The 144,179-nt window shown below is 43.9% G+C and overlaps 3 protein-coding genes across 5 annotated transcripts in view; 1 reads left to right on the plus strand and 2 right to left on the minus strand.

Annotated features, from left to right (window-relative positions):
* Positions 1-1,079: 1,079 nt before the first annotated feature.
* ENY2 (ENY2 transcription and export complex 2 subunit) lies at positions 1,080-12,689 on the minus strand. 3 transcript variants are annotated; one of them, XM_075272078.1, is made up of 5 exons: positions 12,631-12,689; positions 11,724-11,800; positions 8,822-8,892; positions 7,116-7,190; positions 1,080-1,256 (listed from the first exon to the last, which is right to left on the minus strand). In XM_075272078.1, exons 2-5 carry the CDS (start codon positions 11,789-11,791, stop codon positions 1,180-1,182), a joined length of 291 nt encoding a protein of 96 aa, XP_075128179.1. In that variant the 5' UTR covers positions 11,792-11,800; positions 12,631-12,689; the 3' UTR covers positions 1,080-1,179. The 3 variants fall into 3 exon arrangements, with proteins under 3 accessions (XP_075128179.1, XP_075128180.1, XP_075128181.1); XM_075272079.1 differs by having other exon boundaries at positions 12,615-12,674; XM_075272080.1 differs by having other exon boundaries at positions 12,622-12,667.
* Positions 12,690-13,001: 312 nt separating this feature from the next.
* Positions 13,002-88,980, plus strand: NUDCD1 (NudC domain containing 1). Its single transcript, XM_075270267.1, has 10 exons — positions 13,002-13,148; positions 29,915-30,069; positions 44,134-44,319; positions 45,054-45,231; positions 52,614-52,787; positions 60,129-60,336; positions 70,774-70,918; positions 72,209-72,334; positions 85,037-85,196; positions 88,545-88,980. Exons 1-10 carry the CDS (start codon positions 13,034-13,036, stop codon positions 88,835-88,837), a joined length of 1,740 nt encoding a protein of 579 aa, XP_075126368.1. The 5' UTR covers positions 13,002-13,033; the 3' UTR covers positions 88,838-88,980.
* A 43,749-nt stretch (positions 88,981-132,729) lies between these two features.
* The window catches only part of TRHR (thyrotropin releasing hormone receptor), a 21,748-nt gene continuing 10,298 nt past the window's right edge, over positions 132,730-144,179 (minus strand). The window contains exon 3 of the mRNA XM_075272082.1: positions 132,730-133,267. Within this exon, the coding sequence (XP_075128183.1) occupies positions 132,842-133,267 (426 nt within the window). The 3' untranslated portion in view covers positions 132,730-132,841. The remainder of the gene's footprint in view (positions 133,268-144,179) is intronic.

A 144,179-nucleotide genomic window follows, 5' to 3' on the forward strand; every position in this document is an offset into this window, starting at 1 on the left:
GCAAGTGCCCCAATTTTTCAAAAACGTACAAGGCACCAATGGCTTCTAAAAGGCACATCTAAACTAAAACGTGCACATTTAACAAGGAGGTGCGCCTACTTGGGGGCTCAGTAGTTAGTACTGCAGCCTTGCAGTGCTGGAGTCCTGGTGTTCAAATCCCGCCAAGGGCAAAAAACCATCTGCAAGGAGTTTGTATGTTCTCTCCGTGTTTGCATGGATTTCCTCCCATATTCCAAAAAAAAAAAACAAAAAAAAAAAACATACGGATAGAGAAAAATGTACATTGTGGGCTCTAGGGCTCACAATCTACATATAAAAAACTAAAAATAAAAAAAAGGTGCACCTACATCATAAATAGTCACCACAGTAAAACTAGTCAAACCCCCCCCCCCCCCCCCCCCAAAGACACACCTGGGAAAAATATGGCCAAAAAAAGGGGCAGACTATAAATAATGCTCACTGACTCCACTCTACTCTGACTGCAAGTCTAGAGAGTAGAGCTGAGTCAGTCATGTGACCGAGGGAATCCACAGAGGAATGAGATTTGCCCTGTGCAACGGAGAACAGAGACATCAGAATAGCCACAGTCATAAAACCAAGACTAGTCCTACATAAAAAATGTCATATATTAGCACGTACCACTGATATAGGTAAATAAAGGAATCCCTCAGTGTAAGCTGGATAATGGACTTGGCCATCTGTGGGAGAACATGATGGTTTAGAGCAGGGGTCCTCAAACTGCGGCCCGAGGGCCACATGCGGCCCACCAAGCACTTCTGTCTGGCCCCGCCGACAATGCTGGCAGGCGTGCATTTATAATGAAGCTCCTGGGGAGCTCGGGCCAGGCCATGGAGCGCACTTCACTTTACCTATTGGAGGGCACCGCTCCCGATGTCTGTGCGACCTGCTCTGCCTCTGGCCCACTGTTTAAAAAGTTTGAGGACCCCTGGTTTAGAGTGTGTGAGTTGCTGAGCTACAGATCATTATACATTTCATAGGGACATTTTCATATAAACAGTTTCCAATTACACAGACACAGCCTATTTATTTGGCATGATTTTATTTGGTTAAAACATGCTACAAATTACAGAATAAAAAAATGACTTGGAAATGGAAAACAAACTGTGCAAAAGACACGACTCATGTAAAAAAAAAAAAAAGAAAAATAGGCAAATGATGCTAAAGACTGGCATGCTGGGCGAGGAAAGCCCTTATCCTCTGTAACAGCTCCTTCTTCACACTGTCAGGCACCAGGGCTGGAAAGAGAAAAACAATGAGAAGACGGATGTGTTGGGTCATCAAACATGGAGCACAGTCATTCACAAATACCTTAAGGCTAAAGCCCCTCGTCATGAAAACGCAACAGCTTTGCCACTGCAGAAACACCGTAGCAAAAACGCGCATTTTAAAGTACCTGCAAAGTGAATGAGGTTCTGGCTAATCCTATCCGCACATTGCAGAGAAAAAGCAAAAACAAAAAACAGCTGCGGAAAAGCTGTTTTTTTGGAAAATCGCAGCATGTCCATTATATCTACGGAAATGCTGCTACTACCCCGTAATGTAAGGGTAAGATCACACGGGGTTTTTTGGACCGGAACTTGAGGTGGAGGCCGACTCAGGTTACGGTCCAAAATACGGGTAGCTGCGACCGGATGCCGCTTCAGTGCACCGGTATCCAGTTGCACACTCCGCTCCGGATTAAGCCCAAATGAATGGGCCCAGTCCGGAGGAGGGAGTGTCTTCAGGCCGATGTCGCAAGGGGACTCGGCCTGAAGAATGAGCATTTTGCTTCTTTTTTCCAGGAGCCGGAACAAACGGCTCCCAGAAAAAAAAAAAAGAGAACTGACTGGTTCCCACTGATTTCAATGGGAGCTGGTTTTTTTGGGCAGGATTTTGAGACGGATCCTGCCTCAAAATCCTGACCAAAATACCCTGTGTGAACTCAGCCTAAGGAGCCAGAATCCGGCAGCTCTACACACTTTGTGGCCTATTACAATTTAACTCCCATTGGCTTGGACAACTCCTTTAAGAACACGGAAAAAAACAACTTATTGGATTAACCTAAATTTAACTTTTAAAAACTCTTTTGGAAATATTAAAACAAAAAACACAACAAAAAAATGCAACCTTTTAAAAAAAAAATTTTTAACATATTTTTGCCATGACAATCCATCATACTGTAGGGGTGTCTACTGGGCTGGGCGCAGCTGGGACACTAACAAACCTCTTAGGTATTGAAGTTGCCATCTGCCTGAGCTTGCGTTTCACACTAATACCCAACTGACCCTTAGGGTAAGTTTACACAGAGTTTTTTTGGTCAGGGTTTGGAGACCATATTCGCCTCAAAACCCTGACCAAAAAGACGCCTCCCATTGAAATCAATGGGAGCCGCTCAGAAGCGAGGTGCTCATTCTTGAAGACACTCCCTCCAGACTAAGCCCCTTCATTGCGCCTAATCCGGAGCGGAGCGCGCGGCTGGATGCTGGTGCAGTGCACCGCCTTTCAGTCGCGGCGACCTGTCTTTTGGACTGGAACCTGAGGTGGCCTCTGCTTCAGGTTGCGATCCAAAAAACTCCGTCTGAACTTACCCTAATAGATCATGGGGCAGGAAGGCGTTAATTGCACAAATATTGGCAGCCACAACCTGGATTGCAGCTATGGGATCACCAGGACACAGCACCCTAAAAAACGCAATATTATCGCCAACACATTAGTGTGGAATCAGATTTGCTGCCGACCAGCGCCACTGAACGAGGAACGACTAGTGGAGTTTGTTCTTCCTACCTTCACTCTACATTGGCCTACTTAAGACTGAGATCACTGAAAATCGGATGTCAGAAACCCATATCATAACATAAATTCACTGAAAGGACCTAGATCCCTAAGATAGGGTATAAACAAAACAAAAATATATAAAACTTCACCTTTATTAAATTTAGTTAAAAAACTAACTGTATATATAAAAGGTAGAACGTTAATATTAATCGGCCAACCTGACGTTCATAAAGCCAATATACATGTGTACCTTAGTACATTGGTACACTAGGGATATAGGTATGAAGGGGACCAAGATATTCAAAATGTCCCTATATACTAATACCCTCACTCCCTATATAGTATGTGCGCATGTCAAGGGATCCTGGTTCTGAATACATTTACTCTGAAATCCCATATATCGATATCAGCGAGAGTGCCGATCCCCCCTGAGGATACTGGCCTAATGCCACACCAACAGGGAAGGAAATCGCCACCCTACACTAATGGATATCAGAGCTTCAGACCAGTTGCCCCAGCCACACATATAACTTCTGAAACAGCCCTACGCGTTTCGTCTTATTCAAGACTCTTCAGGGGCAATTTACAAATGTTGTTAATCACGGCAGCATAGAGCTGCATAGATAGATTCTTGGCGGTAGATGTGCTGACCGTCGGCAGGACCGCTCACCGGCAGCGGTGAAGCGTACTGCTCATGCCGATCTATTTAAACCTGTAGCCACTCCCCCCACACCATGCTAAGCCAATCACGCTTAGTATACAAACTCAACCCACTTGTTTGCCCACGTGTGTAGGAACATACGATTCTACATGGGCGGCACTATAGTTGTAAATTACAACTGCCGAACCCTTCTCTGACATCATCCTATATGTACTCCAACTATCCATTCAGGATATAGGGTGTTGGTTATATTCTCCACTTCTGTACATGATCCGTGTCCAATGCGTCCCCAATGAGGTTGACACGCCCCCTTCTTTACGTCACGCGCATGCGCGCGGACCTTTTAAAACAGCTTTTGTTTCTTTTCGCTGTTACTACTGACAGGAGCTGCAAATATAGGACCGGATCCCGGGAGATAATGATTAACCAATACACAACTTCATCCTTAGTCCCAGGACATTAACACACTATAACAAACAATGGGAAACATATATGTGGGAACCAGATAGATCTAGTAGATGTATCTTAATCTGTCTAATGTATCCCTTTGGGATGCACTAAGTCATTTAGCTGTAGGTTCAGCGAGTTATGTACAATCAGAGTTGTTTATAGATTTCCCTATTATTTATAACCTGGCCAGTTATCTGGTTCCCACATATATGTTTCCCATTGTTTGTTATAGTGTGTTAATGTCCTGGGACTAAGGATGAAGTTGTGTATTGGTTAATCATTATCTCCCGGGATCCGGTCCTATATTTGCAGCTCCTGTCAGTAGTAACAGCGAAAAGAAACAAAAGCTGTTTTAAAAGGTCCGCGCGCATGCGCGTGACGTAAAGAAGGGGGCGTGTCAACCTCATTGGGGACGCATTGGACACGGATCATGTACAGAAGTGGAGAATATAACCAACACCCTATATCCTGAATGGATAGTTGGAGTACATATAGGATGATGTCAGAGAAGGGTTCGGCAGTTGTAATTTACAACTATAGTGCCGCCCATGTAGAATCGTATGTTCCTACACACGTGGGCAAACAAGTGGGTTGAGTTTGTATACTAAGCGTGATTGGCTTAGCATGGTGTGGGGGGAGTGGCTACAGGTTTAAATAGATCGGCATGAGCAGTACGCTTCACCGCTGCCGGTGAGCGGTCCTGCCGACGGTCAGCACATCTACCGCCAAGAATCTATCTATGCAGCTCTATGCTGCCGTGATTAACAACATTTGTAAATTGCCCCTGAAGAGTCTTGAATAAGACGAAACGCGTAGGGCTGTTTCAGAAGTTATATGTGTGGCTGGGGCAACTGGTCTGAAGCTCTGATATCCATTAGTGTAGGGTGGCGATTTCCTTCCCTGTTGGTGTGGCATTAGGCCAGTATCCTCAGGGGGGATCGGCACTCTCGCTGATATCGATATATGGGATTTCAGAGTAAATGTATTCAGAACCAGGATCCCTTGACATGCGCACATACTATATAGGGAGTGAGGGTATTAGTATATAGGGACATTTTGAATATCTTGGTCCCCTTCATACCTATATCCCTAGTGTACCAATGTACTAAGGTACACATGTATATTGGCTTTATGAACGTCAGGTTGGCCGATTAATATTAACGTTCTACCTTTTATATATACAGTTAGTTTTTTAACTAAATTTAATAAAGGTGAAGTTTTATATATTTTTGTTTTGTTTATACCCTATCTTAGGGATCTAGGTCCTTTCAGTGAATTTATGTTATGATATGGGTTTCTGACATCCGATTTTCAGTGATTTTTGTTCAATTTGTTTAGCTCCAAGAAGCAAATATTAATATTTCTTTTGAGGGAATGGCAGGCTTTGTGTTTTCTGCTGTTAACACTGATAACCTACTAAGCGAAGCGCAGTGTGTATTTTCGGAGGGTGAACTACCCATCTCTACCTTGGGAACTATCTCCCTAAAAGGAGCGTTCAAACAGCTAACAAAATCTTATAAGGACTATTATAGAAGTTGGTGGGAGGTGAAATCTCTTGAAAATTACATCAAACATAATATTGTCCCGCGGGGGCTGAGAATTACACTTGTACCTGCACCGAGACTAAGATCAAAGAGTCTGCAGGAGAAGTGGGAAAAAGAGGTTACACTTAGCTCACTGAAATTGATGCAGATTTTGTTGGAGGAGGAGAAGGGATTATTAAAGAAGTTAGAGTCTGAACTAAATACAGAAAGAGAGAAAGTGAAAACATTGGTAGAGCTGCCTGGCTTTGAGAGTAAAGATAAATATTTACAACAGGTGGTAGAAAAATTTGGTTCACAGATTAAAGAACGTAAACACTTTCAATTCCTAAGGGACCTCCAGGAATTTAGGGAAGGTAGGGCCTACGAGGTGGTCAGTAACAACTTGGGAAGATCTAGAGATAAAGATCCCTCCTCCTCGGAAGGAGAAACAACAGATTCAGAAACCTCTGGTAGTAGAGGGGGTGAGACAATAAGGAATCCCAGACCCACATCAAGAAGTCAGTCTCGTGGTAGGAGGGGACGTGGAAGGGGTGGAAATAAGGAGCATTTTTTAGATCAAAATCCCCCCATTTCGAAATATCTGTGTGGCTGGGGCAACTGGTCTGAAGCTCTGATATCCATTAGTGTAGGGTGGCGATTTCCTTCCCTGTTGGTGTGGCATTAGGCCAGTATCCTCAGGGGGGATCGGCACTCTCGCTGATATCGATATATGGGATTTCAGAGTAAATGTATTCAGAACCAGGATCCCTTGACATGCGCACATACTATATAGGGAGTGAGGGTATTAGTATATAGGGACATTTTGAATATCTTGGTCCCCTTCATACCTATATCCCTAGTGTACCAATGTACTAAGGTACACATGTATATTGGCTTTATGAACGTCAGGTTGGCCGATTAATATTAACGTTCTACCTTTTATATATACAGTTAGTTTTTTAACTAAATTTAATAAAGGTGAAGTTTTATATATTTTTGTTTTGTTTATACCCTATCTTAGGGATCTAGGTCCTTTCAGTGAATTTACTTAAGACTGAGCAACAAGTGTATTGTGGGGATCAGGGCTCGGTACATGCTGGGTGTTGGCTCTAATAACAACTCAGTGTGGAAACCAACCAAGGAAACCAAAGCTCATCTTGAATAGAAACCAGAGGCAAGTAAGTAATGAAACTTTCCCTGGAAAGCCCCTTTAAGATCCCAGAAAAAACTCTTAAGCCAGAGCCCCATGTGGCGTAAACGTTTTACAGTCACAGCAAAGCGGATGGAAAAATAAACTCAGCAGACACGTTGCAATTCCCAAAACCGTTGCCATTTTGGAAGTCGCAGCATGTCAGTTATAGCTACAGAAACACTGGTGGTTTTCCTATAGGTATAATGGAAGCAGAGGAAACCTCTTTGGGAAAAACCACATTACATTGGCTGCTGTGTTTTTTTTTTCCGCAGTGCTTTTTTGCTGCAGGACGTTTCGTCGGGCCTTAAGGTTAAGCTCCACGTTGCAGAAATGCAATGTTTTTGTCGCGGATTTTGCTGCAGCTTGTTGAGCCAAAGCCAGGAGTGGATTGAAAAGGAAGGGACAATATAAGGAAAGCTCTTAGACTTAACATAGACAGCCTATAAAGTCACCAGGAGGTCCAGAAGTGGTCACCATTTGTCTGGATGAGCAAATATAAAACTAATGCACTCACCTCTGCCTTTTGGAGTAATTTCTGAAACCAGATCATCCACAGTGACATGTTCAAGCCCCTTCTCATTGATCACATCTACAACAAGAACACACACACTGGGACATAAGTCTAAGGCACATTAGGAAGACTACAATCAGAATGATAGGAATAGAAGCACTGCATATGGGAAAGGTCACTTACAGAAATATTTAAGACGAGTGGACATTTGACTACAGAATAATAACCCGTGTAGGCAGTAGGTAATAACTCTGAAGAGAGTCTGACATCAGAACCCAGATAGGTTAGGGTCACCTTGTGGATCGCTGCCTAAGTTGTCAAGATTTTGCCATTTTTGTAATATACAAATGAACATGGGCGCCCTCTTTGTTCCACAGAGATAAGCAGTAACACCTTCATTGCTCCCAAGAGACCATTTACATTGTGACAATCTTGTTGATGGAGGCGACAATTCGCAAGGGAAAACGCTGGATGGATTCAGATGACTAACCTCTCTGTGTGGGGCCGTGTTGATATGCTGGGTTCTGGTGACAGACTCCCTTTAAAGGGTTAAACCGCCTTAGGGCCCCTTCACACGGAGTAAACGCCCGTGTATTTTGGCAAAATACACGTGTAAAAATAAGACTCATTGACTTCAATGACATTTTACACGTGTATTTTGACATGTTATTTTACACGAGTAAAAAAAAATGCCATTGAAGTCAATGGGAGTCTGATTTTTACACGTGTATTTTTTACATGAATATTTTGCCAAAATACACGCACGTTTACTCCGTGTGAAGGGGCCTTTACAAGCCACCATCATAACAAGACTTAAGCACAGGGCCGTATTGGTATACAGAACTGACGCAATGCATCATGGCAGGTGGTCAGCACTTATGACAGAGTTATACAATTAAGGTTTTGGACGCATCAGATTTGGGATGCTCTTTGGAGCGCCAGAGATGACTCAGTACAGAGCTCTGTTTCAGCAAGTCCTAGAGGAGGAATGAAACGGCAGGGAGCATACTTTGCATGCAGCTCCATCAGGACAGGAGAGCCAGACTAATCTAAGAATTGGTGGGGTCCCAGAGTTCAGACCCCCACTGATCATGAATCTATGTCTTATCCATTAAGTGAACAGGAACTAAGCTACATTGTCTTGCTATATAATCTTGGGACTGGTCCTATTCCTGCCTGTTTTGCAGCTAAGATTCATTACATGAAATAAATGGGTCTGTAGAGGGCACACCAGATATCACCCATGTGCTATTTTCCCATTAATGTGCAGATGCCCATAGCTGTAGATGTGCAATTAACCTTAAAGAGGACCTTTCACATCCTTGGGCACACGTCATGTAATACACCGCTAGAAAGCCAATAGTGCGCTGAATTCAGCACAGTATCGGCTTTCCCGTTCTGTGCCCCCACTGAAAAGCTATCGGTGCCATTACCGATAGCTCTTCAGTGTCAGAAGGGCATCTAGTCAGTCAGTGCGTCTGTTGCTGCACTATGAGAGGGGGTGTTCCTTATCGGCCAGCAATGACGCTGAGCTGTGAGGAACACATCCCCTACTCCTGACAGTCCTTGTCCATAGACGAGTACTGGGGGGAGGGGCGTTCCTTACCGCTCAGTGTCCCCTTTCACAGTACAGCGCAATAGTCTGCTTTCTAGCAGTGTATTACGAAAGGATTTTTCACGTGAAAGCAGCCTTGTCATACAGTTCATACCTTTGCAGTGAGCCTTCAGCTGGTCCCTCCATCCACATTCAATGAGTTTTGCTCTCAACAGGTCCTTAAGCCTTGAAATAAAGGGGAAAAAAATAAATAATTCGAGATGAAAACGTGCTGAAATGAGTTAGTAGTCATTCGGCATCCATCACACATTTCTATCCCAAGGATAGACCATACATAAATCCTCTTAAGAAACACTTAACTTAGAACTAAACAATACACATGAAAATGAGGAATATGGCGGTCTGTACTGACACTAACAGTCTAGTAGAAATTATGCAGAGAACAAAAGGGGTTAATCTATGACTGGCAATAGGGGGGTGGGCTCAATAATGTTATCCTGCTACAGATAGAGAACAGCGGGGGAGACTGTTGCAGCCAGTTGTCTTACACCAGACAGGATAACAGGGAAGGGTAGAGGTCCACCTGACAATGCACAATGTTAGTCTTTAGCTTTTACAGGTGAACCAAGTATTATTTCTCCATGTTATTATAAGGCAGAGCCGAATGTCATCGTTCTACCTCATGCAGAGAGACCAGATAAGTCACATCTATCTCACAGCTTACACTGAAGTCCTTGCAAGTCACGTAGATCACAACAAACAGTCATGTAGCATTAAGATTTCCAGACGGTGAAATGAAGGCATGCCAAATATGTGTGCCAGGGAAATATCCTTCACAGCGTCTTATGCAATACCGTACGGAAAGATTTTTCATGATGCTGAAAATAGTTTAAAGGTCTCATGACTAAAGCAAACACTAGACAACTCCCACAGCCGCCATGTTTTTCACATCTAGAACACAGGACTTCTAGGGCTTCAGGAACACGAGTCCATGTAAAGGTCAGTGAGGCCGTGGCAAAGCCTCAGAACAGGTTCCTATACCTGTCAGTTTTGCAGCCTAGGATCATGGAGATCAGTGAATGGGCTGTGCGGGTATGGGCTGGCAGACAGATGTCATCCATATTGTTCAATCACAGCCCATGGTCGTGTGTATGTAGCCTAAAGATATGCGGTCCCTGGATGGCTTGTAAACGTAGAGAATTAATTTATTAAAATACAGACAGAAAATCCTAGAACTGCAGTATGCAAGAAACCCGCCATCGGTATCTCTGCAACAAGCCCCGAACAAATCCGAGACTACACCGGGATAAAAATATAGAAATCTAAGTGAGGTAACAATGTGTAGCTGAAGAATGTGATAAATAGTTGTGCAAGTGGAGACGTAACATGACCTGACGGAGCCTCAGATCTTTTTGCATTCTATTCATGCTGACCTTGATGTCAGTGGCAAACAATGGGAACCTGTCGGGCTGTCTGGAAAAACAACAGCCAGCATGACATTAAGCAGTTAGGGTGCCAAACCTCTGTCCAAGACAGCTTCACCCACTGTCCACAAGTGATTGTGTGGGCACAGCATTGGAAATGAAAGGCTCTATGGAATAAATAATAGCTTCCAGTGCTGTATGTTTAAAGAAGACCTTTCATGTTCTTGGGCACATGCGGTTTTCTATACCGCTAGGAAGCAGATAGTAAACTGAATTCAGTGCACTGTCTGCTTTCCCGTTCTGTGCCCCCAGGCTGGAGATATTGGTGCCGTTACCGATCTCAGCTCACTGTCTCGTCCATAGCCCTGTACTGTCAGAGATAGCGTTCCTTACCGCCCAGCGATGATGCTAAGCTGTGAGGAAAGCCTTCCCTGACTGTACTCATCCATAGCCCTGTACTGGGGGGCATCGCTGGCCAGTAAGGAGCGCCCTCTCTGACAGTACAGATCTATGGACAGTATAGTCAGGAGGGGCGTTCCTCACAGCCCAACTAGACTGTCCTGAACGCCCTTCTGAGAGTAGGCAGAGATCGGTAACAGCACCGATATCTCCAGCCAGAGGGAACATAACGGGAAAGCTGACAGTTATATAAAACCCCAGGTGCCTGAGGACTTGTAAGTTCCTCTTTAAGACCAGAAGAATTAGATCTCCAAATTACGGGTCATTCACATCACAATTTTTACATCTGTTTTGCAAATCCGTTTAATGGCTGCCAAAAAAAATTGGTTACAAACGTATGGCCGTCCATTTACATAGAGATCAAGGTACAAAAAGATAAAACAGATCATTTTTGCTTTGAAGAACATACACTTCCTTTTTGTAATACCTTTGTGTTCATCAAAAAAAAAAAAACAGAAACTGATGCTGCACCCATTAAACACTCGATGGAGAGAGTCTCAGTATAAAGGCTGTGTCTTTTCCTATGCCACAATATTCTCTGGAGTCATCCAGTGGGCGTAATAACTGTTAAAGACGACCTTTCACCATCTGGGGCACATGCGGTGTTATATACCGCTAGAAAGCCGACAGTGTGCTGAATTCAGGCTTTCCTGTTCTGTGCCTCCGGTAAAGAGCTAGCGGTGCCAGTACTGTAGCTCTTCACTGTCAGAAGGGCGTTTCGGTCAGTCAGTGAGGAACGTCCTTCCTCACAGTAGCGTCTATTGTGCTGTACTGTGAGAGTGGTGAGGAACGCACCCTCCCCTCCTGATAGTACTCGTCCATAGAGGAGTATTGGGGGTCGTTCCTCACAGCTCAGTGTCATCGCTGGCCGGTAAGCAACGTCCCCTCTCACAGTACAGTGCAATAGACGCTGCTGTGAGGAAGAACGTTCCTGACTGTCAGAAACGTCCTTCTGACTGTGAAGAGCTACGTACCGGCACCGGATAGCTCTTCACCTGGGGCACAGCACATGAAAGCCAATAGTGCGCTGAATTCTGTCCCCTGTCGGCTTTCTAGCAGTATATTACACCGCATGTGCCCCAGGAGGTGAGAGGTCCTCTTTAATAGAGGATACAGGGGCCTATATGGAGCAGCAGGACAATGCAGCCTGTCCCTCCTTATTGCACTACTTACCGTTCCCTCTCCCCGGTTTCAATGAGCTTCTGGTTGATCACCGCTCTCATCTGAGCATCTTTATTCATGGTGAAGACCTGGAGGAAACAGAGAGATAAAAAAAAATTATATATATATATATATATATATATATATATATATATATATATATATATATATATATATATATATATCCCTTCCATTCACCCCTTAGACTCCAGCCGAAGAGAGAAAACATCCAATCTTGGGCTTTGTGCGCACTCGCGGCATCAGACGGGCTGTTTTCATTCGCCTTACGCTGTACCAGTAGCGCTGCACACCGGGGCTACCAAACCATCTCTACTTATCGATTGGCAATTTTTGCGGGTCCAATACTGAGGAAGGTCTTATTGGACCGCAAAACGGTGAACGCTCTTACACTGTATGCGCACTTGTAAATGGAAACTCATCTCACGTAATTGTGTGCGCAGTCCGTCATTATAGCGAGAAGACGGATTTGGAGATGAGCGAACTATAGTTTCGAATACCTCGCTCTCATAGGAGCGGCCGAACACCAAGGGGCTAGGCGCCGGCTGCTAACATGCAATCCTATGGAGCGAGGTATTGGGATCAACTCTAGACGGGTTGGGAGCGACAGTCACACAATATCTGACGCTAACGGTGCACCCCTATCAAAGACACTGACACCCTGGTGGACAATATAGGCTGTGACGTTAAAAGCTTACAGATAGTGGACTTCAAAGGGTTAAAGAAGGCGCAATAATATATGAAGTTATACACGGACGCTATAATATATACATACAGTATATATATATATATATATACTTAGCGATCACCCAGGCCTGTACACCACAGTATAGCGCCCCCTGTATCAGGCCGTGCTACACCCATCACTACAGCCTCACACGTTACCTCTCACACTCCTCACCGGGCCTCACAGCCAAGCCAGCGCCAAGTCGTTCAAACCGGAAGTCCCGTCCCGTCGCTCGGCAACCCTTCTAAAGCGCCGCATTACGTCCCCGTCGTTTCAGTCACATGACCACAACCTTGCCCTTCTCCTCTGCCATTACTCACCAGAACTTACTCTAAATACATGTTTTATAAAATCTATGAACGCCGGAATTTATTTTTTTTTTACATTTATAAACGTCGCAAGGTTTCCAATAAGGCGCTAAGTTGAAAAACTACATTTCCCGTCATGCTCCGCTGTTGTGGTGCAGCAGTAAATGACGCGCTTCCGGTATTGGACGCATTGTACTTGATCCAAAGGTTCCGGATGGTTTTAGGTTTCGGAAACTGTTGTAGAAGTGACAAGGGTTTTCTGTGTCAGGATGGAGGCGGCCAACTGCTCCCTGAGGGTGAACAGGCTCCTGCTGGACCCCAAGTTTGAGAGCTACAAGTTGTCACTGGATCCACTTCCTTGTTATGGGGTGGAGCTGGATGCTGGTGAGTGTGCACAGGTTACACGTGTATAGTGGCAGTGGGATGGGATGTCACATTGGATAGTGTATGAGAGGGTTGCGTCTTACTGATTGCCACTCTGGCGCCACACGGTGGCGGGGTATGTGATTAGTGATCACTATTTGGGGTGAGGGAATCGCCCGGATTGATTTTTGCTAAAGTTACGCCACGTGCCCAAGACAGAAAAGATCCGCAGACGTGTTTGACCGCACTGTTAGGGTTACATGGCAGGAAATGATCACCACTCGCCATGCCTTTCACGAATGGAGTCACATTATGTTCTCAGATGTGGTGACCGCCACTTGAGTTGCAAAAAAAAAAAAAAAATTAAATTGAGAATTCTGAGGGTTTTTTGCTCCTTAAGTCACCGTCACAACATCCCCGAGGTGGTAATGTGACCTTGTTTAGTTAGGTAATGTTCACACTGCCATTATTGATGTCTGTTGTTGTCATCTGTCATAGGACATTAGCGGTAGTAGAGTAGCAAACACAGATGAAGCCCCCTCCTTCTGTATCCATGGTCAATGACGATAATGTAAACAACATGGCGGACGCTTTCTTTTGTCATATTTGTTTATTTTTGGAATGGAAAGATATAGTCAGGAGGTGTTCACACTACCGTTAGGGAGCGTTCACACTACCGTCGGTGTCCAACATGTAGTGTCCGCTCCTAGTGTCCGTGACAGATTTTGAGCGGACACTACATGTCGGACACCGACGGTACTGTGAACGCCCCCTTAGAAGTCCGTTATGATAGGGTCTGATAAAACAAACAAAAAAAAAACGGACACCTATCATAATGGACACTGATAACGCTAGGTTCACACCTGCGTTCTTCTTTCCGTTCTGTGCTTTCCGTCTTCTGCATGCCAGAAGACGGAAAGCACAGACCGGGTCCGGCCGTGAGCGGCGGTGAGCGTTTTATGCTCTCCGCCGCGAAACCGGATTTTTTTATCCGGACACAGAGTACTGCATGTCCGACTCTGTGTCCGGATTATAAAACCCGGTTTCGCGGCGGAGAGCCTAAAACGCTCACCGCCGGACATCTCTCTCACCCATTCAAATGAATGGGTGAGAGAGACTCCTGCAGGTTTCCGTCTCCTGCCTGTTTTAGGCAGGAAACGGAAACCTGGAGAACGGAGTTCACAACGCAGATGTGAACGAGCCCTAACTGATATTAATGGATCGGTTAAAAAAACGGACGTGTTACGCGTTTCACTTCTGCATCAGAATCTCAGTTGGAAATGTAGTTTTTCAAGCTAATGCGTTATTGGAAAATCTTCCGAAGTTTATACTTGTTGGAGACTACACAGGGACTTTTCTCTCCATCACTTTCAGTACAAAAACAACAGACCTCATTATAGTAAAAGGGGTCCATTGGTGTCTGTGTGTAACCGCTGTTTTAGGAGTCCAATCTCTGTCGTTTGAGTCCCCCAGTGCACTGAACAATGGAGAGCCCGACACTAGTGTGACCGTGTCTGCTTTGTGAGTACACACAGAAATAACAGACAGAAATAGGATTTTTAACAGATTTTTGTTAACGTTTACTTGCGAGGCCGGAGACCCCCCTGTGCTCGTGCGATGATGTATACCCCCCAGCTAGATTTACATTGGAGCAGGTGATGTAACTATTATGCACATCACAATTAAAGGGTTGTGTGTAGGTTTAGAACAAAATGGCTGTGTTTTTTTTCTTTGTTTCCCATATAGCGCCACCCCTTCCAATGGTTTGTATCTGTTACTGAAGCTCGGTTCCATTGAAGTCAGTGGGGCTAAACTGTAATACCACACACAACCTGTGCACAGATGTGACACCTGAGCCATCTGGATTCATGGTCCCTGTTGAAATAATTGCATTCTCCTGAAGACATACAGACAGCAATGCGAGAGAATGCAACATGGGCAATTTTTATTTTTTTTTTATAAGCAGGTGGGAACCCGGGCCTTGTAGTTAAAGGGATGTTCCAGATTTTTTGTTGCCTCTGATGGGATCCATAAGAAAACTTTATTCCCCTCTCCCTGGACCTTTATTTTTAGCTTTAGGTCTGGTTGTCAGGGGCACTGCAGGCTGAAGACCAAATCTGCTGCTGGTGTGCTGGGGAGAGGTGAGTAAAGTTCATGTCCTCGCAGATCAGCGGTACCGCCGGAAAGCCGACAGCGCACTTTCTTTCAGTATATAATACCGCTAATTTCAGACGACATGAAAGGTCCTGCCATCAATTTCACTCTTAAAGTTGAAACATCCCTTTAATTTTTCCTGTGGTGACACTGCTAAGGTCCAGAATATTTTCTTCTAGGCTTCCCTTCAGGTATAGCGTACGGGTACTATCTAAGTAATAGGACAATTCACAATACTCACTGGATGTCCTAGGGTTACCTCAGTATGTTCTACCCCCCACCATCCGCTTGTGTCTACCTATATGTGTTGTAAGACCAGACAAGACGGAATCCCTGAAGGTGCCCTTTAAGACTAAGACCCCACATTGCGAGCCACAGCCAAAAAGCGCTGCGGGAAAAACCTGCGGACTTACTGCTTCCGTTATACCTATACGGAAACCGGCAGCGTAGATATATTTGACATTCTGCGATTTACAAAAACGCAATGATTTGGGGCCACACGGTGGCTCAGTGATTAGCACTGCAGCCTTGCAGCGCTGGAGTCCTGGTGTTCAAATCCCGCCAAGGGCAGAAAACCATCTGCAAGGAGTTTGTATGTTCTCCCCGTGTTTGCATGGATTTCCATCCCATATTCCAAAGACATACTGATAGGGAAAAATGTACATTGTGAGCTCTATGTGGGGCTCACAATCTACATTAAAAAAAAACAAAACGCAATGATTTTTCCGCTGAGTTTTGCCTACAAATTTTGACTGCATCAGTGAAGGGGTTAACTGCCAAAATCGGCATTCTCCCTGGTCCATCAGTTGTAGCTGGGTATAGTCATAGTACATAAGGGTATATACTGCATATACTGGAGCTCTTGGTGTTACTAATATGGGGGTAGGAGTTAGCGCAGTATTCCTCATGGGCAGCCCCTAAGGCCTCATTCACGCGGGGCACGGGATGGCGTATTTTGATCCTGATTCTGATGCGGGAAGCTGCGTCAGAACAGGACCAAAATGCACCTGTCATGGCTTCCCGCTCCGGAGTACGCCCAAATGAATGGTGCTGCCCCGAGGTGAACGTCGGGGCTGACTCAGCCGTGGAATCCGCATGAAGAAAGGGCAACTCGCTTCTTTTTTCCGTGAGCGGGAACAAACCGCTCATGGAAAAAAGTATGCTAGTGGTTTACATAGACCTCTATTCTGAGGTGGATTCGGCGTCGGAAGCCGCCCCCTTTTGACCCGTGTGAACGGGCCCTAAAACTTTCTTCTCCTTGGTTCCTATGGACAAGTTTTGATAATAAGATCCTGTATGATACTCCGGCCATTGACACTTAGGGCTGGGACACATACCGTGTTTCCCTGAAAATAAGACAGTCTTATATTAAATTTTGGTCCTAAAGATATGCTATGTCTTATTTTCAGGGGATGTCTTATTTTATTTTTGTGTGCTGCCGCCACCACCGCGCTACGCTGAGATGTGCTTGCTGCGCAAAGACTGTATGAAGAAAAACATTGCAGCTGGCTGAACGCTGTGTGCGGTGCTACGTGTGTACAGGAAAGCCGGCTGCTCCCGCTGGTGTGATATCGTAAGTTGTATCCACTGTTCCTGCTGCTGTGGGATAAGCTGGGAGAGCGGACCCCCCGCCATATTTGATGCTTAGTGTATGCACAGCGGCATCTCCCAGCTCTCCCTGTAGCAGCAGGAACAGTGGATACAACGTACGGTATTACAGCAGCGTGTTTTTCTTCATACAATCTTTGCGCAGAGATTATTATAATTGGGGGCTGCCTTATATTAGGCCATTCAACAAAACCTCTGCTATGCTTATTTTTTGGGAAACAGGGTAGCGGGCCATAAGAAGATTGCCATTGTGCCCCCTTGTGGTCCGTTAAAGAGATATAAACTACATAAATTTCAGTCCTTACCAATATTATCTCTATACACCGTTAAAGGGGATGTATAATTTAACAATCAATATTTTTTAATGCTGTGACAGATCGCCATCTTTCCTTCTGCTATTGATGTCCTCTGTTGACTACTTGTTAGTTGTTCTTGTCTTCTGCAATGTCTGTTCTTGTGGGTCTCTATAGCCATGTTGTACTTGTTTTATACCGCCCAGCAGCGTGTATGTTTGACCACCAGGTGGCAGCAGAGGACCAATGACTGTTTCGCTGTTTGAGCTTTTCCCTTGACAAGTTGCGGTGATTTTCGATGATTTTCTGTTTTCTGCACATTGACTTTACACACTATAAAAATCTTTTTTGGGGTTACAAGCCCTAGATCCTTTGCCAGTCTGACCGGAGAAGCAGTCACACAGACATGACACTTTTCTATTGAATTAAAGGGGTTTTCTGGGGTCTACATATTAATGAGTTATCCATAGGTGATCAGTGGTGGTCCAACATCCAGGAACCTTGCTGATCAGCTAGTTGAAGAGGACACTGTGTTTGAGTGCAGTCTATTCACTGAGTACCGAGCCCAGTGCTGTACATAGGGGCTAACAGTCTTACAGCTCCTCTCCTGCTGATCTCCATTATGATGGCCTCCAAGTTTCACACATCCCTAGACCTGAGGATAGGCTAAGTGGAGGGGTAGGGGGGTCTTCTATCACCAAAATGTACACGCCATCAGACTTTTCTGCCCTTTCTTCCCACAAGTAGCTGTCAACTACCACCCTCTGTATCATCTACCGTCCCCCTGTTTCATCTATCACCCCTTGTCTCATCTACCATCCACCTACAGTGTTGGCCAAAAGTATTGGCACCCCTGCAATTCTGTCAGATAATACTCATGTTCTTTCAAAAAATGATTGCAATCACAAATTCTTTGGTATTATCTTCATTTAATTTGTCTTCAATGGAAAACCACAAAAAGAATTGTCAAAAAGCCAAATTGGATATAATTCCACAGCAAACATAAAAAAGGGGGTGGACAAAAGTATTGGCACTGTTTGAAAAATCATGTGATGCTTCTCTAATTTGTGTAATTAACAGCACCTGTTACTTACCTGAGGCACCTAACAGGTGGTGGCAATAACTAAATCACACCTGCAGCCAGTTGAAATGGATTAAAGTTCACTCAACCTCTGTCCTGTGTCCTTGTGTGACCACATTGAGCATGGAGAAGAGAAAGAAGACCAAAGAACTGTCTGAGGACTTGAGAAGCAAAATTGTGAGGAAGCATGAGCAATCTCAAGGCTACAAGTCCATCTCCAAAGACCTGAATCTTCCTGTGTCTACCGTGCGCAGTGTCATCAAGAAGTGTAAAGCCAATGGCACTGTGGCTAACCTCCCTAGATGTGGACGGAAAAGAAAAATTGACAAGAGATTTCAACACAAGATTGTGCGGATGGTGGATAAAGAACCTCGACTAACATCCAAACAAGTCCAAGCTGCCCTGCAGTCCGAGGGTATAACAGTGTCACCCCGTACTATCCGTCAGCGTCTGAAGGAAAAGGGACTGTATGGTAGGAGACCCAGGAAGACCCCACTTCTTACCCAGAGACATAAAAAAGCCAGGCTGGAGTTTGCCAAAACTTACCTGAGAAAGCCAAAACCGTTCTGGAAGAATGTTCTCTGGTCAGATGAGACAAAAGTAGGAAAAGGCATCAACATAGAGTTTACAGGAAAAAAAAGAGGCCTTCAAAGAAAAGAGCACGGTCCCTACAGTCAGACATGGCGGAGGTTCCCTGATGTTTTGGGGTTGCTTTGCTGCCTCTGGCACTGGACTGCTTGACCGTGTGCATGGCATTATGAAGTCTGAAGACGACCAACACATTGTGCAGCATCATGTAGGGCCCAGTGTGAGAAAGCTGGGTCTCCCTCAGAGGTCAGGGGTCTTCCGGCAGGACAATGACCCAAAACACACTTCAAAGAGCACTAGAAAATGGTGGTGAGAGAAAGCCCTGGAGACTTGTAAAGTGGCAGCAATGAGTCCAGCCCTGAATCCCAGAGAACACCTGTGGGGGAGGAGAGATCTCTTGGTGGCAGTTTGGAGAAGGCCCCCTTCACATCTCAGGGGGGACCTGGAGCAGTTTGCCTAAGAAGAATGGTCTAAAATTCCAGCAGAGCCTTGTAAGAAACTCATTGCTGGTTACCGGAAGCGGTTGTGCGCAGTTATTGTGTCTAAAGGTTGTGCTACCAAGTATTAGGCTGAGGGCGCCAATACTTCTGTCCGGCCCATTTTTGGAGTTTTGTGTAAAATGATCAATGATTTGACTTTTTTTTCATTCTCTTTTGTGTTTTTTCATTGCAAGCAAAATAAATGAAGATATTACCAAAGAGTTTGTGCTTGCAATCATTTTGTGGAAGACACAAAGTATTACACATAATACACAGAGTATTATCTGACAGAATTGCAGGGGGGCCAATACTTTTGTCCAGCATTGTAGATCACACTGCCAGCTCTTTGTTCACTTTTCTTCATGGCTTCCCAGTCTCTCAATGAAAACAATACCTAACATTCACCCAGCAGAATACTGCCCTGAATCTGCCTCCTGTTGTTTTCAGTAGGGGGCCGACATTGAGGCAGGACGCTTAGAGACGGAAATGGAGGAGAAATCTGCTTCAAATTCTTCTACCATTTGCACCGTGTGCACAGGCCCTAATAGTAACAGATGCAGCTGTCGCCCCACGAGGCCGGAACACGTCCACATTGGGTGGTCAGTGGCCGCAAGATTCTGGTCTTTTCGAGGCTTATTCTGCTTTAAGACACATCATGGTGCTTTTCCCCTCTACCTAACTCCCGTCGTATTGAACGGGAAAGTCGGGAGACGTATTTTGAAGCGGATTCCGCCTGCAACGATAGACTCGATCCTCTTCACTGTCAGCAAGCCGAGATCTTAAAAACAGTAAGGAAGTGGATCACAAATGATATTAGAACATTTCAGGACGTATTTTGTCAGCGTGCGTAACCCTTTAGTCACCAGGACATAGTGACTCGCAGTCGCTCGCTATCGCTTTTCACACTTCGCCGCGTCAATTACTTGAAACGACTTTTATTTTTTTTCTCTCTGCCAAATAATTTTTCCTCTTGAGGGCGTCTGGACCCGGCCCAGTAATTGGTCAGAATATCTCTACATCCCTCTGCATGATTTACGTGACCCCGGGCTGATTGGAAGTGTTAGCCGCAGACATCATCTACTCTTTTCCCGGGTGAATCGTTAACTTGATGGGTTTCCATGGTAACTGGCCGCACTCTTCTTGCAACCGCTTATAATATGTAATTTAGGTTGCTAATGTTTAATAAAGTTTTTTCGGCAGGAAGATTAAAGGGGTTTTGCCATTATGGACACAGGACGGGGGGGTAAAGTGTCCGATTTCTGGCGGCCTGAACGTGGGGTCCCCATTGATCAATAGGACGGGGGATGGAAAGTCCCTCTAAAGGCCTCCTTGTGAATGGAGCATCGGTGCGCTGGTGTGGTCGGAGCTCCATTCACTTCTATGGAGCTGCCGGGACTGTATAGAAGTGAATGGAACTCCAACCACGCAAGCGCACCGGCGTTAGTGTATCGCGTCATTACGCTTCTCATCCAAAAGCAGCAATATAAAGTGATCAAGAAGTCACACAGACCAAAAACTGGTACCAATAAAAACAGCAACTTGTCCTGCAAATAAAGAGCCCTGACAAATCTCCGTTAGCTAAACCGTCAAAAAGTTATAGGCGAACCCAGGAAAATTGCTCATTTTCAAAAAAATTTTCACACATTTCACATTTAATATAGTCAGGTGTCCGGCCTGACCTGGGGAGGTTGGAAGCCCTGGGTCCCTCATCAAGAATCTGCCTGATCAATTAAAGGGGTTTTATTGTTATAGACACATCTCCTGTCCTATGGATAGGGGTTAAGTGTTCAAACGGTGGGGGCTTATTGTCAGGTCCCTCAGTGTTCATGAAGACCGAAAGCCCCCCCCCTAAAACGTCCTTGTACGGACTGTGAATGGGTTACAGGCCTGGCAGCCCCACAGTAATGAATGGAGTGCCGGTTATGCAAGTGCACTTGTGCTCCGTTCACTAGGAGGCTTTGAGGTTTTTTTTGGTCCCCTGTCATCCTGATCACTGTGCCCACAGCTATTGGACACTTATCCAACCATCTTCAGCCATTGGACACTTATCCAACCATCCTCAGCCATTGGACACTTATCCACCATCAGCCATTGGACATTTATTCAACCATCAGCCATTGGACACTTATCCAACCATCAGCCATTGGACACTTATCCAACCATCAGCCATTGGACACTTATCCAACCATCAGCCATTGGACACTTATCCAACCATCAGCCATTGGACACTTATCCAACCATCAGCCATTGGACACTTATCCAACCATCAGCCATTGGACACTTATCCAACCATCAGCCATTGGACACTTATCCAACCATCAGCCATTGGACACTTAGGCCTAGTTTACACGGAGTTTTTTGGTCAGGGTTTTGAGGCCGTAAATGCCTCAAAACCCGGACCAAAAAGACGGCTCCCATTGAAATCAATGGGAGCTGCCGTTTCTTCCGCCTCCCAGAAAAAAGAAGCGAGGTGTTCATTCTTCGGCCGAGTCGCCTCGCGAGTCAGCCTGAAGACACACCCTCTTCCGGACTCGGCCCATTCATTGAGCCTGATCCGCAGGCGGGTGCGCAGCTGGAAGCCGGTTTTCAGTTCCGCAACACGTTTTATGGATCGGAACCTGAGGCAGCCTCCGCCTCAGGTTCCGATCCAAAAAACTCCGTGTGAACTAGCCCTTATCCAACCATCAGCCATTGGACACTTATCCAACCACCCTCAGCCATTGGACACTTATCCAACCACCCTCAGCCATTGGACACTTATCCAACCACCCTCAGCCATTGGACACTTATCCAACCACCCTCAGCCATTGGACACTTATCCAACCATCAGCCATTGGACACTTATCCAACCATCCTCAGCCATTGGACACTTATCCACCATCAGCCATTGGACACTTATCCAACCATCACCCATTGGACACTTATCCAACCATCAGCCATTGGACACTTATCCATCCATCCTCAGCCATTGGACACTTATCCACCATCAGCCATTGGACACTTATCCAACCATCCTCAGCCATTGGACACTTATCCACCATCAGCCATTGGACATTTATTCAACCATCAGCCATTGGACACTTATCCAACCATCAGCCATTGGACACTTATCCAACCATCAGCCATTGGACACTTATCCAACCATCAGCCATTGGACACTTATCCAACCATCAGCCATTGGACACTTATCCACCATCAGCCATTGGACACTTATCCAACCATCACACATTGGACACTTATCCAACCATCAGCCATTGGACACTTATCCATCCATCCTCAGCCATTGGACACTTATCCACCATCAGCCATTGGACACTTATCCAACCATCCTCAGCCATTGGACACTTATCCACCATCAGCCATTGGACACTTATCCAACCATCCTCAGCCATTGGACACTTATCCACCATCAGCCATTGGACACTTATCCAACCATCACCCATTGGACACTTATCCAACCATCAGCCATTGGACACTTATCCAACCATCAGCCATTGGACACTTATCCATCCATCCTCAGCCATTGGACACTTATCCACCATCAGCCATTGGACACTTATCCAACCATCCTCAGCCATTGGACACTTATCCACCATCAGCCATTGGACACTTATCCAACCATCCTCAGCCATTGGACACTTATCCACCATCAGCCATTGGACATTTATTCAACCATCAGCCATTGGACACTTATCCAACCATCAGCCATTGGACACTTATCCAACCATCAGCCATTGGACACTTATCCAACCATCAGCCATTGGACACTTATCCAACCATCAGCCATTGGACACTTATCCACCATCAGCCATTGGACACTTATCCAACCATCACCCATTGGACACTTATCCAACCATCAGCCATTGGACACTTATCCACCATCAGCCATTGGACACTTATCCAACCATCCTCAGCCATTGGACACTTATCCACCATCAGCCATTGGACACTTATCCACCATCAGCCATTGGACATTTATTCAACCATCAGCCATTGGACACTTATCCAACCATCAGCCATTGGACACTTATCCAACCATCAGCCATTGGACACTTATCCAACCATCAGCCATTGGACACTTATCCACCATCAGCCATTGGACACTTATCCAACCATCACCCATTGGACACTTATCCAACCATCAGCCATTGGACACTTATCCATCCATCCTCAGCCATTGGACACTTATCCACCATCAGCAATTGGACACTTATCCAACCATCCTCAGCCATTGGACACTTATCCACCATCAGCCATTGGACACTTATCCAACCATCACCCATTGGACACTTATCCAACCATCAGCCATTGGACACTTATCCATCCATCCTCAGCCATTGGACACTTATCCACCATCAGCCATTGGACACTTATCCAACCATCCTCAGCCATTGGACACTTATCCACCATCAGCCATTGGACATTTATTCAACCATCAGCCATTGGACACTTATCCAACCATCAGCCATTGGACACTTATCCAACCATCAGCCATTGGACACTTATCCAACCATCAGCCATTGGACACTTATCCAACCATCAGCCATTGGACACTTATCCACCATCAGCCATTGGACACTTATCCAACCATCACACATTGGACACTTATCCAACCATCAGCCATTGGACACTTATCCATCCATCCTCAGCCATTGGACACTTATCCACCATCAGCCATTGGACACTTATCCAACCATCCTCAGCCATTGGACACTTATCCACCATCAGCCATTGGACACTTATCCAACCATCCTCAGCCATTGGACACTTATCCACCATCAGCCATTGGACACTTATCCAACCATCACCCATTGGACACTTATCCAACCATCAGCCATTGGACACTTATCCATCCATCCTCAGCCATTGGACACTTATCCACCATCAGCCATTGGACACTTATCCAACCATCCTCAGCCATTGGACACTTATCCACCATCAGCCATTGGACACTTATCCAACCATCCTCAGCCATTGGACACTTATCCACCATCAGCCATTGGACATTTATTCAACCATCAGCCATTGGACACTTATCCAACCATCAGCCATTGGACACTTATCCAACCATCAGCCATTGGACACTTATCCAACCATCAGCCATTGGACACTTATCCAACCATCAGCCATTGGACACTTATCCACCATCAGCCATTGGACACTTATCCAACCATCACCCATTGGACACTTATCCAACCATCAGCCATTGGACACTTATCCACCATCAGCCATTGGACACTTATCCAACCATCCTCAGCCATTGGACACTTATCCACCATCAGCCATTGGACATTTATTCAACCATCAGCCATTGGACACTTATCCAACCATCAGCCATTGGACACTTATCCAACCATCAGCCATTGGACACTTATCCAACCATCAGCCATTGGACACTTATCCACCATCAGCCATTGGACACTTATCCAACCATCACCCATTGGACACTTATCCAACCATCAGCCATTGGACACTTATCCATCCATCCTCAGCCATTGGACACTTATCCACCATCAGCAATTGGACACTTATCCAACCATCCTCAGCCATTGGACACTTATCCACCATCAGCCATTGGACATTTATTCAACCATCAGCCATTGGACATTTATCCACCATCAGCCATTGGACACTTATCCAACCATCAGCCATTGGACACTTATCCAACCATCAGCCATTGGACACTTATCCACCATCAGCCATTGGACATTTATTCAACCATCAGCCATTGGACATTTATCCACCATCAGCCATTGGACACTTATCCAACCATCAGCCATTGGACATTTATCCACCATCAGCCATTGGACACTTATCCAACCATCAGCCAGTGGACACTTATCCAACCATCCTCAGCCATTGGACACTTATCCAACCATCCTCAGCCATTGGACACTTATCCAACCATCCTCAGCCATTGGACACTTATCCCACCATCAGCCATTGGACACTTATCCAAACATCAGCCATTGGACACTTATCCAACCATCAGCCATTGGACACAATCCCACAAGGTAATTTTAAGGCCTAGTTCACACAGAGTTTTTTGGATTGGAACCTGAGGCGGAGGCTGCCTCAGGTTCCGATCCATAAAACGTGTTGCGGAACTGCTGCGCACCCGCCTCCGGATCAGGCTCAATGAATGGGCCGAGTCCGGAAGAGGGTGTGTCTTCAGGCTGACTCGCGAGGCGACTCGGCCGAAGAATGAACACCTCGCTTCTTTTTTCCGGGAGGCGGAAGAAACGGCTCCCGGAAAAAGCTCCTGCGCAGCTCCCATTGATTTCAATGGGAGCCGTCTTCTTGGTCCAGGTTTTGAGGCGTTTACGGCCTCAAAACCCTGACCAAAAAACTCAGTGTGAACTAGCCCTTACTCTCCAGACAACTCCTTTTAGAAGAGGGGGCTGGTGGGCAGTCTGCCTTTCCCTAATACATACCCCCCCCCATAGAGGGCTCTGATGGATACCACTGTATAGCGCCATATGTTGGCATTGACTTCTATGGTGAACCAACATACTGCAGACTATAGTAGTGGCCCCGAGTCTCTTGTAAAAGTCCATAGACCTGAAATCAGTGACCACATGTTGGACTTGGACAAAGAGACCATACAAAAAGCTCTCTTAAAGGGGTTGTCCAAGGAAGGTGGAAAAAAACCTTAAAACCTTCTGTCCTGTCTGTGGTGCTCCAGAGTCTCATAGACAGGTCTTTCTGTTTTGGCAGACGCCTTTGCTGCACTTGACCAATCAGCGGCCTAAGGAAAGGAACTAGGACGTTTTTTATGGGGTGTTTCCTGGCTTCATATAAAAAAAAACCCAAAAAAGTTAATATCAGACAACCTCTTTAACCACTTCATTGCTTTATTCCAGCATTACATTGCATAGGTCTGTATTCACCAGTGGCATCAATACACTGATTCTCCATGAAGCTGTATATATGTATACACGATACTACTGGATGGTGGAGTAGTATATATGCAGTAAGTGCTAAGAGCCTATTCAGCTTGGGAGCTGTTCGATGTTGAAGAGTCTCTGGGGTTGCTATGGCCATGGTGTGAAGTATCCCATGAAGACGTTCTCTCTCCGCTTCAATACCTGAAATTTGCCTTTTTGTGACAGGAGAGTTCAATACACAGATTGTTCGCCGTACGGAAACCGCCGGGTCATTACAATAGTCCTAATTACTGGAGGAGAACAAGAAGCCTCGGAGATGAGCTACGTGCATCAGATGGAGTCGTCTCTTACTGTTAATGGGTTCACCTGGCTACTTGGAGGAAGTGTGTACAATCCTTCCATCTTAAGGATCCGTGAAGTGTATAACTACGTATTCATGAGCATGAATGCCAATAATTAAACCTTCCTCTGAGTGTCGGGGTAAAGGGGTGCATTACTATTCCAGCATGGAGGGCAAAGCCGTCAGCTCTAGAGGAGCTTTTATTCCTAAGGAGCGGTCCTGTAGAGAGGTGCACATTGCCGTAAATCTTATCATCTTCTCCACTCCAGAGTATATATGTGAGCGTCTTATATACAGTACTGTGCCAAAGTGGTAGGCAGGTTTGGAAAAAAAAGCTGCAAAGTAAGAATGCTTCCAGAAATAGAAGGGTTAATGTAAATCCCATCAATATTCGGTGTGACCTTTGCCTTCCATCAGTTCTTCTCTGTACGTACAGACAGTTTTTGGAAGAACTCGGCAGGGAGGTTGTTCCCGGCATCTTGGAGAACTAAGCACAGATCTTCTATGGATGTAGGCTTGCTCCAATCCATCTGTCTCTTCATGTCATCCCAGACACACTGGATGATGTTGAGAACAGGCCTCTTTGTAGCCCGAGTGAAGGATGACGGCAGGATTGAGTGCGTGGAGCGAATTAACCCCTGAAAGCTGCACCAGGGCAGTCTGTACGGAACAAGGGTGTTCTCCAACTCTAGTTCTTTGCATTTTTTAATAGGCACTGTTCTCTGCGCATTTGGAAGTTTTTTTGTACCCCCCCCCCCCATCATGGTGAAATAAGTGCTGTTGGTCCCTGATATGTTATATAGTCTCTGTACTCTGAGGAGGGTGGTGTCAGGCAGGAGCAGATAAGGCCCTGGGGAACAGATGGGCAGGAAGCCGCGTCACTCTCGAGCCAAAATGCGCCTGCCATGACTGTCGCGGCTTTCCTCTCCAGAGTAGGCTCAAATAAATGGGCCTAGTCCAGAGGGTTCTGCCGCGAAGCGGACACTGAGACTGAGTCAGCCACGGAGTCCGCCTCAAGAAAGAACAGTTCGGAAAAAAGTAGCCTGGAGGCCTACATAGACCTCCATTGTGAGGAGGCGGACTATGATGTGGATTCAGTGCCATAATCTGCCCCCTTTGCCCCTGTGAACTAGCCCTTAGGGGTTTGATTCTGAGCTTGGACACTGTCCACCTCTGGTTGGAACTTTGAATCACGCCCCCCCGTCTGACACCGCCAACCTGCATTCCTATTCTAAGTGCACCAAAATCGGTGAAACAGAACCTGTTTTAGCTTTCCCGTTCTGTGCCCACGGGGAAGAGCTATCGGTGCCGGTACCGTAGCTCTTCAGTGTCAGAAGGGTGTTCCTGACAGTCAGTCAGGAAAGCCCCTCCTCATGGTAGTGTCTATTGCGCTGTACTGTGAGAGGGGGCGTTGCTTACCGCCCAGCGATGACATTGAGCGGTGAGGTGAGCCCCATCCTCTCCTGATAGTACTCGTCCATAGAAGAGTACTGGGGAGGGGGGGACGTTCCTTACCGCTCAGCGTCATCGCTGGGCGGTAAGGAACAGCCCTCACTGGCTGTCAGAAACGCCCTTCTGACGGTGAAGAGCTACGGTACCAGCACCGATAGAAAAGAGTTCATTGTATATTTATTAGTCTTAAAATTGTAAAGTGTCCTACGAGATCAGTCATAACCCCCTCTTCCTTCTCTCAAACTTTTGGTTGCAAAATAACTATCTGCAGCAGGACCCCTTCCCCTCTGCCACTAGGATGTAAAGTTTAAATGTTTTTTTTTTAATGTCTGTTGGTGCTATTAATGGGTTAATAAATGCACCCATATACCTTTAGCAGTGTTTTGAGTGATTTCTGGGTGTTTTTGGTATCTCCTGCATTTGTTGACATGGTTCAGCTTCCTTCTATGTAACTTACATACTAACCCCTCTCACTTTACTCTCCCCTCCTTCATCTCTCCCTCCCTACCATACACCCCCTCCCTGTCTCTTTAGCTATCCCGACCTTCCCTACCTAGTCAGCCCAACCCCCGACCCATATTATATACTTACTCTCCACGCTTCTTCCTGTCAGACGGCTCCTCCTTCTTTACTGATTCTGTCTGTGTGCGCTCTTCTACCTTCTACAGCGCCTGTCTGTTCTCTGCAGTGATGATCCACCTCTACTGCACCTGAGATGACTCTGCTAAGTATGGCACAATCTACAATGCAAAGCTGAAAAGTGAGCTGCTGAAAACAGAAACCACTGACCTACCTACCATGTTATCTAGTGTCTAATGTGATGCTAGGGGTCACACTGGAATCGAGCTGCCCATTTTATAATGGCGTCCATGGGTGTCTGTTGCTTTTGAACTGAAAGTTATGCGTGCAAGGCTTTTTCATCCGCTGATTTCAGGCGGACACTGCAATGGAGTTTTCTAACGGAGACTCTGGCGCTAATGTGAATGTCGCCAAAATAACAAGACGTAATTATATTTGGCTTTAAAGGGATTCTACTATTAAAATCATATTTTTTTCTTGACCACACATAGGAATAGCCTTAAGATAGGCTATTCTTCTCCTACCTTTAGATGTCTTCTCCGTGCCGCCGTTCGGTAGAAATCCCAGTTTTCGTCTGTATGCAAATGAGATCTCTTGCAGCACTGGGGGCGTCCCCACCGCTGCGAGAGAACTCTCCAGCACCGCTTTCTTCTTCTTCAGGAACGGCCTTTCTCTGCAATTATTCTTCCGGAGCTGGGTTCAAACCTCTAGGTCTCGGGCGGAGCCGACTGTGCATAACCACAGGTCACAAGAAAATGGCTGCTTACTTACTGTTTGAGCCCTGGGGCCCGCCCCCAGTGCTGCGAGAAAACTCATTGGCATACAGACGAAAACAAGGATTTCTACCAACGGTGGCGCAGAGAAGACATCTAAAGGTAGGAGAAGATTAGCCGTTCTTAAGGCTATTCCTACATGTGATCGAGAAAATTTTTTTTATTTTAATTATAGAATCCCTTTAATTATAAATATGTCAATTTCTGATGTTCCTTTCCCTTTAATTAGATTTTGGATATTATTATTATACCGGTGAGAACTTTTCTAGGAATTAATTAGTTGCCTTTAATACAGTTTCCTACTTTTTGGGACCCTGGGCAGAAAAAAAGTTAAAGAGATGAACTTGGTACAATTAGTCTGCGTTCCAATTTGTAGTCCCGGTTTGAAAGACGGGAAGCGCGCGCTTGCTCCGGTATGTAGTATATTCCAGCATCTCATCTCCTGCGGACGCATTGGATTGAGCAGCTGGAAACGCCATTATGAAGATAATTGGTTAAAAGTTTGCCGCCAAGCTCGGAAAAAAAATAAAAAAATTCTATTCTTGTCTCCTAGCTGTCGCAGAAGTGAAGCTCCGCGATGATCAGTACACGCTGGACCACATGCGCGCTTATGGCATGTATAATTATCTCCATAGTGATCCCTGGTCCTCCGACAGCGTCTTCTACGTGGATCAGCTTGGAAGAATCATGAACATCAATGTAACGCTGGTAAGACTTTTACGTATTGTGTTATTAGAAGTGTGTGGGGTTCCCTCCCGTGGATAGGATCTGCTCATTTTAGCTGGTGTAGATAAGCAGTCACCAGATTGCTCCTATGTCCGGATACATATAAGTCGCCATTTTTACGTTTAATTAAATCACACTTCCAGTTGCGCGCTGGGGTAGTGGTGACCTGCAAATTGGTCTCTTCTCTTGACTGTTTTTTTAGCTCTTTTTCCAGTTATAATGTATAATCTGAAGCCTTTATATGCTTTAATGCAGCTCTGTTTGTTCAGATTGGCTGCCATGCATAAGCACAAGCTCTCCATTTCAGGAGTTGCACAGAGTTCTGGTTTCCATTGCATCAAAGTCTTCTTTGCACAGCACTGCTCCCGGGCCATGCCTAATGTGTGGGCTCACTGTGGCCCCTTCATTCTCCAGATTGGTGACTGTCTCAGGGGCCAAGTCACCACCAACCATAAAGTGTTGACTGTCATAAGAATACACAAGCACTTTACAAGGTTTTTTTTTTGTCTTAAAGGGATTCTATCATTAAAACGGCATTTTTTCTCACTAACACGAGAAAGGCTTAAGAAAGGCTATTCTTTTCCTACCTTTAGATGTCTTTTCTGTGCCGCCGTTCCATAGATATCCCGTTTTTCGTCGGTATGCTAATGAGTTCTCTCACAGCACTGGGGGCGGTCCTCAGTGCTCAAACAGCACTGGGGGCGTGCCCAGTGCTCAAACAGCACTGAGGGCGTGCCCAGTGCTGCGAGAGAACTCTCCAGCGACGACCTCTTCTCCCTCTGCAACGCCCTCTCCGCGACGTATTCTTCAGATGGCTTCTTCTGGCTTTTAAATGGGACGCATGCTTGCCTGTGGCCATTTTCTTGTGGCCACTTGCATACTGTGTAAGCGGCCACAAGAAAATGGCCACAGGCATGCCACGTCTCATTTAAAGCCAGAAGAAACCATCCAAAGAACACGTCGCGGAAAGAGCGTTCCAGAGGAAGAAGAGGCCATCGCTAGACAGTTCTCTCGCAGCACTGGGGACGCCCCCACTGCTGTTTCAGCGCTGAGGACTGCCCCCAGTGCTGCGAGAGAACTCATTTGCATACCGCCGAAAACCGGGATATCTACGGAACGGCGGCGCGGAGGAGACATCTAAAGGTAGGAGAAGAAAAGTCTTTCTTAAGGCTATTCCTATGTGTTAGCGAGAAAAAAATGTGATTTTAATGATAGAATCCCTTTTAACATTTGCTTATTAAGAGCCATGAATGGAATCCTCCTATTTGTGAGCTGGTGACACAGTGTTATTATGGTGACACAAATTATTATGCAAATAATATTTTCTCAGATTTTCAAAATTTACATATATGAATTGCAGTCATTGTAATTTTCCAGTCATCTATTATTAGAGTACATTTGAAAGGTTTTTGAACACACTGCCTATGATAACAGTATATGTGGCTGTTTACGTGAAAAGGGCCCAGATCGTCGATACTAATTATAGAGAAAATAGTCCAAAACATATTTGGGTAAAAAAATCACAATTTTGTTTTTTTGCTGTTTCGGACAATGTTACACCATAACCGTTACAATGATACCAAGAACTCCATATCGACAATGTGGGCCCTTTTCACATAAACAGCCACATATTTTGATAAAAAATAAAAGCACAAAATGCACTTAAAATGCACGTTCTAAATTATTATGTACAGCAGATTTTTCAACCTTTTAATTTTTATAAAGAACAAAAAAATGGTCATTTGTGAAATTCTAAGCATTAGCAGGTTATTACAAACTGAAATCAAACAGTTTTCAAGTCAAAACTTTCTTCTAGGTGATGTTACATTTGCACATAGGAGCCCTTGTTCGAAAGGAGATTCTGAACTCTCTTGTACATTGAATTTGTCAGGTGTTGGATGGTTTCTGCTTCAATTGTTTTGCATGAGGACTGAATACCCCCCCCCCAGAGCTGTTGCTTAGATGTGAACCGCCTCCCGCCATCATGGACACTCCTTTTGATGAAGCTCCAGAGGTTCTCAATGGGGTTGAGATCAGGGGAGCATGGGGGCCACACCATAAGTTTGTCCCCTTTTATGCCCATAGCAGCCAGAGATGCAGATGTGTTATTTGCAGCATGAGACATTGGTGCATTATCATGCATGAAAATGATTTTGCTGTGGATTACACGGTTCTTCTTCTTGAACCATGGAAGGAAGTGCTGTTTGAGAAACTCCACATACATTATGGAGTTCAGGGATCCTAAAGGGGCCGACAATCTCTCTCCCCATGATTCCAGCCCAAAACATTACTCCACCTCCTCCTTGTTGGCGCCGTAGCCGTATTTGCATGGGGTGTCCATCAACCAGCCATTCTCCACTCCATCCATCTGGACCAATGAGCGTTGCATGGCACTCATCAGTGAACAAAACAGTTTTGCAGTCAGTCTTCATGTATTGTTTGGTGCACTGGAGCCGTTTCTGCTTGTGTGCAGTGGATAGAGGAGGTCAACAGGATGGCTTATGCACATCTGCAAACCTCTGAAGGACCCTGCATCTTGTTGTTCGGGGGACGTTGCAGCACCCGCAGCTTCAAAAACGTGTCTGCTGCTATGACAAGGCATTTTTGCAGTTGCTCTTTTAACCTGATGTAATTGTCTGTTGGAAAGAGTCCTCAATTTTCCCTTATCAGCACGCACACGTGTGTGCTGTGAATCAGCTACATACTTCTTGATTGTGCGATGATCACGATGAAGTGTCTTGGCAATGTTGATTGTAATCCTTCCTTGTCCTAAATACTCCACAATTTTTTGCTTCTCAGCAGCCGACACCTCCTTTTTCTATCTCATTTTGGCAGAAAATGTAGGCTGCTTAATAATGTGGAACAGCCTTCTTAAGTAGTCTTGCCTTTAATTGGACACACCTGCCAAACTAATTAGCACAGGCGTCTGCAATTGCATTCAGTCATTGTAACGATGCTAGTGATCAGATTTGGAGTCCAAATGGTGGGGCAAATGGTACAGTACTTAAATAGTAATAAATGGAGGATAAGTACCTCAGAAGTAGAAGAACACTGTGGTTAGACGTTTGCAGAGGTCGGTACACAGGAGCAGTAGATAAGCCGTAGTCAGACGTTGCAGGAATCGGTACTAGAGATGAGCGAGTATTGGTACTTCCGCTTTGACGTCGGCCGGCCGCTTAACACCCCCCCCCCCGCGTGCCGGCTACGTCCATTCATTTCTATGCGAGCGTGCTGTTCGGATCGGCTGATCTGAACAGTACTCGCTCATCTCTAATCGGTACACGGGAGTTGCAGATCAACTGTAGTCAGACGTTGGCATAGTTCAGTACACAGGAGCAGCAAAGTAGTGGTAAGGTTCAGGGCAACAAGGAGCAGACAGCCAGAAAAATCCGGCACAGGATGGTGTAAGCTAATGGTGAGTTTATATAGGACGGGCTAAACTGTGATTGGCCACAGAACAGGTGATCTCCATAAACCCATAACTCCAATAGAAGAGACCTGACCAGGCAAGGCACAGAACAAACAGGGTTCCAAATAGTGTAATGGTCAAGGCTGCAGAACATAGCCAGGAAGTCATGGGTTCAAGTCTCAGTTTGTGACAGTGCTATAAAGAGCCCTGACACACATCACCATCAATGAGTTTAACTGACAAACAAAAAAAAATTCTTACCTTATCACTCCTAAACACTTTTTGCATAATAATGTGGAACAGAGTGTAACATCTTCCTCCCAATACTTTGTATAAGGAGAATTCTGTCAATCATCTAGAGTGGGACAAGGGAGATGGCAGTTCCTGAACATTGCATGTACAACATTGCGTTGACTCCAGCTCACTGTTCTCTTTGCTGCAAGTAAATACCGATTTTATGAAAAATATAGGAAGAAAAAAACATTACAATAAGGGTGAAATGGGTTATAACTAGAGATGAGCGAACACTGTTCGGATCAGCCGTTCCGAACAGCACGCTCCCATAGAAATGAATGGAAGCAGCTGGCACGCACACTTTGCTGGCGACGGGTCGCTTAACCCCCCCGTGGCGGCTACGTCCATTCATTTCTATGGGAGCGTTCTGTTCGGAACGGCTGTTCCAAACATTGTTCACTCATCTCTAGTTATAACCCTGGGCCCAACAGCAAGTAACTGCTCACTTGCCCCATTATAATCTGATCTCGTAATCGGTGGATGCCGATCTATGTTGTGGGCACAGGGTTTTGATGGAGGTGAGTATGCGTTGGGCAAATCTCATGTAATTCAGACTAAACACATCCAAAATGAAGCTACTATTATACTCGAGTATAAGCCAAATTTTTCAGCTCAGTTTTTGTGCTGAAAAAGCCCCCCTCGGCTTATACTCGAGTCAGCAAAAAAAACAAAAAACATTTATTTTTTTTTAGGAGCGGGGGGAGGTCTATGACCAGCCACAATATCAATGTATAGAGTCTCCCATAAAATAGTGGGGGGGAAGAAAAAAAAAAGATTTAAAAAAAATAAGAAAATAAAAGTTGTAAATCCTTCTTTTCCCTAGGATACACACAAAAGTAGAAAATGACTATGAAACACATACACATTAGGTCTCCCTGTGTCTGACAGTGCCCGGTCTACTGAATATAGGGGATCTGCAGTGCTCCTGTTCTGTCAGGAAGGGGTTAATAGGAGCACTGCAGATCCCCTATATTCAGCCAGACTGAATTCCAAGTGGGGGAAGAAAAAACCTCAATCCTCAAGCTCAGGGAAGGGGCAGACAGACAACCAAAACACCCCCTCCCCTTCCACAGCATCTATTGCACCCAAAAACTCCGACCATTTTAATTTTTGAAATTTTCCAGTAGCTGCTGCATTTCCCCCCCTCGGCTTATACTCGAGTCAATAAGTTTTCCAAGTTTTTTGTGGTAAAATTAGGGGCTTCGGCTTATATTCGGGTCGGCTTATACTCGAGTATATACGGTATATTCTGGAGTCTCTTCAAACTTCTGAGTATATTTATTAGAGGTCCGTCTGAGGTCCTGAAGGACGCCATGTGGTGCTGTGATGAATGGATGCAAGCATTATAATGCACGTGACTGCTGCAGCCCAATCACAGGCCTCAGCAGTCCCTGATGTCATTCTGGAGGCGTCAAGAGGACGAGGGCCAGCATCAGAGCCCAGGGGAGGTGAGTAATATTGTTTATGTTGGTCACCTCCTTGGACCTCCAATCATTATACTCTGAAGAGGTCTGAACTAAACTGCAGGTAGAAGCTTGGGGGATACTGGAATAACGGAAACAAAACTTTCCCTTTAAGACACAGGATACCTCCAGGGGAAGGGTATCTTAGCAAAATAACATGTTTGTTTCCATAATAACTGTAAGCCTATCCATAATGTATCAAGGAAATAACGATTTACTCAAGTGTACGGAATCTGAAGTGTCTTAAAAGCCGTGCTCTCCATCTTCTCATTTCCCCTTCCATTCTGTGTCCCTTGTTACAGATACCACTCAGGTATCGAGCAGCGGCGATGTAGCGCGTCCTTCTTCTATCTGACACAAGTCCTGATGTTGTCATAGAGATGAAACTTCCATCTACTATTTTTATGCCCTTTAATTGAATGTACTGGGGGGTTGTAGACCGTGCGCGGTAAGTGAGCCCCGGAGATTCTACGCCCCCGCCGGCCGGTCATTAGGTGGATTTCAGTCTTTTGGTGTTGACGCTTCTTATTTTTGTTCTTCACTTTTTTTTGTTCGTCTTCACTATTAGATGTTACGTTCTTAAAAGACGTAGCGGTAGTTTTTGTTTTTCAGGTCATTACGTGGCGTTTAGAACACCATAATAGTCTGATATGGTTTGTTAGCCGCTAATGCGCTTCTCCAATTACAGTAATAGAGAAGACATTTTATGTCCGTCCGCTCCTACAAAACTCCAAATGCGGTAAACAATATAAAGAATGGCCAGTTTCTTCAAAAAATTAGTATGACCGATATTTGGTTCGGCTCTTTTGTTAGTTAGGTTCTCTTTGATCACGTAGTCTACTTATAGGCTGTCTGGCTTGAGTTGCATCCCTCCATTATTGTCTTCTGACGTCTTCTGTCTTCGGTTGTCTTCATCTCTTTGTCATTCAGGCCCATATGGGGACCCAAAAGATGGAGAGCTCATCCACTGAAAAATTGGTTACCCACGGACACCTGTGAACTTCACAGACCATAATTGGGTCTGCTGAGCGTCCATCGGGTTTCCAACAGTTTTATACTGAAACCAGTGGAGAGAAAAGACCACCGTACAGGACTTCTCTCGGCCGATTTTATGTATAAACGGGTTTTATTGAAGATTTTTCAAAAATTATGACATACAGACATAGGGTAAACTGTGCAGCATCCAAAAAGCAAATAAACAGGCAAGAAAGGCGGCCAGGATATAGGCCCCAAGCCGCAATACCAGTGCAGGATACGCACAACAACACCACAAAGAAAAAGGAGAAACACAGGGGGGGCCGGAAGGGAAAAACAAAAGACAACTAACAACCAAGAAAAACATGTCAGTGCAGATAGGGGAAAGAAGCAGGAGAAAGAAACCAGAAATGCAAGCACAGAAAAAGAGAACAGGAAGGGGAGGACCAGACCCAAAGCACATGGGGAAAGCAGGAAAGAAAGAGGACTAACGGAGGGGAAAGAAAGAAAAAGGCCACGTCACACTCAAGCAAAGGCAGCAGAAAAGTCAGATGACTCCTGAAACAGAATCCAGGGCCGCCAGAGGCGCTCAAACCTAGAGGAATCAGGAGAGTCCTCCGCCACCAAAGCCTCCATCCTCCGTATAAAAAGGAATTCTTGGAGAAATTCAAGCAAGGAGGGAGGGGTGGAGCCACGCCAGTGTCTCGGGATGACAGCCCTGGCGGCCGTGAGAAAATGCCCCAAGAGGTCCTTCTTAATCGCCGACAGCTTACCAGGGATAACTGACAGAGGCGCCAACTGTCTCGGCCGATTTTAGACTGAATCTGCGGCAGAGTCCTTCCCGAACGCAAATGTGAACCTAGCCTTGGTCTGGTGACAAATGGACAAACCGATGTGGATCTTAAAGGGATCCTATCATTGGATACCCTTTTTTTTTCTGACTAACACGTAGGAATAGCCTTAAGAAAGGCTATTCTTCGCCTACCTTTAGATGTCTTCTCCGCGCCGCCGTTCGGTAGAAATCTGGGTTTTCTTTGGTATGCAAATGAGTTCTCTTGCAGCACTGGGGGTGTCCCCAATACTGCGAGAGAACTCTCCACCGCCGCCTCCATTTACTTCTGGAACGGACTCTCCCTTCGTCTTCTTCCGTACTGGGTTTCAATCTTCTAGGCTGAGAAGATGGCCTAGAGAAAATGGCCGCTTACACAGCTTACTGAGTAAGCGGCAGTTTTGTTGTGGCCCGGGCATGCGCAGTCGGCTCTGCCCGAGGCCTAGAAGATTGAAACCCAGTACGGAAGAAGACGCGCAGAGAGGCCGTTCCTGAAGAAGATGGAGGCGGTGGTGGAGAGTTCTCTCGCAGCATTGGGGACGCCCCCAGTGCTGTTTGAAGGCTGGGGCCCACCCCCAGTGCTGCAAGAAAACTCATTTGCATACTGAAGAAAACCCGGATTTCTACTGAACGGTGGCGAAGACATCTAAAGGTAGGAGAAGAATAGCATTTCTTAAGGCTATTCCTACGTGTTAGTCAGAAAAAAAATCGGTATCCAATGATACCGATACAACAGAAAAAGTAAAGGTAGTAGTAGAACCTTTTTAAAGGCTGTTCAGACATGTGTTTAGCTCAAAAGCACTTTTTCCAATGATAGACTCCCTTTAAGCCAGAGGAGGAATAAAAATAAAACCTACTCACCTGTCCCCAGTGTCTCTAAGCGCAGTCCAGACGAGTAACAGAACCAGACTGTGTTGTGAGGACACCAGGGACAGGTGAGTATGATATTTTTATTTCAACTCTCCCGGACTAATTAAAAATAAATAAATAAAAAAATAGCCTGGACAAGCTCTCTAACTTGATCATAAGTATGATGAGAACCCAGAATATCAACCCAACCCTGCAGATAGATACGTTAGAGTCACCTGGATCACAGCGTTTCCTCAGTATGCAAATAGGCACTTTACCTCTTTGGTGCAACGGTAACTACCCCATTGGTCCAAAGAGAACATTGGCATCACTTCATGGCGTGACTTCATGGCTATTGGTGGACTGTTAGAGAGACATAAGCAAGGCCGTCTAAGCTGAGATTTAGGAAAACGAGGGGCCCATTACTGTTCTTGCACAGTCGCCCTCAGCTATCCATGTCTGTCATTGGCCAGGAACAGGGCTGACGTCAACACTAGGAAAATGATCAGGGTGCAGCAAGAAACAGAGACATAGTTGGAGGTCAGGCCAGGAATCCAAACCAGGAGTAGGACAGTGGGGTATCAGGACAAATCCAAAATTGGACATGGAAACAGAATCCAGGATCAAAGCCGAGGTCAGGATCAGAGTTAAAGAAAAAGTCAGAAGCAACTGGAACAGTGGCCAAAAGAAATAATGTAAAGGTGGAAACCCCATTTAATTAGACTGGCAGGACTGACTTTACTAGGGGTACCCGGTGATCAGATGGGTAACCAAATCCAGCGAGACCAACGCAGAAATTGCAGTACAAGGTTTCCAGTTGTAACATTGGCCGCTGGAGCTAGGTAGGTAACAAAACCATTTCATCTCAGGGAAGGGCCACTGAACGTCACTAGTTGTGCGGCCACTGAATCCCCTACTGTATTGGCGTATGGCGGTAACACTGAACACCACGTATCCGTATTCAACAAAAAATAAGAAGTGTTGAGTTCCCATATGGTACGTGTGTATCAGTGTTCTGCACAACGGATAAGAATATTATGTAAGGAGGAGTCTTGTATGGGGCAGCGTGAGAGTCCCCGTGTGGTTGTCCATATGTCGTACATCGCACAGCGAGGAGCCGCTGACAGCTTGGGTGCGATTTACTGTTGTTTTTTGGCACCTCACGATGTTGCTTTTTGTTCGTGACTTAGAAGTTGACTTCTCATTATTTATAGACTTCATGTATAAAGCTTTGTGTTTGGCTCCGATTACATTTGCAGATTAACTCGCGATGGTCTAGACCATTATCTATTGGGAGTATACGTTGGCGTATGAATGCTGATGGTGCAGTATACGTCTTTTAATTAAAGCTGAAAAGGAATCTGCTATTCTTTGGGAACAAGCGCTGTGTCTGGTGGAGGGGTTATGGTTAAGGCCAGAATCATGGGGGGAGAAGGAGTTGATAGGACCCTTTAAAGGGATCCTATCATTAAAATGTTTTTTTTCTGACTAATATGTAGAAATAACCTTAAGAAAGGCTATTCTTCTCCTACCTTTAGATGTCTTCTCCGTGACGCCGTTCGGTAGAAATCACGGTTTTTCTTCGATATGCAAATGACTTCTCTCACAGCACTGGGGGCGTCCCCAATAGTTCAAGAGAACTCTCCAGCGACGCCTCTACCTTCTTCTGGAATGGCCTCTCCCCGCATCTTCTTCCGGCGCTGGGGGTCAAACTTCTACGCATGCGCAGTCAAATCTGCCATCGGGCCTCGGGCAGAACTGACTGCACATGCATGCGGCCATTATTTGTGGCCGCTTACGTGGCCCGATGGCAGAGCCGACTGTGCATGCGTAGAAGTTTGACCCCAGCACCGGAAGAAGACACGCATAGAGGCCATTCCAGAAGAAGATAGAGATTTCTCTCGCAGCATTGTGGACGCCCCCAGTGCTGTTTGAGCGCTAAGGACCGCCCCCAGTGCTGCAAGAGAGCTCCTTTGTATACAGAAGAAAACCCGTATTTCTACCGAATATCGGCGCGGAGAAGACATCTAAAGGTAGGAGAAGAATAGACTTTCTTAAGGTTATTCCTACGTGTTAGTCTGGAGAAAAAAGGTATCCAATGATAGGATCCCTTTAAAGCTTTTTCCAGTATTTGGAAAAGTAATCTGCTATTCTTTGGGAACCAGCGCTGTGTCTAGTGGAGGGGTCATGGTTTGGGCCATAATCATGGAGGGGGAGGAGTTGATAGGATCCCTATAAGGTTCTTGTAGGCGTGAAAATGACCTCTGCAAAATATGTAGAGTTTCTGACCAATCACTTTTTTTCCATGGTACAAAAAGAAGAATGACACCTTCCATAGCATAATACTCTTCATGTATGACAGTGTATTATCTCTTGGAGCAAATAATGTATTTGCAGCCTTGCAGCGCTGGAGTCCTGGGTTCGAATCCAACCATGGACAGCATCTGCAAGGAGCTTGTATGTTCTCCCCTTGTTTGCATGGATTTTTTTTGTGTGTGTGTCAATTAGTGCATTTGGCCAGTTTTCAAAAAGTCACTGCCCACTGTTTTTTTCTTTTTTATGCGCTATTAGGCTAATGCAAATTTCATGTTTGTAAAAGTCAATAATGGCGTTTATGTCAGCGCCTCGTGACGGGAGCGAAATAATCTCTTACAGTCGACAGGATATCTTTCTAAAAAGGCTTAAAATCCTTTTTGTTATCAGGGTGGTCGAGAAAATGGAAAAGGTAGAGAACATTGGGTCATTGTAGTGTATCACACAAAGCGATTGTGGCAATTGTAGCTGATCGGACCCCCGTTGTTAATGCCTGTGCCATTGATACGGCAGACAAGTTTTGGGACTTTAGGAGCCGCGGGGATAAAAAAAGCTCTGCCTGTCATCATTTTACATTTAGTCGTCCGTCCGCTTGTCCGCAGCTGGTGCGGGCGACTAATGTGTCACCTAATGGATTGGAAAGCATTAATGGAGCCTGAAAGCTCAGATATCCATTGTAAAGGAGCGTTAATAGTTAGAGGATGCCGAGGCTTGGCCCAGCGTGGGAAATCTTACAAAGCGGAACCTTGCATTCAGCTCGTCGGAATTTTTAAGGAATTATTTGCTGCTAAAATTGGTCTTTTGTTCAGTGTGAACAAGTGGCGGTGGCTTTTAGGTTTTGTAGTCGGAAGTGTATTAGATTCAGGGTTATTTGTCACGGAGCGTGAAAACATTTTTAGATCACCGTCCAGATGGGAAACTGGAAATTGCAGGTTTCATGTCGGTGACCAAAGAGACCTTCGGTTCTTGCCATCAGGAAGTCTCTTAGGCCAAATTCACTTTTGTTTGGTGTCTAAAATCATGGATGGAAAAGATCTGCAAGCATGACTTTTTCATATGGTGAAATCAGAGAGAAAACAACTGCTAATGGTAAATTGGGTCAAAAGCAATTGTTGTCCATTATGGGAAGGATCCCTCTTCATTTTTAGTGCGTTCTTCTATTCCTTTTTTTTTAAAATGTAGATAGTGAGCCCCGTATAGGGATCACAATGTACATTTTTTCCCTTATCAGTATGTCTTTGTAGAATGGGAGGAAATCCACGCAAACACGGGGAGAACATACAAACTCCTTGCAGATATTGTTCCTGGCGGGATTCGAATCCAGGACTCTAGCGCTGCAAGGCTGCAGTGCTAACCACTGAGCCACCGTGTTGCCCCCGTGCGTTCTTCTATTCCTATGGCAGAACCTATGCAGAGTCAATGTATCCTTCTCTGTATAGATTGGGACAGAATGATCAGTGTTATGTCAAAGTGTAATTTTATTATTAGAAGCTGGGCAAGTTAAAGGGATACAGTGGGGTCATTAGCATTAGCAATTGATGGCGTATCCTTAGATTTCCAGGGGGCTGACAGACATCAGGGACCCCCGAAGATCACTGCTACTTTGCTGCTCACTTACCATACATTGTGAGTGTGCAGCTTTTCCCTATTGAGGTCTATGTTGTAGATCGTGGATAGCCTCTTTAAAGCCATGTAGATTTGGGGTAAAGCCGCATGTAACCGCAGTTTTCAGGTGTGCTGTCACCAATGTGTGTGTTTCCAACCGAGATCCATTGTATTAACGTACATGAAATCTTGATCCACCACGTCATATATTTGGTAAATGGCCAACAGAACTGTAATATAGTGAAAAAAGGAGAAGAAATAAGGCTGTAACTGCAGAGGGGATTGTCCTGAAACTGTCTCATTCCATTTCAAGGATGACAGAGTGACAGAGGAGGTTACAATCTGCCTCCGGTGACGCTTTCTGTACTCCTTGCCTATCTCCCCGGAAAATGAAGTTTTCTGGAAGTTCTGACTATATGTATTATGTATTGGCCGTGCAGTGATCTCTGTGCAGTGACTACTTGATTTGCTCATGTCTTCAAGACAGTTTATTTTACTTGTAAGTCATTGCTTTGAGGATAAAATGGTGGTCTGCTGCCCCGTAATACAGATGTCAATGTTACTGGAAGGCAAAAGTCTATAGATGCAAGGAAGTGAGTGATCAGTGTATTCTAGAGCATACAGTGCGGTGCAAAACCTATTTATCCCATTCTGAGCCATATATAGATGTGACATCACTGTGTACATTATCCCTAGTCTCCTTCTCCCTTCTCCATAGACTTACCAGCTGGCACTAGTCTCCTTCTCCTCCCTTCTCCATAGACTTACCAGCTGGCACTAGTCTCCTTCTCCTCCCTTCTCCATAGACGTACCAGATGGCACTAGTCTCCTCCCTTCTCCATAGACTTACCAGCTGGCACTAGTCTCCTTCTCCTCCCTTCTCCATAGACTTACCAGCTGGCACTAGTCTCCTCCTCCTCCCTTCTCCATAGACTTACCAGCTGGCACTAGTCTCCTCCTCCTCCCTTCTCCATAGACTTACCAGCTGGCACTAGTCTCCTTCTCCTCCCTTCTCCATAGACTTACCAGCTGGCACTAGTCTCCTCCTCCTCCCTTCTCCATAGACGTACCAGATGGCACTAGTCTCCTCCCTTCTCCATAGACTTACCAGCTGGCACTAGTCTCCTTCTCCTCCCTTCTCCATAGACTTACCAGCTGGCACTAGTCTCCTCCTCCTCCCTTCTCCATAGACTTACCAGCTGGCACTAGTCTCCTCCTCCTCCCTTCTCCATAGACTTACCAGCTGGCACTAGTCTCCTCCTCCTCCCTTCTCCATAGACTTACCAGCTGGCACTAGTCTCCTCCTCCTCCCTTCTCCATAGACTTACCAGCTGGCACTAGTCTCCTTCTCCTCCCTTCTCCATAGACTTACCAGCTGGCACTAGTCTCCTCCTCCTCCCTTCTCCATAGACGTACCAGATGGCACTAGTCTCCTCCCTTCTCCATAGACTTACCAGCTGGCACTAGTCTCCTTCTCCTCCCTTCTCCATAGACTTACCAGCTGGCACTAGTCTCCTCCTCCTCCCTTCTCCATAGACTTACCAGCTGGCACTAGTCTCCTCCTCCTCCCTTCTCCATAGACTTACCAGCTGGCACTAGTCTCCTCCTCCTCCTCCCTTCTCCATAGACTTACCAGCTGGCACTAGTCTCCTTCTCCTCCCTTCTCCATAGACTTACCAGCTGGCACTAGTCTCCTCCTCCTCCCTTCTCCATAGACTTACCAGCTGGCACTAGTCTCCTCCTCCTCCCTTCTCCATAGACTTACCAGCTGGCACTAGTCTCCTTCTCCCTTCTCCATAGACTTACCAGATGGCACTAGTCTCCTCCCTTCTCCATAGACTTACCAGCTGGCACTAGTCTCCTCCTCCTCCCTTCTCCATAGACTTACCAGCTGGCAGCAGCCTCCCCCTCACATCTCCATAGACTTACCAGTTGTCAACAGCCTCCTCCTCTCTTTTCCATAGACTTACCAGCTTCCAACAGCCTCCTCCCTTCTCCATAGACATCTGTGTGTGAGGCTGTATTCTGCGACAGACCTTATTAGTGATAAGAGGCTAACCGATAGATCGGGGGAGGAAGGTGCCCTGATAAGTGGAGAAAGAAGCATTTTTCTGTAATAAGGTGTATTACGAAGACTGTTATTTTCACCGGTACTATTTATAGAAAAAAGCTGCTTTATAGTTAGAGGGACACTATACAGTGATTCTACATTCTAGTATTTAGCGATATATTTCTGTCTTACTTATCCCCTTTTCCCCCATAGCAGTGCCCATTATAACAATGGAGTAATTCCACTTTTTCTCTTTAAGGATACAGCTTTGGGGAAACCAGTTGAAGTCTTCAGATTCCCATGTGATGTAGCCTCGTGTGACAGACGCCTGTGCTCCTCCATGCACTTCACATCACCCGACTGGGTAACCCTTTCCGACGGGACTGGAACCTTGTACCTCATTCACATTGCCAAAAATAATCAATCTGCTGCAGTAAAATGGGAGGTGAGTATTAAGATTCAGGATGTCCTGCTTGTGGTCAGCAATAAATAAACGGGGATGGATTTACCTTAAAGGGGTTGTCTAGGGTAAACTTTTTTTTTTTCCGGCACACTTAGAATTTTTTTTCTAGCCCCCACCATTCCTGAGCAATCAGTGCTGTTAGTTAGTTAGTTTTGGTGCCTGATATGCTAACTTGACTAACTTGAGCAGACAAGGGGGCATAATTCGGCTCCTTTCCTGGCAATAGCTGCTCGGTGCTGTTCACTAAAGTTAAAGGGGTTCTCCACAATTTTTTAATATTTATGGCCCCTCCTTAGGGTAGACCATAGATATCTGATCAGTGGGGGACTAACAGCCTGGCCCTGCTGTGATCAGCTGTTCAGTTGTGCTTCTGTGTACTATACAGTACACTGAGCCAGAAGTAGTTGGCTCTGTGCCCTGTGTAGTGACCGGAGCTGTGCCGCAGTACGGGTTCTCAGCCATTATATTAGGGCATTGCCATTGCTCCAAATGAGGTCACCAGCATTGCCCTCATTGCTCCAAAAAGCTGCTTTAACATATTGAGAAAAACTGTATAAGACCAATATGACTCCGTAGCAGGATGTGTTGCTGACTCCTTAGCGTAGATTAGTAGACCTCTGCCATGGTCCCTTTAAGACGTCACATGTTCTCAGTCCAGTATTCTTTATCACATTGGGGATTGTTTCCATATTCTTTCCTTGTCTTGTCCATTGCAGCTGAAGTTTAATCAGGAGTTGGGGGATCCGTTCATCGTCCTTCACAGTATTGTGTACGCCCAGGGCGAGGAGCAGCACGTGGATGCCCTGCTATTATCTATAGAAAAAGATGAACTGGACGTTCAAGGCAGCGGATTCCATGTCTCCTTGGAGTGGTTATCTATAGCCTGCAGCTCAGGTACTGGTATATACTGTCCCTTCTATAAAGCAGATATAGTGTTTCGTGTCCGGTAAGATCAGGGGAATGTACGCTTGTATATAAGGAGATGCTGTGGTGCTAATACTGGACTGTTCATAAAAGAAAATTCTTAGGTTACCTTTAATATGGAGCTGGGTATAGGTAGGGGTCTGACACCCGGGCCTTGTCCGATCAGCATTGCAGCCTCTTTAGTATTTATCCAGCACAGTGCCGTACATTTGTATAATGGCTGGGTTTGGTATCGGAGCTCAGCCCATTCACTTGAATGAGTCTGAGGCTGGGTCGCAAGGGTCTTAGGTGTCAAAACCCCAAAGATCTTCAATTGATGTCCTATCCTAATGGGTAAGTCATCAGTTTAATGCCTAAATAACATGAATGACCATTTTAGAGACATCCATCACATTGGTACTGGAGGACCCAGGTTGTGTCAAGAAAGCAGACCCCACACCATTACTCCACCTCTACAAGCCTGACGGGAAGGGTTCATTGATTCCTGCTCCTCGTGCCAAAATCTTACCCTCTCTTCAGCATGTTACAGCTGAAAATCTGGGTACATCTGAGCTGGCCATATTTTTTGGCGCCCGCACTGCTTGTCTGCTCTTATACCCCATCTGTGTTAGAAATATTTAGTGGTGCGTTCGGATATATTCGCTATAGCGCCGGCCTTGTATTCAGCAGCAGTTTGCTTGTCTGTGCAGCGCCTCTTCCTCTGATTCTTGACGTCCTCCTCTGACCCTTTTCGTCTATTAGCTGTTTACATACAATGGTCAATCGTGTAGTGTAGAACTTCTTTTTAACCTTGCACCCCCTTGTATCAGTAGAGGGCGCTCTTCTCTAAGGAAATTTGAAGTATTTGAACGTATGGGTTCACCTGCATAGAGGAGAGTCCAAGATTTTACAATATAATTTATATATCTGTGTGTTGATGTTACTTTGCTCTCTATACCAGGTAAGGTACACAAGCAAGTGATCCTCTATTGTATAATATGCAGATCAGTGGGGGTTTCTACCACTCAGACCTCTATTGATCAGAACGGGGGACTTCCATTAAAATGAATGGGGCACTGCCCAACCATCACTCCTTTCAGAAAGTCCCCCCATTGTCCTGATGAGTGGGGGGTCTCCGCTATCGAACCACCACTGATCTTCAAGGTATCCCTTGTCCTATTGATAGGGGATAACTTGCTTCCATGCAAAATTCACTTTAAGCTTCATTTACATATTTCGACACCATGAAGGAAAACTGATGGTACCTGTTGCACTCCATAGGGGCTGTCTTCTGCAGCAGGTGTCCATATATGACATATGGCACTGCCATTATCTTCATCATTCAGCTTCTATGACCGTGCAAAGCAACAGAAACGAAGAATACAGATGTTATCTTACCATAAAACATAAGTTTAAGTGTAGACAGAACCCATCCAGTTTCTGTGGTCTCACATAATACTGCTAAACCATGCTCATATGTTTGCACCGTACAGTTCTATATGAGATCCTGAGACATCTTAGTATACCTTAGATCAGGGATAGGGAACCTTTGGCTCTCCAGCTGCTGTGAAACTACAACTCCCAGCATGCTCCATTCACTTCCATGGGAGTTCCCAGAACAGCAGAGCAAGTATGCATGCTGGGAGTTGTAGTTTTGCAACAGCTGGAGAGCCGTACGTTCCCTACCCCTGCCTTAGATTATACTGCTCGGGATGAGACTTGTCGGTGTCCAAGGATGACTTTATTAAATGGCACCCATATTTAACTCATTGCTGTCCCACTGCCCTTCCTGGACCTTTCACTCTGTTCTATATCTGATTTACATCCTTGGATGGGATCTTGCCGATTTTGAGTGCTTAAGATGTGACGTGGTGAGGTAAATGTGTAGTATAGTGCAATATTATGGTATTTTAGGCTCAAAAGACACAGTAAGAAGCCCCTTTTCCCCATTTGAAGAATTTACATTTGGCTTCATGTGAAATTTTTACTTCTTGTGTATGCACTGTCTGGAAGTACACTAGAGAAGAAACTGGAAAAAATAGGTGCTGCTTTTGTGGACCTTGCTTTCTGTTAAATGGGTTTTCTGATATTGATATTGATGACCTTTCCTTATAGGTGATCAGTGGGCGTCTGACACCCAGGGCTTGCGCAGATCAGCTGTATGAAAAGGCTGCGGTCTTCTTTTAAGGCCAGTGATTTCACGTTCACCTGTTACACGGCCATGCCACAGCTCTGTCCTATTCAAAAGCATGGGATTGAGCAGGGACGGTCTTACCCCCCATTGCATGGGGCCCCAAGTATCGGGGGGCTCCTATTAACCATATATCATAAGCTTAGAGCAGTGACTATAGAGAGTGTCTATAGCGGCACTGAAATCCTCTCCTTCCTTGTTTCGGTATGTTGCTCGCATAGACATAAGTTTGTTGATCTGTCATCCATAAGTAAATGAATTGTGGATGAAGCGATAAACCGTTTCTCTGCATTAATTTCGACAATGTTTGTCGACCCTCTGCCCTGACCCAACGCTCCGCAGATTGCGGCTTTAACTTATTCTGCCGCGAATCCGTCTTCTCCTTCTGTAACTTTCCTGTGAGTCATCCGTGCCTCATCTCTCTATTTCCTCCCACGCATTCGCTCGCCGAACTAATAATCCAGCGCTCTTACCTGGAGTCATATGTTTCAGCGTTCTCCATCGCTATTCTGAGATGAAGCGGAAAAAAAGTGATCATTTTTCTCTGTTTCAACAGAATCTTCTGGTTTCTCTGTAGGCTACGATGCTTTTCGGTATTAAAAATGAATCAAGTGAATTCTATGAATGTGCTGACTCTAAACTAGACACTTTGTGATGGGGACGAAAGGGAGGGGTTTTATCTTTTTTAGATCATTTTTGACACTTAAATTATAATATTAAAGGGAATCTGCCAGCAGTTTTGACCCCCGAGAAGTGCTGACCGCGCTAGAGAGGAGACCTATTTAATGTGATATTTCTGTGCGGTTTTCTTATCAGCCTGACTACAAAAGAGGGGTTTTAATCTGTCATATGGCCATTGGGCCTTCCCTACGTCTAAAGGGCTCTCTGCAGTACACAGTCCTCAATACTAGTGATGAGCGAGTAGTATTCAATCGAATACCTCCCCGGCATAGGAATGCGTGTAATCGGCTGAACACCAAGGGGTTACACGCATCAAATATTCAAACCCTTTGGTGTTCGGCCGATTACACGCATTCCTATGCCGGGGAGGTAGTCGATCGAATACTAGTCGCTCATCACTACTCAATACCTCCCCTTTGTCCATCCCATCCAAGAGACTGCTATAGGTGCCTCTTAGGGTATGGAGAAGGGATTAGGGAGCTGCGCACTGCAGAAAGGGCACATGCAGGAGCAACAAGTACCTATTAAAATTTATGTGAACACAAGTTGCCACCAACATTCTGCTAGCACCAAGAGCATTACTGCAAATACCTACTGTATATAAGGATGCAGGAAAAACAGGTTCTTGGTTTTTACACTTTGATCAAATTGTAGATAAGCCCATCTGCCATTGACTAGGTTCACATCTCTACTGGGGGATCTGAACGACGTAGAGCCGGACATCTAAAACAGAGGTTACCCGCAGATACCCCTTTCACTTCTATAGGGTCCACTGTTTTCATATCGAAAAAGTCGGAGAGAAAAATCCTCTGTGCAGGACATTTCTCTCCGGCGGTTTCTGCCGTGGAGTCTCCAACTGAGACTTCGCTTTAGATGGGTCCTTAAATTGGGTCCTTCAATTTTGACTCTGGCCACTAAGGCTAGGTTCATACTTGTGCTGGGATCACCATCGTTCGAGTCTGCCAGGGGACCCCAATAACCAAGAGCACATCCGCTAAAATATTGGTTACCTGTGGAGACCCACGGACCACATGGACTATAATGGGGTCTGTCGGGGGCCCATTGGGTTTCCACCATTTTCATATTGAAACTGGCAGAGAGAAAAGTCGTCCGTGCAGGATTTTTCTCTCTGCCATTTTTCGATGGATTCTTTGCTGGAGTCTTCAAAGCAGGGGATGACCTAGCCTAAGCCCAATAATAGACTGACAATTCTATATGGATTTCATTGTAGCAGCAAACTCCTTTTCGTCACAAACAAGACAGACAGTATCACAATAGAAGTTAACACCTCTACAGATATTCCCCATAGTGACCCATTATTTCTTACAATAGATGATGTCACAGTTTATCTCCTCCCCGCCCTTGCACAGAGCATGCCTAACTAAAAAACCTTTCCCATAAATCTCAATGATTCAGCTCAAGACTATTGCTGCCTATGGCTACGACTATGCTGTAAAGCAGCTCACTAAATGCTGTAAAGCATCTCACTAAATGCTGTAAAGCATCTCACTAAATGCTGTAAAGCATCTCACTAAATGCTGTTAACAGTGCCGAGAAGTTCAGGCAAGATGGTCCTCGCTATAATCATGTACAAAAAAACTGAATAAAAAAAAAAAATCTACCATCAGAAAATAAAACAGATTGGAAAAAAGTGCCAGATTTCACTAATAAATAAATAAAAAATTGGTGATAAATTTCTTTTACCGCACAAGAATTGTAAATCCGGACCTGCCCGATAAGACGTGTAAAGGCTCTCGCCGCATTCCTTGATTAAACAAATTACACCTTGGCCACAGTTGTCCATAGGGAATCGCTCGACAATCACCGGCCCTATTTCTAGGCTGTAACATTTTGTTTCACCCTTATAATTTGGAGTTCCCCGTAATCTTTTCCCTTTACAATCCGGGCTTGGTGCATAGTTACCGCTCCCTAAGTACGGTCAGTTCTGACACCTACAGAGAAGTCTCCTGTCATGTAATTCTCGGCTAAAAATGTTTTTTTGCTTGAAGGACTCTCGAAAACCTGACTGCAAGATTTAGAGAATGAGCGAGCGCTGATTATCAAGTGAGCGAGTTCAGGGGGGGGGGGACTTTCACGAGGCATTTGTTGATTCTAATGGCCGTCATATTCATAGGCAGCAAGATAGAAAAGCCTTTTTGTGCTACCCATTTTATTAAAGGGACGGGTTTTTTTTACCTAATATTGTACAATAGTTAAAGAGAACCTTTTACCAAGTCCACCAAGTTCAGCAGTTTGCATCATGTAATAAGCTTTGCTCCACTGATTCCAGCACAATTGGAATTTTCTCTCTAGCCCCCACCATTACTGAGCAATCAATGCTGTTCGTTTTGGTGCCTGATATACTATTTAGGCTCTGTACTGTCAGGAGGGCGGTGTCAGGCAGGAGCAGGCAAGGGGTGTGAATCTGAGCTCTGATTGGAGCTCTGAATTACGCCCCCCTTCCTGCTTGACACCGCCCACCTGGCAGTACATCAGGCATCAAAACTAACAATGCTGATCAGGAACAGCGAGAGTGTGAGAAAAAAATGCTAACTGCACTGGAATCAATGGAGCGGCGCCTATTACCAGATATTAAGAACTAGAGGTGGTAAAAGCATTTGACCTCCTCTCCCCCCTCAACTTACTGGCTTCAGTGAAGAGTTGTTGGGTAGGCTTAGCCTGTAGGATGGACAACTTAGGCCAGCAGTATGTTCCATGGTCTGTGATCTCTGGATTTACATATAGACATAAGAGTCACTGATCAAGTCCTTATTCTATTCCTTACTGGGGCTCAGCAGCTCAGTGCAGTTTGCAGAGAGTCACTGATCAAGGCATTATTCTATCCCTTACCAGGGCTCAGCAGCTCAGTGCAGTTTGCAGAGAGTCACTGATCAAGGTCTTATTCTATCTCTTACCGGGGCTCAGCAGCTCAGTGAAGTTTACAGAGAGTCACTGATCAAGGTCTTATTCTATCCTTTACCAGGGCTCAGCCACTCAGTGCAGTTTGCAGAAAGTCACTGATCAAGGTCTTATTCTATCCCTTACCAGGGCTCAGCAGCTCAGTGCAGTTTGCAGAGAGTCACTGATCAAGGCATTATTCTATCCCTTACCAGGGCTCAGCAGCTCAGTGCAGTTTGCAGAGAGTCACTGATCAAGGTCTTATTCTATCTCTTACCGGGGCTCAGCAGCTCAGTGAAGTTTACAGAGAGTCACTGATCAAGGTCTTATTCTATCCTTTACCAGGGCTCAGCCACTCAGTGCAGTTTGCAGAAAGTCACTGATCAAGGTCTTATTCTATCCCTTACCAGGGCTCAGCAGCTCAGTGCAGTTTGCAGAGAGTCACTGAATAAGGCCTTATACCAGGGATAGGGATCCTTTGGCTCTCCAGCTGCTGTGAAACTACAACTCCCAACATGCTCCGCTCACTTCCATGTGAGTTCCAAGAATAGCAGAGCAAGTATGCATGCTGGGAGTCGTAGTTTTGCAACAGCTGGAGAGCCATACGTTCCCTACCCCTGCCTTATACTATCCCTTACCAGGGCTCAGCAGCTCAGTGCAGTTTGCAGAGCTGACAGATGGCTCCATTAGAATCAATCGCAGTGATGAGAAGAAAATAGAGGTGGCCGGGAACAGGGACTGATATCACCAGCCTGGCCACTGCTTCGAAATAGCAGAGGTGGTCTGAAACCTTGGCAATAAGCTGTAAACACTAGGGAGACATAGGGGGCAGTGTTTGAGAATTGCAGCTAATTAGAATATGCACTGTATTGGGTAAAAGAGTTTGGGTATTCGAAGCTACTACTTTAGACATGATCCTGAAAATTGGAATACCCCTTTAACTTAAAATACATAATAACATAGCAGCAGCCTATGTGACACCATATGTTTGGTTGGGTTCAGATATAGCTTCTAATACCTGAAGGCTGCTGGAATAGCTGATCTGTGTGGGATCAGGTTGTCGGACCCCCACAGATCACATACTGAAGACCTATCCTGTGCATAGGTCAACCGTATGAAAAATCGATTTGAGGCCGGAAAGCCCCTTTAAATTTTTTCCAGTGGGCGCTGATTTTGGTTCATTTGTGTGAATGGTGGATGAGAGAGTAGTTTTTTGGATATTTTCACCCTGTTTTTGATATTTTTTTCTATTCTTGTCGCCCTCTAGTGGCATACAGGTGCAATGCCTTCAGCATGTATATACAGTATACAGTATATGTCCTTATATTGCTCACCTTTAGTGTAAACAATCTCATATTAATATCTTCCATTGTTCTCTTAACTTGCTTTCCCTACCATCGCCTGCAAGGCTATCGCAGCGGGAGCTTCTCCTGACAATTATGGGGCAAACAGCAATTTTCCTCCAATCTTGAGACCAAATGAGTTTTGCTCCCAACACGGATGTTGTAATTGAGCAATTTACCTGCAGTTTGTGTGACTGTAATTGGTTGCGCTGTGTGAATATGACTATACAATATATTGATTCTCTTTTTCCTGTTCACAGATAAATGTGAGATCTTGAAACGTAGGAAGCTTCATGGCAAGTCTGTCCCGCATTATGCGGCTATTGAACCGGACGGGAATGGGTTGACCATCATCTCTTATAGACCTTTCAGGTTCATTGTGGATGAAGAAAATCAACCAGAAGAAGAGAGAATGGAAGAGGAGGAAAAGAAAGGTAATGGTGACATCGGCGTCCCCGCTACAATTTTCTCCCAATATGACATTTTGTATCTGAAATAGATTTCTTTTCACGTGCAAAGAATTGCTTTGTCGACAGTCTGTGACACCATAAAAGCTATGAAATATATCCGCACAGTAGACCTGTAGTGGTTAAAATGGCCCCCAAATTTTACCACTAAAACGCACACTAATAATAAAAAAAAAAAAAAAAATCCTCTCCAGTTCCGTCAGGTTGGATGGTGAATGTCGGTGGACGCCATTTTCAAATCTCTCCAGAGATGCTCCATTGGGTTGAGGTCAGGGCTCTGACTGGGCCAGACAAGAATGGTCACAGAGATGTTCCGAAGCCGCTCCTTTATTATTTTAGCTGTGTGTTTAGGGTCGTTGTCTTGTTGGAAGATGAACCTTCGCCCCAGTCTGAGGTCCAGAGCACTCTGGTGGAGGTTTTCTTCCTGGATATCTTTGTACTTGGCCGCATTCATCTTTCTTTCTATTACAACCAGTCGTTCTGTCCCGGGCCCATAGCCTGATGCTGCCACCACCTGTTGGGATTGTATTGGACAGACGATGAGCAGTGCTCGGTTTTCTCCACACGCACAGCTTAGAATTAATGCCAAAAAGTTAAATCATTGTCCCATCAGACCAGAGAATCTTATTTCTCATAGTCTGAGATAGTCTGGGAGTGTTTTAGTGCATTTTTTAAAAAAAGATTATTGATGTTTGTCACAAAGCTGCATGAAGGTGGATGTGGCTATTGATAACCCATTGAGACATATGTTTCCAGCTTCAAAGCAGATTTTTGTTCCTTCCTGTTCTAGCGATTTTCTGAAGACTTGTGCATGCGTGTGTAGGCCTTAGTGATATCAATAAACTCTGCACATGTTGAACTCTTATTTTTAGGAGTTTTGGTGTATATAATTTTTTGTTTGGTTTCCAATTTTAGCAACTAATATACATTTATTTGCATTTTTTTTTATTTTTTATGAAACATTCACTTTAAATCAAAATTGCATGAAGGTGCATTGAAGTGGCATTTTGACAAGGCTGCAGGTGTCTACTTTAAAGAGGACCTATGACATCCTCGGGCACATGCGGTGTAATACAATGCTAGAAAGCTGACAGCGGGCTGAATTCAGCGCACTATCCATTTTCCTGTTCTGTGGTCCTACTGAAGAGCTATCGGTGCCGGTACCGTAGCTCTTCATTGTCAGAAGGGCGTTTCTGACAGTCAGTCAGGAACACCCCTCCTCACGGTAATGCCTATTGCGCTGTACTGTGAGAGGGGGTGTTGCTTACCGTCCAGCGACAACGCTGAAGAACGCCCCCCCTGTATTTGCCTATGGACAAGTACTATCCTCATGGCACTGATAGCTCTTCAGTGGGGGCACCATAGTGCTTTAGGTGCTGTGACATGCTTACCAGGGGGCATTGCCAGAAATTCCCTCTTTTGTGCCAGTCTTTGGTCCCACTGTTGTGATGTCATCACCTGCTTGGCTAAATCTCCCGCATGCGCAGTGTGCACTTGTAGTGTCTGATGTATACGAGCATACAGCTCATATGTAGCTACGCATTGCAAGGTTTCATAGCACATACAGCAATTCATTATTTTAATAATTACATATTATTATTATGATTATTATTTTATTATTATTGTTATTTATTATTGTTATTATTATTATTGTTGTTGTTTTATTATTGTTATTTTATTATTATTATTTTATTATTATTGTTATTTTTTTATTATTGTTATTGTTATTATTATTATTATTTTATTATAGTTATTTGATTATTATTATTATTATTATTATTATTATTATTATTTTAATTAATCATTGATTTTAATTCATTCTAATAAAACTAACGTAAATATTTTTGCAATGACAGAAACAAAACAAAACCTAAAAGTGCCTGAGTGGTTAATACAGATTTCAGTCAATTCTGCCCCAAAGAATTAAATGTCAAAGTCAACTCTGCTACATCCTTAAATAATAACTTAAGCCATATTCCCCGGACACTGCGTTCATCTTGTCAGGGATTTGACCCACTTAGCGTTGTCTTGTCCTGTTTGCATAATTACTCATTAACATGGGAGTCGCACACGGGCCCGTTCCATGCACCGAAAAATTTGCGTAAATGTATTTGGTTTTAAGCAGCGTTCACGGTGATGCGTGACGGCCGTGTCTGCCGCTCCTCAGTAAATTTCCTCTCGGAGCCCTTGTCGTTCTGGCTCAGTGAAGCTCTTCCTTTGTTGCCATCACTTTTCTCCTTTGTTTATCGTCTTCCGTCCAATCTTCGCCTTTCCTGCAGAAATGTAGTCAATCTGTCTAGTTTGTCGACTGCGGGATACTTCTCCCTGTGGTCATTGCTTCCCGTAAACATTCATTCCACATTCAGAACATGTTAGACAGATTGGAGTGGAAACTATCAGTATGGCATAAATCCGCCATGGCACTCGCTTCATTTCTGAAATTTAATTAAAGCCGAAAAACCGAAGTCGTATCTTCAAGCTGTAAAATAAATCCCCCTCATCCAGAATATAAGAAAAACAGTGGAGCTTTCGAGAACTTCATCAGCTTCTAAAGAGAGCGTGTTATCCGAAAATCAAGTTGTTAAAGAAGACCTTTCACCACCTCCTTCAACTTCAACTCATTGCTCCTTAGGTCGGTGCCGCTCCACTGATTCTGGTGCAGTTGGAATTTTTTCTCTAGCCCCTACTAATCCGGAGAAACCATGGCTGTTAGTTTCAGCACAGTTATGCTTTCTACTGTCAGGTGGGTGGTCCTAGGCTGGAGCAGAAGGACAGGCACCGCCCACTTGACAGTAGAGAGTATAATTGTGCTGAAACTGACAGCAATGATTGCTCAGGAACGGTGGGGGCTAGAGAAAAAATTCCAGCTGCGCCGGAATTAATGGAGAAGCGCCTACTAAAGGATGCAATGAGGTGAATTTGGGTGGAGGTGTTCAAAGGTCTTCTTTAAGTTCAATATACAGATGTAGCAAAGGTTAACATGACCCACAACAATTCTACGCTATTTTTTTATTCTCCATGCCACTAAACTAAAACCCTTCAGTTTTCACCCTGACCACTAAACCTAATAACAGGCTGCTACTTCCTGTTCTGTACAGATTACTTCTCAGCAGTACCTCATTAGCAGCACAGACAGAATTACTATGACATATACAGAAAGTATGTTGGAAAATTGTTGAACTTTTTTAATTATGCAAACGATAACATTTGTCTCTTAATATTGATCTGAAACCCTTTAACTTAAGTGACATCACATCCATTGTCACATAGCCGTGCAGCAGGACAATTCCATTCAGATGAAGGGGCTGACCATGGGATCAACAGAGATGATGTCACTTCCTAAGAACAGGAAGTGGAACTCCGTGTCATAGTCCTGGTTAACCCCTTAAAGGGATTCTACCATTAAATTTTTTTTTTTTTTCTTGTTGACACGTAGGAATAACCTTAAGGAAAGGCTATTCGTCTACTACCTTTAGATGTCTTCTCCAGGCATCTCTGTTCGGTAGGAATCCCGATTTTGTTGGTATGTAAATGCGTTCTCTCACAGCACTGGGGGCGCCCCAATGCTGCTAAAGAACTCTCCAGCGCCGACTCCATGTTCTTCAGGAACGGCCTCTTCACGCGTCTTCTTCCAGCGCTGGCGGTCAAACTTCTAGGCCTCGGGCAGACCGACTGCGCATGCCTGCGGCCACAAGAAAAATGTCTGCTTACACAGTAAATAAGCGTCCGTATTCTTTTGGCCTGCTCTGCCAAAGGCCTAGAAGTTTGAACCCAGCTCCGGAAGAAGACGTGCAGAGAGGCCATTCCTGAAGAAGATGAAAGCGTCGCTGGAGAGTTCTCTCGCAGCATTTGTGATGCCCCCAGTGCTGTTTGAGCGCTGGGGCCCGCCTCCAGTGCTGCGAGATAACTCATTTGCATACAGATGAAAACCCGGATTTCTACCGAACGACGACGCAGAGAAGACATCTAAAGTTAGGAGGCTATTCCTACGTGTGATTGAGAAAAAAATGTGATTTTAATGATGTTTAGGGGGGAAAACCTTAATTGCATCCATAGACCCCAATAAGGGATTGGGCTAGTTAAGAACATCAAGTAGGATAGGCAAGGGGACAGTAGGAAGAGCATGCACGTTCCGTTCCGTACTTGTCAGCTGCTATTTAGCCATTCAATGGTTAACCCTTTCGGACTTGCTAGTAAGTCATAAGGCAAACCAGAAAATCCCTGTATTGTGCAGAAACCATATAAAAGGGTCGCTACCGCTTTAAATGAGCCCGTAGTCCTCGGCCCTATCACACCGGCATGTTTTTCAGGGCTGCCGTTCACCTGTAGGACCTGTTCTAACAGCAGCTAATTGTTAATCCCCGGCAGTAGTGATGTCACCGCGGCAAAGTAATTACACCGTTCTTTTCATGGTGAAATTACCCCGACAATGGCGGTCATCGCGGAGGCCTATTATTTCAATTTCAGCAAACGTAACCTATGGCTTAATACCTCGGGGCTTTGTAGGTAGCAACAAAAGGAAAGACTTTTTGGTTGTTGTTTTTTATCTTTGTTTCTTGACAAGATATAATTTTTTTTTTTTTTTTATACGTTGGCCTTTTGTTATGGCGACCTAATGTATCGCCGGTCTTTATGTAAGTATACAGGAGGTGCGGATAATCTGGAGGAGGGGGTCTCCACGCAGGGGGATGGGAGCACACCTATGATTATAGCACTGAACAATACTAAGATTTTTGCTCAGTTCATTTTCACATTGATTTCAATGGAGAACTCTGCACAAAGCTCCAAAGGTGGGACCCGAACCCATCCGGCTGCGGTCAGAGCATGCGTGTTTATTACTATGGGGAAAGGTAATAAGTTCCTGCATGACCCCGCTGGTAATCCTTTATTCCCAATGGAAATAAGGCCTAAGATATGTTTCAATCCAACATGAGCGAAACGTCCAACGTCAGGTTTCGCTGATTTTTCTGTCATGTGTATGAGGAAGAGTTTACAGAGGGGAAAAAAGGATTTAGTCAGCGACCAGTTTTACAAGTTCTCCCACTTAAAAAGATGAGGTCGGCCTGTAATAGGTAAACTCGAATATGAGAGACAAAACGAGAAGACAAATCCCGTTGTCTGATTTGGAAGGAATTTATTTGCAAATTATGGTGGAAAAAAAGTATTTGGTCAATAGTAAAAGTTCATCTCAATACTTTGTTATACACAGTCCAGTGACATTAATGTGACCCCCTGTCAAAATCCAGAGCGGACCGCTGCGAGACGTGCAGGAAGAGAGGGGATGTTGTGATGATGTCACTGGGATGTAGAGCCATGCCGACTCCTGTGCCGTGGCCAGCTGCGCAAGGTTACGCGGTTGAGCATCCATGGCGCGAACAACCTGATTGAGGTGGTCAAACAGATTCTCGATTGGGTTCAAGTCCGGGGAATTTGCTGGCCAAGGGCTTACGGTAAACTCATCCTGGTGCTCCTCGGACCACGCACGTACACTGTGAGCTTTATGACACGTCACATTGTCCTGCTGGTAGATGCCATCATCCTAAGGAAAAACATTTCGCATGTAGGGGTGACCATGGTCCGCAAGGATAGATGCATACTTGTGTTGATCCATCGTGCCTTCCACAATGATGAGTGCACCCAGATGGCTGATGACACGCGCCTTCTGCCATTGGTTATTTAACGTTGACGTCTAAAGTAGGCGCTGGTCACATTAATATGACTGGACTGTGTGTATCATTTGTAGGCAATGACAGAGGTCACACGTTTTTTTTGTAAATCTTCTCAAGGTTGGCACACACTGTTGTTGGTATGTTGGCCCATTCCTCCATGCAGATCTCTAGAGCAGTGATGTTTTGGGGTTGTTGATGGGCAACACAGACTTTCATCTCCCTCCAAAGGTTTTCTATAGGGTTGAGATCTGGAGACTGGCTAGGCCACTCCAGGACCTTGAAATGCTTCTTACAAAGCCACTCCTTCGTTGCCCTGGCGGTGTGCTTGGGATCATTGTCCTGCTGAAAGACCCAGCCATGTTTCATCTTCAATGCCCTTGCTGATGGAAGGAGGTTTGCACTCAAAATCTCAAAATACATGGCCCCATTCATTCTTTCATGTACATGGATTAGTCGTCCCGGTTCCTTTGCAGAGAAACAGCCCCAAAGCGTGATGTTGCTGCCCCCATGCTTCACAGTATGGTGTCTTTGGATGTAACTCAGTATTCTTTCTCCTCCAAACACGACGAGTTGTGTTTCTACCAAACAGTTCTACTTTGGTTTCATCAGACCATATGACATTCTCCCAATACTCTTCTGGATCATCCAAATGCTCTAGCAAACTTCAGACGGGCCCGGACATGTACTGGCTTAAGCAGTGGGACACGTCTGGCACTGCAGGATCTGAGTCCCTGGCGGCGTAGTGTGTTACTGATGGTAGGCTTTGTTACATTGGTCCCAGCTCTCTGCAGTTCATTCACTAGGTCCCCCCGCGTGGGTCTGGGATTTTTGCTCACTGTTCTTTTGATCATTTTGAGATCTTGCGTGGAGCCCCAGATCGAGGGAGATTATCAGTGGTCTTGTATGTCTTCCATTTTCTAACTTTCTCCCACAGTTGATTTCTTCACACCAAGCTGGTTGCCTATTGCAGATTCAGTCTTCCCAGCCTGGTGCAGGGCTACACCTTTGTTTCTGGTGTTCTTCGACAGCTCTTTGGTCTTCACCATAGTGGAGTTTGAGCTTGTGGACAGGTGTCTTTATACACAGGAGCCATTACTACAGGTGATGAATGGAGAACAGAGGAGCTTCTTAAAGAAGACGTTACAGGTCCGAGAGAGCCAGAAATCCTCCTTGTTTGTAGGTGCCTAAATACTCATTTTCCACCTTGCAAATAAATTCTTTCCAAATCTTACAATGTGATTTTCTGGATTTGTTTTCTCATTGTGTCTCTCAAATTTGAGGTCACCGATGTCAATTACAGGCCGACCTCCTCTTTATAAGAGGGAGAACTTGTACAATTGGTAGCGAACTAAATACTTCCCCCACCACCACCACTGTATATGGCTGCTGTTATCAATTGGTCATGTTGATGCAGTCTGCAAAACGGTCAACTGGATCTCTGGACCAGGATTGGTAATCGGTAAGGAAGCTTGAACACTATGACAGATAACTAGAAATAATTCATTAATTGGCGACACGTTTCGTATAATAGTGGTAACATCTGTCCGTTTCTGGTGGTCATGTCCATCTTATATGTCCGGTCTTGTGATATTGTCAGGTATCTGCCATTGACATTTCCTCTGTCTGTGTTTTGTTCTAGAGCCGCTTTATATTTGGCAGCAGACGGCAGAGGACGTGACCCTCACCTTCCCCCTCCCCAATGGCATAACCAAAGAGCATATTAAGATCTGTTTTACTCCCGATCACATCAGCATTTCATTAAAGGAGCCGGAGCCATTTCTGAAAGGACAGCTCTACTCCGGGATTGATCATGAAAGCAGCACTTGGCTTATAAAAGATGAAAGAAGGTAGGGCCGGAGCTTGAGCTATAATGTATGACATTACATGTATGGAATCCGACATGATATCAACCCAACCCCCTTCTACTCCAGAATACTATATACGTCCTATCTGTTTTCCCCAAACCTGCTCTTAAAGGGGTCGTCTACTTTAAACATGCCCTCTTTTATACAGCCCCTTTAAGGAATGCTGAGTCCCCCGACTCCTTAACCACTTCTGGGCCAATCTGTGTTTCAGAACTAGACACGTTTTCGGTATTTTTATATGTGCAGGTTTGAGGGCAGTAACATTTTTATCGTTTGGGTTATTTAACTAATTTCTGTGTCTTTTTCCGGTGACACATAGGGCTTTATTTTTATGTGTTTTTTATTTTTGCAGGTATTTAATTTTTTCTTATAATATGAAATTATTTTGTAGGGTGTCGTCAGGAGTGGGGCTAGAACTTGTAATTAGGGCGTGTTATTGACCTATTGACATTTTATTTATTTATTATTATTTATTTTTTTTATTCTTTTTTATTTTTTTCGTGGAGAGGCTGATTTCCCCTGTAACGGGCTGATACTTGGAGGAATACAGCCTCCTGCCCATAACTACAGAGCTGATCTGGGAAGCAGAAGTACTCCTATTCAAGAGATTGACAGTGGAGCTGCAATTCCAGGCACCACTGCTACATTGTACACACTGGTTGCTGTATATAGTATATTGAGGTCCATACACTAGTGGTGGCGCCAGGAACTGCAGCCCCATTCCCATTCACTTGTATAGGAGCAGGGCTGCTTCTAACCCTATACCTTAGGCTATGTTCATATCTGTGCCAGGGTGTCCGTTGTTCTGGTCCATCAGGGCTTGGGAACAACAGACACACGGATGACCATCCCGTGGATAGGTCATCAGTATCAATTATCATCAGATCCCAGACAACCACTTTAAAGCGGACTCCAGCCCACCAGGCGAAGTGTCGTTCTGCAGAGGTTCACTGTTTTTGCTTGGTGAGGTGCCCCCATTGTATAAAGCTCAGATGCCCTAATAGAATGTATCATGAGGATAGTGAATAAGGTGGCTAAATTAAAAAAAAAAAAAAAATAGGAAAAAGATAGAAAACACCGTTCCATTCATGGGACTGAACAGGACGGCGCCATCTTTGTGCACTGAACTGCGCGATCGTACTGCTTAGTATGTTCAGTTCCCCTGAGAACTACGCGAGCGTACTGCATATGTGCAGTACGATCGCGCAGTTCAGTACACAAAGATGGCACCGGCAGGAGTGCTACTGCACATGCGCAGGATTTTGCTAAAACCCGCCAGAATGAAAGAAGATGGAGGCGGGACATCGCAGGGGAAAGAGGATGGGTTACAAAGAAGAAAGGAGAGGAGGGCGTTAATGAAGGTTGACGAGGCCTAGTGCACACACAGCCCACCGTACGTGGTAAGTATCATTTGCATATTTGTTTTTATGGTCAAAGTTTATAACGGGGTAGTCTTTTATTAAACAATTAGCGGGCCTGAATAGACTTTTTAAAGGCTATTCAGGGATATGTTTATCGCATATTGGTAAAATCAGGTGATAGAGCCGCTTTAAAGATAATAACAATCATTTAGGAAATTCTCCATATTATTATGTAAATATAAAAAAAGGATCATACAGAACCTCACCCACACTGCTCCTGGTGCCTCTTGACACAGAGGGATTGACCACCTAACCAATCCTTGGATGAGATGGATTATCACTGTGGCCAGTGAGTGACTATTTCCTATTTATCAAGAGGGCTCAAAAAGTAAAGACCAGCAGTGAAACAGTAGATCGGTCCAGAGAGCCCCGTAAGTAGAGATCATTAGGGAATGAGTAGAGAGATCTATAAGGCCCAATAAGTGGAGACTAGCAGGGAAACAGCGAGGTCTAGAGAGCCCAACAATTGGAGACCAGCGGAGAAGCAGTAAAGAGGTCTAAAGGACCCAGTAAGTAGAGACCAGCAGGGAAACAGTAGAGCGGTATAGAGAGCCCTATAAGTAGGGATCATTAGGGAAAGAGTAGAGAGGTCTATAGGGTCCAATAAGTGGAGAATAGCAGGGAAACAGTAGAGAGGTCTACAGGGCACAATAAGTAGAGACCAGCAGGGAAAGAGTAGAGAGGTCTATAGGGCTAACAAGTCAAGAGCAGCAACAAAACAGAGAGCTCTAGAGGACTTAATAAGTTGAGAACAGCAGGGAATTGTCAAGGTCAAAAAGAAAAATTAAATTTTTTTTTTAACAATTCAAGCTCTTTCAGAATAGTTTTTATTAGCCATACAATGATTTTAATATATATTATATATGTAAATACGCAGATGGGTGAATAAAGCTTCATCTACTCCCTTTTTTTTGCCGCTTTCTAATTTTTATCGCAAACAGATCCTTAGCTTTTATCAATGGACCTGCACCCTTCTCTATATGATAGTGAGGCCAGTTTTACTCTTTCATATATATATATATATATATATATATATATATATATATAATATATGTTTGTGTATTCATAGATGGATAGATATGTGTTATATTGTTACAGTTGTAATTTACACTACAATACCCTCATTCCATTGTTTGTCTTGTACTGTATTCATTGTCATCTCCTTTATAAGCAGATTTTCCTTTCTGTACTGTATAAATCTACCTGTTCAGAAATCCCAGCAGCTGTAGGACTTCTCCGTATTTGCTTTTTACTCTTCTAATCTCCATTTTCTGGTATAACAGGCCCATTGTGTGAGCTTCAATACCTGTCATCATAAAGAGTAGAATTACTCACTTTGGACTGAGCAGGGAAATTGCATTGTGCTTATGGCAGGGAAGGATATAGCTGCTCTATGATTATATACAGTGATCTATAAGTGGTGGATATTCATATTATCGTATGTGGATACTTGGATTCATTTCCGGAAGCTGAACCTTATTCTGTATACATCTCTGGGGGATCTTTCTCATGGTTAACCATGAATGGAGCAAATGATGCTGTATATATCCCTGCAAGATTATGTAGCAAAGGGGTTTTTCAGTTTTATGCCAGTGAGGCCTCCTGTGATACTTATGTTAGTAAGCGTTCTCATTCCTTACATAATAACCATGCTGGAGCGTCTTATCTTGCCCTTTTTCTCTTACTTCTGCAGAAAATATGTTCATAAATTGATTCCCGTTGTTATTGAAGGATGTTCTTACACTATAACTTCTTAAAGGGATCCTATCATTGGATACCCTTTTTTCTGATTAACACGTAGGAATAGCCTTAAGAAAGGCTATTCTTCTCCTACCTTTAGATGTCTTCTCCGCGCTGCTGTTCGGTAGAAATCCGGGTTTTCTTCGGTATGCAAATGAGTTCTCTCGCAGCACTGCGAGAGAACTCTGCAGTCGGCTCTGCCCGAGGCCTAGAAGATTGAAACCCAGGACGGAAGAAGACACGGGGAGAGAGCGTTCTAGAAGAATATAGAGGCGTCGCTGGAGAGTTCTCTCGCAGAATTGGGGACACCTCCAGTGCTGTTGGAGCGCTGGGGACCGCCCCCAGTGCTGCAAGAGAACTCATTTGCATACTGAAGAAAACCAGGATTTCTACCGAACGGCGGCGCGGAGAAGAATAGCCTTTCTTAAGGTTATTCCTACATGTTAGTCAGAAAAAAGGGTATCCAATGATAGGATCCCTTTAACCATTTTTCGTAAGTGAATAATACTGATCATTATAAGGGCTCGTTCACATCAGCGTTGTCCACTCCGTAGTTCAGGTTTCCGTTTCCTGCCTAAAACAGAGGCAGGAGACGGAAACCTGCAGGAGTCTTTCTCACCCATTCATTTGAATAGGTGAGAAAGCTGTCCGGCCGTGAGCGGCCGTGAGCGTTTTAGGCTCTCCGCCGCAAAACCGGGTTTTATAATACGGACACAGAGTCGGACATGCAGTACTCTGTGTCCGGATTAAAAAATCCGGTTTCGCGGCGGAGAGCATAAAACGCTCACCACCGCGCACGGCCGGACCCGGTCTGAGCTTTCCGACTTCTGGCATGCAGAAGACGGAAAGCTCAGAACGGACAGATGAACGCAGGTGTGAACCTAGCATAAGAAGCATAAATATTGGCCCAGATTTATTGTGCCTTATATGGCAGTTTTATTTGCAAAAAAATTGGACTTTTTAAAATTTGCTCTGCCTTCGCTTCTTCCCAAAAAAAGTGTGCAGCGGCTGGTACCCATTTCCCGTAAGGCCTACAACCCAGGGAAGGGTGTGGCTCATTTATGAGGAGGCGTGCGTCTTGTCATATTTTCGGCACACCCTTCGCCAGCTCCAGGACTATGAAGAGTGTTGTGAGTGACATGAGTCTCCATTAAAATGTCCAGTGTATCGGCACCAGTTCTCAGGCTGTTTTACACCTCATTGACTTCACTCAGACTCTAATAGTATCTCTAATAGTTTCTGTGTCCATATCTATCCTTACAGAAGTCTATGGAGAGGGTAGAGGGGAGGAGAGGGCTATTGCCAGCTAGTAACTGATTTTTTGCAATATTCTATACAGTTGTAGAGCATCACCTTAGTAGATATAGAAGACTTAAAATTCTTAGTTACTCTACACTGTGCCCCTTTTTGTACTTTAGATATATACATATTCTATCCCCTAGATAAATAATACAAAAGCTAGACAGAATCTACATCCATGTAGACCCCAGAAGTCAGACCCATCCCACCATCACCATTCTCTGATGATATTTCGGCACACATTTGGTACAAGGCCCTTTCTAGCGCCAAACGTGCCTTAACCCCCATTCTGCCATGAGTTACAATGGAAATCAGTTTCTTCTTACAATCTATAGTTGTGAATATCTGGTTTTCCGCTGCAGCGTCACATCTTTTAATAGGATTTGGGATTCTTTGTCTACCATAGTTATGTGATGATATGCCATCCCTTTATGAGATGGCCTTTAAGCGTCTTTCCTAGCCTCCTGAATTCTGTCTAGCTCTGCAGAGATACAAGGATAGCAGGAGACAAGACTTCCAGTGACTTGTTGTAAAAGTACCATGTTCTGTAAGATCTCTGCCTTCACACTCCAGAAAGTTCACGCTGTCAAAATCTGAAGCCTTTAACTTGTAAAAAGTTCTATCAAAAGCCTGAAGACGTCTCCCGTACACCTCTGCAAGGAGATGTAGCCATCAATCAAAGAAAGCTGCTCCATCTCAGGGTGAACCTCCAGATGTCGGGCGGGCACTGTTAGTGGAAGAGGCTGTGGGGAGCCGCGATTATCACAGCAGGGGTGGCTGCAGGGTCATACAAAAAATTAAATGCAAAAACAAATTTATTCCAAACTCTTAAAGGGGCTGAAAAAACAACAAAAAGTCTGTTTTATATGATAGTTTGCAGTTAAAGGGGATGTACAGGGTTAGAAACGCGTGATTTGGTTCCTTTAAATGGTGCCATATGTGTCCACAGGTGGTTGTTGGTATTGCAGCTCAGTATCGCTAGCTTAGTAAAGCTAAGCTGCAGTACCTTACACAACCTTTGGACAGGCGAGGCGCTAGATTTATTAGTAAACTCCATAGATATCACTTATATCATGTTGTTAACTGTTGAGGGGAAAGTGGGGAGGGGTTGCAGTTCCTATATATACCCAATATATATCATTTATCCATGTGGATATTAAAACGATTATCACTGAAGCCCCTACTGAACAGGGGTCCCTTCCGTAAGTGCCATGATGTACATAAGTGACCTTGACCATTACAAAGGGATTCCATTGATATCTAAGGCTACGTTCACATCTGTATCAGAATCTGTCCAGAGCAAAGTCCGTCTCAGATCACAGTTGAAAAAAAGTCCTGCAAGTATTACACAGGTACAGGTATTTGGGCCTTAAAGGGATTGTCCAGTTTTAGAAAATTAATCGTTCTGTTTGTATAATGCAAATTTTTACAGTGTCCCAATATATTTCCTGTATCGATTCTTCAAGGATTTCTAGATCTCTGCTTGCTGTTCTCCATTATTTAGTTCCAATGAATAAAAACTCAACCAGTGGTCTTTAGGGTCACTTTAACTATAGGGTAAGCTGTTCACTTTCAGTGGGGGGCGCTCGCGGGACAGGCCTGCACTTTGGGTGCTATTTCAACTCTATCTGCATCCTCAGGACTAGAGATGGGGCCTGTAAGCAGCACTGCAGGAACGGGACTAGATGAGAATGTTGTTAGTTTTTTTTTTTTTTTTTTAAATGTGTTGTATTGTCTGAGGGACCGGCGAGGGGACAGGTTAATGTGTGATGGGCTACTGGGGGACATTATATTTTATGGGGCCACTAAGGAGGCATTATACTGTGTGAGGGCCACTAAGGGAGCATTATAATTTGTGTGGGTCAGGTTTATCTAAGTGGCGGAGATGGGGGGGAGGGAGGGCGCTTATAAAACCTTTGCATTTGGCCCACCAAAGTGTTAAGACGTCTCTCATGGTCGCGAGATGGACACACAAATGTAAGGCTCGTTACAGCACAGTAATTGGACATCTGCTTGGTACTGAGCTGTGAACCTGTGTGTTATCACATGACCATGGACTGTATATCACGTGATCATGGACTGTATATCACGTGATCATGGACTGTATATCACGTAACTATGGGCTGTATATCACGTGACTATGGACTGTATATTACATGACCATGGACTGTATATCACATGACTATGGACTGTATATCACATGACCATGGACTGTATATCACATGACTATGGACTATATATCACATGACCATGGACTGTATATCACGTGACTATGGACTGTATATCACGTGACTATGGACTGTATATCACGTGACTATGGACTGTATATCACATGACTATGGACTGTATATCACGTGACTATGGACTTATTTTCATCCACTGGGAGTAAACAGAATGAATAACAACAAGAAGAAATCTAGAAAACCATCAGGAATTGATACAACAAATATAGATTTGGATTACTGTTGATTCTACAAACGTTGTTATTCATTTGCTGTAACCACACAACCCTGTTAAGCCGCACCCTCTTGTCCGACAAGGCTCTAAAATACTCCATAAACGAGGTATACAGATTTTGATAAGTAAACCTGCCCCATTTGCCTTTATATCCTCCTGCAGGAGTGAAGCTTTGGCTTTCCAAAAAAATAAGAAGAACCCCAGCAGTTATAAATGAGGCGTTGTGAGCCTTAGTTTCAGAAGTCCTTGAACTTGACGTCTCCCCCCGTATTAATAGCTGAAAATAAGAATCCTTTGGCCGGTGGCGCCGAGAACTCCAGAACTGTGAAATCCTTCGGAGAAAGTGTTTTTCTGTCTGTCTGTTTGGTGCCGCATGTTTAATGCAGCATGAAGGGGAACACATCCGAAATGACAGGGAAAGAACCGCTTAATGATTCCTTCCAGTGAGGAGCACTCCATCGCGCCCGAGATGAAACGTTTGTTCCATCTGGCAAATCGCCGTCCCCGGCTCCTGATCGGCTTAGAGAACAGGCAGATTGTACTTTAATTGGGAATTTGGTTATTGACCTTTGCATTGTGATAAAACCACCTCTTCATCCTGACAGCCGTTTGATCCGACACCTCCGTGTCGCCCCTTTCAGATCACAGGCTCACCTTCTCTCACATTATTCTGATGCTCGAGTGCCCCGCTTCCACTGCACTTATTTTTATTTTTATACCGCAATTTACGGCGCTTTACTCCTCGCCGTTCCATTTATTACATGCCATCAAAGTCTTAAGATCTTCGAACACTCTTCCCTTAAAGATGGCCAAGGTTTGCCGTCCTCCGCAGAGTCTTTATTTTCTTTTATTACCCATCTCTTGTTTATCGCCGCCACTTTCGGATCTATATACGGAAGCACAACAGTGCGGCTCCCTTTCTTCGCCTCGTAATGACATCTGAGAGCCTGTCATTTTTCGTTTTTCTTTTATGAAATCCAATTCTCCCCTATTAACATGGCAAGGTTCAGATGCAGTTTTTTCGTCTATTGATCCTAAGCTTGATGTCTTCCATCTCCTGCATTTTAAAGTTGGCCGCCACCAATCGTACGCTAGACAATAGAGAGGAAGGCGCGCTCTTCGGTAGCCTGTGGATCCATATTGCCATGTGGAGACTTCAACAATGCGCGCCGTAGAAATATTGATGTTTTTGAATTCCCGTAAATCTCCTTTTGTTGCAGTTTTCTAGGTATCTTTTATGACGCTCCCCCCGCGTATATAACATCCCTTTCAATTAAAAATCATAGAGTGAAAAGTATAGACCTAAAAATCACAGGCAAAGCCCAGTAAACTCGACTGAACTCCAAAGGTATTCACTCTTCAGTAATCCCCCTCCCTTCATATGCTACATGAAAAGGCAAGTGGCTGCCTAGGAATATAGAAAAGGGTCTGTGATTTTTAGGAAACCATGCCACTGTTGTCCAGTTCAGACCCATTCAAAACAATGCAAAAGGTCTATGATATCAGAGGCCATGGACAACCATGCCGCTTCTTTTGGACAACAAAAACCCCCCAAAAAATTACTATTCAGTCCTGGGTAAAAAATATGCAAATCTATTCTCCAGGATGTAATTAGGAGAACAGTGCACTCTGTACGCCACCCTCTAGAGTGCAGCCTCCTTAACATCATGCATGACTCAGTTAATAAGTCTACTATCATGATGCGGATTTAATTGCCAAATTAGTATTTCTATTCCAAAAGGAACAGATTCCCAGCTATGGACAGCGCTGTTTCGGTCTTTTGGACCTCCTCAGCATAGCGCAGGGATACTGATTTGGCAGAATGAGAGACTATAGACCAGGGTCAGGGGATAATTGTACACATCAGGGAGAGTGTGTGCCTACATAGTCCTGGACACTCTCACTTTAAAGAGAATGTATCACCAGAAATGAAAAAAAAAAAAAAAATCATATATATATATATATATATATATATATATATATATATATATTTATATATATATATATATATATATATATATATATATATATATATATTATACATTTTTTAATCAAGTTTCGTATTAATGGGGTTATCAATCTTTCAACAATGATCTACAAATACATCCACAGCAGGGCTAAATCTTCACTGTTCCCTTGTGCACCCTTTTCTTGGCTTTATTTCACTTGCTGCTCCTTGTATCCCTATTATACATGCATGGGAAGAATATGCAATTGTGTTTCCCAAGATGTAAATAGGGAAAACATGCCTCTGTATGCTGCCCTCTATGGGAAGCTCCCTTGAACATCATGCCCGACTTTCCAACAAGCCTGTGCTACAATGATGCAGGATTTTGCTTAGTCAGTATCCCAGCTGTGGACAGCACTGTTTTGATCTGATTGGATCTCATCAGCACAGCCTAGGGAGAACTGACTTGGCAGTGTAGCGAAAATGGCTTTGTAAGACTCCACACAACTACAAGGTGGTCTATCCCTAAGGAGTGACAATATCCCCATAATCTGGTTTAGAAGTCTCTCACCTCTGCCAAGTCAGTTCTCCCTAGGCTGTGCTGATGAGATCCAATCAGATCGAAACAGTGCTGTCCACAGCTGGGATACTGACTTGGCAAAATCCCGCATCATTGCAGCAAAAGCTTGTTGGAAAGTCGGACATGATCTTCAAGGGAGCGTCCCATAGATATATATTATACATGCAGTGAATCTATGGATAAACTACTAGTAAACTATTAGTTGTAACTATTATTAGATCTTCCCTGATGTCTTTTCAGGGAACACGGAGGTCTGACCATTAAAAAAAAACAGGGTGCACCAGGTTAGGGCTGTCTTTGATACTGTTGTTCTATCTGGACCCCACACCAATCATCTATTCCAAGCAGCCTACGTGGCAGATCACTTCATTCACCAGCCATGTTACCCCGATTATTTTGATGTACACACCTAACATGATGTGAATAGAACCTAAGACAAATAGCCTTTAGGTGTAGTGCCCTTCTACATCCATACCAATAGATTCTACTACCCGCCACTATATGGTAGGTGAGACTCCATTATCCCCAAACCACTCCCATCAATAGCAAAAGAGCAAACCAGCTTAAGCTATATTTAGTCCAGGGGCGTAACTTGAGGGGTGCAGAGGGTACAGTCACATCGTAGCCCAAGAGCCTTAGGGGGGCCCATAACCACTGGCATCAGTATTGAGATTGCAGCTTCTATCTGGCCCATAAGCCAAGGAAACAAACAGATTCCACTAACCACACTAAGGGTGATTAAACTCCTTAGCACCCGTTACCATCACGATCAAGAATTCATCTTAGCCCATATCTACTGTCACATCGGAGCTCCACTATGATAGTGAACATGAACGTTATAACCTAACTAGATGCAGTATATTATATACATCACATGCCCCTTTAAATGAAGTCCTTCTTGTCTATAAAGGATTTAGTTGATATTGTCTCTTGGTTTCAGCCGGTCAGTAATCTGCTACTTTGTCTTCTGGCAGTGTGGAGGTCACGTTGGCAAAGAGAGATGTGGGCTGTATGTGGGCAGAAGTAATTGTTGGCGATAAACAAGGAGAATTTGTTGCCGATCCAGCACAGTGTGCAGCAATAGCCGAGCAGCTGATGCATCTCACATCTGAGGACCTGGTAAGCACTGCCATGCTGTTTTCTTAAATCTGTCAGTAAGTTCTCCATTGATCATTGACTTGACAGTGAAGCGCAGTTACAGACGATGCCGGCTGTGCAAAGAGTTATGTGAAAATAGATAAAACTGGGCCACAGAATGGATGTGTACGTGATTCAATCCACATCCTGAACACGAAAATTCAGTTTCTCCACTTATTCTATTATACATTGGGGTGTCTCGAGCATAGAAGTGAGACACTGAGTGATCCCTTTTCTGCCCTGGATCACTAGGGATGTTGATATTATCCCCTTTATTGCCTTAGATACAAGGATACAGACACTAACCAAAACTTTACCCTAGTCTATTTGAGATATTGACCCTTTCTGAGTATCCCAAACATGCTAACATCATACCTTCCACTATGATAAACCAAGAAGCATATGTATGTTCTTCACTGCCCTAGACCACCAGTGATACAGACATCACCACCATAGAACAGTGTAACAGAGATGCTGACCTAAACTCTTTATTTGCATCCCAGAAATACCAATATCAAACCTTCCAATAGTCTAGGCCAAGAGAGGTGTGTGTATTGACTCCTTGACTGTCTTAGACCACCATGAATATTGACAGTAACCAAAACGGTACACTAGTTTACGAGGAATGTTGACCTAAACCCTTACCTTTAATCCCAGGCACATTTATATTATCCCCTCCCCTCCCCTATCCTTGACCAGAAGGACCTTTGACTTCTTTACCATCCATCCATCCTAGAACACCAGGAATATGGACAATAACCAAAACGGTACCCTAGTTTACGAGGAGTGTTGACCTAAACCCTTTCCTTTAATCCAAGACTTGTTTATATTATCCCGTCCCCTATCCTTGACCAAAAGGACCTTTGACTTCTTTACTGTCCTAGACCACCAGGGATAAGGACAGTCACTACTGGTCCACCCTCATCTACTAGGGATGCTGATCTAAATCCCTTCCTTACACCCAGGTATGCTGAAGTTAACCCCCCTTTCCCCAAAAATATTATCCTAGACCAGAAACGATGTGTGCATTGACTTTACTTCCCTGGCCACCCAGAGACTTTGGCTTAGCCACTGCAAAACTGTTCATCTATAACCTGGCAGCTCGAGGAGCCCGTTGATTTCAGTGGGCACAGTGTATTGCTTCATTTGCCAGTGTGTGTATTACACCAGGTGTGAGTGCTATGTTAATACAAGTACAATATCATATTATTAACAATATTAACATATCTTGGTTATTGCCGAATGCTTCTATGTTTTTGTTTTTTTCCTTAGAACCCAAATCCAGACTGTGAGAAACCGCCATGCAATGCTCAGGAACTGGAAGAGTGTGACATGTCCCTTGAGGACAGTACAACTTTGTGTAGATTTGATGGCAACACCATGAAGGCTACTCATGTGGTAAGACACTCTTAATACTAAATCACATAGAAGTACGATCAAGAGAACAGGAGTGCCCCACGTGAGTAGAGCATTGCTGTACAGCCAGTGCTCTGTTCACTTTCTTTGGACTTCCAGCGGTTCCATAAAAGTGTATGAAGTTGCAGTCAAGCGCCCATTCACATGGAGCACTTGTGGGGACTCCATCGATTATACATGTATGCCCTATTCTCTGCACAGGAGATACATGTCTTTATTTTTGGCTTCTAGATGAAATGGAGGGAGGACACTCATAATAGAATTCAGTAATGGGTTTTCTGAATCCAACAACCCTAACCTTTGGCAACAGTGATGATGAGGTACAATCCAACAAAGCCACCATGTGTCAGTATCAGAACTCCTCCAACCGCTGCACTTGACATTTTTGGAATGTTGATCCACTCTCGTATGGGCTAGATTATCACGTTATGTCATGGCCAGTATAGGCATTGGCTGAGAAAAGTCACCATAATATACATCATCCAGGAACACTGGACTGCAGATACAAGTGATGATACAGCTGAAAAGATCTGAGAAATCTGAGCACATTAAGGAAAGCTGCTTGATGTCTATAACTAAAATCCCATCAGAAATATCTTGAACATCTAGTCAGAAGTAGATAGCCCACAGTGAATGTAAGGGAAGGCTATGAGAAGCTGCGACTCCTCTTTGAGCAGTGTACTATCAGGGAGCACAGAGCGTTAAATCTGTGTATAAACCTGTAGAAACTGTGAAGAGAGACTTGCCATTCCCTCTACACTACCTGAATTCTATCTTGAATCTGTTGGTTTCTAAAGACAGACTTGTACTAGTAACAGGAAGTGAACAGCAAAGTACCAAACAGGGAGACACCTAGGGGCAGCAAATTGAGAGCAGTTTTTCAGGCAGAAAACAGTAGCACTCTTAAAGGGATCCTATCATTAAAAAGAAATTTTTTTGTGAGTAACACATAGGAATAGCATTAAGAAAGCCTATTCTTCTCCTTCCTTTAGATGTCTTCTCCGCGGCGCCGTTCGGTAGAAATCCCGGTTTTTGTAGGTATGCAAATGAGTTCTCTCACAGCACTGGGGGCGTCCCCAATGCTGCGAGAGAACTCTCCAGCGCTGCCTCCAATTTCTTCAGGAACGGACTCTTCACGCGTTTTCTTCCGCCGCTGGGGGTCATACTTCTAGGCCTTGAGCAGAGCTGACTGTGCATGCCCACAGGCTACAAGAAAATGGCTGCTTACTTACTGTATTAAATGAAACTAAGTTGTCAGAAATGGTAGTGACCATTTAGAAGGACATGGCCTATTGCTAGGATATACCATCATTTCCTGATCAGTGAAGGTCCCGATTACTGCGACGTTTACAGATGTTTAGGATGAAATGAGTGGACTAATGCGTTCCCAATGACATGCCCTATAAAGTACTCTAGCTTAGCCTTACTTACTTATATGGAGATGTGTTGAAGTCCCTGCACAACTGATGACTGGCAATTCCAGAACCTGATTCTTCAGATTGGTGGGACCCCTGTGGTTTGATCCCCATTGATCATTATCCTATGATATATGCTTAGTGAGATGGGAATAGCCCTATAATGACCATGATCCTATCTCAGGAAACGTGTTACAGGTGGTCCGATGTCTTAGGAATGAAGTAATTTACGCTCTATAGATTTCTATAGACACCCATGATGAAATGAGCACTAAAGGTAATTGCTTGGCGGCAGCTGTGGACTCACTTTTCTATAATACGATCGATAAGGCAGAGATGAGTTGTGTCGAGGGCCGCTGTCAGTGCTTTTCATTATCTCCATCCACAATCTTATCAAGTAGAGTGTGTAATGGATGAGGACTTGTAGAATGAAGCACCTGAGACTGTGCCAAGGTGAAGAGTTAATGGAGAGGTCACCCAGGAGTATGGGAGCAATCTGGCATGACATGGCATAGTGGCTTTAAGAGGATCGGTCACCTCCCCTGATACGTCTGGTGTAATGAAAATATGTATTCCCCATAAAACAACACTTTCTAAAGCATCTCTTCATATAACCCTGTGTCGTGCTGCTCCTATCCCCATATTATTCCTCGTAGAAGATTCCCAATCAACTTGGGTGCAACCACGGACAATGGTCCCATTGAACCTATAGTGTCCAGTATCCAACTGTGGAATAAAATGACAACGAAGTGATAAGATAGGTGAACATTTTCCTACAAAATTTTCAGGAGGAATAACAGAGGAATGGCAACATGTACAGTTTTTGGAAAAGATGCTCTTGATATAGACTTTAAGGGTAAGTTCACACTGGGTTTTTTTGGATCGGAACCCGAGACGGCCTCCACCTCAGGTTCCGGTCCAAAATACGGGTCGCTGTGACTGGATGGCGGTGCAGTGCATCGGCATCCAGTCGCACGCTCCGCTCCGGATTAGTCCCAAAAGAATGGGCCTAGTTGGAATGGAGTGTCTTCACTCAGATGTCGCGAGGCGAAACGGCCTGAAGAATGAGCATGTCACTTCCCGGAAAAAACTGCTGATTATAATGGGAGCCGTCTTTTTGGTCAGGATTTTGAGGCAGATAAGGCCTCAAAATCCTGACCAAAAAAACCTGTGTGAACTTATCCTCAGGGTGTTACACTACCATAGCTAGTCATGCAGATCGGTGGGGTGGGTCTGACTGCTGTGGTCTCCTGTGGTCTCCTGTGATCCAGAGAACAGCTTTCAGTTACCCCTGTCTGAACACTAAATGGAAGCTGACCCGCAGTACTGGCACCCGGCCACTATTCAGGGCACAGACATCGGAAGCAACGCCGTACAGCTGATTGGTGAAGGGGACGGCTGTCGGCCTCCCAATGATCAGATATTTATGTTCCTATAGGAACTGTTGGGGCTGTTATGTTACCTGTGCAGGTCACTATGTTACACGTGCAGGCGCTGCGGGATTATTTAACATTTGGGGGCCTTTATGCTACACATGGGAGGGATTACATAACCGTTATAGGTAACTTTTAAGAGATTGCTTCTTTGGGGGTTCTCAGTTGGGGATTTTTCACACTGGGGTACTTTGTTTAGAAAGGCTCAGACACACAACACTGTAAGACATAAAACAGATCCTAGCAGACACAACCATCATGGCTTCCCATAAGATTAATAGATCAAATAAAGCATCAAAAGCGGCTATAAACCATAAATATGGGCTAAATTCTTCCAAAGCACACTCTCTAGTGAATGGTCATATCCGCTGTTTGTTAAGTGAACGGTCCAAACAGATAAAGATCCACATTGCTGATGAATTATCGATTCGCGGAAAGTCAGTGTATACAGCGGAGGCCGGTCAATACGTTACACCAATACAATAAGTAGTTAGGGAAAGTCGTAAGCCAATATAATAGGCGGAGGATGAGCCATTTATAGTGTTTAGAGGCCAGTCAATATATTAAACGCTTCCCCCGCACAAATCCTATATGTACATTAACCCCTTCACGTTTTCTACTGATCACTTTAGAGAACAGTCAGCGCTGACGGCGACTAATTCACTGTGATGTACGGTAACGGACAAGGGGAGGAGATATAACCAGGGATCTGGGACAGGTAACAAGCCCTAAATGTCCCATTGTGGAGCTGGTTGGAACTCTCTTAGGCCCGGTTCCGTTCGGGGAGTCCGCATACCGAATGCATTGGCAAGTGAAAGCACATGGACCCCATAGACTATAATGGGGTCCGTGTGCTTTCTGTGCGGACAGGAAAGTAGATCATGAAGTACTTTTCTATCCGCACGTTCCGCGCGGAAAGTGCATGGACCCATTATAGTCTATAGTCACACTACAATCTGTGGGGGTCCACAGGTTTCTTTTTTAGGCAGTCAGGGTTTCCGTCCCCATGCGGACCCAAAGGGCAGAAACTGAGCGCTAGTGTGAACTTGTGTGAAGATTGCTGGACGTAACCAATTGCAGTAGTTCATGTCAACTCTGCTACATCTGTACGTGGCTAGATCTACAGACAGAACTTTCTTGTTTCCACTTCACCATCAGCCATGTTCTATTCTCGGGCTCCGCTATTCAGGGAAAACAATGTCGTGTTCACACCTCGCTGCTATAGATTCCAGACAATAAGAATCCCGGCCCCCTCCTAATCTACACATTGATAGGGATGACGGTCACATCGAACCGCCGCCGAATATTAATGAGGAATATATCACATTGTGCATGTTGGGGACGGGGCTTGAGAGATTCACTTTCTGCTCAGAATTTACAGCTACGGAGTCGGAATTTTATCAGGAATTCTGATAATTATTCAACACACATTTAGCAATTATGTAAGTTCCTGCAATGCAAAATAACAGCCTGCAAAGATTTTTTTTATTTTTTTTTTAAATATTTTTTTCTCTTCAGAACATTCAGATTGTATTTAGTAGATTATTTCCTAATTAACTCAATTTTGACACAAAGTAAGAAAGTTTTAAAGAGGTTTTCCGAGACTAAAATATTAATGACCTATCTGTGGGATAGACAGGAGTCCAGCACCCAGAACCTCCGCCGATCAGCTCTTTCACAAGGCTGTGATGTCATGGTTATTGGTTATGTTTGCTGATCAGTCCCAGTCAATTCAATGGGGCTGAGCTTCAATTCCAATCATAGACACTACTAGCCTCCGCCCGCGACTTTGTCTGCATCTTGTTGGCGTCTATGATCCGCCCATATTCAGCAAATTGCTGCTGTCTATGGTTTGCCTACTCCGGCATTTTGGCAACTCTTAAGATGTTCTGCTGCTGAACTTGTTCCTCACACCGTGCCTGTGATTGTTCTGGCAGCTCGCTGGGACGCCATATAATGAGCGTGTTGTTGGTGTTGATGATCCATTTGCTCCGGCATTCCGACAGCTGTCAAGCTGGCCTGCTGCTGAATTTGTTCCTAGCGCTGTGCCCGGGATTGTTCCAGCATCTCAGCAGCTCAATGGGACGCTATATAATGAGCATATTATTGGCGTTGATGATCCGCATGCTCCGGCGTTTTGGCAACTCTCAAGTTGGCCTGCCGCTGAACTCTTTCCTCACGCTGTGCCCGTGATTGTTGCGGTATCTCAGCAGCTCAATGGAGCGTCATATAATGAGCGTGTTGTTGGGGTTGATGATCCGCATGCTCCAGCGTTTCGGCAGCTCTCAAGTTGGCCTGGCACTGAAGTTATTATTCGCACCATGCCTATAATTGTTCCGGCATCTCAGCAGCTTGCCTCGACACCATATAATGAGCGTGTAGTTGGCGTCGATGATCCCCCTCAGCTCCACTTCAGGAGAACTCTATGACTTCTGGCTTCCTTCATAGCTCTGGTTGTTTGCGACAAATTAGATTTTCTTTTTCCAGGTATGTTTAATATTAGCAAACTGCCAATTTGGATGAAAGGTGTTTGCTCATGTCAGTTTGTCTGCACTGCCTGGAGGAGATCAGATAATATACAAATGTGTGTAGACAATCCACTGATGGTTAAGTGTGTTTACATAGAGACCTGCCTGAGATAAGGCTGCTGCAGGAGCAGTGTAATATAGTATGTGAACATAAATTCATAACAGTCATGAAGCCATGTCATTTACCAGGATAAAAAGTAACCTATATGTTAATTGAGGTTACAATCTATGTATGTGCTAAATTTCATTCAAATCCGTTAAGCGGTTTTTGGGTGATTGAGTAACAAACATCTGGACAAGGAGTCTGATCTGTCGGGGACCCGGATGAAGAACCCGCCACAACCTATCGTAAGGACAAATCATTAGATATTAAATTAGATATTAGATACACAGACAATCCCTTATACGTACACAAGTAGTGTTTATCCACCATTCAGCTGTAACGTTAATACCATTAAAGCTATGGCTGGCTGCCATTACAAGTGGTGGAGCCAAAGAGTCGGTGCAGATTTTACTCCACAAGTTTGTAGGGGTTATGGACAGGGGTAAGTGTCTGTTCCCCCATTGATCAGGGGACCGAAGCTTCTTTGTGAATAGAGCACCAGTGCGCTTGTGTGGACCGTCCTGGACCGGAGCAGAAAGACAAGGACTGCCCACCTGACCATAGAGAGCATAACTGTGCCAAAACTGATAGTCAAGATTGTTCAGGAACGGTGGGGAAATGGAGAAAAAATTGCAGCTGCGCCAGAATCATTGGAGCAGTGACTGTTGTTGGATGGAAAGAGTTGGAGTTGGTGGAGGAGGTGAAAGGTCCTCTTCAAATGCCCCTATAACAATCTAAAATTCCCATGTCTCTTGGGGTTGATATGGAAGACCTAGCAGGAGGTTGCGGGGGCACACGGCTATTGCCCCCTATGGTCTGGCTGTGCCGATGTATAGGCCCTTATATACAGAGACACCATCCTTGAATTTGTAGCAAAGGCTGAACAAATTCCATATCAAACGAGGGGCCACACGGTGGCTCAGTGGTTAGCACTGCAGCCTTGCAGCGCTGGAGTCCTGGTGTTCAAATCCCGCCATGGGCAAAAAACCATCTGCAAGGAGTTTGTATGTTCTCCCCGTGTTTGCATAGATTTCCATCCCATATTCCAAAAAAAGACATACTGATAGGGAAAAATGTACATTGTGAGCTCTATGTGGGGCTCACAATCTACATTTAAAAAAAAAATAAAAAAATTCCATATCAAACCTCATCCTTCTGCCTGTCCCCCGGGGGCGCCTGCACTGTCTCCTATACACATTTACTTTCCTGGAGACCCTGCTTGTATCGGGTGAATAGTCTATAGAAATCTGAACTATTGGCTTATTGTTAAAACCTATCGGTGAGGGCTCAATAATCCCCTAATTGTCAGGAACAGGAGCACGGAGCAGAATAAAGGACCTTACACAGCGCAGTGTGTACAATCAGCAATCACTTCAGGATTTGTCGCCTCAGAAGGGTTTGGGGACGGATTTCTGTATTTATTGTTGTAACGTTCAGAGGTAACCAAGAGCTGTATCCTGTGCCGGCAAGAGGAGACTGGTGGATGTAGTCATGTATATAGGGTTAACCCTTTGTAGTAGCCATATATATAGCGTTAACCCTTTGTAGTAGTCATAGATATAGTATTAACCCTTCATAGTAGTTATACATATACCTTTTATAGTAGTCATACATGTAGCATTAACCCTTTATAATAGTCATACATACAGTGTTAACCCTTTGTAGTGGTCATACATATAGTGTTAACCATTTGTAGTAGTCGTACATATAGCATTATTCCTTTGTAGAAGTCTGCCTACGTAGCATTAACCCTTTGAAGTAGGCATACATATAACATTAACCCTTCATATAGCGTTAACAATTAATTCGTAGTTATACATATAGTGATAACTCAGTAGTACTAAACGTAGCATTAACCCTTCGTAGTAGTCATACAAATAGTGTTAACCCTTCCTAATAGTCTTGGAAATAGCCTTAACCCTTCATAGTAGTCTTACACATAGTGTTAACCCTTCGTAGTAGTATTACATATAACATTACCCTTCATATAACATTAACAATTTGTAGCTATGATACATATAGTGTTAACCCGTCTTAGTAGTCCTAAACGTAGTGTTAACCCTTCGCAGTAGTCTTACAAATAGTGTTAACCCTTCATAGTAGTCTTGGAAATAGTCTTAACCCTTCATAGTAGTCTTACACAGTGTTACCCCTTCGTAGTAGTCATACACATAGCGTTAACCCTTCGTTGTAGTCTTGCATATAGCTTTAGCCCTTAGCTGACATAAAGCACAACTTCACTGCAAACAGAAATAAATGTACTATACACTTTCCTGATACGGTACTTACAAGGGTGCAGAAAGCTGAGAGCACTCGCTTGTGGCCTCCATTTCCAGTGATGGCTGCGCTCATCTCTAAGGCCATATACACACAGGTTTGGAATGTGTGAAAAACAGCCAAAACAGTCCACTTTTTTATGACCATTTGACAGATCTCTTATAACCTTGTGTCTATTGAGGGATCCGTAAAAATAGGAAAAAATAGGTCATGATCAGTTTTTTTAACAGTCTGTCGAAATTAGCTGTAAAAAAATGGACACGGTGGCTGAGTGGTTAGCACTGCAGCCTTACAGCGCTGGAGTCCTGGGTTCGAATCCCGCCAGGAACAACATCTGCAAGGAGTTTGTATGTTCTCCCTGTGTTTGCATGGATTTCCTCCCATTCTACAAAGACATACTGATAGGGGAAAAAATGTACATTGTGATCCCTATACGGGGCTCACAATCTACAGTAAAAAAAATAAGTATATGTAATGAGCCCTTCACATGGCTGTTTTTGATCAAAGGCACAGAACCATTACTTACCCACTACAGCACTCTCTGCCAGTCTTTGTATATTGCCGGTGATGAGATGTCACATACCCACGTGACCGCCACCACCAATCTCTGGTGTCAGTAGTCTCGTGCCACACAAGTCTATGGGACATTAGTTGGACCCTTGTCAATCTAAAATGAATGCCCTTCAGTTGTTACAAGATGGCTGACCCGCTTAATATGTATCTCCTCCTTTGCACAAGGTACTAATGAGGAGCTCGGTCTTGCTATGGATCCCAATGGTTCCTTAATACAATGTGTCACAGGCTGCCCGAGCATTGTTAACAACCGTGTTATCCTCCCAGGTCTCCTTCACTTTGTTTGCGCTCCTCTAGTATTAGAATATGTATGTGCTCGTCTTCTGCAGGCAAATCACTAAGAACAAGTCTTTGATGTTCCTCAGACTTGTGCATATCATAAGACAATGGCTTCTCCACGGGAAATCTATACTATATAATTTATGTGCAATAGTTTTCAGGAACTCCATGAATATGTAAAGTCCATTCATCTTTAAAGAGTTTTGGTTGCTCCAGCAGTCAGACCCTCACCAATAAATTAGAGGGTATTCCAGAAACAACCTTATTAGGTCAATGAATCGGGGCAGAGGATAGGATTGATGGGGGGTATCGGGGCTATGAGATTGGAGTCACACCATTGGCAAGGATAAGACATCTGACACTCTATGGTGGGTTTTTTTATGTAGATTGTGAACCCTATATAGGGATCACAATGTACTTTTTTTTTTTTTTTCATTTTTAAATATGTCTTTGTAGAATGGGAGGAAATCCACGCAAACACAGGGATAACATACAAACTCCTTGCAGATGTTGTTCCTGGCGGGATTCGAACCCAGGACTCCAGTGCTGCAAGGCTGCAGTGCCAACCACTGAGCCACCGTGTTGCCCCTTATGGTCGTTTTTTTTTTTTTAGAGTTAAAGCATATCGAAACATTCCAACATATTCAATCCATTGGGTTCCTCTGTTGTCAAAAATCTTCTTTTGCCAAAATGCAATTGAGCTCTTTGGGGCAACAAGGGCAGTATATGATGCTGCTCCCTTCACTAGCACTTATAGAACAACCAACTTCATTCCTGGATCAGTTATTCCCTGTACTGTTCATGAGGTCTCTACTCTCCTCAATATAGGGAGACACTGATGATGAGGAGTGTGTGATTTTTTTATTTTTTTTTGGAAAACGCAAAGTGGGCATTGGATTCACATGAATTCCTTCCACTTTTCCAGATACTGTGGGCAAATCTCGGCGTTTCCGGCTTGTGGGCCCTGGCCTAACAGTGAAGTGAATTGAGGGTGAGAGCAGAGAGAACTGGCACAGCCAAAAATGTTGTACTTTGGGTTCTATGTCAGATTCTAGATAGATTGTAAGCCCTCGCGGGCAGGGCCCTCTACCCCACTGTGCCAGCCGATCACTGTTAGTATGATATGTACCTGTATACTTTGTGTATTGTATTGTATTGTGTATGTATTGTATGTAACCCCCAAATGTAAAGCACCATGGAATTAATGGTGCTATATAAATAAACAATAATAATAATAATAATAATTCAGCAGGACAGCCATCTATGTGAAGGTGTTACACAAACTCTACAGCAGCAATAAGGACATTTAGGATGCTTATGAGCAATTCCACAACTGTGAATCTCCCAATTATACTAAATGACAATCTCTGCACTGCTACATCTACACAGCCCAGTCCCATTAATGTGACCAGCTGTCAAAATCCAGAATAACCACCTTTGGCAGAGCGGACCGCTGCGAGACGTGCAGGAAGAGAGGGGATGTTGTGATGATGTTCACTGAGATGTTGAGCCATGCCGACTCCAGTGCCGTGGCCAGCTGCGCTAGGTTACGTGGTTGAGCATCCATGGCGCGGACAACCCAATCGAGGTGGTCTACAGATTCTCGATTGGGTTTCCAGTCCGGGGAATTTTCTGGCCAAGGGAGTACAGTAAACTCATCCTGGTGCTCCTCGGACCCCACACGTACACTGCGAGCTTTATGACACGTCACATTGTCCTGCTGGTAGATGCCATCATCCTGAGGAAAAACATTTCACATGTAGGGGTGAACATGGTCCGCAAGGATAGATGCATACTGGTGTTGGTTCATCGTGCCTTCCACAATGATGAGTGCACCCAGATGGCTGATGACACGTGCCTTCTGCCATTGGTTATTTAATGTTGTCGTCACAAGTAGGCGCTGGTCACATTAATATGACTGGACTGTGTATATTTCTAAAGCAAGCCAAGGAAACATTTTTTCCATGGTTAATATAACCAGCCCTTGCATACATATTTACTTAATTCTAAATTTGTATGTATTTTTTTCTTTGAGTCCCATTTTCCATGACGCTCTCCACCTCTAAGTAGCGCACCTACCTTTTCTAACCATTAGCAATGAGATCAGTGTGTCTCGTGCCTGAGGATAAGCCTGGCTGTCAGACACATCACGCGTGAATGGAGCGCCGCCGCCGCACTTCTCTTTTCATCACCACTGTCTTTGACAATTAATATTTAATTTGAGAGACGCCATGCGGCATGACACTTAAAAGGAGCACGGGCAATGTAATTTATTCAGTAATTCTCAAGTGGACTTTCCCGGATTTGAAAAGCTGGAGAATGTAGGATACGGCACTCTGAGAGACAGTCCTTCTGCTGCACGCCACCATCACTCACTTTGATATCGCCTCTGCTATAAGACAATGTGGCTCGGCGAATGCTGAGATAAATGTGGAGCAGGATCAGGAGGAAGCCGCCTGTCTGCAAGAATCAGCCTCCTGTGTGTAACTGCATGGGACAAGTTAGAAAAACTTTCATCAGGAAAGTATAGGAAATTGTAAAAGTATTATTAACGTGAAATATCTGTATAGCCTTAGGCCTTATGCGTACAGGCAAGTGTGCAGGCCGAGGAGGGTCCGAGTGTCATCGGAGTGCCTGCCGTCCTTCATTGATTTCACAACGGGGTTCCGTTCTGATCTGTTTTCATGGAAGAGGATAGGACCTGCTGTATAAATATTGGAGCGGAGCATGTCCTTGAGACCTTAGAGTCCAGTCTATGAGCTGTGGTGGTCCGATCCCTGGGACCATCACCAGTCAACAAAACAAAGCGTCACTGGACCTCACCCTACAGTGTGCTCATTCAGTGTAATATGGGTTTTTCCAAGATAGCACATTGACCCATTCATTTCTATCGGCCCATGCTCACTACCATATTTTTCACGGATCTGTGTTCAGGCTTTGAGTCCGTGACAATCGTGCTGCTATTTTCAGTACCCTATAAGTTACTTAGGTTCCCTATAGCCGGATGGGGGGTCCTAGACTGGAGCGGGTAGTCAGGGTCCGCCCACCTGACACTACACAGTTTAACTAGCATTTCGTATGCTGAAACTAACAGCACTGATTTATTGGGAACAACGTGCGGTAGATAAAAAAATTCCAACTGTGCCACAATTGGGCGCCTATTAAAGGGCTGCAAGGAGTGTGGGTTTGGGGAAAAGATGAAAGGTTCTCTTTAAACAGTGTGACCGCATACCTGTGCAACCCCAACTCCGTTCAGAAGAGATCGGTGGTGGTGGTGGGGGTCTTAGCAGTTGCAACCACTCACCTAGACATAGCCGCTGATACAAAGTATTGGAGTATCCCCCAGAGACACCACAACTAATGCAGTCTGATCATTTGTTTATTGGGGTGTTCATTGCAGTAGCCCATTGTGGGAAAACGTTGTGTTGCAGATTTCAATGATAAATACGGAGTCCCAATGGGGCTGCAGTCCTCAAAAATCACTTTGAACTTTTTCATTCTGAGAATTGGTGTAGGTCTGAGCTTACGCACCATTCCTCTGACTTGCCTATATAGGTTGGTGTTCCATATAGCTATGATTAACCCTTGCAATGTCATGAACCTGGCACAGTAAGGGAAGCATTCAAGTCATTGGGCAACAATAGGATTCATGATCACTCCAAATCCTCCAGATTGGGTGCCAGTGATTCCTGTCGCTGCACTCTGGCTAGTGGCCATGGATTCCATGAGGAGGATCTTCCTCTTTGTCACCCATTTTGGTAAATCCCTTTAATTCGGGCATGTTCTTCAGTTTACCATTGACAGTGGACTCTTGAACAACGCTCATGCTATGTATATTATGTATGTGTAGATACATATATGTGTATATGCCTTTGTGGACCACTATCCGTATTGTCCTCCGAGACACCGGCAGAGCCAAAGAGTTGGTTAAGAAAAATGAAGAACATTGACTCTGAAGACGCTATAATGAAGTTCTATAAAGATGCTCACGTTTCTGATCCCAATACCAGGGTCAGATCTGTACCCTATTTGTCAGTACTCGTGGTCATAAAGATCTTGCCTTTCTATCCCTGCAGGTAAATCTTGGAGGCAACCAATTCCTGTTTTCACTTGTAGCTACCCCAGCTATGATGCCGTGCTTCTCGCTGAGACATGACGTGGACGCACTGTTGTGGCAGCCGGTCCCAAGCCAAGGCGACAATTTATGGGAACATGCAGCGACATTCAATGCCCTCGGTAAGTTGTCGATGATCAGTCAGTTTCTCTGTCCTTGTACTGGGGTGATTTAAAAGCAGTGTCCAAGAATTTTTGACCTTTTGGGTAAGCTACAAATATCTGATCCGTAGGAGGCAGACAGCTGTTGGCCCCCATACCTATCAGGGTACATCTGATCTGTGTACTATACATTGCCTAGTAGTAGTATAGTAGCCAGGCATTAGTACTGCAGCTCAGCTGGTATTGAAACCTGGCCCTATAGCAGCTGTGGACCTACTCTCAACCATCCTGAATCCAGCAGGACAGTCCTGCATTTCAGGTGCTGTCCCTCATTGCCCCATTACAGGAATGCTACAGAATAGCAAGTGTTTAAGAGGAGTTTTACAGGTTTTACCTCGCTGTTTTTTTTTGTATTATTTATTGTATTATATTTTTAGTCTTATACATGGCACTGTTAATGGGATTGGTGACTGAGACATTTGACCCTTACGTGGGTTATTTTCATACGGCACGTATCGCCATAAATTAACACTTTATCCGATGACTCTCCTCCATCAAAAACCAGTCATCTGCAAATGAGAGGAAAGTGTTTAAGACGGTGTGAAAATGAAATTGGTGTTGTTAGGTGAGGTTATATAAGATCAGCGGCCGGAGCGCTCCAGCATGTAGCTATAACACATGGATGCCTGCCAGGTGCGATCACCCATACACGAGCCTACTAATGGCCAGGAGACGCGGCTGCCGTGCCTGATATACACTATTCTGTTTCCATGGGAACAGAACATCGAATATTTTGCCATTTTCAGTTTGTTTTTACTTAAATCTATACAAATAATAACATAATGGGTAAAAAAAAAAAATGTCTCCCAGGCCGGACATGTGAGGCTAGCATTTTGGATAGAGATGTTACTATTAGACTCTATAGGCACCAATTAAAGGGAGCCAAAGAGTGTCAAATAGGCCGGGCTCACCTGAATGCAACCCTTTTTCCCTATACAAATTTGGCCCCTGTTGCTGAGATATTTGTTTATTCACCAATATGCAAATGAGCAGTCTGGAGCACCGAGGGCGGCTCCGTTGCTCCAAACTGTTATGCCACACACGTCTGTTGATTGAGAGGTTAAGGGAGCCAAACTGAACTCTCACTTGGCTCATTTTTACGTTTGTGCCGCTGGTCACGTGGTTGACGCATGTGCAGAGGGACCCTGAAGATACCGGGCCTGGAGCACTGATTATGTCACAGTACACCGGGACTGCAGCTTGGGAATCCAGTTAGCGCATGCGCACTACCTCTCTGCTTAGGTGACTTACTTCGTGAAAGCAAGAATACAGAGCAAGGTTTGGGTTTGGGTCACAGTCAATGAAGGGGAAGGAGGTCAATTACAGCCGTGTGGGGCATAAACGCTTGGAGCAATTGTGGCACCCTCATTTGCATATTTGGAAATAAACGGGTATCTTGGCAACAGAGCCATTCTTACTTTGATTGGATTGACCCTAGTGAAAGAATCCCTTCAAAGGGAAATTCTGAGGTCGGTCCTAACCCACCTAGAGTTCCTCATGGATCGGTGGTTTAGTGTCCCAAATAGCCCGGTTGTATTGTAGTCCGTGCCCACTGTGGCATTTGGTTAAGCTGAAAAACTCTGCTTCCTTCCAAATTTCTAAAGCTGAATTTTTCAGCTGGGAGAATTTTCCTCCTTGTGAATATACCCTTAGACTCACTTAGCGCTTGTACTCCCAACACTCGCGCAGTTGTTCAGCGACGTTGGAGCAGTACACTTTGGCTTCAGTGCGCATGCGCCGGACTTCATTGAAAAAGAGATGAGTCCAAGGGGATTTATTATGAGCATAAAGGTTTGTTTTCTTTAATGCGGACTTGGACAGCTTTACTACAGGGACACTGAACCAGTCCGTAAGGACCTGTGGGTGGTTTAGTGTTCCATATAGACTTGAGAGGTCACCTTTAAATGTCAATTGGGTGGTCGCTGTTTAGTGTCTACAGCTAACAGCATGGTCCTGATGGGGAAACCATTGGATGTTGTCCTAGCTTGTTATATGGAGAGGGTTGTCCTCCATAGTCCATAGCTTTATAAGTAGCTTTTGGCTTTTGCTACTTCTTTGCTATTACACATCCTTTTGTATCCATCTTTCCGTCTTCTGTCTGACCATGGCTCTCAGCCATTTGTGGAAGGAGTCGGAGTTGGGCTGGGGAAAAATAAAGGAGTTGGAGTTGGTGGTTTGGCCTACCATCTCCACAACCCTACGTCCATCTCTAGATATCGTATTCAGAACTTGCTCCATATAGATTAGGGTTGAGCCGATCTTGACTTTTCAGGATCGATTTTGAAATCCGATTTCCGATCATTTTTCATTCGAACCCGATCTCGATCCCAATTCCGATCCCAATGCAAGTCAATGGGATTTTTTTACTAATCGGAGATTGGATTTTAAAAACGATCCTATTCACTACACAGCATGGAATCTAACAATTGAAAGCATTAATTGTTAGAATCCATGCTGTGTAGTGATTAAAAAATCCCCCGGCTACCTAAGTCCCCCCCTGTTGTCTACTTACCAGCTGCCGCTACCGATCCGCGCTGTTCTCGCTCCTCTTCTTTCTACTGCGCATGTCTTCAGAGCACCTTATGTGCCCCCACCTCCCAGGCTAGTGTTACTGATGCTGGGAGTAGGCGGGGTTTGTTGTGGTTTAGGAGAGTGTGGGCGGATACAGTACCCACAAGCCCCGCCTTCTTCCTAGGTCTGTAACAGTAACCTGGGAGCTAGGGGCGTGCACGGACCGAGAAGAGGCAAGAAGAGAACAGACAGGGAGTGGCAGCGGTAAGTGGACTTGTCTATTGGCTCTTTATTGTATACTCAGCTCTGCTACATCTGAGATGTAGTAGAGCTGATGAGTATAGCAATGAATGGATGCCGCCGGCACACAGCCTGTGCCAGCGTCCGGCGCTTAACCCCCTGCGTGCCGGCTGCGTCCATTCATTCCTACGGCATAGCAGGGAGGAAACAGAAGAGTAGATACCATCCATTCATTCTTAACATTGTTCACTTTTCCCACAATGCTTGCAAAGCATTGTGGGATATAACCTCCGACCTCGATCCTGCCTAAAACCATCGTGATCGGAATTCCGATCACGATCGTGAAATTTACTCGATCACCGATCGGAATCCGATCTTTTCCGATCCCGATTGCTCAACCCTAGTATAGATCCTTCAGCGCTGAAGTTGGCATTAGTTAAAATAAAACGACTAAAGCGTTCACGCGTGACACGCTCAGCTCTGCTACATCCGTACAGCACACGGTCCGCACTTACCACTTGCTTACGTCTCAGCTCTATTGTTTGTTTCGCTTTTTAGGATACGTCCAGGCATCAAAACAAGACAAGAAGTTTTTCACCTGTGCTCCAAATTTCGCCTACGCAGCCCTGTGCGAGTGCGTCCGTCGGATATTCATCTACCGCCAGCCTACCCCCGTGTCTACAGTATTGTACAACAGGAAAGAAGGCAGACACGTAGGACAGGTTGCTAAGCAGCAGGTAGCCAGCCTGGAGAGCAGCGAGCCCATCTTAGGTTTTCAAGCTTCCAACGAGCGACTTTTTGTTCTAACCACAAAGAAATTATTTGTAATAAGGGTAAACACTGCGGGCTAATGAGCCGTCCCTGCGCCGCCGCTTTCATCTCCGCTCGCTGCCGCTCACAATACTCCTACATCCGCTTTTGAAGTTTCTATCCAGGCTGCAGCATTTTTTTTAAAAATGGTTTTCATATTTTTTTTCTTCACCAATAAAATATTAAAAGCCGATGTATCCCGTATGTTACGTAAGTGGATGGAAGTTCTACGAATAGTCTGCAGACACGCCGCGTTTCCTAGAATGAATGCTCTTTATATGCGAGGTTTCATGAATGGACACAATATACCTGGGTCTGTCGGTAACGGAGTCTACGGCTCTAGATGCCATGGTGAAGTGGTGGGTTACCAATGATGGGCAACCTCGAGGAATAAGTTGTCCAACAATCACAAGAAGTAGTCACATATCACTCGCAACTTCTCAAAAGTTGCCATGAAACGCTAGCTGTATCCTTAGAGTAGTAGTCTCCATTAGAGATGAGCGAACACTAAAATGTACGATGTTCAAAATCCGATTCGAATAGCTGCACACTGTTCGGCTGTTCGAACCCTATTATAGTCTATGGGGAAAAATGCTCGTTTCAGGGGTAGGCAAAATTCGATAACATTATACTTACCAAGTCCACGAGTGAGGGTCGGGCTGGATTCTCCTTGAAGTCTTCTCCCGGCGAAGCGCCCCCGCGGCGTCTCCCGGCTGGAATTCACTCTGCCTAGGCATCGGGGCCTAGGCAGAGCCGACTGTGCATGCGCAGTCGGCCCGGCGCCTGAGCAGAGCCGACTGCGCATGCGTGGGCATGCCCGCGCATGCGCAGTCGGCTCTGCCTAGGCCGGATGCCTAGGCAGAGTGAATTCCAGCCGGAAGACGCCGAGGGGACTCTGAACGGAGAAGACTTCTAAAGGTAAGAGAAGAACCAGCGTTGATTGGAAGAATGTATAGCATTTGGCCAATCAACGCTGGTTCTGCATCGAACCTTAAACTTCGAACAGCTAGTATTGTTCGATCGAGTACGAGTATCTCGAATACTGTAGTATTCGATCGAACAACTACTCGCTCATCTCTAGTCTCCATCCTAAGACTGTGCAGCGGTTACACAACTACAACTCCTATCGTCCACTTGCCACCTTCCCGACATGTACAACATCTAGATATAGAAAGAAAACAAGCTTTAGGCTAAGGCCCCTTGTTGCGAAAGCGCAGTAGAAAAAAAACGCTGCTAGGGGCCACACGGTGGCTCAGTGGTTAGCACTGCAGCCTTGCAGCGCTGGAGTCCTGGTGTTCAAATCCCGCCAAGGGCATAAAACCATCTGCACGGAGTTTGTATGTTCTCCCCGTGTTTGCATGGATTTCCATCCCATATTCCAAAAAAGACATACTGATAGGGAAAAATGTACATTGTGAGCTCTATGTGGGGCTCACAATCTACATTATAAAAAAAAAAAAAACTCCGCGTTTTACCGTACCAGCAAACTGAATGTGAGTCCGCCTAATCCCATCCACAAATTGCGCGGAAAAAAAAAACGGTGCGGAAAATATGCATTTTCAAAAACACTCTCGTTTTTGAAAAATATAGCATGTCAATTTTAACTGCAGAAATGCATTTTCCTTAAAGATTTAATAAGAAAAGAAAGACCGCAGTGAAAAGTAAGCAAAAACGCAATGAAAATCATGGCGGCGAGAATGCAATGTGTTTCTGCTCGGGGTTTTTTTCCCTCATGTTTTTTAGTTTGCGTTCCACAACATGGTGCCTTAACCTTAAAAGGGTTTTGCAGGGAGGATTTTTAGGGTCCATTCACATGGAGTTTTTTGGCGAGGAAAAAATCCGCTTCAGTCAGGACCCCTAAAGGCCGGAAACGCCACAATTTTGCAGTACTTGCAAAGTGGGTAAAATTCATGCGAATTCCAGCCCCACTTTGCGGAAACAATTGCAGAGCGGACACGCTGCGATTTCCAAAACCGTTACGGTTTTGAAAATCGCAGCATGTCAATTATATATATATATATTTTTTTTTTTAATTTTATTTGAAAATTGAGTGTTACAACATAGGAATAGATCAACAAGCATGTCAATTATATCTACGGAAACGCCGGCGGCTTCTCCGTAGATATAATTGTAACAGAAAGTCCACGGAGGAAAACTCCATGAACTTTCTGTTCAAAGCACTGCCGGAAGAACCGCAATGCGTTCACGCTGCGGATGTTCCCACAGCGCTTTAGCACTGCACTTCCAGCCTGAGGGGCCTTAGCCTCAGGAATTAGGAAATGTTTTTTTCATCCAGCACAGTGTATGGACCTTGAAAAAACTATAGCGGTTTTTCCATTCTGTTTTTGCCAATTCCACATGGATTTTCTGCCTCCCATTGACTGCGTTAGTTTTTGCAGGTGGAATCCGCCTGATGGAAGCTTTTTTTCCACGAAAAAATCCGCTAGCGGAAAAAAAAGCTAGTGGAACTAATAGAACTCTATGGGGAGGTGTTTTATCCACATGGATTCAGTGCCAAAATCCTAGCCAAAAAACTCAGTGTGAATGGACTTCCTCCAATTTCTATTGGATAGTTCTTACCCAATGTCTTGTGATTAGGACCAGTAACCGGACCCCTCCTCCTCCCTCCTTTCCCATGTTCACTGCTAGTTACCTGTACAATGGGGGCTGGATGAATCTATCATTATAATAGTAAAAACAGCCCCCAAAGTATAGGTACCTTAGACCACGAGAGAGGAGGTGTAGCGGCTTGGGGACAAGGCTCAGAACCAACCCAGAAACTCATAGTTTATTTGCAACAGAACTGGAGGGAAGTAAGTATGAAACTAGAGATGAGCGAGTAGTACTCGATTGAGTAGGTATTCGATCGAATACTACGGTATTCGAAATACTTGTACTCGATCGAGTACCACTCACTATTCGAATGGAAAAGTACGATGCAGAACCAGCATTGATTGGCCGAATGCTATACAGTCGGCCAATCAATGCTGGTTCTTCTCCTACCTTTAGAAGTCTTCTCCGTGCAGCTTCCCCGCGGCGTCTTCTGGCTCTGAATTCACTCTGCCAGGCATCGGGCCTGGGCAGAGCCGACTGCGCATGTCTGCTTGTAGTGCGGACATGCGCAGTCGGCTCTGCCCAGGCCCGATCCCTGGCAGAGTGAATTCAGAGCCGGAAGACGCCCCGGGGACGCTGCACGGAGAAGACTTCTCGGAGGATCCAGCCCGACCCTCACTCGTGGACTTGGTAAGTATAATTTGATCGATCGTTGCCTACGCCTGAAACGAGCATTCCCCCCCCCATAGACTATAATAGGGTTCGATATTCGATTCGAGTAGTCAAATATTGAGGGGCTACTCAAAACGAATATCGAATCTTGAACATTTTACTGTTCGCTCATCTCTAATGGAAACCTGTCCTGGAGAACCCTTTTAATGGGACTTTGGATGGGACTTTTAATTGTCCCTTGACAAAAAACTGATCTCGTGCCATAACCACCCAGTGTCCTTCAGCAGTCAGGTACAGTCTATAAGCATGGCAATGAGTGTTCAGTTATTCTGCAGCGCCACCACAGAGAAAATGAAGTATTACACAATGCCCATATACATCAGTGTGTTCTCTGTGTAATGCAGGAAGGGACAGGTCCTCCAGCATGAGAGACACTCTTTGTAATTACTGTCCAATCTGGCCAAGATTTGAGGATGCTGAACAAGGGACCAACCTTGGGGGTGTAAGTTGGCGGAGGGGCAACTTGGGCATGTAACTGTTTTTGGGGGGAGGGTGAACAACAAGACACTTTCTGTATAATAGATGCAGAGTTAGGACAGTGAACTGAGGACCTGGATGGAGGAAAGCCTAGCCTATGAAAATGGGTGTCCTAAAGCGGCGACCCCCATTCTACCAACCGATATGAAGAACAGGCGTTGCCAAATTAAATCCCCAGTTTCTACGAGGAGGTAAGTGCTGATTGGTCAATGTGGAAAGTCTATAATAACAATGCCGTTTTACCCCTATAGAAATCTATAAGACCGCGTCTTCATTATGGGATTCAGATTTAGGCTTCGCATTGTAAAAAAGATATGAGAGAGCTGGAACAGGTTCAGATGGGGTGGGTGGTCCCTTAATGTAAGGCGAACCTAGAAAAAGGGGGCTCATTCAGCTTAGAGGTGCCCCAGGATCTGGTACGAAACGTATTTGTTCCATGAACTTTACAAAGAATCAGAAGACATTCATTACGTTTAGAGTTGACTTAGACATCAGTGTAGGAAAGAGTTCTTTACAGTTACAGCAGTCAAACTATGTGGGACACTATGGGGCGGTTATTTCGGAAGACATGATTGACAAGCCCCAAACTTATGGCCGCCTCTGCCTGTATTCCTGCTGTCTCCTATCTACGAACACGTCTCCTGCCAACACTCGGAACCGACTCGCTGCTCTGTCTCCTCCATGGCATGTCTAAGCTCTCCGACTTCTTATGGACAGGAGAAGCGGCTATAACTGCGCCTGCACGATCGGTCTGGTTTGGGCTCAAAAAAGACCTGACGGGTTCCCTTTAAGTGATTTAGAAAGCTTAAATCTGATGGACTTGTGTCTGTTTTCAACCTATGCAGCCATGTGAGCGCCAGGAAATGTCAGCCCTTTGTGTCTGCTCCCGTGCCCTGTGTGAACACTGCCATATTTGAAGACAGAGGTCCCTAATGTAGTCATTGCTCCCCACCGGCAGCTCTGCACTTGATGCCATGAATGAAAGGCTTGGGTAGTGACAGGCGCACTAATAAGAGGGCAGCCTAATTGGCGTCCCTGCTCATGACTATTATTACCAGATCACTCCTGACTACAACTATTAAAGCTTTTTTTTTTTTTTTTCTTTTTCAATTATTTTCACTTATTTTACTCTCCTAACTTAAACTTCTCGGCAGGTGTCCTTTCATCTCTTAATATATGCCCAGAACAAGAGAAGGAACGGCAGCCCGAGCCTACACAGAAGGGCGAGAAGCCGAGCTCAGATACTGAAAGATGAAGGCTTTCTAGTTCTTGTTCCTTAAAGGGAATGGATTACTTAGATTTTTTTTTTTTTGACTAATTAAAACTAAATATAGATTTTTTTTTTTCTGAGCGGATATTTTTGCAATTTTTTCCCCTGATTATGGGGGTGCCCATCTTGTCTGAGCTGCTTTGTATCAGTTACATGGATCTTGTTTTTTACAGGATGAGCTGTAGTTTATCTTTTGAACTAGGACTTAGTTTTTTTTTTCTGTAGGGCAGTTTTTGATAATTTTTTATTCCATTTTTTTACGGCGCTACTTCTGTATTGTATAGTATTACAGCTGTCAGCGTAACACTGACAGGCATCCTGTTAGGCTCTGCAGCGGTGCCGTGAGAGAACGTCAGTGGTCACCACAGGGTTAATTGGACAACAAAATAAGTAATCCTCCAACAAACTGGGTGAGGGAGATGATGTGTAAGGACGAGAGATGTACGTCCTCACCAGATGACAAGTTAATGTATCCAGAGCTCATATACATATATGAGCAGCAGCGGCGGCGGACATCGTAACGTAACGATTTCTGACATCCAGACGCACCAGCCTAAAGGGAGAAATTTAGCAAACCACTTGAATTCTCAGACGTGTGGAGGATGTCATAAGGTGAACTAGATTTTTTTGGAACACAAGCGAAGAAGTGTCATGAAAATTTCATGTTTCCTATGTCGCACATAGACAATGCGCCTAATGTCTAAAAAAATTAGATCAACAGATGCGAATACCCATGTATAAATATAAAACCTGCACGGACATGGACAGGTACGAGGCTACGTTTGTTGCCTTTTTTTTTTGTTTTGCTTTTTAAGTATTTTTTCTAATTCCATTGCCCTTCAAGGGATTGTCTGGTTTGCAAAACCTGTTTTAGGCCCCACAGGACGGAAACGCCGTGGGAAAAATCGCAGCGATTTACAGTAAAGGCAAAATGGATGGAATTCTATCGAATCCCATGTCCACTTTAGGGTAAAAACCGTGGTGTGGACGCTCTGCGATTTCCAAAAACGCACGGTTTTGGAAATCGCAGCATGTCAATTATATCTACAGAAACGCCATCCGTTTCCTGATAGGTGTAATGGTAACAGAAAGTCCGCGGAGGAAAACTCCAAAAACTTTCTGTCTAAAGCGCTGCGGGAAGAACTGCGATGTGTTTTCGACGAGTTTTTTCCCCACAACGCTTTTTTGCTGAAGGACATCCCGCCTTAAGCTACTGAGAGAATGGAAAGGAATCTGTTTTGGAACCTCATGTATTCTTATTGGCATCTGACGTATCGACCCCAATGCAAATTTTGCTTCTGCCCTGTGATAGGTTGGATCAAAAAGAAATGCTGCATTCTCCCCCCGTCCAAATAATTTGGCCAAAAACTTTCATCCCTTGCCTATTGATTTTTAGGGACTGCTTGCAGTGTAATGCTTCGTTTTACTTCCTGCTGGAAAATAGAGACAATCGCTCATTGTCAGGGTCACAATGATAAGATCGTCTATAATTTCTGGACCATTGGGAATTCTTCTAGGAAATAGAAACTGAGTTTTACTTTACTTGATTAGAGGTTTAGTACAGTAGAAAAACATGCCTTCAAAAACGGCGCCATACCTAGCTAATGGTTGTGTGTGGTATTGCAGCTCAGCTGCTTTTACTTCAGTAGAGCAGAGTAGAAATGCCAGAAACAACTCATGGACTGGCATGGTGCTGTCCCAGGCAAAAAATAGCCATATATAGAAGTACTGGACAATTCCTTTTACTCCTTTGCAACATGCACGGTACTATTGTGGTGGATGTCAGCATTGAACATGGCGCTCATGACCAAAAGTTTGGACACGGCAGTGAATAGGCCCGGGCCAGGCTGCGATCCCCCTGCTGCTATTATTATACTCGGGGGTCTTTTCAGAGGTGCGGTGCTGATCATAAGTCAGCCATGTCTTGCGCCAGTAAGAGCGCACAAAAAGCCAGTCTTACTAAATCTTCTTCAGCATGCAAGAAAAGCAAGTTTAAGAAATGTCGGATTTTTGGTCCATTTATCCGGAAGATACCAGCACTTCCTCAGTCTAAACATATATCATACATGGTGGACATGTTGCAGACGTTCCTCAGTCAACCTATTACTTTTTTTTTATGCTAAATTCTGTAACCAAAAAAAATTAAAATCTGAAAAACAAAATCAGCGTTCATTTACATAAGATGGCTCGGAAGGTCGCTGACATTATCAGCGTGTTCCATTCGATTACACTCTTACAAGTATTTTAGCATAACTGAGATTTTTAGCAGATGAAGTTCCAGACATGTAAATGATTTGTGTTTAAAATTGGTTAATTTATTAATCAGAAATCACTGGGAAAAAAAAGATGCAAATATAATTGTGAAGTTTGAATACATTACAGATATGCGATTCATTAACCTTTCATATAGTAATGGACGACAATGTTGTGGTCTCTGATTACTTAAGATGTTCCATACTTGATAGTGACGATGTCTGAAAAATTTGTGTTTTATTTTCTACTAGCTGGTACCCGCGACTTGGTCTGCGGTGCTTGTAGCAGTGGGTATATACAGGCGCGGGTAAGGTTTTCGTACTGTGTATAAGGTATGGGATATGAAATGTAACTTTGTATCTTGTTGTTTCTGTAATTCAGAGAGTACGTGAGACTTTTGTGTTGGATGTAATTTGTATTTGAGCTGCTATATATACGGTGTTGTGAGAAACTTTACATAGTGACTTTGGGACAGAAGTATTTGAAGTTAACCCTTTCCCGCTGATGGCATTTTTGTGATTTTGGTTTTTAGTTTTTGACTCCCCTCCTTCTAAACCCCATAACTTTTTTATTTCTCCGCTCCCAGAGCCATATGAGGTCTTAATTTTTCTGGGACAAATTTTTCTTCATGATGCCACTATTATTTATTCTATATAATGTACTGGGAAGCAGGGAAAAAATTCAGAATGGGGTGGATTTGAAGAAAAAATGCATTTCTGCGACTTTCTTAGGGGCTTTGGTTTTACGGCGTTCACTGTGCAACCAAAATGACATGTCCCCTGTATTCTGTGTTTCGGTACGATTCCGGGGATACCAAATTTATATGGTTTTATTTACATTTTGACCCCTTAAAAAAATCCAAAACTATGTTAAAAAATTTTTTTTTTGAAAAGTCGCCATATTCCGACAGCCGTAACTTTTTTATACGTCCATGTACGGGGATGCATAGGGCGTCTTTTTTTGCGGGACCGGGTGTACTTTGTAGTTCAACCATTTTTGGGAAATGTTATTGCTTTGATCACTTTTTATTCAAGTTTTTATCAGAATCAAAACAGTGAAAAAACGGCAGTTTGGCACTTTTGACCATTTTTCCCGCTACGGCGTTTACCGAACAGGAAAAATATTTGTATAGCTTTGTAGAGCGGGCGATTTCGGACACGGGGATACCTAACATGTATGTGTTTCACAGTTTTTAACTACTTTTATATGTGTTCTAGGGAAAGGGGGATGATTTGAAGTTTTAATCCTTTTTATTTGTTTTTATATTTTTTTTACTTTTTTTAAAACTTTTTTTTTTGCATTTATTAGACCGCCTAGGGGTATTGACATGGGTGGGCGGTGTCGCGGATTGTCAGAGCGGTGGGGGTCGGCAAACATGGCTGCTCCAGACCTTTAAAGAGAACCTCCTGGAGTATCGTTAAGGTGAGGGGCAAAGTGGTAAAGTATATGTATATGTGATTGTGTGGGGTTAGGGGCGAGGCTGTAGAGGGCAATATGAATTTTGTGGCTTGCAATGGTCCAAAGTGTGTGAGATTGCAGAGATGGTGGTGTGAGTTTGGGTTTTGTGGGGGTCCTGGCACAAACGTATGTGCGCTATTCTGACGAAAAGTAGCCTATTGCGCAATCGGGTGTATTAACTATGTTTGTGGAAAATTTCAGCCAAATCGGTCGAGCGGGTTTTGCGTGATTGAGGAACAAACATCCAAACTCACAAACCCACAAACTTTCACATTTATAATATTAATAGGATTTTTTTTACTGTATAGCCATAAAAAAAAAAAATTAATTTTTTTGGGGTGGGGGTTAAGTTTCATCATCTTTCTTTGTAATGGATGAACAAGTAAAGCCTATTGATGTAAGCATTTTATGAGCAGATGTATTCTGAGAAATCACACTGTTACTTCTATTCTAAGATGCCATTTGATCCTGGTGGCCTATTCATGTATTCAGGTTTCCTTTACTAATTGACATCTGCTACGCCCCCTGTGTTGTTGTGCCTAAGCTGCTCAACAACACCCTCCTATAGCAGTGAAGTAATAGTTAAACGGTCAGACAATTTGGTCTCAGTAATTAAAGTATGTGATTCTGGACCAAAATGTAATGTACTTTATGTATAAATGTTGCTGTTTTCTGCCTGAACAAAATCTCTAAATTTCCTGCCACTAGGTGTCTCCCCTGTTTCTAATTTGCTGTTTACACCATGATACTATGGAAGGTCATAGCTACAAAGTTGGCATGGTTGATTAAAGACTTACACATACCTCCCAACCGTCCTCGATCCGGTGCTCCCATCCCGCTCGTGGTGTCCTGATCGGCAGGAGATATGTCCCAACTTCAACTCATCTGTATCCTCTGGACACAGATGGGTCAAATAGAAAGGTGAAGGAAAGAGACGTCTGCTCCCTGCTTTTGGCCCTATTCTGTGGATTACATCATTAGTACCTGCTACACACTCAGCTCTGCTGCATCGGACTGCTACATCGCACACTGCTACATTGGCCAGCACTGTTACATCTCGGCATAGGGATGCATTGACCAGCGTTGATTGGCCGAATGCTATAGCATTCGGCCAATCAACATTGGTTCTGCCGGTGGAGGCGGAGTCTAAGAAGCGGAGCCAGAGTCTAAGAGCAGTCTCCATTCTGGTCCGATTCTTAGACTCCGCCTCCTCACAGACAAGCCTCCGGCAGAACCAGCGTTGATTGGCCGATTGCCATTCTCTGTATGACATTCAGCCAATCAACGCTGATCAATGCATTCCTATGGGAAAAAGTCAGCTCTCGCATATCGCAAGCTGACAGGGATCCCGACATAATACAGTGACTTGGGCTTGTTAGATGCCCCCAGACATGCTTGCCCTGCTGTCCCAGTTGCATTCCAGGGTGTTGGCATCATTTCCTGGGATGTGATAGTGGACTTGGTGACCCTCCTGAGTCAAAGAGTGGGATCCCCTGAAACGAAGCATTTTTCCCTATAGACTAAAATGGGGTTCGATATTCGTTCGATTAGTCGAATATTGAGCGGCTATTTGAAACGAATATCGAACATTTTACTGTTCGCTCATCTCTACAGGTGAGTATGGCAATCAATATGACCCTGTAGTTCTCTATGAACTGATTTTGGAGGATGTCTCGCCAGTGATTTACAGGCTTGATCCTGTTCCAGTTAGTGAAAAGGCAGCTCTGTAAGAATCAATGGTGTCTGACAACTACCTGGAACACAACGTGCCGAGCTGGCTGCTGTGAAGCAATGACTTGTGGCCTCTTCTATTCTTTCATCCATGTGTCACATCTCCGCTTCCCCAGAAATAAGCTTGATGTGTAAAGTCCCGATTTCTAGCAAGTTGTGTAAAAATGTTAAGAAAAGTAATAAACTACCCGAGCGACACTAAAATAGAACAAAATGTAACACGAGGAGAAGCTCAGGACATACAGTATGTGCACATTGCTATATGGGTTTCCTTTATTTTATGCAATCCCTTTATGACCCTGAACTAAGCAGATCAAAGGTCAAATGGGATCCCCAGTGATTAAGGGAATCTACAAGTGTTTAATTTCCCTATAGTGCCTCCACAGGGAAAATGAAGTATTACATTGTAACCAATGAAATCAATGGGAGGTCAGCATAGCAGACGAACATGGTGGGTCCTACAGAGCAAGAGAGACTTATAGATAAGGGGCATGAATGGGTAACGCACCAATGGTCGCTCAGCTCTGCTATACGATACTGCTAATATTATAATTGCTCGTGTGTGTACCCCAATGTACATGAAGGATATAACTGAACTAGAGAGAGTGCCGAGAAGGGCGACCAAGATAATAAGAGGAGTGGGGGGATTGGAGGACAGAGACAGATTAAAAAACATGGGGTTATTGAGTTTGGAAAAAAGACATCTAGAGGGGAGATCTACTAATAATGTACAAATACAAGTAGGGACAACACAAAGAACTTTCTAGTGATATTTTTATCTCTAGACTGGTGACAGTGATAAGAAGACATCGGGATGTCTTCTACCACTACACTGGTGACATTGACAAGGAGACATCCTCTATGTCTAGACTGGTGACATTCATAAGAGGACTTCCTCTAAGTCTAGGATGGTGACATTGTCTAGGGGACATCCTCAAGGTCTAGAGAGAAAATTTAACCAGCAAAATAGATGAGAATTTTTAACTATAAGAGCAGTGAGGCTATGGAAATCACTGTCATAGGAATTGGTGATGATGGATTCATAGCGTCCCCTCCACACAGTATAATATCCCAAAGCGTATCACTCAAACAAAAGCCTCCATAAGGTCAAAGTGGCCACAGATATAATGTTATAAAGCAGCCCCTCCTCACAGTATAATGTCCCATAGGCCCTTTCAGACCTATAAACCCATCTATAAAACATAGTGTAGAGCACTGTCAGGGCTCCTAGGAACCTATCTATAAAACATAGTGTAGAACACTGTCAGGGCTCCTAGGAACCTATCTATAAAATATAGTGTAGAACACTGTCAGGGCTCCTAGGAACCTATCTATAAAACATAGTGTAGAACACTGTCAGGGCTCCTAGGAACCTATCTATAAAATATAGTGTAGAACACTGTCAGGGCTCCTAGGAACCTATCTATAAAATATAGTGTAGAACACTGTCAGGGCTCCTAGGAACCTATCTATAAAATATAGTGTAGAACACTGTCAGGGCTCCTAGGAACCTATCTATAAAACATAGTGTAGAACACTGTCAGGGCTCCTAGGAGCCTATCTATAAAACATAGTGTAAAATACTGTCAGGGCTCCTAGGAACCTATCTATAAAACATAGTGTATGACACTGTCAGGGCTCCTAGGAACCTATCTAAACTGCACATGAACCCTAAAACCCATTCAAATCGTTTTGTTTTTTTGTTTATTTCTTTTTTATAAAGCAATATTCCTGAAATGGCCATATACAGTGTTGGCCAAAAGTATTGGCACCCCTGCAATTCTGTCAGATAATACTTCTTTTTTTTTTCCCCAGAAAATGATTGTAATCACAAATTCTTTGGTATTATTATCTTCATTTAATTTGTCTTCAATGAAAAACCACAAAAAGAATTATCAAAAAGCCAAATATATAATATCCACAGCAAACATAAAAGGGGGGTGGACAAAAGTATTGGCACTGTTTGAAAAATCATGTGATGCTTTTCTAATTTGTGTAATTAACAGCACCTGTTACTTACCTGAGGCACCTAACAGGTGGTGGCAATAACTAAATCACACTTGCAGCCAGTTGAAATGGATTAAAGTTGACTCAACCTCATGGAGAACATGGAGAAAAGAAAGAAGACCAAAGAACTGTCTGAGGACTTGAGAAGCAAAATTGTGAGGAAGCATGAGCAATCTCAAGGCTACAAGTCCATCTCCAAAGACCTGAATGTTCCTGTGTCTACCGTGCGCAGTGTCATCAAGAAGTGTAAAGCCCATGGCACTGTGGCTAACCTCCCTAGATGTGGACGCAAAAGAAAAATTGATGAGAGATTTCAACGCAAGATTGTGCGGATGGCGGATAAAGAACCTCGACTAACATCCAAACAAGTTGAAGCTGCCCTGCAGTCCGAGGGTACAACAGTGTCACCCCGTACTATCCGTCAGCGTCTGCATGAAAAGGGACTGTATGGTAGGAGACCCAGGAAGACCCCACTTCTTACCCAGAGACATAAAAAAGCCAGGCTGGAGTTTGCCAAAACTTACCTGAGAAAGCCAAAAACGTTTTGGAAGAATGTTCTCTGGTCAGATGAGACAAAAGTAGAAAAAAGGCATCAACATAGAGTTTCCAGGGAAAAAAAGAGGCCTTCAAAGAAAAGAACACGGTCGCTACAGTCAGACATGGCGGAGGTTCCCTGATGTTTTGGGGTTGCTTTGCTGCCTCTGGCACTGGACTGCTTGACCGTGTGCACGGCATTATGAAGTCTGAAGACGACCAACACATTGTGCAGCATAATGTAGGGCCCAGTGTGAGAAAGCTGGGTCTCCCTCAGAGGTCAGGGGTCTTCCAGCAGGACAATGACCCAAAACACACTTCAGGTCAGCACTAGAAAATGGTGGTGAGAGAAAGCCCTGGAGACTTGTAAAGTGGCAGCAATGAGTCCAGCCCTGAATCCCATAGAACACCTGTGGAGGAGGAGAGATCTCTTGATGGCAGCTTGGAGAAGGCCCCCTTCACATCTCAGGGGGGACCTGGAGCAGTTTGCCAAAGAAGAATGGTCTAAAATTCCAGCAGAGCCTTGTAAGAAACTCATTGCTGGTTACCGGAAGCGGTTGTGCGCAGTTATTGTGTCTAAAGGTTGTGCTACCAAGTATTAGGCTGAGGGCGCCAATACTTCTGTCCGGCCCATTTTTGGAGTTTTGTGTAAAATGATCAATGATTTGACTTTTTTTTCATTCTCTTTTGTGTTTTTTTCATTGCAAGCAAAATAAATGAAGATATTACCAAAGAGTTTGTGCTTGCAATCATTTTCTGGAAGAACATGAGGATTATCTGACAGAATTGCAGGTAACACTATAATACCTGCCCACTGGAGATGATTATTGATGCTTTTACATTTTTTATTTTTTATATATTTTTTAACAATACAATATTTTTCAGATTTGGTCATAATTTCTACCATCACTAGATGAAAAATTGAGACTAGATGAATCCTATTTAGCACATGGGGCTTCGTTGACCACTTGTAGACTTTATTTATCTGTGTAATTTGCGGTCATTATTTCCTCAGATTTCTTCTGGCTTAGACAATTTTCCTTTATAATTTTCTATCTTTCCTCATTGTTGCATCCAATGAGATGTGATGATTCGTTTCTTCTATCCCTTTCTGCAAATTTTCTATCATCTCCCTCTAAGTCCAATTGCGTTCTACAATTTTTCCTTCATCGAAAATCTGCACATTACAGTGTTATTTTCAGTCAGGTGTCGTACTGTGAAAATCTAATAGAAAAATCTTGGATGTGTGTATGGAATTTGAGATCTGTCGGATTTTCAGCGCACACCTTGATGTGGCGAAATGAATTTTCATACTGTTTATTTCTGGATTTGTGAAGCTAATATTTGTATTTACTGTCAAAGCAAACAAGCAAAAAAATGGAATAAAAATGTAGGAATAAAATATGCTGAAAATGGAAAAAGTGAATTTCTTTCTTTTAGGGATGAGATACTTATATGTATACTATTGATGCTACTGATCTATCTATCTATCTATCTATCTATCTATCTCCTATCTATCTATCTATCTATCTATCTCCTATCTATCTATCTATCTATCTATCTATTGTGAGAGAGTGAAGGGTGTGGTCTGGGAAGACAAGTATATTCCAGCCAGGCACCTAAAGGGTGTATGGTAAAGATTCACACCAGGGAGGTCAGCTGACTAATCAGGCCCTAATAACAGTCTGAGTGTGAACACTAGCAGTGTGGTACCACCCTGACAGAGCCGACCTTTCCAGACCGGACCTCCAAAGCAGGTACTGTGCCACCCATTGTTGTTGCCAAGGTGGGAGACTGGTAGCCAGTCTCCTGTATAGTCAGGGAAAAGTTTCCTTACGTTTAAGTTAGTTCTCAGCCGAGAAGGGTTTTGTTTTGTATATTCTGTGCCTCTGCAAAGGCAGTGTATGCGTTGTGTGCAATCCAATGTCTGTGTCCCTGTTTTCTGCACTGCTACAAGCATCTACCTGAGCAATTCCCACACTATCTACCTCCTATCTATCTATCTATCTATCTATCTATCTATCTATCATCTATCTGTCTGTCTATCATCTATCTATCTATCTATCTATCTATCTATCTATCTATCTATCTCTATCTATCTATCTATCTCCTATCTATCTATCTATCTATCTATCTATCTATCTATATCTATCTATCTATCTATCTATCTATCTATCTATCTATCTATCTATCTCCTATCTATCTATCTATCTATCTATCATCTATCTATCTATCTATCTATCTACCTCCTATCTATCTATCTATCTATCTATCTCCTATCTATCTATCTATCTATCTATCTCTATCTATCTATCTATCTATCTATCTATCTATCTATCTCCTATCTATCTATCTATCTATCTATTATCTATCTATCTATCTATCTATCTATCTATCTATCTATCTCCTATCTATCTATCTATCTATCTATCTATCTATCTAACTATCTATCTATCTATCTCCTATCTATCTATCTATCTATCTATCTATCTATCTATATCTATCTATTATCTATCTGTTCCTTCCATGAAGCACTGCTCAAGTATGAGGATTGCCGTCATAGCAGAGAGAGGTTCTACTCTTCCTTCACAGTGTCTTAAGAAACCTCAGAGTATAAAAATGTCTCTTTTGTTTCACTGGTGATGAACCCCCAAAGATTTGAGTTTGGGACGAACTCGAAACTTTTGGAATATTTGTGTCGAATCCAATTCACCCATCTCTACTCTACCTCCACAGTCAGGTAAGAGTTAATCCATTTCTTCAGCCCCCCTTGACACCTACGAGAACGATCAGGTACTCTTTAATGTTCCCATCTTATAAATGAGTTTAGCCCACATTGTTTATTCCGTAGTAATCTTGTTAATGAACATTTGGTCTCCTGTAATTATTCGAGAAAAATCAATCTCATTAGCGGCAAAGCTCAGGATAAAATAAGAAGGAGAAATAACAATCTGAGAAGTAATTTCATTGTTTAGCGATGACTTGTCAAGTTATTTCACCTTCTAATGTTTCCTAATGAATTGTTGTTCTTCAGTTCTCAGATATTGTCAGTATATAGAATCCGCACCGTGTGCAGGTACACGTCGGCATCGCTGGACTGCTGATCAGTCATCAGACACACAGGAGAATCTCTTAACTAATACTTGGGGGCTGTTCACATCATGTTTGGATGACCAGTTTTACGGATGCAAAAAAAAATTGATGCTAAAAATGGATGGGCACGGATAAGTCAATGTTAGGGTATGGTGACACTGCCTTTATTGATGTCCATTGCAGTCATCCATCAGGACAACAGTAATGGACATTAACGATGATAGAGTAATGGACATAGATGGAGCCGCCTGCGCCTGTTCCCATTGACTATAATGTAAACAATATGGCGGACACTGGCTTCCATCTTGTTTGTTTGCTTCTTTGACATAAGATAAAAGTCTTGCATGCAGTTTCTGTTGGACATTGAAGGCTCTCAGGTCCTGGTGCAAAATTTCAGCTTGGCCCCCACTGAGTAACTTCTCCTCACAGCCATCAGCCGAATTTAATTTACCTTTTCTTCTCTATCCAACCGAGACCATCATGAAGACTTCTTCTCGGCATGTCTGTGCACACAAGCTCCCCATCATTCTCCACCACATAGTATTCATTTCCCATTCTGTGCCACAGACGTAGTCCCTCACTGACTATATGCTACCGACCATCTGCAAATTTAGAGTATCTAGTCTACATTCTCTTAGATATCCAATGGACCACCTTATAGTCAATGGGGTCTTCTGGGCACCATATGTAACCACTATTTTAACAGTCTCTCCTGTGACGTCATGCATCCAGTTCACCACTGAGGTCTGTGATTGGGCCTCAGTGGTCACACGGACAAGGTGCCATTATGTCATGATGCTCGTATGACCACTGATGGACCAATCACAGGCCTCAGCAGTGACCCAGAGACATGACATCACCAGGAATGTTCCGGATACCATGCATAAGCCCATAAGAGGTGAAGGAAGGTAAGAAAAATAGAATTTTTTAATTTTTTTTCCTCCTCTGGGTCTCCACCTAAGATACTCTTTTCAGACCCCAGAGTATAATGTGGCACCAATTTTCATTCATCAGACTAATCTTCATATGTTCTGTTTATTGTTAAAAAAACCCAAAACTATTTGGACTATTTGGGTCGGACCAAGCTCAGTACAAGTTGGTTTGCCCATCTCTCTCTCTTCATTTCTGAACAGTCTAATTTTAGGCTAAGGCCCCACGGGGCGATCCTCATCGCAGGTTCTTCCCTCAGCGCTTTGAACAGAAACTTTGCAGAGTTTTCCTCCTTCTGTTACAATTATATGTATAGGAAAGCCGCCGGCGTTTCCGTAGATATAATTGACATGTTGCGATTTCTAGAACCATGCTGGTTTTGGAAATTGTAGCGTGTCTGTGCTGCGGTTTTAACACAAAGTGGGCGTGGGAATCACATGAATCCCATCCATTTTGCAGTTTCTGGGCCTAACATAAGTAAGTTTTTCATATTTGTACTTAAATGGGCCTTGTCCATGGGCCGTGTCTGGCATTGCAGGTCCATTAAAGAGACTGGAGCTGACTAGCAATACCGTACACAACCTGTATACACAAGTGGCACTGTTTCTGTAAAAAACTACAATGACTCTTTTTGATATCTCATACAAGCCTTGTAGTCTATATCCATCTGTTACCAATCTATATGCCGTATCATGATGTATAAGAATGTGCAGAATGTGCGCTATGTGGACACGTGGTCTCCAATGCCATTTTGTACCAGGTATGTTAAAAAGAAAAATGACTGTATTTAGGCTGTTTAGTATTCCAGACATAGTTGTGTTCTGTAATCCTGAGCAATGTCTGCAATGTCTATGTGTAACATTCAGGAGTGCTTAGCGCTCTTGTGTCAGCAATGCCTGAATCCTCTTGGCTATGAGAAGATTATGCTGTGACCAAGGCCCCATATTGCAGAAACGAAGCCAGAAATGACACTGTGATTCCCACAAAGTGAATGAGATTCTGGCTTTCCCCATCCACACCTTGCAGAAAGAAAAGGCTGCGGAAACATAAGCATTGTCCCTATGGTTTTAGCAAGGGAAGAAAAAACACGCAGAAAAAACACTGTGGTTTGCTAAGTGGGTCTGTAGCCCAAAGGGGTTTTCTGGGCAAAGGCAGGCAATTGAGTGATTCCTCCTCCTTCCATCCTAGCCATGGCCACCCATTGATCTCCTCGGGTCTCCAATTCCAACATGGCAGACATGATGTGAATGGCTTCTTGTGGCTGCCACAGCTAATCTTCAAGGCAGCTGCACCCCACCCATCTACACAACACCCCAAAAGATCATAGTGGGTCAACAGAACATTTTACTACTACGTTAAAGAGGCAGTCCAACAAAAAACCCTTTTTCCATCACTGCACCCCTTGTGTATCCATGCATTCACCATTTCAGGGTCCACATCTTCACCATCTTCTCTGCTCCAATCAGGCTCCACCGTAAAGGGAATATCAGTTTTCATAAAAGTTAAAATATGTACGTGCTGGGCAGTCTGTACTATTACTGTATAAGCCTTCATACAGGATGTCCTATCATCTCGTTATTCTGCTGCTAGTAATCACATTATGGCTGAAGCACATTTTACATTTGTCTGTGAGACTCTGGGCAGATACAATAAGGAGAAATCAACCCTAGGTTTTCAACCCTTCCCATCTGCATTCACTGTGTGAATAGAGAAAAGAACCCCCTACCAATGACTGCATCTGGCAACTACTCACCTCTATGCCTGCTCTGCCTTCCAGATCCCACAACAACTTCTGGCTCCTGTTCTGGCTCTACAGAGTTGCTGGATAGGAAGGAAAAACATCTTTGTAAGATAATGTTAAATCAAACTGTCCTATCACACATTGCCTGGTAATTGGGGTAGCTTTTCAGTTTTCCTTTCTGTTCTAAACCATTTGAATTGATTTGACTATTGATCCTCGCCTTGACCTTGTTCCTGACTATTGATCCTGCCTACCCCAATATATACTATACCTGGTTCTTGTAGTGCTACCACTGATCCAGACTCTTGCCTATTTCCATACTTTACTCCTGTCTCATGCATTTATAGTGACCAGCCCTGACTCCACTCTTGGCCCTTCACTCCTCACCTTGATCTTGTTCCTATGATTCTGCCTACCTCTTTGGATACTATAACTGGTTCTTGTAGTGCTACTCCCGATCCAGACTCCTGCCTATTTCCATACTTTACTTCTATTCCATGCATTTATAGCCGCCAACCCTGAATCCATTCTTGACTCTTCATTACTTGACTTGACCTTGTTCCTGACTATAATTCTGCCTACCCCTTTGGATACTATACCTGGTTCTTGTAGTGCTACTGCTGATCCATACTCCTGCCTGTTGCCATACTTTACTCCTGTCTCATGCATTTATAGTGACCAGCCTATTCTTGACCCTTCATTCCTCGCTTTGATCTTGTTCCTGACTATGATATTGCCTACCCCTTTGGATACTATACCTGGTTCTTATAGTGCTACTCCCGATCCAGACTCCTGCCTATTTCCATACTTTACTTCTATCTCATGCATTTATAGCTGCCAGCCCTGACTCCATTCTTGTCCCTTGATTCCTCACCTTAACCTTGTTCCTGACTATGATTCTGCCCACCACTTTGAATACTATGCCTGGTTCTTGTAGTGCTACTCCTGATCCAGACTCTTGCCTATTTCCATACTTCTATCCCATGCATTTATAGCGACCAGCCCTGACTCCATTCCTGGCCATTCATTTTACTGCCTATGAGAACTGGAATTCACCTGCAGTATAATCCACCCCTTCTATTGGGGTTTAAGGGTGTAAACTAAGGAATCCATTAGACTCCATTATCTAATCTAGGTTTGCAACTTAGAGAGTCCACATCCCGATACATGGCAATAATACCTAAAACATTGCAGTAAACATTGAATAAAGCGAATAATAATCTATAAAACATCTCATCTTTTTATTTTCGCTCCCCAGGGGCACAGACTTCATATGTTACAGCCCTAATGATATATTCCATGCTGTGGAACTGTATTAAATTCCCTTTATACCGCAGGAAATGTGAATTGTTTTTGTCACCTTTCATACCGCATTTCATGAATCGCAGGAATTAATTAATGTTCTAATAAAGTTATGGATTATAATAAAAATAACTCAGAAGGTAAGAAGTCAATTAGTAAAACAGAGACGATAATCTGGCAAAGAATAATTACCTGCAATAAGACGGCAAACAGCCTGGTGACAAACCTGCACTTAGAAGGATTTGCATCCCAGAATAGGAACGAAACAAACTTCTGCGGTAATGACTTTGTATCCAGTAGAGTCTCATTTCACAAGACTTTTTTCTGTACAGCGTTCTTCTTAGGCTAGGTTCACATCTACGCCGAAGACTCTCTTGGAGTCTCTGCCATAGAAACCACAGAAAATCTGTATGTGGGAACTTTTCTCTCCATTGGTTTCAATATAAAAACAGTGGACACCCAATGGACACCCGGCAGACCCCCATTATAGTCTATGGAGTCTGCAGGTAACTGCTGTTTAGTGACTCTCCCTGGCAGAACCAAATGACGGAGATATCGTTCTGATGTTAACATCACATTTTCAGTTTCGGGCTTTGAAAAAACGTTCTAAATTTAAGGTGATTTATGGAATCCTATTGGCCGAATTTATTGCCCCTGCTATTATGTTGCCATTGGGGAATGGGGTGGAATCTGCAGCCAAGTTATGGTGGGATCATTGTAATCCATAGAACAGGGCGCAGCTTGTGCTGAGGGTCTTAAGGAAGGTCTTTGGAGCCCTTGGACTGGCTTTGCTACATTGGCATCCAAGAGTTTGCTGCCCCTTGCTTGCTGTATGTCAGTTAGCTGCAGGATCTCACGGAATCTGTGAACTCCTTATATCCCCCCCCCCCCCACGCTTCTCACCTGACTCCTACTGTGATTGTCATAGTCATGTGGTTTTAAATAAAGCTGTGGCCATTGTCAGGGTCTGGGGTTGCTAGGTGGGGTGGCATAAACACACAAGTCCAGTTTCTTCAGTCCAAAAACAAAGGTAGAGTTTATTTTCACTCAAAAAAGATAGTGCAGCAACAAAAGGAAACAATACAGAAATAAATCCCTGCCCGGCTGGGCTCTAACTAAACATAGAATAGGTTACCTCACCTAGAATCACAGAAATCCAAAAGCCAGTAGAATCATTCAGGACACAGCTCCAAAAATATGACCACTCTATCAGCTCTCCAGCCAAGCTCTGCCCAAGTGTTGCTGCTGGAGCTGGCTTCTTAAGCCTCCTTGACGAGGAGACTCTCTGCAGCTGAGTCGCTGCCGGAACATCCCCAAAGTGTGGACTGGAGGGGGGTGGAATGACAGGTCCCACTGCCAATCCTACCTGTCATTCCTAAAAATCCAGCCCAGTACTGAGCATTTACCAAAATGCTCAACAGATGAAAGTTGTCTGCTGAGAGAAAACATTCCTGAAGTTTTCTCATCTCACCCACCTGAGTAGTCTGGGTGACATGTACACCCCCTCCATTACCTGACCAGCCATCGGCTTACACCATTTAACACCCAAGAAATTGTGTATTTATCTGGATCATAGTCTGTGTCACTATGTAAGTTAGTGCAGATCCATCCCATATCCACCAGTCATTGTTTTGCCAATATTTGCAAGGTTCATCTGCCAGTTTTGATTCCAGTCTGAACCTAATATACTCCGGAGATAAGAGAGCCATCGTGTGCATGAATGGGATCTGAGCTGTAGTAAACAGAATGGGTTTATCTTCAGTTTAAGGACATGTTCACATGTAACACATAAACTGCAACTTTCCCATCAGTATTCACGGTGTAAAATCTGTAGTGTATTACAGAGACCGCAAAGTGGGAGAGATACACACTGCATGGAAGATAACCAGCAGGGGAGATGTTATATCTGCAGCATGTCCATGTTTATATATATTTAGAGGATGGCTCATGAAATCCTGATGTGGGCACTAGGGGGGTTTATCCTTCCCTTGCCTCTACTACATGTAGCAAAAAGGAGTAAAAAAAAAAAGTATTTTGATCATTTTCTTTACATACACTTATGAGACACAGAAGTGTGAGCTGTAATGGAAGGACAAGGCATAGTCAGAGCATGTTTAGCCTAGTCATACAATAGGGCTGATCCCACAGGAATCATACAACTGTCCTGGATTTAGCGAGATAGTCCTGGATTCCAGGTGCTGTCCCGCTGTCCGCTCTGCTTTACCATCGGTCCCCTGCCACTTGCTCCCGGTATCTTGAGAGCAGTAAGTGCAATGTAGTGACGTCACTTATATCCCACATGCTACTACCTGAAGCTTCCAGGAGCAGAGACAGAAGAGAACTGCAGGAGAACGGAACAAGATGAGTATAAGTGTTTTTGATCCATTATACTGTGGGAAGCACCAGTAGGGGACAGTATAAGAGATGGGCGAACCTTCCAACATTAATTTTGGATTTGGCTGGCTTGTGTCCCTGATTCATTTTGGGTTCAGCAAGTTCGGATATAACTGGAGGTGACATTATTATACTCTCGAGTCTCTTCAGACCCTACAGTACAATAGGTGGAGCCCCAGGGGTGGTGTAAAAATAACAAAGATTCATACTCACCTTCCCTCACCTTTGGCCGTCTCTCGGCATCTTGCACTCTCTCTTGGTCTCCTTGGTGCTTGAAAATTGCAGATCTTAGCGACACCGGCTACTACTTTTTGACGTTGCAAATTCAATATTGAGCAGTGTATTTCACCTGACTATATCTGTAGTGTATCTGCAATTCTGTTACAAATCAGGGAGATCCAATGGTTTCCATTTGTATCCATTGTTGTAGGATAGGTCCAGAACCTTTATGAACAGAAGCCATGGCGCAGATGTGAACAGACCCTTACTTTTCAAGGTTATTTTTGGAATAATGTCAGTAACCCTTGTAGATGCTTCTTCAGGCCCTCTAGTCTTGTTGAGTAGGTGTTAAATATTGTTCCTGGCTCAAGATCTTCTTGAGTATTCAGTGGGCTGCCACATCTTATTGTATGTTATCTGTACTCGCTATTATCTGCTGCATTCAGCAATGTTATTAAGTTTATCCCAAAGAAATAGAATAGAAGCCACGAGGGCCTTAATCTAGAAACACAACAGAGACCTTGGGCAGTAAGTGCCTTGTCATTTTGGGTCTATGTCATTCATTTCATCTAAGAATGCTCTCAAGATTACAATAGTGCAATGTTCTCATTTATATACGTTATTAGAGGGATTGATCTGGTCAGTTGTCGACATAAAATATATAGCCTGTGGTGGTCGGTCTGACTAAAATCATGTAAAAAAATAAAAATATAATAATAAATCAAAAAAAGAAAAAAAAAAAATGACAAACTGTAGGGATATGAAACAATGCATAGATGGAAGATCAGAAATCAAATAGGGCTGGTAGACTAATACGTAGTTGGACAATAATTCTATTTTTCGTATATTTTAGTAGGACACCCTTTAGAAATTCAGAGAGTCCACCCACCATCTATATACAATATATTCCCTAAAATAATCTTTGTTATGTGCATATACAGTATATACTAATCCTGGTGTATCATCAAATGATACATACTGTATCTGCCAGGTTTGGAGCAGGTTTATACAGCTGGAGGCTATTGGGCAAAAATTTGGTATGGTCCCATCTATTTGGAGCTAAAGTCTTCAATAGTGCTGTCATTAACAGAGATAAGAAAGTTATTGGCAGCCTTATTGTGAGGTTATGTGCTCTCCTCTGGAGTACTGACTTCCTCTGATGCACACAGTGTTTCCTGTATGACAGCAGGTCTATTAGAGCATCAGTCTGAGTCCCTTAGACCGGCAACGACACCTCATGTGATCTATTTTGATGCCACTGTGGACTTTCCGTGACACATTCTGCAGTGGACATGACCTAAAGGTTTATTTACACTTGACATCTTTGTTTCTATAATTTCTGTGAAAGAAAATCAGTTCTAAACATCAGAGTGGCGTTTTATATGTATCATGAGCCTTTGTGTAGTGTAACGCTACTGAATAACTTATTGACAGCTTTATTGTAAAGTTATGTGCTCCCCTCTGGAGCGCTGCCCTCTTTTTTGCTCCTTTGATGTACAGGAAGTTTGTGAAAGCCTTGATCTGAGTCCTATAGGCCTGCATTGATAGTTTATCCTTTTGTCAACCATTTTGCTGTCTCTGTAAACACTTTACAGCCCCCTGTTCTGAGGTGGACAAACCCTAAGTGGCTCCTCTGTGATAATGGGGCCACCACTGATACTAATAGCGGTGGTGCTCTCGCTACAAATTCATTAGTGGTCTGTAATAGCAGGACCACTACTGATAATAGTGGTCGTGGTCCTGCCATCAACTCCTCGTATCGTGTTCGGAAAAAATTGGATTCCGATCGGCAATCGAGAAAATTTCACGATCGCGATCGGAATTCCGAACACGATCTTTTTAGGTGGGATCGAGATCGGTAGGATTTCCCACAATGCCTTCACACTGAGTATATAGTGTATACTCAGTGTGAAGGCTCCGCTGCAGTTCCATAGGAATGAATGGAGGCAGCCAGCACACAGCCTTAACCCCCTGCGCGCCGGCTGCCTCCATTCATTGGAATGGGAGGCTAAACTAACATCTCTAGCAGCTACTTACCTCTAGAAATGGCTGCTCCGGTGCCCTCCTTCTTCTTGCCTTGCTGCCCCGTCTCCCAGGTTAGTGTTTAAAGTGCTAGGTAGGCGGGGCTTGTGGCTTAGGAGAGTGTGGGCGGGTACAGGGTGGCAGACGTGACGTCTCCCCTCCCAATACCCGCCCACACTCTCCTAACCCGCCCACACTCTCCTAACCTGGCAGGGAGCAGCGTGGAGTGGCAGCGAAGCAAAGAAGAAAGAAGGACCGGGCACCGGAGCAGCCATCTCTGGAGGTAAGTGGACACCAGGGGGGACTAAGTAGCCAGAGGATTAAAAAAAAATCCTCTGGCTACTTAGTGATTCACCACACAGCGTGGATTCTAACAATGGTTAGATTCCATGCTGTATAGTGAATAGGATTGCTTTTAAAATCTGATCTCCGATTAATAAAAAAATCCCTTTGACTTGCATTGGGATCGGAATTGGGATCGAGATCGGGTTCGAATGAAAAATGATCGGAAATCGGATTTTAAAATCGATCCTGAAAAGCCAAGATTGGCTCAACCCTACTGGAGATGTTTCTGTAGCATTAGTCACATTCAGCACTTCTGTAACAAATCTGTCACGTGTGAATATACTCCAAGATTTTCACGGCTCTTTGAAAACTTGTTGCAATATTTCTTCCTATTAAGTCTGAATATCTGTCTAGTCCGGCGACATTTGCACTCTCCTATTTATGAAACCCTGAACAATACACTCTTACCGAGAAGCCCCGATGGCGGTGTATAATCTACCGTGCGCCAATGTCAGGGTAATTATGAAATCTCATCCGTGTGACATTAGCATTTGTCTAATTAGGGGTAAAGATAATTGATGCGCTTAGCAAGAACAAAAGATGACAAACAATACATTTTCCAGCGAGCATTTTCTGCTTAGCTTGCTCGGGAGGTGAGCATTGTAAATAATCTGACAGCGGGGACGCGCGGCTGTTGGGATAATGTGCGAATGCATAAATAACGCAACAAAGGAATTGTTAAAATCTTTTATCGTGGAATGAGAACTAATTAGAGTAAATGATACAATGTGTGATTCTTAAGTGGATTCCAAACAATTGTTGCCTTGTGATGTTTTGTGCATGATGTGTATCAGTAGATGTGATATGTCAATGGGAATGGCGGCTCCAGTCACCTGATGCACCAGGATTGGCACAGGATTGACAGCTCCGCTTATGGCAGGTTCCAGTTATGTTGTCAGCTATGACAAGTCAATAAAGCGTTGTCAAGGCCATGGAGGAATATCAGGTATAGAGTCTTTCTGGTTATATACAGCGTTCATGGGCCAGGCTCACACTCTGTGCAAAATGAAAACTGCGGACTGTGGTTTTGCACCATAGGGAAGTATATTAAAGGCCCACTGCACAGTATATGACCCCCTTTATTTTACCCCCCATGGTATATGACCCTGCTTCTTATGTCCCATCACAGTATATGACTCTTTATTTATGGCCCCCCACAATATGTGACTCCTTTCTGTTGCCCTCACACAGTATCTGACCCCTTTTTATGACCCCCACACAGTATCTGACCCCTTTTTATGACCCCCACACAGTATCTCACCCCTTTTTATGACCCTCACACAGTATCTGACCCCTTTTTATGACCCCCACACAGTATCTGACTCCTTTTTATGACCCCCACACAGTATCTCACCCCTTTTTATGACCCCCACACAGTATCTGACTCCTTTTTATGACCCTCACACAGTATCTGACCCCTTTTTATGACCCCCACACAGTATCTGACCCCTTTTTATGACCCCCACACAGTATCTCACCCCTTTTTATGACCCTCACACAGTATCTGACCCCTTTTTATGACCCCCACACAGTATCTGACTCCTTTTTATGACCCCCACACAGTATCTGACCCCTTTTTATGACCCCCACACAGTATCTGACCCCTTTTTATGACCCCCACACAGTATCTCACCCCTTTTTATGACCCTCACACAGTATCTGACCCCTTTTTATGACCCCCACACAGTATCTGACTCCTTTTTATGACCCCCACACAGTATCTCACCCCTTTTTATGACCCCCACACAGTATCTGACTCCTTTTTATGACCCTCACACAGTATCTGACCCCTTTTTATGACCCCCACACAGTATCTGACCCCTTTTTATGACCCCCACACAGTATCTCACCCCTTTTTATGACCCTCACACAGTATCTGACCCCTTTTTATGACCCCCACACAGTATCTGACTCCTTTTTATGACCCCCACACAGTATCTGACCCCTTTTTATGACCCCCACACAGTATCTGACCCCTTTTTATGACCCCCACACAGTATCTCACCCCTTTTTATGACCCTCACACAGTATCTGACCCCTTTTTATGACCCCCACACCGTATCTGACCCCTTTTTATGACCCCCACACAGTATCTGACCCCTTTTTATGACCCCCACACAGTATATGACCCCTTTTTATGACCCTCACACAGTATCTGACCCCTTTTTATGACCCCCACACAGTATCTGACCCCTTTTTATGACCCCCACACAGTATCTGACCCCTTTTTATGACCCCCACACAGTATCTGACCCCTTTTTATGACCCCCACACAGTATCTAACCCCTTTTTATGACCCCCACACCGTATCTGACCCCTTTTTATGGCCCTCACACAGTATCTGACCCCTTTTTATGACCCACACACAGTATCTGACCCCTTTTTATGACCCCTACACAGTATCTGACCCTTTTTTATGGCCCTCACATAGTATCTGACCCCTTTTTATGACCTCCACACAGTATCTGACCCCTTTTTATGACCCCCACACAGTATCTGACCCCTTTTTATGACCCTCACACAGTATCTGACCCCTTTTTATGACCCTCACACAGTATCTGACCCCTTACTTATGGCCCCCACAGTATACGACTTCTTTTTGTGACCCCCACACAGTACATGACCCCTTTTTTAAAGCCCACCTGCAGTATATAACACCCTTTTGTCCCCCCACCCCCACACAGCAGCCAATGCTTTTTACTCACCTGTCCAAAGTCCAGTCTTGGCTGCCACCTCCGGGGTGCGCTGTAGCCGACACTGAAGAATGACGAAACACTGTAGGTAGCTTTCTGGCGTTTTTTCGCGTTGTGATTTCATTGTAGCACCACTTAGAGGAGGTTGCAAAGGTGAGTAAAAATTATCAGCATCTGCTTATTGCAATAACACAATAAGTATCTGCCAATGTGATCACCCAAAATGCGTCGTGCACATGAACCTTGGCTATCTGACTGTGCTTATAGTACCATAGGTAACAGTCTGCCTTTAAGCAATGCCCTGGTCCAGTGACCACTGTGTAGTGAAGCTTCATCATAGTTGGTGCATTGAAAAAATTTGGGAATGTCCTATAGCTTCCAACCAGATTCCATGTCTTCTAGGCCCTGACAGACATGATTGGTTGCTATTAACAAATTTACCATTTTTCTATTCATTCTTTTTGCTAAATCTCTCTCACCGACTTATCAGACAAGGCAACAGCAAGGGTTAATCGACAACCTGAGCTCTGCTACGTTTCCGCATTAGGACGCATGTTTTTAGCGCTGCATTTGATTATTTGCATTACATAGAAAATGAATCTGAACAAAGACCAAGCCGTCACGATCGCTGTGACAAAAACGTAATTGAGTTTCTGATAAAATAAAATCCCTTGCATAATTATTTTAATAGCAAAATGCATTTACAAATCACTTAGAACACATTTACTCTGAAAATGGAAAGGAAACCAGGCATGTTTCAGATGTCAAACCTAACCCCGGGAAACATTAACAAACTAGGTCATAATGTGCTATGCTCCAAAAGGGGAGAAGGATTTGCCGTCCGTATCCAGTACGCAGCCCCTCGCTATTATGGAAATCAACATACAGCCGGTATTGACGTTTGTCAACACATTGTCACCTTCTGTATATACTTGGGAATTGGTTTTCTATGGCTTTCACTTTGTCTAAGAATGGAGACTCGTTTATTTTTTTCATAATTACACCCCCAGGAAGAAATTTTTATAGAAAACAGGGACAAAGCTCTGAGCCTACAATCCCTCCGCAGGCAGCGGTGGATGTGTACGAGTAGCGAGATATAATGGATGCCTTTATCCTTCTCTCTGTTGGATTCTACACATGTTCATTTTCTCTCTGCGTTCACTGAGTGTGTGATGTCATCGCTACGCTCTTCTCACAGCCAATCAGATCTTTCAAAAAAAGTGATCAAAAGCAGCAATACTCACCTACAGTAGGGGTAGCAGACATCAGCATTTGCCCCTGGTGCCCACACAACTGCATGCTACTCCTGTGAAGGTAGCAGGGACGAGTGCTGATATTTGCTACTGCAACGGTAGTGGTACATCAAAAGGGACCTCCAACTTTCAGCCCCAACGTTCATTTCGCCCCGCGGCTTCTATGTGGGCCAGGACACCAGGTGGCGGTTGTTTGAACTCGGACCATGCTCTGCCAGTTGAATTCCCCTTCCATACATACTATTTTATTACGGCCAGTTTACCATCTAATGTGTATGCCTAACTCTTCTACAACAAATGTTGGAGAAAAGAAGGTTCAGACATCGTATAACCATTTTCTAGGACTTTTTTGGGGGGCTGAGGGTCCCAGTAACAGATTGTGGGGTCCGACTCCCAGAACCTTCATTGAACTTTTACAGGATGCCTAGCTGGAAGCAGAAGGCTCTGTACACTGCATAGTGTCTGTATCAGAGTACTACAGCTCCACTCCCATTCAAGTGAATAGGCCCATGAATATATCTATGCATTCATACCCATACATGGACCATGATGTCTCTACTGGTAGGTTATAGAAGGCAGTGCTCCCCAACCTTTTTTCCACCAGGGACGAGTTTCAGCAAGACAATTTTTCTATGGCCCGTTGGGGGCAGGAGGGGTGGTGGGTGGTGGTGAAGGGGTGTGTTTGGGGGCGTGGTTAAGCATGGGGGTGTAGATTAGAATCAGCAGTCCTGGACTGGCTTAGCGTCACCGTCACCAAGCGGTGGATTGGGGAGGCCGCTGGAACAGTGCTGCTCCAGCGGCCTCCCCTCGCGCTCAGGCAGAGAGCAGGTCCTCTCCGTGCCTGCTCTCTGCCTGCTAACTCTGCTCTGCCACGCCTCTTTTGCTCCGCCCCGCCCCCCTTCGCTTCGCTCTGCCCCCTCCTCCCGGGGGAAGGGGAGGGCGGCTTTCTGTTGTCCGCCTCAGGCGGCGAAAAAGGCAGGTTCACCCCTGGACAAGTGACATGGAATGTAGTTGCCTAAAGTTTGGTAGGCGAGTGTGGGATGGAGCCAAGACCCGCTGCATGTCCTGCATAGTACTAGAATCCCGGACATACAGCGGGTCCCGGCTCAACCCAGCACTTTGCTCACCTTATCCCGATGAGCAACAACCAAGCGTCAGTGTCGGGTCCTGGCTCAACCCCGGGCACTCGCCGGCTCCACAGCAGCTGCTGACTCCTCGCCGCCGGTACGCGGACCGGTGCAACACACCCCGTGGCCCGATACTGGTCCACGGACCGACGGTTGGGGACCCCTGATATAAGGAACTGTAATATCTGCATTCTGTAAGTCTAGTGTCTGATCCTTACTGCGTTCTGTGATCTTACATGTATAACACTGCTTTATTGTTCAGTCTCTTACATCTGTCACTTGTATGACGGAAGCCGGAGCCGTCTTGTTATATAACACTGTCTATTTCCAGAGTGTAATGGAGCTTATCATTTGCACGATGAGTAACTCCTGACATATATTATCATTTACAATATAGCTATTAATAAATCTCCCATCCTTCTATGGCAAAGTACTTTGCTTCCACATTTTATGCATCTGATCTTTTTCCGGTACATCGAGTCCATTTACTTTAAGGAATGTTACCTTCTTCAGTCCAGTATGGCCCTGGTCAGGCAGGTCTTCGGTCATTGGCTATGATGAGACAAGTCTGCTTTGGTGCAAATTATGCCAAGACATTTGCCAGTTTTGGTGCAAAATTATGGTGATTATTATACCACACATTTTCTATTTTAACATAAACACACCCCTTTTAGGAATCCACGCCCCCTTTACAGACCACACCTCCTTATGATAGCACTGCTCCTCCCCCTGCATTTGCATTTGGACTCCACAGCGGTGTCTGTATCTTGGTTCCACACACAAAACCCTATAAAGGAGCCCTGTTTTAAGGAGGCTTTTACAGCACCCAGGAAATTTCCTTTGCCGAGGGCAAAGTCCCTAAATAGCTTGATCCAGAGTTCATTGTCCATGCCCCACATCCAACTATGCCACATTTGGCGTCTTTGGTCCTCTTTTGGACCCTTCTGTGATGTCACAGGCCCCAAGTGGCCACTGATGTCTTTATCAGCAAGATGCCATATACTTGCAATGTCCCAGAAGGACGTTCTTTGTGGTAAAATGTTCTATTTAATTCTTACAATAATGTTTTGTGTTTACCCTGTTTATTCCACGTGTTCGGTTTTATGCTGGATCCTTGAGGGTCATTGCTAGAAGGTGTGAGGAGTTATCTTGTACCTTAGAAACCCCCCTCCCCATTAGCTAGGGTCGGCCTGTCTCAAAGATCACCTTCAGCTCTCTAGTTAGTGGTAGTAAGGGCACGACAGGCTGCCCCATGGCTCAGGCCCCAAAGCTCTCAGAAAGGAAATATAAGCATTCTGATCCTTCTTCAGGCATATTTAATATGAGAACTCCCATTGAAATGAAAGGGAGGTAGAAAAAGATGCAGAATTGGACCCAGAATTTGATGCGGAACTTATCAAAATCCACCTGCGGAATTTGGCCCTGCCTAATAAAGGCAAAATAGGCCAAATACACTTCTACTAATTTAAGCTTCAAATTCCACGTCAAAATCTGCTTCAAATTCAGCATCAATATCCGCATCAGTTTTTGTAAAGCAGAAAAAAAAAAATCAGCAGAAATTTTCTGTTTGACAAATTCAGTTCAAATGTCTACATGTGAACAGGCAAAGAAAACTCTGCCTGCATGTTACCTGTAACTGGAAGATCTAGGAGTCTACTCCTTGGTGCAATCTGTATGCTGCTAACCCTTGGACGTTGCATATTGTTCTTGCACAGGGGTCTTTCGCCATCTGTGTTTTTATGTTGCATATTGTTCTTGCACAGCAGTCTTCACCTATCTGTGTTTTTGCCCCTGCTCCACATTCTACAGGAACACCCATATATAATCCTATAGGTTATGGAACCCAAACGTCTGCTCCCTGGGGTGCGGGAAAGAGAAGAAGGTATTTTTTCTGTTATAAATGGACTAAGGACCAAAAACCATGAATAACAATTCATATCCTGAGACGTCTCACGACATGATATAACATTGACGGTAAGAAGTTTTTGAGCTTTTATTAATGTCTAAAGAGAGAGAACGCTGATTACTAATAAGAAGACAATACAAGTTCTTGAGATAAATTGTTCCGCTTGTCACAGTGACATTCATTAAACATGAGTGCGAGGAGAATAATCTACGATTTTCACCATCTAAAAGCTGGGAGTCGTGTAAATGGTTAAATCAAACCTTTTGATTCACAATAATATTTTCATGGTAAATGGAGACTACATAGTTAAAGGGGTTTTATAGGTGTTAATGATTGATCCTTACAATAGGTCACCAATATCAGACCGATCCGCCTGGCACCCCCACCGATCAGGCGATCGCTGCTTCTCCAAGCCAATGATGTCATGTTCAATGGTCATGTGGTTTGTTTGTGTCTCTGTTCCATTTCAGTGATTTTGACTTAGCAGCAATACCAAGCACAGCCAGTATGCAATGTACGGCACTGTAGATAGGCCACAGTACTTTTCTGATCAGTGGGGGTGCCAGGTGTTGGACGCCCATAGATCTAATATTGATGACCTGCATATTGTCAGAAGCTAGTGGCAATTTTATAGAAACCCTGATGGGATTGTGAATCTGGAACTGCAGATTAAAGAGGAGGAAGCCAAATGTTTTAACTATGTATTATGCTACAGGTAAAAAAATATGCAAATCTATTCTCCAGGATGTAATTAGGAGAACAGTGCACTGTGTACGCCGCCCTCTAGAGGGCAGCATCCTTAACATCATGCATGACTCAGTTAAAAAGTCTAATTAATCATGATGCAGATTTAATTGCCAAATTAGTATTTCTATTCCTAAAGGAACAGATTCCCAGCTATGGACAGCGCTGTTTCGGCCTATTGGGCCTCCTCAGCATAGCGCAGGGATACTGATTTGGCAGAGTGAGAGACTATAGACCAGGATATACTAATTTGGCAATTAAATCTGCATCATGATTAATTAGACTTTATTTATTATTTATTAGAATTTATTAGTGTGCGGGGGAGGTAGGGCACATTATACTGTGTTGGGGCACTTATGGGATAATGTACTGTGTAAGAGGAACAAAAATGGCATTATACTGTGTGTGGGCCACTAAGAGGTATTATATTGTGTGTGGGCCACTAAGAGGTATTATATTGTGTGTGGGCCACTAAGAGGTATTATATTGTGTGGGGGACACTAAGAGGAATTATATTGTGTGTGGGACACTAGGGGAGCATTACACTGTGCTGAGGGCACTAAGTAGGCTTGTTGTTATTCGGGGCCGCAAAGGTGGTATCTGTGTTCCAGATTTTCTGAGATATCAGAGGATCACAAAAAAATTATTCTTTAAAAAGCTTATTAATTTCAATGTTTTTTTTGCCATCAGTACCAAGAGATTATATCAGAGGCGGAATCAGGAAACAAAATGGATATCCAATACAAAGGTTCAGTTCCGAGCGGTCACATAAAAGACAGAATCAGCAGATAATGAAATCCAGAAACAAGTCAAGAGTCAGAATAAAGCAATCCAATACAGACTGGGTTCAGAGCTAGAGTAATCTACTAAATTAGCAGGCACCTGGGTCAGGAGGAAGGGATTAATAAGAAACCCAGAGAACTTCTGAAACTGCAGAAGCTTCTCAGGTTGACACGGTAAAGTAATAGCAGCTGAATGGAGATTCATGACAGTGATCTGTTCTGTGTAATGTGTGGAGTCTGGTCTGGGGTTGGTAACAGGATTTACGTGGGTCTGGTTTTATTTAGGGAGATTAAGGTCCCTTATTGATTTGCATTATTTTGGGATCTGGTCCATATCTATATTCATTTAGGGCCTTGGGGTTCTGTATTTATTCTGGGGTGTGCATTTACTCTGCAGTCTGGTCTGAGGTCTAGATATATTTGGGTTGGAGTTGAGCGAACACTTGAAAACAGAATACTTGACTCAGAAATGTGGCCAATAACCCATTCATTTACATAGAACAATAGCAATGTTCACATTAACCTCTTCTCTTCCAAACACTATCATTTGAATTGATTTTATATGTATTGTTTCTTATCTGCCATGGGTACCAAAATACCTTGTCCTGGATCTGCTTAATGGGGCACTTCCATCATACTAATTTGTGGTATATAAACAGGTCATGCCAAAAAGTGCCACCTCTGGGGCCATTCCTTCAATGGAGAGGTGACTGCATGCTTTATATGTGACCCTAAGTCAAACTATTTTGTTATTTCAGAATTCAATAGAATGGGTTACCACCTTTTCGTTGCAGTGTATGGAGAATTTGATGCAAAATATGGGGTCAACTTATATAGGTAATGGTTCCAGAGATGGGATTCACTGCAATCATAAATGTCCTAAATGACTATGATGACTATGATAATACCCCCTTAGGTCTATGCTCACATCTGTAATGGGTCCGTCCATCAGTAATTGACAGATGAAAAAAATACTGTAAGCCCAACTTTTTCTTGCAGCAGTTTCAGTTAAAAAAGTGGACACTAGAGATGAGCGAACACTGTTCGGAACAGCCGTTCCGAACAGCACGCTCCCATAGAAATGGTGCTTCCATTCATTTCTATGGGAGCGTGCTGTTCGGATCGGCTGATCCGAACAGTGTTCGCTCATCTCCACCCAAAGGACCCCATTATTGTCAGTGGGTACCCTTGAGCTCCTTTCATGTTCATCCATGGATCCACTGTTATCTGTTTTTCCATTCTTCCTACGAGCCAGAAGAAGATAAATTGAACCGCTGATGTTAGCCTAGTATTAACATGTTTTTTTTTTAACAGTAGAGAGAAGGTAACTGGAAATGTGTTCTGACTTCACAACATTACTGCAACGTACTGAGAAGGTGATGACTGAGATCTGACACCCAGGTACCTTTAATTTTCTTCTATCAACAAGACAGTCGAGAGGAACACCAATGCCGATCTTATTTTCAGTAGTTCAAGATATTTAGAATTTGCAGAGATTCAACTTCTGAGTGGAGTTTTATCTAATAAATATTTATCCACTGGTGATCTGTCCGGGCTGTCTGGTGCATGTTCGCGGTGTGTGCACCCTCGGCAAAATGGCCTAGATGATAGGCAATTTGTTGAAAAGATCAACTTGCCTCTTTCAGACCAATGATGTGCCCCCTCTTAGAGTCTGTTAACTGGGCAAGATGTCTTCAAGCGTGTTGTAGAAGTATGTCTAGTAGTCGTTCTCACCAAGAAGTACACTACCCAAAAGTAGCATCTAAGAAGATCAACTTGCCTCCTTCAGTCTAATGATGTCCCCCTCTTAGAGTCTGTTAACTGGGCAAGATGTCTTTAAGCACGTTGTAGAGGCATGTTTAGTAGTCGTTTCTCACCAAGAAGTACACTACCCAAAAGTAGCCTCTAAGAAGATCAACTTGCCTCTTTCAGTCTAATGATGCCCCCCTCTTAGAGTCTGTTAACTGGGCAAGATGTCTTTAAGCACGTTGTAGAAGCATGTCTAGTAGTCGTTTCCCACCAAGAAGTACACTACCCAAAAGTAGCCTCTAAGAAGCACTTTTATGGCATTTTGTGGCAAGACCCAGTATCTAATCAGACTACACATGTATATATATATATATATATATATATATATATATATATATATATATATATATATATATATATATATGCATGTTGAAATAAATAGACCAATAACATTGTATTTTTTAAAATTTTATTTTATAGCACAAACATAAAAACTTCAGATAAGCATATTCAGATTTATCACAGTAAGTAGAATCATTCCTGTATGTTACACCACATGGCATGGAGTATATACAGAAGGATAGCAGGTTTCCATCACAACACAAAAATATACCTTTTAAAAAAAGTGGAATTGATTCTTGTCATAATTCATTCATTAATCATTAATTTGCATAAACATCATTTATACAATATGAGTTCTCCAAAGTCTATAGAAATTTGGCAGTAATCTACTTCACAGAAAATATCTACAATATCCACGAATTTCCATCAGACGCCTTGTAGCTTTCAAGTCCTTGAGAATGATTGTAAAGACAACAGGCCTGATGTGTTAATACTGGCAGGGTGTCACAAAGTCCTTCCCTGAATTTTCTCTGAAATGCCCTCTTAGAACAAGAACGGGCTTCCCTCTATTAACCAATGTAGAGTCGATAATAAAGAGTAGTTCCAATTCTGGAGGACTCACAGCTGCCATGCAATGCATGGTCATCCATGCATTTCAATATGCACTATGTAATACCACATGTCTCCTGTAGTGGCCACTGCAGGAGAAATGGGCAGCTGCCAACACCTTTCCCAGCTATCACAACTGATCAGCCCATCTTCCTTTAGTTTAAGGGATGATAAGATTAAAAAACCTCTTTAAACATGTATGAGTTGGGCCTCCTTTCAAGAACCTCTTTTATTTACCGTATATCTTTTATATATATATATTTTTAACAATTTGCAATGCATACCTGAGCGTTATAGTAGGGAATGGTTGTTTCAACTCTTTTTGACTTTCTAGTATAGGGATAATAAAGCTGAATTGGATAAAGCGCTTAATAAGCCATAAATAAAGTTTTCCCTAGCAGCACTCTTACTAAGCCTTGGCTGGCATATCTTGGCAGTGAATCTATATATTTCCAGTATGTACGGATATAGCAGTTGCCAAAGGGGGGTTCTGTCACGTCAAATAGCTGTACCTCTCATTTGATAGCAGCTAGAAAATTGCTTCGGGTGCCATATGAAAGCTGAGAGTCTGAGGACTGGGACTGCCGTTATAGCCATAACAAAAATGGACAGAGCGCTGGTTAAAAACACAATTGGGATTGTGAGCTTTTTATGTAGCTGTATATGTTGTACATCAAAATCACATCCCTGACTATACTGTATTTTTAAAGGGGCTCTTTCAGCAAAATCATGCTGATAGAACCCCACATATGCGTGAATAGTCTTTAAAAAGGCTATTCAGGCACTGTAAATGTTATATTAAACTACCCCCCTAGTTTTAAAATAATACCCTAAAAAAGAATGTGATATACTTACGCATCGTGCACGCTGGGCGGGCATTCAGGGTGCGCCGTCTTCTTCATCCACGCCTTCTCTTCCTCCGATGTCCTCCGGTCCTGTCCTCCTCCGGCCCTCGCGAACTGACATTGATTTAAAAAAATGGCCTGGGCGCATGCGCAGTAGCATGCGGCTTCTACTACGACTACTGCGCATGCGCCCAGCTCATATTTTTTTTATCAATGTGAGTTCGCGAGCGCCGGAGGACGGGACCGGAGGACATTGGATGAAGAAGACGGCGCACCCTGAATGACCGCCCCCCATGCACGATGCATACGTAGATCACATTCTTTTTTAGGGTATTATTTTAAAACGGGGGGGGGGGGGGGGGGTAGTTTAATATAACATTTACGGTGCCTGAATAGCCTTTTTAAAGGCTATGCAGGCATATGTGGGGCTCTAGCAGCATGATTTTGCTGATAGAGCCCCTTTAAATACTGATTTTTCCATTTTCTTGAAAGCTAGAACCGCCATCTTGGTAACATATGAGACGATAGAAACCCTTTCCTAGGTGCTATAAAATAGGACATACAGCTATTTGAAGACAACCCCACCTCACTAGGCCACTGCATTAGCTCTAGGTTATGGATTCTAGATTTTAAGGACACGTTGATCCAGGGTTTTTATACGACTGCCAGATTGGAGTCGGGATGGAAATTTTTCCCCTGAAATGGGATAATTGGCATGAGCCTCATGGTTTTTTTTTATCAACACTGTAGGAATTGTAGGGTTATAGGTTGGACTTGATGGAATGATGTCTTCATCCAACCTCATCTACTATGTAACTATGTAACATACTACATAGTTACTACATACTAAGGCTTAGAGCATTGCTAGGGAGAACTTTAGAGCCTATTTTCCACTAATAGAAGTTAAAATAAGTAACACAATTGTTGACCAAACACCCTGTACACAATAGTAAAAGAAGTGAAACAATACCCACACTTTTAGTCTCTGTGAATACGGCAAAGCCTGAATAGAAGAAAGACCACTGCATTCACACGAGTCACATTGTAGCCATATCCTGTGCTTCACATTGTAAACAGTAAAAATGGAGCATCAGAAGGATGTAGACCCCAAATCATCACCAATTTGTTATACAACATAATACAAGATCAACAGTGATGCATATATTACACGGTGGCTCAGTGGTTGCCATTGCAGTCTAGCAGCACTGGAGTCCTGGGTTCTAATCCTGCGAAGCACAACATCTGCAAAGAGTTTATTTTTTCTAGATTTTAAGGACACATTGATCCAGGGTTTTTATACTGACTGCCAGATTTGGAGTCGGGAAGGATTTTTTTCCCCTGAAATGGGGCAATTGGCATGAGCCTCATGGGGTTTTTTGCCTTCCCCTGGATCAACACTGTAGGGGATTGTAGGGTTATAGGTTGGACTTGATGGACTGATGTCTTTATCCAACCTCATCTACTATGTAACAAGTAATCCAGTGGAAATTTTAGATAATACATTTGAAGACAGTGCATGCTACATGTAAATGACCTTGAAAGAGTCATCTGGGCGTGGCCTAAACATGTCCCTCCTATACTAAAGTAGTTTAGTAGTGCTGGAATCTTCAGACTAACAGCAACACCCAATTGACTCTTTCCAGGTAATTTGCATATAGCCAACCCTTTTCGCACTCCTTTGTGTATAGGAGGGATCATCGATCATATTACATGTGGGTGATATTGTCGTTCTATAACAGGTTAGTGGCGGTTTGGGACACTAAATCCTCCGGATAAGTTCCCTTTAATCCTACTGCACACAATGAGGTAAGAATGAACTACACACATGACCAGAGCATCCACGTGTCACCTATACCTCACGTATGTGAAATATACAACACACTCGTCCTTCATTAGACAGATCAATAATGCACTTTAATTCCACGGCTGTACAGCAGCATCATAAAGCAGATAGAATATCATCCGAAAGATTTACAAAGCGAGTAACACGGGATAAAAACAGGGAATCACTCCGGATAAAAATACTCCAATGATATGTATGTACAATGAAGAAATATCACATGACCACTGCTATCACGTGTCACACGTATGTACAAATCCATAGCCATAAATGTATCTATACAAGTAAATACAAAGAGTAGGTAAGACACGTCCACGTACATATCAGATTTTGCGGTTTCTTACATCGGGGGTTCTTAACCTTTGGGCCATCACAATGTGCGACCTTTGGGACCGTCTATAGGATGTGAGTCCGTCTTCTATATACTAATGTTACAGAATGGGATTTATCTCGTTCTATAGAGTACACGTTCATATTCATGCCCATCATATTGATCCTGATATAATATCTTATAATTTACTGCCAACTCTCCGGTTCCTTCATTTTTAGCTGTTTTTTTACCTCTTCTCCATTAAAGGGATTCTACCATTAAAACCCTCTTTTTTTGTGGATAAGACGTCGGAATAGCCTTTGGAAAGGCTATTCGTCTCTTACCTTTAGATGTGATCTCCGCCACGCCGTTCCTTAGAAATACCGATTTTTACCGGTATGCAAATTAGTTCTCTCACAGCAATGGGGGCGGGCCCCAGCGCTGAAAATGCGATGAGGGCGTCCCCACTGCTGCTTGAGAACACGATCCTGCAACGCCTCTATCTTCGGCTGGATCTTCCCCTTCTCTGTCGTCTTTCTTCGGCGTCACCTCCGACGCCTGCGCGGTTGGTTCTGCCAGTGAGACATTAGTAAAGCCGACTGCGCATGCCGGCCGGGGACCATAGTTCCGAAGCCACAATTGCGCACATGCGCAGTCTGCTCTAATAGTGTCTCACTGGCAGAGCCAACTGCGCAGGCGTCGGAGGTGACGCTGAAAAAAGACGAAAGAAGGGGAGGATCCAGCAGAAGATAGAGGCGTCGCTGGAGCCTGCTTTCGAGCAGTAGTGGGGACGCCCCCATTGCATTTCCAGCGCTGGGGCCCGCCCCCCATCGCTGTGAGAGAACTAATTTGCATACCGGTAAAAAACGATATTTCTAAGGAACGGCGCGGCGGAGATCACATCTAAAGGTAAGAGACGAATAACCTTCCTAAAGGCTATTCCGACGTCTTATCCACAAAAAAAGGGTTTCAATAGTAGAATCCCTTTAAAGTCTATGGCTCCAGCTTATGTGCAGTGCTCAGTGTAGTCTGCTGAAGACATACCCACCTACATCAAGCCTTCTCCTCCATGTTGGTCTGTCCTTGCCTCCAACTAGAGATGGGCAAGCAGGGTTTGACCTGAATATTAACAAAACTGAGGACTTTGGAATTTGTCTTGGAGAAACTGAAATGGCCACTGTGACATTGCTAAGAGAACCGTGTGTGTGACGTCCTGGTGTCACCTGACAGCCTCTAAGCCAATGGTAGGTGGACACCATACAGTGCTGGTGTCATATACATTATATAAGATGTTGTGGGCAGATACACGAGGCATTGCAGTGATGGTGGAAGTAGGAGATGGATGGACTTGATGGACTAATGTCTTTATCCAACCTCATCAACTATGTAACTAGGTGTTAGTCAGAGTTGATCAATTACAGGCAGGATATCTGTGCTACGCTGTCAGTGCAGACACTGGACTGTTAACTCTTACACTGCCAACAATCTAATCTAATCTAAATCCGTCTTGGAATAGAGCAGTGAAAACATCTTTTGTGAAGGGTTTAATCTTTTATGTTAAATCCATACAAACTGCTGTTCTAACAGCAAAACACTGATTCTGTCTGTGCTAATCTGAAAAATTTCCATTTTTTAAGGTTTTTTTTTTCTATGGATTGTGCCTGCTGCACCTAAACATCCAGACATTGTTTCTTTCAGACCGGTCCAATGACATTATTTCATGTTGCACTGCCACCAATGCCACCACTCGGACAGACATGTTCTGTGGCGTGGTCCATCATATTCTACTAGACCAAAACACAACAAAATAAAAATGGGCCACACATCAAAAGAACCCACCCTAATGTCATGTTGATTCCAAATCTGTTCCCATAAAGGGATATGTCATCCATGTGCCATTCAATCACAGCCCTGATATGACATAAATGTCTGAGTGCTGTGACCCTGACGGATCAGCAGGGTGGAGGTCAAATCTCCATTAATGGTGTATAAAAGAGTTTTGATATCTCCCATAGACTTTTTTTTACCCCCTTCCATAGACTTCTATGGCAATGATGAAAGACATAGACCCCCATTCTCCTTATTGGTAACAGTTCCCCTGGTTGGACCTCATAGGTCAGACATTTATTGCACATATTCTGCTTATGCCTTAATCTTATTAAAGGGGTTGCCCAGGATTTATTAATTGATGGCCTATCTTTAGGATCAATTGAAGATCTGTGGGGGTCTGACACCCGGGGTCCTAGAGTATCAGCTGTTTGAAGGGACAGTACCACTATCTGAGTGCTGATTGCACTTCACAGCTCATGTTATGTCAACTTTATCGGTCATATGGCAGTTCAGTCCCATTCAAGTGAATGGGCTGAGCTGCAATACAAATCATAGCTACTGCATGATGTACAGTGCTGTGCCTGGTAAGCAGCTGCAGTGCTCACTTTAATGCTGCAGATTCTTCAAATAGCTGATCGGCCGGGGGCCTGGGTGTTGGACCCCTGCCAATCTTTAGTTGATGGCCTTTCCTAAGAATAGGTTATCAATTATTTATCCTGGAAAACCCCTTTAAGGCCCCCTATATATAAGAGAAAAGTTGTCCGAGCTTGTATATTTCTGAAGGATCAGACAACCATCTTAAGTGAATGAAAGTCTCCCACTAGAGATGAGCGAACACTGTTCGGAACAGCCGTTCCAAACAGCACGCTCACAGCACGCTCCCATAGAAATGAATGGAAGCGGCCGGCACGTGGGGGGTTAAGCGGCCGGCCGCCGGCAAAGTCTGCGTGCCAGGTGCTTCCATTCATTTCTATGGGAGCGTGCTGTTCGGATCGGCTGATCCGAACAGTGTTCGCTCATCTCTATCCCCCACCTCCTCCTCTACAGATGATGTTGGAGAACAAGGAAGCAGACATATTGAGCTGTTTCATTCCCCACCCATTGTTTGCCAAGGGCTTACTTTCCTCTCCTTATTGAAAACACATGCACACTTAGCCATGCTGAGGAAAAGGAGTCAGATGATGAAGATCTATAGGATCTGTCCTTGGTCCTGAAATCTTGCTTTGCACATACAGATTGGACAGAGGATGAGGCTTATAACTGGTCTCAGGGACTTGATGTTAATATGGCCCCAATTTCTGCAGTTGTGACCCTCAAGACTAGCCCTGAGAGAATTGGGCAGATATTATAAATTGCATAAATTACTCCATTTATGTGCCTAGTGTTACAGCTGTCACCCTATTATAAATACATGTCACCCTATGTATAGCATGCAGCTGAAGAAATCATTTCTGCACTGTCTAAGAGGCCAAGAGTCCAGAAAATACAATAGGTGACTCATTCTATCTGTGAGTGCTGGTTGCAGAATCTCCAGTGTACAGCTATGAGATGCAGGTTGACACTGCAATCCTGCCTCCTGCTTATAAGAGCCAGAAGGAAGAAACTTATCACATACAGGAGGCAGGGCAGACAGACTGAAGCTGTATCACATAGGATATACAGAGACTCTGTGGGATGAGTTATGGGACAGATCAATAGCTTCTCTTAGATTGGGCTTAAAGTGAGACTGTGTACACAAGGCGTGTAGAAAAGCCTTAAATGATTCTGTTATGATAGCCTATGTTTCAGTATATAGGTAACATGTTGGAGTGCTTCTTTAAAGACATTCTCACTGGTGTGTAATATATACTGTATATTATGTAACTAATACAATAATAGAATAATAATGGATGATCAATGGGTCAGATATTGGGAATTCACTGCATAAACTGTATCAAATTGGAGATGTGACTCTACTTTGGGCAGAATTCTTAACAAGGTAACAAGGGTGTACAGAGAAATCCCAGAATCCCATATAAATACGGGACAACCCCTTTAATTAAAGGTAACTTCATAAAATATCTTAATATGGCTCAGAGCTGCATTTTTACACATAGAGCTTCCTATCTTCTCTTCAGTCATCAGTAAATTATATAATTCTGCCTGCCTGTGCCACCACTAGGGGGAGCTGATAGGCTATAAGTAATACAGAGCTCAATGATAGCGATAAAAGCCTTAATGCAGTGAGCTCCACCTAGTGGTGTCTTTATAAACATGTCATCACAATACTCTATCAGTGGTGCTGGTGTCTTTAAAAACATTGGTGATATGCATTCTCGGACTATTGAGTCTTTGCTCAATCTGGTGTCCCATCAGATTGCGCAGGTCAAATATTAATGCAGATGTACTACTCATTTTGCAACAAACGGTTAAGGGGTAACCTAGCAGTCAGGAAAAGCAGAGATTGATATGTACTGTGCTTCTGATTGTCACCATTTACTAACATACAGATGTAGCAGAGCTAGTTTTGCAAAGGGTAGTGTATGCAGCTTTGCATAAAGAATTCAATGTATTGAGCTTGTCCTGAGACCTTCATTTATAGGCCTGGCTATGTTAACACACACAACAAGGCCAAAGCAGGACAATTCCTTTAAGGTTCTCATAGTGTTGACCAAACCCACAGATTTCAGCAGGGTCAGCTAACTCTCTGATGTGTATAGTGGTGTCTTGGCTCTCCCTTGACCAGAGTTGCTGGGTAGCAGTTTGCTCCTGTTTGACGTTATCCCATTCGGTCCATAGGTAACACTTGGTTTGCATACAGTCCCCCTGACACTCCAGTTATTACAGCATTGCTGACCCTTGAGTGGTTGCAAATAATCTCAGATCTGCTGCATCTGACAAACTCTGCTCTGCTACATCGGTACATTATAGGCTGGTATTTTACTGAAACAACAACCTTTGCAGGCAGCGGTCAGCTATGTACTGCTGTACGTGACATCTGCAGGTAGACACGTGTCTTCAAAGGACATTTTTGTACCAGACAAGTAGGTATCGGTCACGGTAATATCATCTAGCTCCGTGCTGAAATGATCCGGGCTCCCCCCGTTGGACGACTCCTTGATAACGCTGTAATTGAGAGCCACCCCGTAATTTGCCGGCTTCTCCGGTCGCTTCTTCTTGCACTTGCAGAGTTTCTTGAAAGCAGCTCTGAACTTCTGAGACATGAGATTGTAAATCACAGGGTTGATGGCGCTGTTCAGGTAAATGCAAATTCTGCAGAATAACACAAACCAATTTTCGAGGTAGGGATGGGACAGGAAGGAATTGACAACAACCAGTGTCCTGTAGGGCATCCACAGAAACGCAAACAGAATCACCACAACGGCCAACATTTTGGTAACCTATGGAGATAAAAAAGGGACAATAGGGAGGGTAAATAGTATGGAAGGTGCACAGAGCTATAGGGACATGATACAGATGAGGGCGCCGTTACCTTACCCTGAGTTTGGCCAATTTCTCATAAAACAAATTCAATACAATGCTATGATCTACTAGTGTCAAGTCTGAGAACATGAATCAAGTTTCATATACTTTATATGTATGATGTGTTTTGGAAATACTAATTTTTCCTACAACTCTGAGACAAAGGACTTTGAATCCAAGATGGAGCTTGACTCTTATTTGACACACCCAGTAACAGAATTCCACAGACTGGAGCAAGGTGGTGTCTGGCTGGACATTGAAGTTTGGAGCCAATGGGAGCTGGACAACTCAGGAATGCCAAAGGGGGCAGTGACCCCTCCTTGCTTTGTTTCTTAAGTGTGTGTACTTTCAATAAAGAGTCAGTTGTGCTGAGCTGGGCTAAGGGGCTAGCATGGCTGATGTGATATGGAACTCAGTGTCTGTGTCATTATTAGTAGTTTAAACATGCTTATTAATTTGGACTGACTGATTGAGCCATGATATAGTCAATATTTTGACGTTAACACTAGCAAAACCCTTAACATGCTGCAATTCACTTAACCACCACCAGGTGGCTACACAGTCATATATGGGATAGATATCTCGTGACACAATATCACAATTTTTATTTTTTTTTAAGTTCATCGTTTCACACTGCACATCTCACGATTCAAGAGGAAAGATAAGGAAGGATATATATATATATATAACAATAATAATAATATTTCATATCATATTTAGCAACATAACATAGTCAGGGCATGCTGGAAATGGAAGAGGAATTTGAGACTGAATTTGTCCTCAAATTCCTCTTCCATTTCCATCTCTTCAACTCCCTGTGGTGGAAAGCCGAATCAGAGCTTTGGGTTTCTGTTGTTGCTTCCCCTCCCTGATCAGCCCTGGATGAATGGGGTTAGTCAGCAGGGTGGCTCGTGCCATGGGCAAAGGATCCCAAGGGACATCATTGACTATAATGTGGTCCATTGGGTCCGTTTACAGACAACCTCTTGGCCAGAGGTTCTGAATGGACACTCCAACATAAATTTAAGCCCTCCCGACATGTAGATATATCCCTGACAAAAGGTTTCACCTCCTCTCCTGTCTCCTCTCCCCTTCACTACCTGGTTTCAGTGGCTTTGCCTGTGTGCTGTTCAGCCCTGGCCAGCAGCATGCTCAGAGACTAAACTGCATGCTATTACCTCTGAATATACATATAGAGATAACACAAGTAACGATCCAGCATTGTTTTTTTCCTTACCAAGTCTCAGCAGCTAAAGGCAGTTTGCAGAGCTGGCAGGAGGCTCCATTAGCATCAATTACAAAGAAGTGAATAGAGGGTGCCTAGACATCACTAGACCGGTCACTATAGCTAGATAACAAAGCTGGACTGAAAACTAAGCAACACAAAAGAGACATAATGGACAGGAACTGATGGAGCAATGTAATGGCGAAAAGAGTTCCATTAGCTTAAGCTACAAGTTTCACTGTGGCCCTGGAGATGGGACTATCCCTTTAATTGCTCCTTTGCCCCACACTATGATGTAGTCCTGTAGACATGTCCATAGGGGTCTGCAAGCTCTGTCAGAGATATGTAATATTTATGAGGCATTGTAGCATATTGTATATGTACAGGGACACACAGAGCCATCCACCTCCATAAGATGGCTCCTTAAAGGGAGTGACCAGAACCCAGCTCATTTAAGTGGTATACTGACCCAGTTACTTAAATCAAATCTTCCCCTTGTGATTCGCTGCCAAGACATTGGCCATTTCCATCGATATGCAAATGAGACCTTTTGAGCAAAGAGGGAGTGGCTATTGCTCTAAAAAGGTAATTGGTTGCTCCAAAAATCTCATTGACAAAAATAGCAATATCTTAGCAATGGAGGCAACGATTTACAAGGGGAAAACCCTGACTCAGGTGTTCCTGGCCTATCTGCGGGGTGATACGTGGCTTCTGGTTTATAAGCACATATGGCAGCCATGAAGGGTCTACAGCAGTGTAGGAGTAATACAGCCCTAATACACAAAGGTCTAAGAATTTTTGACAACTTGGCTGATAATTTTTGGATTTTATTGAGTTATCCAGGGTTGAGTGTAATTGTACTGGGGTTTCCAGGATAGTTCTGACCCGGGTCACCATAATGGAGCTAACCCCAGGTCCCCAGGTCACTCGTCCTCCCTCCTTTCCGTTACCTGTGCAATGTGGGCTAGATTTACTATGGTCAAACAGGTAAACTACCGGTGCGTGAGGGAGGAGGAGGAGCGACCCGGGGATGGTAGCTAGTTTCCATCATGGGACTTGGGATCGGAACCAGCTCAGAACCTTCAGCTCCATAATCAATAAAATGTATTACGTATAATAATACTCCCTGTACACCCCCTTTAAGCAATACTGTTGTTTAATATAGCTCATTGCACCATTTTCCCTGATACCAGAACATTTCCTTGCAAATTCCCCAGCATTTTCAGTAAGACCTGCAAAACGATAAAGGTGAAAGAACAGATTGCAACGCGGCTGTGAGGCGAATACCCGTAAACGTTCTGTATCCTACCAATACAATAGATGTAAATCGCGGCTTGTCACAACACTAAACACTATAATCACTCACAAATACAATAAGAGCCGGTTTCCTTATGTCTGCCGAGCGCTCCCCAGCCTGGCCGCAACGCATAATACCTTCTTCTATATAGTTTGGGAACGCGGCCAAGAAGCATTCAACTAGAATGGAAGCTTTTTAGCCAAAACTATGGACGAAAAATGTATTTACGGGTAATTTTACCCCGTCTTATAGAGAAGTAGAATGGAATTGTTACCACTGGTGTGTTCAAGCCTATAAGTGTTGTATACCGCCTGGTAAGACCAGGGTCATTCCGCTATATACCTTGTATAATGGGAGTATTTTTGGCTCCCGCTGTCAACAGTTTGAAGATTTGCAGTAAGACTTAACCAGCTCTTAGAATATTGTAATTCAGGATTGACTATTTATAGAGTAATTGTACATACTGAGATCATACCTGTAGTTTGCGATGCATTTTTAAGTCATAGAAAGACTAATCCTTCTCTACACTTTTATATACACTCCTGTGTTTGGCTCCAGAATCTGCCACAAGCCTGAGGCTCCATGCTCATGTCGGGGGTTTGGCACTTGTGGGCGCTCTTCTGGAGACATCATCTGCGATAGCAAGATTACCTCTAGGTCTGTATCGCCCTGACTGTAGCAGTGGTGCTGGTAGAAAATTGGCCACGAATATGGATTTCTATGAATCCTCAAGTAAGTACATTTTCACTATAAATCGTGGTCTTTGAAAGAACTTCTCCTATACAACCTTTAATCTTCTGGTTTCGCAATCTCACAGATACTTCTGCTCACAAAGGACCAACAAAATGATGCATTAACTAAAAATCAATGCCTGCGATACCAGACACAGCCAATGGGTAAATGTGGCGCTGTTCCTGTAACAGCTGAGGCCACCAATTGATCTGAGTGGTCACGTGCAGCAAGGAATTGCAAGGACACAAGTGCTGGACATGACAGCAGCGGAGGACGCCGCATACAGTAAGTCTTAGACAACCCCTTTAATAATGAATAGAGATGAGCGAGTAGTGAAATATTCGAGATTTGATATTCGTTTCGAGTAGAGCCTCAATATTTGACTACTCGATCGAATATCGAATCCCATTACAGTCTATGGGGAAAAAATGCTCGTTTCAGGGGAGACCACTATTCGACTAAAGGAGAGTCACCAAGTCCACAAATATCAGGAGGAGAGTGTTTAGGAGGAGTGCTGTGCAGTTAAAGCGCACGGACCCCATAGACTATAACAGGTCCGTGCGCTTTAAGTGCACGGCGCTTGCAGTTGTGCTGATATTCCATTCGAGTGGGTCCTCCTGCAGACTCCTTCCGGATGGGAGGCAAGCGCTAATGTGAACTTACTCATCCTGCAGAACCAGCATTGATTGGCCGAATGCTATTCAGTGTACAGCATTCGGCCAATCAACGCTGGTTCTGCCAGAGGCTCGTCTGTGATGAGGCGGAGTCTAAGATCGGACCACAGCAGTCTCCATTGTGGTCCGATCTTAGACTCCGCCTTGTCACAGACGAGCCTCCGGCAGAACCAGCGTTGATTGGCCGAATGCTGTACACTGTATAGCATTCAGCCAATCAACGCTGGTCAATGCATTCCTATGAGAAAAAGTCAGCTACCGCATAACCGAAAGCTCCCAGCTCTCCTGACTAGCAAAGACGAGCCTGCTGCAGAACCAGCGTTGATTTGCCAAATGCTATACACTGTATAGCATTCAGCCAATCAATGCTGGTTCTGAATCGAATCTTTACTGCGAATAGCGATAGTATTCGATCGAGTACAAGTATTTCGAATACCGCAGTATTCTATCGAATACCTACTCGCTCATCTCTAATAAAGAACTGCACAAGAATGAGATGAGTGAAAATGCCTAAAATATGTTCTGTTTACTTAGTGCCAAAGCCACATATAGAGACTACATCATATACTATGAGCTGAACCCCATGCCTTGTTATCTGTGGCTATGACATCCTCCTAAAAAAGGAAAAATTCACTTTTCGTAAACTTTCCTCATGCAAAAAAATTCTATTCACTCTTTTCAATGATGGGCTTAATAAATTCCAGTAATAACAGGTTGTGGATAGTGATGGCTGCTTTATACAGCTAAAAGCAAAAATAAACTCAGTACATGTCTGCTCCTATTAAATTCCAGGTGCAGTGCGGAGCAAAAGTCATTGTCCGTCCTTCCATTTCCAATTGAAATGGCTTTAAGTACAAGTTATTGATTTCTAGTATTAGGATAAAAAAGCAGTGAATGTATAGTTATAAAAAAAATAGTATAAAAGCCCCAACATTAATAGGGACAGAGGAGTATCCAACAGTTCTCAATGTATAGAACCAGATAGACCTCCAAAATGGTCACCATTGGGTAAACACAGAGGGGTGGCCTCGTAAAACTAAACCCAAAACCCATTTTGGGTTTAGTTTTACGAGGCCACCCCTCTGTGTTTACCCAATGGTGACCATTTTGGAGGTCTATCTGGTTCTATTGGGCAGGTGGGAAGAATATGCAAATCTGACTTCCATGATGTAATTAGGATGCCAGTGCCTCAAGAATGCACACCAATAGAGGGCGCTGACTGAGAATGTGCAAGTCTGTCTTCCATGATGTAATTAGCAAGACAGAGTCTCAGTCAAGCAAGCCTATAGAGGGCGCTCCCTTTAACACCATGCCGACCTTCTCAGAGGCCTTTGTTTGCAATGATGTTGGGATTATACCAGATACAGTCTCTCAGCCAAGGACAGCTGTTTCGACGTACTTGCATCTCGTCAGCTTGGCGCAGAGAGGACTGATCTGGCAGAGGTGAGAGGCTTAGACAGGGTTGAGGGGATATCGCCACTTCATAGGGAGAGAACCACCATATAGGTGTGGAAGACAGATTTGCATATTCTTCCCATGTTCCTTTGCAGTGGAGCGCTCATGGCTTAATAAGACTCCACACACCTATATGGTGGTCTCTCCCTATGGAGTGACGATATCCCCTTAACCTTGACTGAGACTGAGATTCCTTGGGTCCACCAGACAACCCTCAACCCTACAACAACCACTATAAAATTTGTGTCTATCCTGACTCCTTTCCATTATGGCCAACACTAACTTTTTAACAATTGCTTTCCTATGGTATCAGACCGGCCATCCTTGCCTTTGCTCCCCATGCATATAAGTGAGCCTTGGGTGCCATTTTTCTGTTGCCAGTTCACTGGTTGATTTTCCTTGGACCACTTTTGGTAGATTCTAACCACTACATACTGGGAAGACCCTACAAGACCTTCCATTTGGGAGATGTTCTGTCTCAGTCGTCTCGCCATGTTGCTATTGTCACTGTCACTCGGATCCTTTCATTTGCTCATTTTTCTTGCACATTCTGCATTGAGATCCAGGAAGGTCAAGGACTGTGAATTCACTGCGTCAAAATAATTTAGGGAATCGAGGAATTTCATGGGGCCCTTTAATTCTTTTGTGTACTTCTGACCATCTGGGCGAATTTCAGGGAAGACGTGATTAATGTAGCAAGGGAAAGCTATGTATACAAATTCTTTACCTAGGTGTAATGTATACAGGAAGAATTAAGTACACTAGTATATATGTGAGCTATCGTATAAGCTATAAATACTGAATTGTATACTGTATGACAAAGAAGAGGGATGACCGAAACCAGAACAAAAAAAAATGAAAGGAAATAGGATATGGAAATATTTACTTAAAGGTGTGAATGAATGGGTTCTGCGACAGGGTCAGGTCCTGTATATACTTGGATAATTCTCTTCTAAAGACTATTAGTTATAGGTGTTGGCTCTATCCCAGCCTGTTCGTTATAAGTCCTGGACCTATTCCACTCTATAAGTTATAGGTCCTGGCCTTATCCAAACCTATTAGTTGTGGGCCCTATTTCAGCCTATTCATGTATGAACGGTCATAATGCACATAGCGTATGGTAGATCAGAAGTAACAACAGGACGTTTCGGTCCACAGACCTTCCTCACGCTAGATCTACTAGTGCAGACAGGAGTGTTTACATGGCGTAACAACGTCCAATGCGGGCCAATAATGGTAGTAAATCACATCTTGAAATCCATTTTTCTGACCCTATGATGGAATAGCAAAATTTAATTCCAAATAAAGATGTGAAGTATAGCATATCTCTAACCTAAAAAATGGACATCTGGTGGTACCCTTATTGTGACTTCTACATGGTCTGATAGGGACTAGGGTTGTCTACTCGACCTTGCTATTAGTGTAGGCCTCCTCATGGGATTTGTCTCTAATGCAGTCATGGACGTAAATGTTATACCCCTGAAATCTTTCCAGAAAATTGTGGGTAAATAACTTCGAGCATGTGATGCTTGTTCAAACTCAACTGTAGCAAGTAACAGGTGTGGGCAATATAAAAATCACACCTGAAACCAACCTAGTTTCAGAAAACTGGGTTTGCGTCCTAAGTCATGGGTCCTCTACCAGGACAACGACCCCAAACCTACTTAAAAAAGCACCCAGAAATGGTAACAAATTGTTGGAGAGTTCTGAAGTGGCCAGCAATGAGTCTGTATCTAAATCCTCTGTGGAGAGATCTTTTGCTGTTTTGAATTGCTGTTGGGAAAGGCACCCTTCAAATACGAGAGACCTGGAGAATTTTGCAACAAAACAGAGGGGCCCAAAATTCCAATGGAGAGATGGAAGAAGCTTGTTGATGGTTATAGCAAGCCATTGATTTTTTTTCTCCCCAATGGATGTGTAATCAAATATTAAGTTGAGGGTGCAGTGCCAGTGATTTTGTCCAGCCCATCTGTTGAGTTTAACTTGAGATTATATCATTTTTGGCTTGAGAAATACTTCATTTTCTGGAAAAAACTTCATGGGTTTCAACACTTTACGAGATTTACCCTACAGTTTAGTTTATAGTATGACAAAGGACCCAAATGGTAGATGAGAATGCAAAAAGATCAGGATCAGGACTAAGATATAACCACTATTATAAATAGTACATGCTAGGTGCTGCAGTTGTCCTGTTCCAAATTTTGATTTGGGTTCCAGGAGACTCAATTTACAGGTTTGCTCTGCAGTTTAGTTTTGGGCAGAACTTGTTTGGTCTGAACTAGATCTGCTATTACTATACTCTGGAGTCTGAAGAAACCCAGAATAAGTGTATAAACAACGGCCATCCTGACCTCTTGTGGGTTCCATTGTGCTGCCGGAGTGGTTCCCCGTCCTTTTCACACCTCTTGAATATAACCAATCCATTCTCCAATATCACAGCCTAGAAGAGTGCACGTTACATTGAGAATAGGGTTGAGCGATTGGGATCCGAAAATATTGGATCCCGATCGGCGATCGAGTAAATTTCATGATCGGGATCGGCTGGAAAATTATCGGAAATCCGATTTTTAAATCTCAAGATCGGCTCAACCCTAAAAGTGACCTTTCCCATAGAGAAGCATTGACTAGGGTTGAGTGATCGGGTTTGGTGAAGATCGGATTCTGATCGGTGATTGAGCAAATTTCATGATCGGGATTGGCTGGAAAATGATCGGAAATTGGATTTTAAAATCGATCCTGAAATCTCAAGATTGGCTCAACCCTCAGGGTCCATTCACATGGAGTAACGTGCTGTGTGATGTGGCACGTATACGGCGTGTGAGACTTTGAGCGCCGTAAAAGCTCCCATTGATTTCAATGGGAGCCTGGATCGTATACGCCGCGTTATTTTGCGGCCGTGAAAATAACGCGGCGTATACGATCCAGGCTCCCATTGAAATAAATGGAAGCTTGTACTGCGCTCAAAGTCTCACACGCCTTATACGTGCCACATCACGCGGCACGTTACTCCATGTGAATGGACCCTAATCGAGTCCATACTATGGAGAAGAAAAAGTGAGAGACGTCTATCCATAGGACTCGCTATCCTGTGAGTCTGCTGAAGTGAATTCAAGGGGTTGGAACACTGGGCGCTGAACTGGGAATTTTTGGAACTTGTAAGGAACCAGTTTGCTCATTCCAATTTCCTACATTTACCTATGGATAGACGACGCTCAGGAAGTCTTACCTCCCTAAGTATAACGCGTACTCTTCTAGGCTGTGATAATGGATTGGTTTCATAGCCCTGTGAGCTAACACTGACACTTGTTCTGCAATATGTAAATTACCTACATCGGGGCTGCAATTATGTTTCCTTTCATATTGGCACTTAGCGGCTTCCACTCCATGACACTAGGCATCCTCTGCTCCGCTAATTCTGCTGGTTGCAGAAATGGGTTACTATGGAAATCACAAATTACATTTTTGTTTGCCGTAGAAGAAACTGAAAAAGAAAAAAAAAACACTCCTTGCGTTTCGCTAATAAATACTTAATGGAGAAAACGTGAATGGGTCCGGTATACAATGGTTTTATGAATCGGTAGGTATGTTGCGAGTTGTTGGTTTTCCATCTCTCTCTCTCTAGACCAGTGGTTCTTAACCTTATTTGAGGTACCGAACCCACCAGTTTCATCTGCACATTCACCGAACCCTCCAAATCCAAATTCAAGACATAGGTATACAGTCCTATGAAAAAGTTTGGGCACCCCTATTAATCTTAATCATTTTTAGTTCTAAAAATGTTGGTGTTTGCAACAGCCATTTCAGTTTGATATATCTAATAACTGATGGACACAGTAATATTTCAGGATTGAAATGAGGTTTATTGTACTAACAGAAAATGTGCAATATGCATTAAACCAAAATTTGACCGGTGCAAAAGTATGGGCACCCTTATCATTTTATTGATTTGAATACTCCTAACTACTTTTTACTGACTTACTGAAGCACAAAATTGGTTTTGTAACCTCAGTGAGCTTTGAACTTCATAGCCAGGAGTATCCAATCTTGAGAAAAGGTATTTAAGGTGGCCAATTGCAAGTTGTTCTACTATTTGAATCTCCTCTGAAGAGTGGCATCATGGGCTACTCAAAACAACTCTCAAATGATCTGAAAACAAAGATTGTCCAACATAGTTGTTCAGGGGAAGGATACAAAAAGTTGTCTCAGAGATTTAACCTGTCAGTTTCCACTGTGAGGAACATAGTAAGGAAATGGAAGACCACAGGGACAGTTCTTGTTAAGCCCAGAAGTGGCAGGCCAAGAAAAATATCAGAAAGGCAGAGAAGAAGAATGGTGAGAACAGTCAAGGACAATCCACAGACCACCTCCAAAGAGCTGCAGCATCATCTTGCTGCAGATGGTGTCACTGTGCATCGGTCAACTATACAGCGCACTTTGCACAAATAGAAGCTGTATGGGAGAGTGATGAGAAAGAAGCCGTTTCTGCAAGCACACCACAAATAGAGTTGCCTGAGGTATGAAAAAGCACATTTGGACAAGGCAGCTTCATTTTGGAAACAAAAATTGAGTTGTTTGGTTATAAAAAAAGGCGTTATGCATGGCGTCCAAAAAGAAACAGCATTCCAAGAAAAACACTTGCTACCCACTGTAAAATTTGGTGGAGGTTCCATCATGCTTTGGGGCTGTGTGGCCAATGCCGGCACCGGGAATCTTGTTAAAGTTGAGGGTCGCATGGATTCCACTCAGTATCAGCAGATTCTTGAGAATAATGTTCAAGAATCAGTGACGAAGTTGAAGTTATGCCGGGGATGGAGATTTCAGCAAGACAATGATCCAAAACACCGCTCCAAATCCTCAGGCATTCATGCAGAGGAACAATTACAATGTTCTGGAATGGCCATCCCAGTCCCCAGACCTGAATATCATTGAACATCTGTGGGATGATTTGAAGCGGGCTGTCCATGCTCGGCGACCATCTAACTTAACTGAACTTGAATTGTTTGTCCAAAATCCCTTCATCCAGGATCCAGGAACTGATTAAAAGCTACAGGAAGCGACTAGAGGCTGTTATCTTTGCAAAAGGAGGATGTACTAAATATTAATGTCACTTTTCTGTTGAGGTGCCCATACTTTTGCACTGGTCAAATTTTGGTTTAATGCATATTGCACATTCTCTGTTAGTACAATAAACCTCATTTCAATCCTGAAATATTACTGTGTCCATCAGTTATTAGATATATCAAAATGAAATGGCTGCTGCAAACACCAAAATATTTAGAACTAAAAATGATTAAGATTAAGAGGGGTGCCCAAACTTTTTCATAGGACTGTATGTTGTTTACTGGTACACAAAATGTACCATGCATAGGGCCTAGGGTTCGATCAGACCCTGGTTAAGAACCGCTGCTCTAGATATATTTAGATAGACGTCTATGAAGGCGCACACA

Source organism: Leptodactylus fuscus, chromosome 4 (assembly GCF_031893055.1).
Source record: "Leptodactylus fuscus isolate aLepFus1 chromosome 4, aLepFus1.hap2, whole genome shotgun sequence".
NCBI classification, from domain to species: domain Eukaryota; kingdom Metazoa; phylum Chordata; class Amphibia; order Anura; family Leptodactylidae; genus Leptodactylus; species Leptodactylus fuscus.

Excerpts from the sequence above, each read along its gene's own strand:
- ENY2 (XM_075272078.1), bottom strand. The coding sequence starts at position 11,791 with ATGAATAAAGATGCTCAGATGAGAGCGGTGATCAACCAGAAGCTCATT. Across the intron at positions 7,191-8,821 it reads GCTGAAGGCTCACTGCAAAG|ATGTGATCAATGAGAAGGGG; the intron begins GTATGAACTGTA and ends TTCTTGTTGTAG. Across the intron at positions 1,257-7,115 it reads AATTACTCCAAAAGGCAGAG|CCCTGGTGCCTGACAGTGTG; the intron begins GTGAGTGCATTA and ends TTCTCTTTCCAG.
- NUDCD1 (XM_075270267.1), top strand. The coding sequence starts at position 13,034 with ATGGAGGCGGCCAACTGCTCCCTGAGGGTGAACAGGCTCCTGCTGGAC. Across the intron at positions 60,337-70,773 it reads CTTATAAAAGATGAAAGAAG|TGTGGAGGTCACGTTGGCAA; the intron begins GTAGGGCCGGAG and ends GTCTTCTGGCAG. Across the intron at positions 70,919-72,208 it reads ATCTCACATCTGAGGACCTG|AACCCAAATCCAGACTGTGA; the intron begins GTAAGCACTGCC and ends TTTTTTCCTTAG.